This window comes from Lepidochelys kempii, chromosome 1, assembly GCF_965140265.1.
Source record: "Lepidochelys kempii isolate rLepKem1 chromosome 1, rLepKem1.hap2, whole genome shotgun sequence".
In the NCBI taxonomy this organism is placed as follows: Eukaryota; Metazoa; Chordata; order Testudines; family Cheloniidae; genus Lepidochelys; species Lepidochelys kempii.
The window spans coordinates 151,922,631-152,066,809 of record NC_133256.1 but is presented as its reverse complement, the minus strand read 5'-3'; the positions used below and the strand labels follow the sequence as shown (position 1 = coordinate 152,066,809).

The 144,179-nt window shown below is 45.7% G+C and overlaps 1 protein-coding gene across 14 annotated transcripts; it reads left to right on the top strand.

Moving 5' to 3' along the window:
- Positions 1-58,212: 58,212 nt before the first annotated feature.
- Positions 58,213-137,067, top strand: BCOR (BCL6 corepressor). 14 transcript variants are annotated; one of them, XM_073358382.1, is made up of 16 exons: positions 84,534-85,057; positions 85,685-85,741; positions 89,845-89,974; positions 91,535-91,613; positions 92,749-95,574; positions 96,272-96,325; positions 96,730-96,913; positions 106,973-107,254; positions 107,590-107,943; positions 114,986-115,314; positions 115,876-116,145; positions 123,117-123,283; positions 132,045-132,190; positions 133,761-133,838; positions 134,053-134,203; positions 135,547-137,066. In XM_073358382.1, exons 3-16 carry the CDS (start codon positions 89,889-89,891, stop codon positions 135,839-135,841), a joined length of 5,301 nt encoding a protein of 1,766 aa, XP_073214483.1. In that variant the 5' UTR covers positions 84,534-85,057; positions 85,685-85,741; positions 89,845-89,888; the 3' UTR covers positions 135,842-137,066. The 14 variants fall into 14 exon arrangements, with proteins under 14 accessions (XP_073214518.1, XP_073214538.1, XP_073214540.1 ...); XM_073358417.1 differs by lacking the exons at positions 84,534-85,057; positions 85,685-85,741 and adding an exon at positions 58,213-58,233; XM_073358437.1 differs by lacking the exons at positions 84,534-85,057; positions 85,685-85,741 and adding an exon at positions 69,047-69,571 and having other exon boundaries at positions 107,692-107,943; positions 135,547-137,067.
- The last annotated feature ends 7,112 nt before the right edge of the window (positions 137,068-144,179 follow it).

The following is a 144,179-nucleotide window of genomic DNA, read 5'->3' as shown; positions in this document are numbered from 1 at the left end:
ATTTTGGAACACTTTTTATTGTGCACACAATAGAGTCAATGAACAATTCAGAATGTTTGCAGACAGCATGCAAACAGAAAAGAGAGCTCCTGTTTTTAGAGCTTAGCTCTGTCAGTCCTGGACATAGGTCATGCCATGTGATGTAGGTGACCAATCATATGGTACGCATAACAAACAGTAAATACCCTTAGTGACTAGCTTGCCGGAGAGCAATTGGCTAGAAACGGTTCACACACCCTACTTTTCAAACAATTGTAAATAATGAACAAACCTGTACAAAACCAACTTTGCATAATTTGTGAACAGAAAAAAGCACTACATTTACGGGACAAACTACTGTATTTGCAATGAGTAGTGAGAAACTAATGCAAGGAGCTCTGAATATAGAGGGTTTGAGCCTATTCTCACTGGAGTCAAAGGCAAAGCACTGATTTCAGTGGGAGCAAGACTGGGCCTAGCAGTGGTAGGTTTTTCACTTTGAGAAGCTGACAGCTCCCTTCTCCAAAACATTGGGAGCCGCAGATATGCCATGTATCGTAGCCATATACAGTGCAAGCACATGCTTGGGACCCTGCATTCTTGCAGGTCTCTCCATTCTGCCCTGACTTGGGCAACTTGCAGGCTGTCCTGAATGCTTCCTGTGGCAGCAGGATGGAGGAAGAGGAGGACCGCATTGCCCAGTCCTGATTCCCCCTGCCCTCCAGCAGAGCAGGGAACCGCAATTAGTAAAGCGTGCTGGGCCCTGAATACAAGAAGAGTTCTTCTCCCTTGAGAGAACAAAAATGAAGGGCATGCTCAGGCAATATTCAAATTAAAAGGGGGGAGCTTGGAGGGGTTCTATACGTGTGATGATTATTTCCTGCCTCTGAATTTGCTGATACAATCCCTGCTGGGGATGACTTAGCTCTAGCTCATAAAAATACTTCACAAGGGTGATTTTTTTTACCTTTAAAATGCACCAAGTGGCAATTTTAAGCAGGGGGGGGAAGGGGGATGGAGAATTTTGAATATCCCCAGTTCCCTGCCTTACAAAGGCTTCACACCTCCCTCCCCCCTTTCAAATGACTCCACTCTAACACGGCTCTTAGGAATAACACATGGGCACCATTAAAGCCTGGGAAACTGTGTGTAAATGAATATTTTTATCTTTTTAAAGGGGAAAAGAAATGGAGAATGTGACATAAAAACAATTGTGTGACATTTAATCTTCCATTTTTGTCAAGTGGTGATGGGGGGATGGGGGGCTATTTCCACGGGGTTTGGGAATTGCAAGAAGCACACCATGGATTTTTTTTTAAATTCCTTCTAACCCAGGGAAGCAGGGAGACTCCTCAGTATTTCAGCAATGTTGACATCAAATAGACAGACCGTGTAGTTATTACCCTGTTCGTAGAAAGAGGCTTGTTATACAAATATCCAAGATGGACCCCTTTGAGACTCTTGTCATATCTTGGGTGTCCCTGCACATACAAAGCTGCCTTCAGTGTTTCCCTGGGACCTTCTGAAAGGCTTTTGTAGGCCGTCTGTTGATCCTCCAGCTTTCTGAAGCTGCTCTCCCTACCCCCAAATCACTCTGAAGACGCCACACTGACAGTCTCATTGAAGCTGGTTCTGAGGCTGCTGCTTCTCTCTGTACATTTTAAACTCTGATGTTGGATGAAACCGTGCCTCCCTATGAATGAGATCATTTGTCTTCTGTGTTTCAACCATAGGGCAGCAACAGGTAGAAGTCATTGTATCTAGACATGTTCTTTTATACTGATACTCCAGGTTTTGATACTCTTCTCGGCTGCAGTCAGGGGTATTGTATTATTAAACCAAAGACTGATCATACTTCTGTAGATGATGCAGATACAATCATTACATTGTCATTTTTTTCTTAGTTTTTGTTTGTTTCTTTGTTTGTTTGCAGGATCACTTAGCCTTCACAATCAGGCTACAAGTAATATTTGGTTTCAGAGTAGCAGCCGTGTTAGTCTGTATTCGCAAAAAGAAAAGGAGGACTTGTGGCACCTTAGAGACTAACAAATTTATTTGAGCATAAACTTTCGTGAGCTACAGCTACTTCATTGGATGCATTCAGTGGAAAATACAGTGGGGAGATTTGAGTAAGTTTAGGGTGGCACTCCTATGTATTCTGTTGCAATGAGAGTACACTATGAACTCAGAGATCAGTCTCCTTAGATTAGTTTGCTACTGGGCATTGTGGAATAATAAGCAATACACCTAAGCATTTAATTCAACTCTTCTGAAAGTCAGAAATCCCACTGCTGCTTATTGGTTAAAGTGCAGAAGGGAGTGGCTCCAAACTCCAGGCGTACTACGGCTGGGATCCACAAAAGAACTTAGGCACCAAGTCTGGGGTTTAGGCACCTATGTCCCAGTTGTGGCTCCACTGTGATCCACAAAACTCCTGCTGAACGCTGCAGACGCCTAAACTCACTTGATATCTAAGTTTTCGGGGTAAAGAATTCCCTCAGCACCTATGTTTCCGCCTGTGAGCATGCGCAGTGCTGCCTCACTCTAGGCATCCAGACGGTTATTTCCTGCCTAAGCCCTAGAGCAATCCACAAACCAGGGGAAGACAGGCATTTGGCCACCTAAGTCATGTGTGGGGCCCAATCCAGCAGGCGTACTCAGAAGGCCTGCTAGATTGGTCCCATTCAGAATCTGGCTGGAGGAGGCAAATGGTGCCCACATTAACTTTTAGCCCAGTGGTTAGAGCACTCATGTGGGATGTGAGACACCAAGGTTCAATTCCCCCTTTGCCCAATGGGAAGAAAGGATTGGGGTCTCCCACCTTGCACTTTAGCCACTGACCTATGGGAGATCCTGATGTGGGGCTCCCTCAGTCTCTCCCATTGAAGCTATTCCACTCTCTGAATAACAAGTGAGTGGAGCAGGAGGACTGGATCCAGAGTCTCCCACCTCCCAGGTAGGTACCCTAACCACATGGCTACAGAGTCATTCTCTCTTGCTCTCTGCTCAGTCATGGTCCAGAGAGAGGGACTTCCTAGGCCAGTGGTGAAACAGCTTCAATAGGAGAGACTGAGGGAGCCCCACATCTGGAGCTCTCATAGCTCAGTGGCTAGAGTGCCGGGTGGGAGACATCCCCACCCCGTTCAGATCCTTTTTTTGTGTGCATCCCTTACTTCTCCTGCTCTGGCTGTTGTGTGTGGAGCAAGGCAGGTGCCTGACTTGTTCCCACAAGAAATGCCTTAGGCAGCCTCAGCCACCTGACTCAAGGCAGCAAGTGCCCATTTTCCGATTGCTAAACAGAGCTCGGGGCAGGGGGGCTGGAACAATTTGTACAGCAGGGGTGCTGAGAGCCATTGAACCCCACTGTAAACCCTGAATATGATGGAAACCATTTCAAGCTGCGGGTGCGGCAGCATCTCCAGCACTTCTGGCTAGGTGCCTCCCTGCAGTCCGGATTTAAACAACTGTCGTAGAGAGGGGGGCTTAGCACACAGCCTTCTGGTTGGCATCTCCCACTGTCTAGTGTAAGTGACTCTCCGCCTGGCATGCTGGCTTTGTGGAGCCTATTCTCAGGCACCTCTCTCTCCCCTTTCATTATATAAGACATCTATGTGCCTGAGCCCTGGTCTATACTAAAAGTTGAGGTCAAAATTAGCAGCATTAAATCGATTGAACCCTGCACCTGTCCACATGACGAAGCCCTTTTTTTTTACTTAAAGGGCTCTTAAAATTGATTTCCTTACTCCAACCCGACATGGGGATTAGTGCTGAAATCGGCCTTGCTGGGTCAAATTTGGGGTACTGTGGACACAATTAGATGGTATTGGCCTCCGTGAGCTATCCCAGAGTGCTCCATTGTGACCGCTCTGGACAGCACTCTCAACTCAGATGCACTGGCCAGGTAGACAGAAAAAGGCCCGCAAACTTTTGAATTTCAATTTCCTGTTTGGCCAGCGTGGCAAGCTGCAGGTGACCATGCAGAGCTCATCAGCAGAGGTGACCATGATGGAGTCCCAGAATCGCAAAAGAGCTCCAGCATGGACTGAACGCGAGGTACTGGATCTGATCGCTGTATGGGGAGAGGAATCCGTGCTATCAGAACTAGGTTCCAGTTTTCGAAATGCCAAAACCTTTGTCAAAATCTCCCAGGGCATGAAGGACAGAGGCCATAACAGGGACCTGAAGCAGTGCCGCATGAAACTTAAGGAGCTGAGGCAAGCCTACCAGAAAACCAGAGAGGCGAACGGCCGCTCCGGGTCAGAGCCCAAAACATGCCGCTTCTATGATGAGCTGCATGCCATTTTAGGGGGTGCAGCCACCACTACCCCAGCTGTGTTGTTTGACTCCTTCAATGGAGATGGAGGCAACACGGAAGCAGGTTTTGGGGATGATGAAGATGATGATGATGAGGTTGTAGGTAGCTCACAGCAAGCAAGCAGAGAAACTAGTTTTCCTGACAGCCAGGAACTGTTTCTCACCCTGGACCTGGAGCCAGTACCCCCGAACCCACCCAAGGCTGCCTCCCGGACCCGCCAGGCAGAGAAGGGACCTCTGGTGAGTGTACCTTTTAAAATACTATACATGGTTTAAAAGCAAGCATGTTTAATGATTAATTTGCCCTGGCATTCGCAGCTCTCTTGGATGTACTCCCAAAGCCTTTGCAAAAGGTTTCTGGGGAGGGCAGCCTTATTCCATCCACCATGGTAGGACACTTTACCACTCCAGGCCAGTAGCACGTACTCAGGAATCATTGTACAACGAAGCATTGCAGTGTATGTTTGTTGGTGTTCAAACAACATCCATTCTTTATCTCTCTGTGTTATCCTCAGGAAAGTGATATCATTCATGGTCACCTGGTTGAAATAGGGTGCTTTTTTTAAGGGGACATTCAGAGGTGCCCATTCCTGCTGGGCTGTTTGCCTGTGACTGAACAGAAATGTTCCCCGCTGTTAGCCACGGAGAGGGTGGAGGGGCTAGCCACATGCTGGCGGGGAGGCAAAATGCGACCTTGGAACGAAAGCACATGTGCTATGTATGTAATGTTAACAGAAAGGTTTACCATGAAAGAGTGTACCCATTGTTCTATAAAATGTGTCTTTTTAAATATCATTGTCCCTTTTTTTTCTCCACCAGCTGCATGTGTTTCAAGGATCACAGGATCTTCTCCTTCCCAGAGGCTAGCGAAGATCAGAAGGCGAAAAAAACGCACTCGCGATTAAATGTTCTCTGAGCTTATGCTGTCCTCCCACACTGACAGAGCACAGACGAATGTGTGGAGGCAGACAATGTCAGAGTGCAGGAAAACACAAAATGACCGGGAGGAGAGGTGGCGGGCTGAAGAGAGTAACTGGCAGCCTGAAGAGAGGGCTGCAGGTGAAAGGTGGCGGCAGCATGATGAGAGGAGGCAGGACTCAATGCTGAGGCTGCTGGAGGATCAAACTAATATGCTCCAGTGTATGGTTGAGCTGCAGGAAAGGCAGCTGGAGCATAGACTGCCGCTACAGCCCCTGTGTAACCAACCGCCCTCCTCCCCAAGTTCCATAGCCTCCTCACCCAGATGCCCAAGAACGCGGTGGGGGGGGCCTCTGGCCACCCAGCCACTCCACCCCAGAGGATTGCCCAAGCAACAGAAGGCTGGCATTCAATAAGTTTTAAAGTTTTAAACTTTTAAAGTGCTGTGTGGCTTTGTCCTTCCCTCCTCCACCACCCCTCCTGGTGCTTCTCTCCTCCACCTCCCCTCCTGGGCTACCTTGGTAGTTATCCCCCTATTTGTGTGATGAATTAATAAAGAATGCATGAATGTGAAGCAACAATGACTTTATTGCTTCTGCAAGCAGTGATCGAAGGGAGGAGGGGAGGGTGGTTAGCTTACAGAGAAGTAGAGTGAACCAAGGGGTGGAGGGTTTCATTAAGGAGAAACAAACAGAACTTTCACACCATAGCTTGGCCAGTCATGAAACTGGTTTTCAAAGCTTCTCTGATGCGCACTGCGCCCTCCTGTGCTCTTCTAACCGCCCTGGTGTCTGGCTGTGCGTAACCAGCAGCCAGGTGATTTGCCTCAACCTCCCACCCCGCCATAAACGTCTCCCCCTTACTCTCACAGATATTGTGGAGCACACAGCAAGTAATAATAACAGTGGGAATATTGGTTTCGCTGAGGTCTAAGCGAGTCAGTAAACTGCGCCAGCGTGCCTTTAAACGTCCAAATACACATTCTACCACCATTCTGCACTTGCTCAGCCTGTAGTTGAACAGCTCCGGACTACTGTCCAAGCTACTTGTGTACGGCTTCATAAGCCATGGCATTAAGGGGTAGGCTGGGTCCCCAAGGATAACTATAGGCATTTCAACATCCCCAACGGTTATTTTCTGGTCTGGGAAGAAAGTCCCTTCCTGCAGCTTTTGAAACAGACCAGAGTTCCTGAAGATGCGAGCGTCATGTACCTTTCCCGGCCATCCCACATTGATGTTGGTGAAACGTCCCTTGTGATCCACCAGAGCTTGCAGCACTATCGAAAAATACCCCTTGCGGTTTATGTACTCGCTGGCTTGGTGCTCCGGTGCCAAGATAGGGATATGGGTTCCGTCTATGGCCCCACCACAGTTAGGGAATCCCATTGCAGCAAAGCCATCCACTATGACCTGCACATTTCCCAGGGTCACTACCCTTGATATCAGCAGATCTTTGATTGCATTGGCTACTTGCATCACAGCATTCCCCCCAGTAGATTTGCCCACTCCAAATTGATTCCCGACTGACCGGTAGCTGTCTGGCGTTGCAAGCTTCCACATGCCACTTGCTTCTCAACTGTGAGGGCTGCTCTCATCTTGGTATTATTGCGCCTCAGGGCAGGGGAAAGCAAGTCACAATGTTCCATGAAAGTGCCCTTACGCATGCAAAAGTTTTGCGGCCATTGGGAATCATCCCAGACTTGTGCGGTCCCACCAGTCTGTGATTGTTTCCCGAGCCCAGAATCGGCATTCCACCGCATGAACCTGCCCCATTAGCACCATGATGCCCACATTGCCAGGGCCCGTGTTTTGAGAGAAGTCTGTGTCCATGTCCTCATCACTCTCGTCACCGCGCTGACATCGCCTACTCACCCGGTTTCGCTTTGCCAGGTTCTGGTGCTGCATATACTGCTGGATAATGCGTGTGGTGTTTAATGTGCTCCTAATTGCCAAAGTGATCTGAGCAGGCTCCATGCTTGCCTTGGTATGGCGTCCGCACAGAAAAAAGGCGCGGAACGATTGTCTGCCGTTGCTCTGACAGAGGGAGGAGCGACTGAGGACATGGCTTACAGGGTTGGCTTACAGGGAATTAAAATCAACAAAGGGGGTGGCTTTGCGAGAAACTGAATGGCCCCCTCAACGATAGAACTCAAAACTGGGTTTAGCGGGCCATTGATTTCACGGAGGGAGGGAGGAGAAAATGAATACAAAACAAATCTGGTCTATTTCTTGTTTTGAGCCACTTCATCTATCTTTATACATCTTGCCGGCAGCAGACTGTGCAGTATGACTGCTAGCCATCGTCATCTCCTGGGTGCTCGGCAGAAGACAGTGCAGTATGACTACTGGCCATCCTCTTCTGCTGGCTGCTGATTAAAAGACAGTGCACTGCCGGTCAGACTCAATCGCCATAAGACGAAACTTAAACGGGAAATGACCTGGCTGAGTCACTCCCATGTTTGCCCAGGCGCCCCTGACTTCATTGAGGTCAGTTAAAAGAGCACCCAGGACGACGTCGAAGATGACTACCAGTCATACTGCACCGTCTGCTGCCAAAAGGCAATAAACTGCTGCTGTGTAGCAATGCTGTACCACGTCTGCCAGCACCCAGGAGACATACGGTGACGGTAAGCTGAGTGGGCTCCATGCTTGCCGTGGTATGGCGTCTGCACAGGTAACTCAAGAAAAAGGGTGCAAAATGATTCTCTGCTGTTGCTTTCACAGAAGGAGGGAGGGAAGGGGGACCTGACGACGTACCCAGAACCACCCGTGACAATGTTTTAGCCCCATCAGGCACTGGGATTTCTACACAGAATTCAAATGGGCGGCAGAGACTGCGGGAACTGTGGGATAGCTACCCACAGTGCAACGCTCCGGATGTCAACAGTTGCCTCCGTACTGTGGAAGCACTCCGCCGACTACATGCACTTAGAGCATTTGTGTGGGGGGACACACAATCGGCTGTATAAAAACACTTTCTACAAAACCGACGTCTATAAATTCGACCTAATTTCGTAGTGTAGACATACCCTAACTCAGCTTTGTAGATCACAGCATTGTTCCTGGATTTTCTCGGTGTCTAGAAATTAGGTGCTGTGACACACAGTATTGAAACATCTGTTCCTGGATCTATGGCCTATGTTAGGAAGGAGGTAGATGATCACAATGGTCCCTTCTGGCTTTAGTGACAGCCCATGTCACTACTTTGAGCTCTGGTGCTAAACTTGAGTAAATCTCAGCGCACTACAACGGACTGCTTCAATTGTGTACTACCTGATTACATGCGCTAAGCATAACATGTTCTAATCCAGTGGTTCTCAACCTGTGGCTGATAGGCTGCTTGTGGCCCAGTCAGCGCAGAGCTGCGGCCCATGTGACATCCTCAGGGCCATACAGGGAGTATTGGATGCGGCCCACAATGGTAAATAGGTTGAGAACCACTGTTCTAATCTAATACAATTTCACACAAGGAGTCTATGGGACTATCAGTTGTAATAGACATACTTGACATGACTGGGAAAATCGAATCATGGGCCCTATCTAACATGACATGGTTAAAAACAAACAATTCTGGTAATATAAGCAACAGAATGTTTCATTTTTACATGAAAAAGAACTTAAATGCAACAGTGCAATAAAATACAGAAACCTGCCTTCTACTGTGTCACACACATGTAATTCAGAACGATTACAGTAAGGGGCCTTTTACAAAGACAGACACTGTAAAATGGTGTTCTGATGGATTATCCATTGCTCAATAGTAACTTTGCTCGTAGACTCTTGCATGATTTGATACTGGCTACTCGTTTTCTCAGTATGTTAAAAAACAGAAATTAGTTAGCTGTGTATCTGTGGTGAGGATTTGCCTTACTGGTGATCTGGAGATCATTTGTGCTCAATCTCTTACGACTCTTTCCCCCTCACCTCATAGATCTTAGTTGTGTTTCATGGATCTGGGGCTTTAAAATAAAGGACTTCTCACGTGAGTGAGGCCCGCTCCACGCTAGTTTTTTCAAACGTTTCCCAATGTTAACTCTAAGCCAATGTTAGCAATGTTGGGGCCCAAATAGTAGTTGAAATTCTAGCTGCCAACACTGTTTTCAGCACTAACTCTGCGGGGAGCAAACCTAATCACTATAGGTGTGGAAACCTGTCAGCAGCCAAAACCCCATCGACATGAGAGCTCCCAGCAGAGCTGATACAGATTTAGCTGAACTGGTGTTAGCGATGGTTGGAAGTTCCCTAAAGTAGACAGTCATAAAGTTAGCAGGTCTGGCCACTGATGACTATCAATAAAAGCTGTTGTTTTTCCATTAACCTGCAGGTGTTTCTACTGCTGTTTCCTCACAGAACAGGAAAGCAACTGTCCTAGCGAACACTTACTCCAGCACATGCTGCGGTTAAAAAATATGTACCTGAAGACTCTAATTTACAGAGAGTTGGCTTTACTTCTTGTAGCACTTCCCCTCCCCCACTCAAATCCATATCAGGAATAGCCTTTTAAGCACAACCCTAAACTGGAGCTCATGCAGTGAAGTGCCACTCTAATGGAAACAGGCACAATGCATCCTGGGGCTCCAGTGACTACTGCAGGGAGAAATAGCCATTGCTACCCCCTTTACAAACATATGCTCTCCTCTGCTCTCAGGGTCCACCTTGCACCCGCTGACATCAATGCCAACACTCCCACTGCTTTCGATAGGTGCAAGATCAAGGCTTCAGCCAAACTGAGTGGTGTAGAGCAGGGACAGGAACTCAGCCCTTTCTCTCCCATCCACTTTGGAGAGGCCGTGGCCTACCTGTACAATAATTTCTTGCATTCAGAGAAGCTCCGAGACTGCCATTGTGGTTGGGGATAGACCCTGGGTGAATACACAAAGACTGCACTTTTTTCTTTCTTGTGCAACTGTGCAGGGTCAGCCACAAGCTTGAGATTAGTGTGAGTTCGTAAAATTTCCCCAGAAATGGACTCTTGGGAAACCTGGCTCCAAATTGTGAACGGTTTTGACAATCTCAGGATGAAGAGAACTCTGATTTCACAGCAAATCCAGGAAATTCAATCTTACCTCTAATGAATGTACTTAATACACTGTTAGGACACTTTTACTATTTACATTAAACTTGAAGTCAGATTTTACTGGGAGGTGCTCAGTAGTGACAAGTCTATTTAAAGTTTAGCTGTAGAAAGGAATATGATTTAAGCAATAAGACAGCAAACATAAGGTTAATGATTCTTCAGATAGGCTACAGCTGTACAGTACTTGATTGGACTAAGGGATAACATAAACATGTTTTCAACCACCTAACTGTTTTCACATGTATAAAAAACAGTGCTATTCATTGTCAACCTAAACTTCATCAACCGTATCCCACATGAGTATGATATGATAGATGGTGACAGGAACCGATGAACCCCAGGGTGGGTTACTGCCTGCACAGGAGAATGCAAAGCTGAATCTCCTAGAGCTGTACAGGTTTTGTGAATATCAATTTACTGCAGTGGTTAGATGCCCAATGTCTATTCTCCCCTAACAAGTTGGCTCCTCAAATATTTTTATACAGGCATTCTGCAAATATTTTCCTTCACTAAGCGTCTCAGACAAAGGAGAATCCAGTCCTCCACAGCCTGATGAAGCTAAGCACATTTGGAGCCTGTCATTTAAAATGTTTGATACTACTGAGCAGTGCCTGGCCTCTTACCTCTCGCTTATGGGTCAAGGTCTAGGGCCACATTAGGCAGTCAAAAGAGAGGCAAAAGGGTTACATGGATGTAAAATGTTTATATTAATGTTAATTTGGCTTAGTCCTTGGTTTTGTTATGGCCCACTGTCCGGGTTTGTTCATGTGGGTCAAGATAATAGAGAGAGGAGGAGGCAAATTTGTAATTCAGCCCTTAGGTGAGACAGGAAACATTTTAGTGCACAAAACTGGCTAATACATCACATCCATTAGGAATTGTATAAACAAGTGGCTACCTTACTATACTGATAAGTCTGCCTGTTGCTCAAGATCAGGGCCAAATCCTGCTCTCACTTGCACCAGTGTAACTGGAATAACTCCATTAATTTCAATGGCCTCACACCACCGTGAATCCAGAGCAGAGGCAGCTGAACTGGGCTCTCGATGTGTCTGCAACTAGAAGGATTGTGAGTATAGTTTAAATTCAGAATTGTTCATCTTCCACATCCCATTTTAGTTTATATTCTCCATCTGGAATGTTTTATTTGATGTGGGTGGTGGCTTACCACTTCCCACTTCAACTGTAAATTATATTAGCAACCTCTGCTGACAAAGGTTCAGATTATGGAGAACTGCTGTGTGTACTTGCTAAAATAAGCTAATTCAGTCTAATAATTATGGAGGAATCAGTAATGACTCAATAGTTAAGGCTGTGTTGAGATTTGCAGTTAAGATAGAACTAAAATCCCTCATTCTCATTTTAATTATTTGATTTCCTTCAGATTTTACAGACTAATTCTGCATAAGGCAATTTAATCGTCTATATTTTTTGTGTGAGATATTTACTAACTTTCATAGAGGAAACTTTCTAAAATGTTTCCACTTTGAAATATTGCTCACATGTCTTTGCCAAATGACCGTAAACTCCAAACTTCTCTCACATGCCTCTGAGAGCATCTCCAGTCATAGGCCGCTGCTTAACTTTTAAAATTAAACCTGTAAGAAGTTATTTTTCTCTTCCTCGGATAATTGATTCTAGTTATGTCATGATTTGCTGATGTGTATAAGTATCAACAGAGATACGTTGACACAAATCAGAGTTTTAAAAGCTAACTGTGGTAGAGGAATAGAGGGCATGGCAGGCACTGTAGACGTGGAAGTGATGGAGCAATCTAGATCATGGTCTGAAAGCACATGGTACGTGTGGGGAAGTAAGCGGGGAGAGAGAGACGAAACAGGGTTTTTGCATGGAGATATGGGGATAAGTGTAGCTGTGAGGAGGGCTAGTAGGAAGAGTGGTGATATGTGGAAGGCACAGGGGTTAGCAGGACTCTGTGAAGAAGCGTAGAGATGAGAATACATGAGCTATCCACATCATCTATCAATGTTTTTAAAGTAGAAATCCCACCAAACAAAAAAATATTGTTAATAACCAGTTAAAGTTACCATCACTACAAACATTAAAAAGCCATGACATCCCTAGTTGAGTGCTCAGCCATGCAACCATGATTTCACCTTCATCACACTACCACATCAATATTCACAACCTACATGCCTCCTCCTTCCACCCAAAACAGGCAACCTTTACTTTGAACAAAAACATCACCCATAGGTGCTGGAACTAGGGGTGCTGCGGATGCTGCCACACCTCCTGGCTTGAAGTGGTTTCCATCATATACAGGGTTTATAGTTTGGTTCAACAGTTTTCAGCACTCCCACTATACAAATTGTTCCAGTTCCCCTGACATCACCTGGTAAGAAACAAAATGCAACACCATTCTTCCTAACTACAGCATCTAAATTGCATTACTACAGATATTACAGGCAATAACTTCCCAGTTTGCAATAATGTTTATCACAATTCCCTACCATTCACAATCCTCCAGCACAGCACACTTTTAACCATCATCTAAAAACCTACATCATCCACTCTGTCTACTTCAAGACAACACCAGTTCATCATTCTGAACAACTGCATCCTTTTCTAATGACTCCACATGGTTAGTCTATGGTAACACGTTCTGTGTGGGGGTGAAGGGAGGAGGCATGCGGGTTGTGGGTGAGGTAATGTGGAGAAGGTGAAAACACAGTTGTTGATTGCAAGGGTTAGAGGAGGGCTAAACTAGCAACATCATGGCTTTTTATGGTTATGTTAGAGCTATGTTTATTTAAAGAATCCTAACTGGTTTTTAACAATGTTTTTGGTTGGAATAAATATTAAGAGACAACAAAAGTAAAGTTAGTGACTGTGGCAAACATAACACAAGCATAAGTAACTATTTTAAAAATCCTTTGCATGTTTTTATTTGCTTGTACTGTGTTAGTAAAGCCAACATCTGCAACGAGAGGTTTTCTCCTCTTCCCATCTCGCTTCTCATTTTCGTATGAAATCATAATGATGTATTTATGCCATCACACTCTGTTGCCTAGGAAATGCCGGTGATATAACATGCAGTATTATGACACGGCAGGATCCAGTAGGAGGAGCAGATGGCTTGAGAGAGTGAAATCAGTGTTTAAACAATGAATATCATCCATACCTAGCAAAAGTAGCAAAGGAAATTATTTTTAAGTGTGTAAACTTCTGATATAAAGAAAAATTTAAAACAATCCCCCTCTCCCCCACTTTGTTCCTCTTATATTTATTAAGTAAATTTAGGAAAAATTTTTCAAAAGTGGCTTGAGTGCATCAGTGTGTGAGTATTCAACTTGTGACATTTAAGGGTCTCAGACTGAATACCAAAAACCAAAGTGTCTAAAATCAGTGACCACTTTTGAAAATGTTGATCTCAGAGTACACAATTGTTGCTGAATTTGTAACACTGGAAACTATCCTCAGAATTAAGAAATTTATTAGAGCAAAAGCTTTCGTGAGCTACAGCTCACTTCATCGGATGCATCTGATGCATTATTATCAATGCATTATTGAACACTTGGCATTTTTGCCAAGATTGCCCAAAAGGATGTCAGTTATGACAGACACCTATCCACTTTGAATTAGCTGAAGTCCACCAGCTCATTCACACAAGCCTTGAGTTACTGCCAACCTACATCCAGTATGAACTAGTGAGCTAGGCCCAGATACATAAAGGTACTTAGGCATCATGGGGCATGAGTGAGCGGGCCACTGCCTGGTGGTTAGGGCACTCTCCTAGGAGATGGGAGACCTGGGGCTCAGTCTCCCTGTTCCAATTACTCTTTAATTATTTAGCCAAAGTTGAACAGCTTCAACAAGAAAAAGTGATGGCGCTCCCCCTCTCCCCCTCCCCACACAGCATACTACTCCAATAGCTCAGTGCCTAGCGCACTCCCCTGAAAACTGAAACGATTTGAACAGGGGTCTTTCTCTCCATTGGGCAAAGGGAGAAATTGAACCTGGGACTCCCAGGTCCTAGCTGAGTGCTCTGGCCATTTGGTAATATGGTGTAAGGGAGGCAGTAATTCCTCTGGCTGGATTTGGTATGGGGCCTGATCTGGTAGGCAGTGCCCCACTTATCTTTACCTGCCAGAGCTTGGACACCTAGAGTGGGGCCTTGTGCGTCTCCCCAATAACAGATACTTGGTGCCAGGGAGACCCTCATGGCCAAAGTGTAGGTGCCTGTGTCGTTAGGTGGCAGCATAGGAGGGGTTTGGAGGCTCTCAGTGGCACCTAAACTTTGGATTTAGGCACCTACAGTGGGAGTTAGGTGTCTACATTTCTTTGTGCGTCTGGGCCGTAGAGATTAGAAATGACCCTCTTTAAGGGCCTGACACAAAGTCCATTCAAGTTGATAGGAATCTTCACGCTGACTTTAATGGGCTCTGGATCAAGCCCTGAGAACCTAATCCTACAATGCACTGAGTACTGTCAGCTCACCACTGGCTTTAAGGGAGCTGAGGTTCCTCAGCACTTTACAGAAGGTGCTCAGCAACCTGCAGGACTGGTTCTAAAATATTCACCATTTGAACATGTCTGCTTTCACTGGGACCAGAATCATGATGCTGGTCACTTTCCAGTACCAAAGAGCATTTGAAAAAGCAGTGAAGTGTTTTCACTTATGGTGGGTGAGAGAGAAAGAGACACACACACAGCCCAAAATGTTTCTCCAGCAGGCAGAGCTCTTTCCTTTGGTCAAGCAGTGTCATAGGAGAGGCAATAGTTTTAGTCCAGGCCTCCATAATATATTAGAGCATAAGCTGATCTTATTAGATTGTTTAAAAACTCACTCTCCTCATCAGAGCCAATTCAGTGGATTGAAGTCAGACCCTTTACACAAAAGTCTGGGCACATGCTGGAAAGGGTTTTAAAATTGGAGCACCAAGTATAGGGATCTGGGGCAAAAATTGGGGATTGGTCCTGCTTTGAGCAGGAGGTTGGACTAGATGACCTCCTGAGGTCCCTTCCAACCCTGATATTCTATGATTCTATGAAATCAGCACTGTAATATCAGCAACCAGCTGTGCTTTGGTGCCTGGAAATGTGGGAGGTAAGAGTGGAGAGGCACTGGGCCTTCCCGTATCCTGTCCCCTTCCCTACCTGATCAGATCATAGTGTGTTACTTGTGAATGACCCAAGTGAAGATTGAGGGTTGTCAACACCTAGCCGAACCATGACCTGGGACAAACTCAGGGGTGAAAGTAAAACTGAGCTCTTACTGGTACGGGGGGCAACTCCGGCCCCCCCAGAAGGGGCAGGACCTTGGGTGGAAGGGGTGGGGCCGGGGCGTCAGTGTCCCCCCAGCCAGCCCATCCGCGTTGCCTCTCCTGAGCCACTTGGGGTTCCAGTGGCGATTTAAAGGGCCCGGGGCTCTGGCCGCTGCCATAGTAGCAGCAGAAGTGGACGGAGCCCCAGGCCCTTTTAAATCACCAGCCCCAGGGCAGCTGCTCCTTTTGCACCCCCCAGCAGCAGTGCTTTAAAGTCAGCGGTATGGACCGGTACCGGCCATCTTACTTTCACCCCTGGACAAACTGCAACTAAAAATGGTGGTGAGTGCCTCTATGGAAAGTGTATTGTGAGCTGCAACCCCAAGTATCCCCCTCTAGAGTGGGCCCTCCAGAGCGGAAGAGGTGACAATGTTGCGGAAAAGGCCGTTTGATGCTTGGCTGCTGGGCCCCTGGAAGTGATGGTCCATCATCTTACTGCCACTGCCACCAAACACTGCTGATCATATGGCTGAAAATCCTGGGCTGCTCACTCCGTCCACCCAAGCAGCGCCATTGAGGCAAACATGCCAACTCTCGCAACTTTAACGTGAGAGATGCGATGATCTCCCAACAGAACTCAGCCCTGACTGAAAACAAAACAAAAGCAAAACTGACATTTGAGAGTTCTAGCACAAGATCATGAGCAAGGTTTAACTTTATTTAGAAATTGCTATCAGCCCCTGGTGGCCAGGGCTCCCCACTGTCAGCCTGGGAAGCAGAAGAGAGGGCCCTATTGCAGCACCCCCAGGCCTGGGGAGAGTGAAGAAGAGTAAGAAGAGCTGAGAGCAGAGGTGAGGCTGTGAGGGCTGAACTATGGCCCACTGCAGGGGAGCTGAAGTAAGGAGGATGAGGGTCAACTGGGGAAGGGGCTGACATGATGGAGTGGTGATGATGGGGGCAAGGGGACTGAACTGAGGGGGAGCTGAATTGAAGAGCGTTGGGTGGCAACAGCACTGATGGGGGCGGGGGGATTGAGGGACAGGATTAATTGCTGGGCAGGAGAGTGGCAGACGTGAGGGTGAGAGCTCCTGCAGCAGCCGCCAAAATCCCCTTACCTAGTATTTGTGGGAGAGCGGGCAACGCTAATTGTCACAGGCACCCACCCTGGGGATGGGCAGGTGGGAGTTAAAAAATCAAGAAACTGACCTAAAAAAACACACTATCGTTTTTTAAAAGAATCTCGTGACTTTGGGGGGGGTCTGACTCCTGATTTCCGATGACTTGAAGTTGGCAGAGGTGCCACCCTTTCACTCCTAGCTGTAGGTTCCAGCCACCCCCCTGTCACAGTGGGAGGGGCACTGGGGGTGACTCAGGCAGTTAACAGCAGTGGAAGGTGTTGTGACTCAGAGGGAACGTGACAAAAAGTCTTTTGGGGACAAAACTTTCAGGCGGGGGGAGCGTGACGGGAGGAAGAGAGGGCAGCCCAAGTGGGTGCCCCGTCCCCACCAAAGCGTGGGAAGTGCTCACGTTCAATGTTAGGCTTGATCCCACCCTCCTCTTCAGCAGGCCCTGGGAACCAGGGGGAGGGACACAGGGGCAGGCTGGGCGGGGGGGGGGGAGGTTGGGTAGATCTCACACCTGCCTGCAGCCAAGAGCACCGGTGTAAAAAGTCAGGGCTCCAGCGCGAGAGCAGGAGGCCCCGGCTCGCCACCCCAAGGGCCGTGCAGAGCGGGGCACAGAGGGCGGCTCGCTGGGCCCAGGCGAACACAGCGGGGGAGGCAGCGGCCCCCGGCCCCCGCCTTCAAACCCCTGCCGCGGCCGGGCGAGGGCGGCTGAGGGGGGCGGGCAGCCGCTCGGGCAGCAGGAGCCGAGGCCGGGGCGGGTCACGTGCCGCAGCGGGCAGGCGAGCGCGAGCCCCGCGCCCCTGCCAGAGCCGGGCGGGGCAGGCAGCGGCGGCGGCGGCGGGGTGGGGCCGGCAGGAGGCCGGGCGGGGCTGCGCTCTGCTGGGCCCCCGAGGGGCAGGGGCGCGGGCAAGCTGAGCCCCAGGGCGGGGAGGGCCCGTTCCCCAGGGCCACAGCCGGAAGGGCCGGGCTCCCGCGGCAGCCGCCAGGGCGGCCCACGGCTGCGGGCCGCCGCGGTTACCTTCGTGACTGCGCCCCGCCTCCGGATCAAAGGGACGCGCGGCGCAAGCGGCTTCCCGGGGCGGCGGCGGCTGCTCCAGCCCCTCCCCCGCGCACCCCCGGGCCCTGACCCGCCCCCCCCCCCCAGCACGGGGGGGGGGTCTCAATTGCATCCGGCTCCGAGGTTCATTTTCCAGCCGCGATTCCCTGCGAAGGGGAACATGCTCCCAGGGTCTGGCGCCGAAATGAGGGGCTGCTCCGCGAGAGCCGGCCGCCTGTGGTGGTGGTTAAACTGGGGGGGGGGACGGACACGGAAAAGATCCCGCTTCCCTCCCCCCAACACACACACTTTCTGCATTGTAATACCCGGCGCCGGGGGAGCTTCCTGCAGGGCCGCGGGGAGAACGCAGCGCGCGCTTGCTTAATAAAACAAACAAACGGGGCTGTCCTCCCTTGGCAGGGCCAGTTGGCATGGGTGTGACAGCTGCACACGGCAGGCAGTGGCAGGGGATTATCACACACACACACGCCTTTGCGTGGCAAGAAGGAGCGAAGCAAGGTGCCTGTGCTGCAGGCTCCGGCAGGGAGGGACGGTAAGGTTTGCAATGCAGCCAGCAGCCAGGAGGGGACGGGAGAGTAGGTGAAGCCGCTTTCGCAGCCGATCGCTGCTGTTTGAAGCCTTGCCCCTGACCCGAGGGCTCCTATTACATTACACTCTGCAAATACACATGGCCTGTACCCGCGGGTGGCAAGGCCGCTCCAGCAACGCATCCGGAGACACCCGCCCTTTCCCTTTTGTTCCCCAGCGCCCTTCCTCTTCCGTCCCGGAGTGTTAATGCATCAGAACTGGCAGTGTCCACCTCGCTGGGCTAGGGCCCCTCACTCCCCACCCACCCCAGCGCACACAGGCGGTGTGTGCTCTGTCACTTGCAGCCGGCTGAGCACGAGTTCTGCAGCCTGCCCGTGCGGGCGGCCACCCTCCGGTGGCTGCTACTCCATGGCAGGCGGTTGGGCTGGGGAAGTGGCTCCTGCAGTTTCCCTTCCCTTCCCCCGGGCGGCTTGCTTGCACATCTGCGTCTGGCAGAAGATCTGTGCGGTGTCGGGCGAGGGGGTGGGGAGGCGGCGAGACGCCATTTGCATCCACAGACACACTCGGCTCAGACTAGGGGATGGGGGGGGGGAGCTGGGGGCGCAGCTGAAGCGAAAGGCAGAAAGCGGGCGGGTTTCCTTTCTGCAGCTGGGAGCGAGGCAGGGCTGCGACCCGGGAGAGGTGCCTTGGTTTCGCCGTGCGTGTGTGCGGTTGGTTTTTTGCTGCCTGATCGCTTGTTCTGTGCAGAAACTTGCGTGCTCCAGCTGGGGTCTGAAGGGCAGAGTTAAGAGGCACGTTTGAGGGAGAGGCCTTTAAATCCTGTTCTGACTTTGCAATCAGACTTTGTATTCCGAGAGCTCAGTTCTGTCTTCCCTTATACACCCCTGTAGCCCAGGGTAGATTTTGGCCTTGGCTACTCTTAATGGTACTGATGGATCATTCTCAAAGGCATTGGTTCAAACAGGCCTTTTCTTGCACACAGTTTGTTAGTTAAGCCCCACGATCTGTGTAAATCCCGCCGCTCTCAGGCTTGCAGCCAGTGTGTGAGCTCCCAGCTCATTTTCCAGCCATGAAACAAACACCTCCTTCCTCCAAGCGATAGCAAATAACTTCGTAGCACAAATGAAACTGCTTGCCATTAATGCGCTTAGCTGTATTGCTGGGGAGGAACACGCCGGGTGCATTCTGGAAGAAGCCTACTTGAAGGGGCAGCAGAGGGGGGAAGCCTTAAGCGTTGCGTTTGCCTGCGAGACATGTTGGGACTGGGGAAAGTGAATTCGGAATAGGACGAGAGAAAGCTGCTGAAATATCTGCGCTAGCTTCGCCCGCTTACAGCCATTCCTTCACGTGTATTTCAAACACCATTGTTGACATTTTGTATTTCAAGCGGGCAGCTTAGAGATCAGTGATGAATATCGCAAAAATGCTTTGTCAGTGGAGGAAAGCAATGGTGTGTCTCGGGTATTCGACATATCACTAACCATGTGTTTGTGGGAAAAGTGGAGTCATCACTGGACTGTTTCCTCCGGGCATATTTGTTTATGCTCACTCCCTCTTCGAGAAAGGCCACTTCTGTTTAATTGTTCTTTCGTGTTGGGACTCCTAGGTTCATCACCGGCATATGCAGGTTATATTGCAATTCCCCTCCCCACGTATTGGTTTATCTTATGTTGTTATAAACCTCACATCCATGGTGATTTTTTTTTTTTAAATAATGCAAGACCCCAGTGACCAGGGCTTATAATTTTAATGGAACGCTGTGTGTGTGTTTGTGTACACATCCTTCTTGCATATGCCTGAGGTTACAGCTTCTGATTAGACAATATTTAAGTGTCAGGCAGCTATGCTCTGGCATTCTTAAATACAGCTGCACATTAATATGCAAGAACGCAAAGCTAGGTATTTGCTCTCTACTGCAGGGATTAATTCAGTCTCCTCTTTCGTCAGTGCATTGCTTCTTTTACGTGTGGAATTTCCAGTCTGTTGTCCGTAGTTTCAACTTTCTTGTCTCTCTCTTATAACAAAAAATTTGATGACTTATCCGTTTGCTCTCCAAGAACCAGAAACCATGATTAAGTAGGGTTATATTTCTTCAGTGCATTAATTTAAAGACAGTCAAACTTAAGGACATCTACAGGGCTATGAATTGAAGAAACAACTGGGAGTACAGGGACCCAACATAAAGTTTAATATGCAGTGAGACATGTAAGGAACCTGGCTAATGTACAGTGCTTAGGGGGTGTTATCATGAGCACACAGCTGACTTAACAGATTACTTTATTATTTAGAGTGATTATTAGTTTTATCATTTAAACACTGATGAATGCGTGGAACATGACTGCTGCAATTTACATGCCTTAAATCAATGGGGAGTACGGCTTAAAAATCGAGGTAGCCCAATGTAATGCTGTTGGACCATAAACACTCGCCTCCTTTCGTAATAAACCACAAAGTGGCTGTGAAGTACCGCCATTCTCTTGAAAAGAAAGTTTTCATCGGTGCCCCCAGTATAAGTCACTTTTGTCCCTAACAATGAGGTGTCAGAATAAGGTTAGAGAGAGGAGTAAGCAGCCTTTTGAAATCCCTCATGCAGGGATTGTTAATTGCATTCGCCAAAAGGATAAAAAAAAAAGGTGTTTAAATGACTCATCTTAATTAATTAGCCTCTTACAGTTGGTATGGCTACTTCCACCTTTTCATGTTCTCTGGATTTATAAATAGATCTTCTTACTTTATGTTCCATTCTATGCATCCGCTGAAGTGAGCTTTAGCCCAGGAAAGCTTATGCTCAAATAAATTTGTTAGTCTCTAAGGTGCCACAAGTCCTCCTGTTCTTTGTGTGGATACAGACTAACATGGCTGCTACTCTGAAACCTGCCTGAATAATATGTGAGTGCCTTTGGTGTAGTGCAAAAAAAAAAATTAGATTCAGACCCGTCTTTAGATTAAATACTGAGGCTTTAAATACTAAGGCTTGAGGTTAGAGGTGCGAGAGAGATGCACTATTTTTTATGTGTTTTGATGAAAAACTAACGTAGTGTAGCTAGTGATTAGAGTAGGGGATGGGGAGTCAGGGTTTTTAAACGTTACTTCCATCTCTGCCACCGCCTCGCTGTGTGAATCCCAGCTAATCACTGATTCGCTCCATACCTCCCTCTCCTCTTTTGTAAAATGGGAGTACTGATAAACGAGAGTTGGGATTGTGGGGCGTATTTAATTCATGTTTGCAAAGGGCTTTGGGGCGACTATGACCATGCAATATATTATTAACGATACCACTACATCTCTTTTTATTACTGTTATTAGTACCAGTGTGTATGAGGCAAGGACGGGTTTTAAAAAAGCAAAGTGTTTGCCAGTGAGGGGAGGAGTTTCTGTTCATTACTTAGCTTTTCTCACGAGACAAACCATGGCTGCTGCACGCTGCGTATCAATCTTCTGTCTTGTCATTTCAATTCTAACTAGTTTTCATTAAGGAAGGAGGGAAGCTATTTCTTCTTCTCCCTCGTAAGTGATCACCCTGCCGTCAAGGCCCTGAACTCAAGCCTCCTCTGGTGAGAGAGTTCTTCCTAATTACACGGTCTTTTCCAACAGGGGGCGTGTAAACCCAGCAGCCTCTTGACTGCAGTTTCGCCTTCGCTACGCTAAATAGCGTTCTGGCAGCGTTTTTACTTATAAACCTCTACCAGGAAGGGGATCGAGGATAATTACTCTGCAATAAAATCTCTCTCCAGCCTAACATTTGCCACGTACGGCCTCGCGCCAGGAGGGGATTTCTTCTGTAAATTGTTTTTTGGGGGGAGGGGGGAAATCTGTTCTTCTGCGTAGGCTTGATTACAAGGAAAACTCACCACCCCAAACAAACAATTATAGCTGGGTTTGGGCCCCTTTTTGCCTCAAGTAAAAATAAACCTGCAGCTTTATAAGGAGATTGCTCTCCGCTGAGATCGATTCCCTGAGATCATACACGGCTGCATAAATGCTCAGTAAACACCATTGTGTTCAAAACAAACAAACCGACCAGTCCAATGCTTCTAGGCGAGACAATGCCGTTTAAAAAGTAGCGAGTGCCCCGCCAGAGGCACCGTGCATCACAGCTCTCAGCGCAGGTTGAATCTAAACAACAGCCGGCGCTTTGCATGAGACTGTCTCCAGCGCAGGGTAATAAGGGCTGCTTCAGCCAGTGGCTCCGCAGGCGCCGCTCCCGCGTCAGAGCCGGAGCTTGGGAGCATCCGTCTCTCCGATTCCGGGACAGACCCTGCTCCTAATCAATGGCCAAAGCCCCGCGGGCCTGAGTGGGAGCAGGATCGTGCGTGTCTGCGGTTCCGGGGAGCCCATTCCCGTCAGCCGCGGGCTTCGCAGTGTCTCCACTGCCCGGCCACTCTGCAGCTTGTCCATCCCAGCACGGTCCGCGAGGAATGTGTTGGGGGCAGGGGGTTGCCGGGAGGAATGCCCCAGCCAGGTCTCTCGGCCGACGTGACCAGCCCTTAGACCCACCCTCAGATATGTGCGTGGGCTCAGCCGCTGCGCCTCGGGCGCTGTTGGCGTGTCTCCCCGCGCTTCTCGCCGGAGGCACAGCCAGCCAAGGGAACGCGAGGGATAAAGGATTGGCTGAGCGAGCCGGAGCCAGGAGCCGCTTGGATCTGAGCGCCGAAGGCATAATCCGCTGTGTGCAGTCCGGGCGTAAATAACCAAGGGGAGGGAGGAAGGACGTGTGTCGCCGAGCGGGAGTAGGTCCTGGGGGTGCCGTCGGCTATTCTGCACGCCCCCTCTGTTAAGAATCTTGTAACTTTACAGGCATGAGAAGGAGAGGGGAAGAGCTCCCTTGGCAGGCTAGGGAACCCGCTGGGTGAGCCGCTCTTTGTAGGGCTTCAGAGTAACAGCCGTGTTAGTCTGTATTCGCAAAAAGAAAAGGAGTACTTGTGGCACCTTAGAGACTAACCAATTTATTTGAGCATGAGCTTTCCTGAGCTACAGTTCACTACGGCCTCACACCCCCCCCCACCCCAGCACACACTTATTCGCTCAGTGCTGGCTGGCAGCAGGCAGCTCCACCGGGCCGAGCAGCGGGGCGTGACGGCCTCAAGCGCAGGCCCTAGCCAAGGTTCCCGGGTTTCCCCCAGCCCTGCGCTGGGATGGGGCTGGCTCACGAGGAGGCCCCGCGCGATGCTCCGATAAGCAGCACAGTCGATTGCAAGTGCTCGGGGCACAACCCTCTTCCCCGGGCAGTTAAACCGCGCTTGGAGCCGCTCTTATCGCAAACGCCTCCGTGTTGTTCCCTGCACCCTCCAGCCGCTGCCCTGTTAAGGGAGCAGCAGCTTAGCCAAGGTGTGTTTTCATTCCCGGGTAAAAGCTACGCGGCGTCCGACCCCCCACGAAAACGGCATTATTCTTGCCGTGGAAGGGCGAGAGCCCGCACACGGACCGGGCTGGCTTGCGCTCCGCAGTCACAGCCTCGCGCTGCGGGCGGTGTGGAGCCGCCCAGCCCCAGGGGGCGCTTCCAGCGCAATCCCTCCGAGCTCCCGGGAGCGCAGAGGCATCGCGGCTCGCGCTGGGGCCGCGGTAATGAGGGGCGCTTGGCTCCCCTGCGCGCCGGTGCCTAGCGCTATGGCTCCGCCTCCTGCCCCTGCGGATCGCTGCTGGCGCCTGGGGGAGAAGGGAGGAAGCTCGAGGCGCGGGAGCTGCTGTTCTTCTGCCCGGTGCCGGCCCTGGCTGCAGCAGTTCCAGAGGCTGTGGGCTCTCGGGGTGTCTCCGCGCTGCACAGCCGCGTAAGGGCCGAGCGGAATAGTGCAAGAGTGTGGGGTCACTTCCGTGTTAATTACTGGGGGTCTGTTGAGAAAGAGGGAGGGGGGGTGTCCATCTTTTTTTCAGCTGATCATCACCTTTTGTGTACTGTGTCTGGGCAGCTTGAAAACAAAAGTAAAATTGATCAGTTCCTACTTTAGGGGGCTTATAGGGCCCCCGAATTTCCCTCTAGCTGGCGAATAGAGTCTCTCCTTTTAGCAAATGGCGTGTTAAAAGGAGAAGATGTAAAGAACACCGAGTGACTGACTGGGAAGAGAGGTGAAACTCTCCCTTTGGGTCTGCACTTCCCTGAAAATCCTAGAAACCCGGCTGTCTGTATAGGCCTAAGTCCCTCTGAGCCTGTTCTCTTCTTCCGACCACTCCTGCTTTCCCCTGACAGTCACTGTTGTTTATAAAGGACGTTAGAACGTCGGCAAAATCTGCGGCCTTTCTCCTCTGAGAAAAAGAAAAACATGAATTCTGTAGCATGAGTGATAATGAATGAGGATCCCAGAGGTGCTAGTATACTAAATTCATTTCTGCTAAGCCTGGGTTTGTTTACTGATTAGTCTTTGTATATACAAAGATCTTCAATAAACATGCAGGGGGACAAGTGAGTTCTTCTAATAACCTATACCATGAGCCCGATCCTGCTCACGAGACATCTCCATAAAGTAGTTATTAAAGTAGTCCGGTTTTTAGGAACGTTTACCTAAGGGAGTAATCTTTACTGACGCCAGTAATCCCACTGGAGTCAATTAACGGCACATCAGGAAAAAGCGTTTGCAGAATTGGGCCCTACGTGTGGATCAACGCCTCATAGAAAGCACGTTCCAATCACTTTTTGTCCAGCGTGTAGAATGGATGCATTGGAAATAAAAACAAGCCCTGAAAGGATACGTATAACGATCTACATCAGCCGAAGGGCTACGCTTAAAACGTGTCTGTTTGCTTTGAAAGAAGGAGAATAGAACGTAATCAATTTAATGTGATTTAGTGTTTAGCATCTGTGCCAACATTCCAAGGCATAATTAATAGGGAGGACAGGAGTGGACCGGGAGGGGGCAATACCAGCATGCTTTGCCTCTGGGCCCTCATTGAAACCAACGCTGGGAGGACAGAGTAAAAAAAAAAAATGGCCCTGCTACTTTTGCTACAAAATAGAGAGGCTGCTTCTTTCTAAACAGCAGTTGAGTTGATTTACAGGTAGACGAGAAACGTGCTGTAAGAGCCTCGTGACACTTTCCTCAGCTGGATTCAAGTAATGTATAAAGACCATGAGAAGGCGATCTCCCGAGAAGCTCCTAGGATGCGTGGCGTTGTTAACACATGTTTCAGTTTTGGATTGAGACTGTCAATTACCCGCTGAGCTGCGAGTCTTAGCCTCAGGCGGACCGGGGAAAGGGGACGGTGTACTTATTAACCTCTAGAGCTTGGCAGAGCAGGGCTTCCCGTCTGTTTGGGCTTTCTCGCCCCTTCTCCGCAAGCCTTTGTAAACTGGGACTGTTTTCGCTTCTTTCTCTGAGCTAGCTGTACTTTGACTCCTCCAGCCACACTCTGCTACACAGGCTGTCCGACGCCCGTGCAACAGCATTCATTCATGTTGTCACCAGAGGACCTTGATTCATTTAACAGCTGTTTACCCTTTCGAAACCGAGATAAATTTTGTTTGCCAAAACAACACCAACGCCAGCACTGAACGGTAGGGGGAGGGGAGGTCTATAGGCATCTTTTCCCTGCTTCAAAAACGCAGTACGTTATAAATCCCTCTTGGCACCTAAAATACAGATTCTTCAGGCGAGAGAGAACTTTTTTCCCCAGATAAAGCCGCAGCAAATATATTCTGTAAGAGAGTTTTCTAAGGAGTGTTAAACTAAATGCCTGGCCGTCTCAAGCAATTCACATTTAATCTGTTATCTGCAAATATTCAGAGTTTACAGCAGTCAGAAAAGTGAATTCCTTCCTGCATGCACACCTTCTCTGCACTGTACGGTAATTACAAAATACTTAGAGCCATTTTAAGACGCAATTTGTTTCTTAGATGCTTACAGTCTCCTAGTTTCTGCATTGCTGCACGCCAGCAAGCCGGGACTTTGCCTGCTAGAGAAATCCACTAGAGTGGATATTTGAGACCACTTAACACAAAGCCTAGGTTTTGTATTTGCTTATGTAGATTTCCCTATAGTCATCCGAAAAATGTCTGCAGTTTACATTTCGCCTGACTGGTTGAGGTCACCTACTCACAACCTTTGCTGACCTGCAGTGTTTGGACTCTAAACTTTAAAGTTGGACTTGTAGCCAGTATAAGCTAAGTCCTTTGTCACTAACTGAGCTGCTGTAGCTCCCACAAGGGCTCCTGTTAGTCTCTCTGGGCTCATTACTTTCCAGCGCTCCCTTAAGATCTAGCGCAGATCCGTACAGCTGTCCTTTATTGTAGCCTGCGCATATTCTTCTCGGTACACCCGCACCCAGCACCTTCAGCCTCCATGACGATAAAAGCATTGTAGGCAGCCTATAAATAATTTCTATTATGTTCATCTGACGGCGCAAGGCGATTAATTTTAATAGCTGTATATTTGCCTGTTTCTCCTAATGCCCTGTAATGAGATGAGAAGCCACCGAATCCCAGATGACTCCATCCTCTTGCAAAAGGCAACGGGGCGTCTGCAGCGCCTCCTAGTGGACCGTTAGGGAGCCCGAGTTGTCCTTATCTTCTCGGTCCTGTCTCTCCTGCCATATCTGCATGTGCCGAGAGCACCTCCCTTGTCTACCAGCAATAGGAGCCATTATGACATTGCACGTTCAACTGTCTGACGCGAACCACTTGTGGACAAAGATTCGCTCCTCTGTAACCGGGCTGGAGGCTAGTGGTTGCTCCTGGCTCGGTTATTTCAGAATCTGTATTAGATCCGGTAGCTCAGACAGTGACTCAGAGCCCTGGCGGGGCTGCCAGGGGGCAGATAAAGGCAGAAGTAAATGTAGCAGATCGATGTCGTTAGGGAGTGAAGGGCGGGCGGAGGGGGAAAACAGATCAGAACACGCCCTATTAACCTAAATGTTGTATTATCATTGTGGCCTACGGTCCTTCCCTTCAGGCTGCAGGAAGGGAAGTGGAGGTGGGGGGAGCAGGGGAAGAAACGCGTCAGAAGGTGACTGCTTTGTGGGATCCGGGAAATAAACACTATGCATCTCTCCCAGGCAGCAGCAAGCAATGTGGTCTCTGTGTGTATGTGTGTGTGTTCGTGTGACAAAGCCTAGCCGCCGTGAGCGATCGCTCTCTTGCCTCAGCCACGGGGGAGGAGAGGAGGATAGAGGAAGTGAGGAGGTTTCTAAATGTAGAGGCATCGTAGCAGGTCCCAGACTGAGGGAGAAAGAGTCCATCCATTGGTAGGACGATTCTGTTTAACCAGGTGGAACCGCGTTGCAGCGAGCACCTGTGTCTTTTTCGACAAGGCGTGTACTGATAATTAGAGCAGTTAATTGCATTTCCTTGAAGGTCCTTTGAAGTTACACGCTGGGTTTTCTTCTCGTGCTAGCAGACCGTGCATTTGCTGTGTTTAAAATGTAAATCAGAGGGTATCCGCATAAACCTGTGTCATGGGATCGAGGCGTAATGGATTCACGTTGGCTGTGTCTGAGGTATGCACAGTGCAAACTGAGGCGGGCAGCTAGAAACGCACGGGTTTTCTTTTAGGAAAGGCAGCTGGTGAAGAACGTGAAAGGATGAAATCGCGAAGGGAAAAGGAAAACAGGCATGGTTCTCGAGCAGAGCCAAGAACTGCATTTACCCAGCACAGACACTCATCTTTACCAGTGAAGTTTTATCTCTTCGCAGAGACCACACGAGAAGGTTTGGGACTGTTCTGTGGAGGTCACATCAGTTGTACGGAGCCCAATGGTAGCGCCCTTAATCATGTCGATTTCAGAAGAGACCCAGCGCTCAGCTCATTTATTTTTTTCCAAATAGCTGTTTACTTCGTGAACTTTCCTTATGTTCTTTTCCTCATTTTCACTTGTTTCTCCTGAGCTCAGCTAGGGGGATCGCTCGAGGTCCCAGGCCACTTTGTGGACCTACCTCTCTGGAGGGGGGCTCAAGGGACATCATTCCAGGGGGCTCTGGCATCCCCCAATAGAAAGGCGTTATTTTGCTGCAGAGGCCCATAACAGGGTGGTGCCTCTTGTGAGGTGGGTTAAGGCCCCAGGGGCCAACCCAGATTCTCCGGCCTCAAGCCAAGCGGCAGGGATGTGACACACAATAAATAGCCCAATAGCCCTGTCTTCATTTCTCACGCGAACAGTTTGGCTTTGGTCCTGCCTGCTCTCTTCGGGATCCCCATGGGGGAAGGGAGCGGTTGGCCAGAAGTCCGCTTCAAAGCAGGCATGTGGGAGAGAGATTGTCACCGCCTGACCGGAGCTGCAGGCAGGCGGAAAGAGTGCTGCGGGGGAGGTCTCACAGACATGTTCTTGTGGGAAGAGCCCAGTCAATTTGGGTAAGAAGTTGCTTGGGGTGGGGTATCTATATATTGCTTTGCTGGTGGCCCCCCGACGTTTAGATCATTAATACCTGACTTGGGTAAATTTCCCAGTGAATACAGGACTTGAGTAACTAGGGATCTGTGACCCCAGGGCCCCATCTTTCCACAGAGCTTACCTTAGATCTAAATAAATGGCCAGTATGGTATCAAAAATTCAGAGGCACCTCTCCCCACCCCTGTCATGTCACAGAGTCATAGGGCTGAGGCACCTTGGTGTGGCACTGAATCAGCTGCGCACATACAGACTACCTACACAAGAGGAGGAAGTGCCTTGCAGAGGCCACAAAACAACATTTTTTCCACCCTTTAAATCATACAGCATCTCTGCTGGGAGGATTGCAAAGCTCTGAACAAATATCAGTTATGCTCACAGCACACCTGTGAGGTAAGTAAATTATTATAATTGTACACAGATGAATACAGTGAGGTAGGAGTTCAAGAGAGGTGGCCAGGCTACAGGGAGTCAGTGATGGAGCTGGGAACAGAAGAGGCGATTCCTGGCTCTCAGTTCTTTGCTGGCTCCAATCACTAGAAACACTTCCCCTTGGAGATGATGGTGCCTCCAGCAGTCACCTTAGTGCCATATAAGGGTGTGCCACAGAAGGAGAGAGCAAGGTCACCAGAACAGGCCTTGCTATATACAAAACTTGCACTGGTTTAACTGAGGAGTGGGGGAAAGGATGGGATGGAGAGAAAAGAAATGTGATAAGGGTGATGAGACAATATGTATTAGATAAGGGGAATCAATAAACAAATAGAAAAACAGGAAGAGAACCAAGGAGGAAAGGAGACAAAAATAATCCATCCTACCAGAAATAGTGCCTTGCCTTTTGATAACTGGAGATAGGAAGTGCGGCTTCCCCAATAGCCAAGGTAGGCAGCTGGGAGTAGGAGGAGTCATCCTGCAGCCCATCCCTTTGACTGTACTGATTGTGCAGGGTACTCCACTAAGTATGAAAATAGTGCAATGGACTGTTTGCCTTTGTCAAAGAAAAACAAACAAATTTTCAACTGAAGTTTTGCCTGTGCAAGGAATGCAGGATCAGTAACATTAAAGGTAGTTCTGCATCTCCCAAGATGACCTCCTGTGCTTGGTTATATACTCCTCAGGAAACCACACAACTCCCATTTAACCAAGTGTGATATCAATGTATTCTTTTACTCTGCATTTACATACTAAGGTGAGCCCCCTTATAAATACCACTAGGGAGACAGATTTACACTCTAGGTTTTTCTGCTAGTTTTGTCACTGGTTCCAGTTGTAGGTATGGCTGTCTTCATTTCTTAGAAATGGGTTAGTTCAATACTATCAGTCTGACCACGGGGATTAAGGGTTTCTTTTTAAAAAGGATGTTTGAGCATTATCACCAACACTTGTGTTCAGGTCTTCCGGTATTATTTATTGTGTGAAAGATTTTCACCATCTAGGTACTTCATATTCAGAATGTTCTCCATTATTTTATTTCACAGTATCAGCAAAGATGACTTCACAACCCCTCTGGGTGAGGCCTGCTTGCTCCATTTTCATCACCCCATGTGGTTGCATGACCCTGTAAGAGGCATTATACCTGTCTGGGTCCCTTTTATCTTAAATCATAAAATATGTGCACAAATTGCCCCCAGACACTCTGTGAATAGTCTTGACTCAGGGTTATCGTGGGTCGTCTAGAATTGGCAGTCAGCGGAGGATGCAGTAACAAGATTAGAGGCATCTTGAAACCTTGTGGGAGAGGAGGGATCCGGGAGAGAAATTAAGATGAAAATTCTCCATAAATACTTGCACCTAAAAGAGCAAACAAAGTGGGGTTAGGAAGGGCCTCCAGGGAGGGGACGTCTCTGACAGCCTGCTGCGTGGGGCGGAGTCAAGGAGATTTCCAATAGAAGGATCATTAATCAAACATATTTTGACGGCGGTGTTGGCTTGCTCTGGATTTCTGCTCTACCGGGCGAGGGAAGGCACGATTTACTGTTATGGTTTATTACATAAAACAAACACAAGTGTTGAAAGCTCCGCTCCCTTGGCAAGCCCAGGGCGGTTTGACACAGACACAAGCGAACAGGACCAACGCCTAGGCTGCCATCGAGCGGACAGGGCCCGGAGACTCCTGGCCTGGCTCTGAACATAGCCCGCCCTCAGCCCCCGGGCCGCGGACAAAAGCTCCAGCCGCACATGGTGTGCGAAGAGCGGCCGCGGCGCTCGGGCGAGGCGGGCTGGCGGGGAGCCGGACTGAGGTGGCAGGGGGCGGGGGAGGCTCTTATCTGGGTCACTGGGGTTAGAGGGCGCGCAGGAGCCGCGCGGAGGGAAGGGGAAGTGCCGGCTCTCGCCGCCGCTGCAGAGATGGAGCCGAGATACGGGGCAGGCAGGCACGGAGCGGCAGGAGGGGGAGGCTGGCGGCGGCTGGCTCCGGAGCTGAGCCCAGGTGCGCGGCGCGGTTTCGCTCCGACACAGCCGGGCCCCCTCCTCCGCTTAACCCTTTCCCCCGGCGGCTCGGCCGGGCTGGGGCCGTGCCTGGGCCCGCCGCGTCCCCTGCTGACACGGGGCGGAGAGGGGCCGGCCTTGTGGGGCTGAGCGCCGCCCTCGGGCAGCTCCGGTGATGACCCGGCTTCGCACGCACGCGAGCCAGACCCGGGGCCAGCCTCCGCCCCCTGCTGCTGCTGCAGCGGCTCTCGGCGCAGCCATGCTTTCGGGGCTGGGAGCGCCGGGAGCCAGCCGCAGCCGCCTCCCCCTTCCTGGGGGGCGAGGGGACGTGGCGGGTCTGCCCCTGGCCGAGCGCCGAGTAGGCACCGCAGCCCCGGGCCCTTGCAGGGGTGGGGGCTCCTCGGGGGAGGCGGATCCGGAGCCGTAGAAATAACTATTATCATTCTCCTGCCCAAGCCCCCACGCTCCGAGCCCTTTAATCAATTTCACCCGATTAATTATTAATTTTACGCCAGTCAGGCTCGCCCGGGAGGAGCGGGGGGAGGGGAGCCCTGGCTAGCAGCCGGAGTTAGCCGCGGGGTGTGTGTGTGTGTGTGTGTGTGTGTGTGCAGGGCTGGTGGATGAGCCCCGCGCGCTCCCTGGCCGGGTAACTTTGGGAGCTGGGGGGCTGCTCGCAGGCCTGTGCAAGCAGAGAGCAGGAGGTTGTTGCAATTTCAATTCTGGTGTATGCTGCAGCCTCCTGTCCCCGCCCCGGTGCAGGCACATCCATACAAGGGCCCGTTGCATTGCAGCGATGATGGATCGTGCCTGGCGGGGGTGATTTGGTGTTGATCGCACATTATCACTGGCAGGTTGGACTGGTTGCTGATGGACGGCTTCTAGCAGCGGCTCCTTCAGACAGCCGGCCGGGGAAGGGAACAGCTCGATCTATATAGCCTGCCTTTAACTCCTTCCCTCACAAGCACGCTTAGGACAAGCATCTGTCACAACATCTCTCCAGTTAACACTTTCTCGTTCCTCCCACTGCGTTTTCGCCCAAGCAGCTCCGAGGACGGGTTGCACCCTTCTGTCTCTCACACAGCGGCCGACACCTGGGAGGGACCTGGAGGAGCAGGTGATTTTTAACCCTCCCTCCCCCACCAAAAAAAAAAAAGCAAACTAGGGAACACGTTTAATGCAAGCCCTGCATTGACTCAGCAGAAATTACTGTGCAGGTTCTCCACGTTTTCCTAGTAAGAGCCCCTGATCCTGGTCCTGCCTTGCTGCGCTCAGGGAAAATTTGTATGTAAGTGCAGCTACAAAGACGGTTTCGTAATGCCTCCCGTCTGCCAGAGCCCGAGCCCTTGGCTAACCTTTCGAAAACTAATTGCAACTGCCTGTTAGCAGTCGGACTGCCCGCACAGGGGACCAAGGGAGGGTCATAATTTAAGCGACAGACAGGGTGGCGGTAGCCATAGCGCGAGGCCTGGTGAAATCCTTCCTCCCCAGAAACGCTTCGTGCGAGAGCGGAGTCTCTAGCGAGAGAGGAGGTTAACCCGTTCGCTGCACACAGCCAGCCCGCTCATTGGCTCCCTCCGGTAGCCATTGAGCCCGAAGCTGCTACCTACAAATAACCGTTTTAAAAGGCCGCTGGCTGCGGGTGCCACGAAGTTGCCCCCTTTAACGTGAGCTTGTGTTGGACGATGGGGTGCAACGCCTGGCGTGGCTGTGGTTAACTCCTTCCTGGAGGCAGAGCGCAGGTTGCTAGCGCTGAGGCTTGTTTTCTGTTTGGAAATCGGAGAAGGGGGAGGTTATTGACAGGGAAGCAAGCGCTCGCTCGCTCTTGCTCTCGCTCTCTCTCTGGAGAGCTCAGCAGCTGCTCTCCAACAGGCAGCGCAGCGCCTTGAAATCTATTTAAAGAGAGGGAAAGGGGAGGAGAACAAAGGGGGGAGGAGGGGGGGGACGAACCAGAGTCTCCGAGAGAAGCGAAAACGATGGATCAGCCGCTTTGCAGCGCGCATCGAGCTATCACATCTGTATGCGCTCCGATCGATGAAAAGAATGGATAATATTTGTCAGCTGCAGACCTTTTTCTCTCACTCCCCGGGAAAGGGAGGGGGAGGAGGACAGGCAATAGGCTGCTTCAAGGCCAGAGGCACTTCCTGCTACATCGAAATGAAATCTATGAAAAGGAAAGGCTGGGGATTGTTATTGTTATTACTTATTTTTAGTATTGCACAGCAGCCAATTGGACAAGCGGCGGAGCTTCCAGTCCTGCAACTCAGCTGCTACCTTGCAGGACTGGAAACGTTTTGTTGTTTGAACCCTTCGCCACAGCGCGTGGGGAGCACAAAGACGGATCTCTAAGTCCTTGTGGTACAAAACAACACGCATCCGAAGAGAAGTATTTTAAAAGCACGATTACACACGCTCTGCATTTTTGGCCTGAAGGGAAAAAATGAACCCCCACCCACAGACGTCCCAGCCCCCGCGCCTGGTGCCTGCAGTTACGCTCTGAGTAAATAGTTCCCACACATGGTCCACATTTTGCACAGCAGCAGCGTGTTTCCTCTCGGTCTCTCGTTGCTGTTTTCTGAGCAAGAAAGAGATTTAGAGGAAGTTAAAATCAGGCGAGCTGAGAAAGGACTCTCTGTGTTACACACATCCTGAGTGAAAGCGAAAGGCCAGCGTTTTGGTCCTATAAGCATCAAGCTTTCACCTCCTTAACAATGTCACTAAGGTCCACGTTGGACATATCATACTAATTACTTACACCCGGCTAGCTGGCCTCGCTGCTCGCTCACAATGGTATTGCCAGCTCGAAAGAGAAGCCAGGGAGAAGGCAGGAACAGTTACAGCGCACTGCTTTTCATTTTTTAAAAGCGCACTTATGTGGCTCAAGCAAGCACGTGGGGGGGGGGACAAAGTAAATACATCTTAAATTGGACTTTAAGTCCTAGCCATTCTAATGGGGGAAATTCCATTCAACCATATCGCCTCTTCAGACACCTCAAGCGACTAGCAGAACTGAAGGAGGATTCCTGCCCCTGGGATACAATAGGGTGCCAAGCAGCGAAGCCCTTGGATTTGTTTGCTAAAATGGCGATTTCCGCTGAGTCCTTAAATTTTCTTTCCCAGTCTGCCAAGTATATTGCGAAGGGACCCGGAGCAGCGATTTGTTTTAATTGTGGGAACTGGCAGCTTTTCTCTGTGTGTGTGGCCGGTGGGGATAAGGTTCTGTATCTATGGTACGCTGGGGAGGGGGGCGGTCTATGGACGTGCTATGTGTCTGGACACGTGTGTATATGGCGGTGTATGATATAGAGAAGGTGTGGGTGGCATGTACCTGGACCTGTACGTGTGTTGGGTGGAGGAGGTGCAGGCGTGTGTTCGCCTCTGTAAATTGGTGTGCAATACCATTGTCTGCCGTCTTAATTTTCTTCTGGCCATTCTAGCCTGTCCGTTGCATCCACGTCTGCCCTTTCGCTGCGGGCAGGAAGCTTATCGTCTGGACGCTGGCTGGGTAGGCGCCGCTTTGTGGGCAGCTCAAGGACTCCGTCTCTTTCTCTCCCTTTCTGCGCCTTATGTCCCCGCCGCCCCAACAAATCTCTCGCCGGCGTTCTCCCAAGGCGAGCCGCATGCCACACCGCAGCTTTCCCTGGGCGACAGCGAAAGGCAGGGCTGTATTCTCCAAAATAGATGCTCAAGCGTTTTCCAGTGGCCGCCCACACAGCCTGCTTTCGGAGGGGTGGCTATACCGCGGTCTCTTTATCACACTGGCCGTGCGGTAGGCTTGGCTTACTGGGAAGGAAACTTCTCAGCCCGGCGCTCCTCAGCGGGCTTTTTGTAAGAGAAGCTTAGTCACCCCCAAAAGGCTTACCCCAGAGGAAGGCAATAACTGTAGGAGCAGCCGGGGAGCCCTAAAAAGGGAGGAATGTGCTTGTGTCTGGGTGACTTTCCCAGCTAGCGCACACAGAGAGGCTGTGCACTGGGAGGGCCATTAGGAGGTATTGCTGGAAACTCACCAACCGCAGAGTTATTTCAAGATACCTTATTATTGTATTTGCTGGAAAGGCAGCTTGGTTTGGTCGGCTTTTAAATCTCCCCCCCGGAGAGGGAGAGGAGGCCGCCGTCGGCATTAGCGGAGGCGAGCCCCGCTGAAAGAGGGCACATCTGACCCGGGAGCCTTGGCCGGAGCTGGCAAAGCTCTGGCTGTAGCGGGTAATGACAAGGGTCAGGTAGCCGAGAGTACAGCAGGTCAAAGGCCATCGCCCTGGGCTCTTTCTCTTGAGGCAAACGTCTGATTTAATGCTTCTCTCGCTGGATGGCAGCGTGCTCGCTCGAGTGGGCGGATACGTTGCATTTTACAGAAGCGCGCCCGCACCCCCCCCAACACACTTTCTCCCCCCACCTCCCAGTCCCGCTCCTCCCCCGGGACCCACCAGACCATGCTCTTTGCTGCCTCGGGAGACGAGGGCGCTGGGTGACTTTGTGGCACTGTTCAATTAGAGACCTGCCAACTAACGACGCTTAGATTCAGTGAAGCTTTGTGCTTTATCCGCGGTGCTTTCAGCGGGAGCAGAGCCTTTGCCAAGCAGTGGGCTTGAGAAGCAGGGGGTGGCAAACGTGGCTGCAGCTCTTCTCTCTGGACGGGCGTTGGCAGTGCTTCACAGAGCACCCGGCAGAGAGGAGAGTCGACGGGGATGTCCCAAAGCCTCGGCACTCTTAGCTGGTGCTGCACCCCCAGCTCTGCGGGCACCCCTCCCACTCCTCCCCCCTTTCCTGCAGGATGGCATTGACCCTCTCTCTGTCTGAGGGCTTCTCTTGTTTCTTGGTTGGCTCTGCTAATTGATCAGCTGCTTGTTGAATTTTCCAGATCGCAATCATTTAGTCTTGCATATGCCCCCTCCCCCCCAGCCCATAATGAGCAACTTGTTAGCTGCTCCTAACGTCAATGCCTTTCAAGGGAAGAAACAGCCACCAAATCTCCCTCTCTCTCACACACACACAGTTCCCTGCTGCAGCCCCCAGCCCGAAAAGGACCAAGAAGGCAACAACATAATGGCAGGAAATAATTTGACTGGTCGGGGAAATAACCTAGTAAAGCCACGCTATAAATCTAGAGCCCTAACAGAGAGATTTGTTATGGAACAACAGGGAAGAAGGTTTCATGCACATGACAGTAGCCGTGTCTGTAACGTTTATAACAGCAACATAGCGATCGCTCCTGTTTCGCCAACATTATGTTCGATAATCTGTGTCAAAAAGAAATGAAAATACTTGCGACTACTTTAATAAAAATTGCTTTTTTGTAGAAAAGAAAAGCTCCGTGTGCTTGGCAGCCTTCTGTCATGGCCCCGGGGGCTGGGCTGGGCTGGGCTGGGGTGGGGTGGGGTGGGGGACACGACCAGTTGCAAGTTAAGATCGGAATAAAAGTTTCTTTTACATCAAACCGGTTATCTCCGTAGTTCCTGGTATAGCAAACGGACATGGGGTTACAACACGCTTACCCACCGAGTCGGCAATCTCATATAGTTAGCGACCTACACATGCAGGGGTGTTCATGCAGGGAGGGAAATGATTGTACAGTGCAGGAAAAGCAGAAGTGAAAGTCTGTAGCGTAATGCAAGATACTGGAGATAAGGAGCTGGTACAGAATTCCCTTCTTCTGCCTTGGCAATTTTGCGCCTGCGCACTGCGGCTGTCAAGGAACTGCTGGGCTGGAATCGTTTACTTGTAGCTGACCAAGCTGCCGATCTCGCTCCGGAATCTCGCTCCATCATGGCACAATGTGAAACTGACTGCTAAACCGAAGTGAATTTGTCTCAAACGGGAAATAAGGTGTCCCTTGTTCTAATGCGTATGCACATTCAAAACTTCCTGTAGTCCTTTATTACACCAGTAAATATGGAATCAGAAGAGATCCAAAGCAGTTTTACTACCGTGTGCTGTGCCCGTAGAGGTATCTGGTTCCATGAGCCCAGGGGATTTGAATCGGTAGTGGCCACGATAAACCTTGTGTTTCACTTTTTGGACCACACCAGAACCATAACATTATAACCATTCCATTTACAAGTTTCTATTTTGCATTTGGAAAAAATGAGAGAAACTACTGCAAGACTGCAAAGATCTGTGCCTGTGTTTGGTAAATACTTTAGAAATGTAGCAATCATTTTACTAACATGTTTTATCAAGCTCCAAAGTTGCTGAGGAAGCATTTGAAACATTTGTTCTGAGGGCAAAGAAATTCAGACTGATGCAGTTACTGAAGAAACCCCGTAATCCTGTGTTGGTGTTTTTGTTTTTAGAAAGTTATTTCCTATGTCGATCAGTATTGATGTGAAGTTTATTATCATGAATACTGCACCTTGGCCGGATTGTTAATATATTGCATTATAGTTTGATAGCGGCATAGTGTGTTATGATGAAAAATGCCGCATGTTTATTTACAAGTACTCAGAAGTTATTTGATAAGTGCAATCTTAAGGTAAATGTCTTGTGCCTTACACTTTCAGATATACCGTAGTCTGTAGTTATGCTGTGGAAATTATGCCTTCAATTTCAATATTCAGCTATTTTTAAAGTGTTTTAATGTTCTGATCAGGAAAGCACTAACTTGTGTATCCTTGGCTCTCATAAGGACTATTAAAAAGTGTGCTAGGAGCCCATGACTTTAGTATTACCCTAGTTGTTATTATTTGATTATTTGTATGGGAGTAGTACCTAGGATTCCCAGTCGGGGAACAAAACCTCACTCTGCTAGGGGCTGTATAAGCACAGAACCAAAAGATAGTCCCTGTCCCAAAGAGTTTACAAAGTAAGAAGAGGAGACAACAGCTGGATAAAACAGTCAGGAAGAGCACAAGAAAACAATATTGGTCAGTATGGTTGGCAGGAGTCACTGCTCATCAGTAGCCTAAACTGTTGTCAAGTATTTTGTTGGCATCACTGGCAAAGGAGAGTTGTAAGGAGGGCTTTGAAAGAAAATGAAGAGATAGCCTTGCAGATGTTTAGAGGGAGCTCTTCCCAAGGGAGAAGGGTAGCATGGGAGAAAACACAAAGTTGCTTGTTTGAAAATTTAAGAAGTGGGAGATGAAGGCTGCTATCATGAGGGTATTGGAGAAAATCTCCATAGGGTATGAGAGATGATATTTGGTGGGAATAGGCCACGGTAGACTTTGAAAGTGAAAATGGTTTATGGCTGATGGGATGGAGAAAGGTGAGAATGGAGAGATGCAAAGAGAGGGCAGACATGGTCTAAGCTAGAGCTAAAGAAATGATCATTTGCAGCATTTTGAATGGATTTGAGCAAGGGATATTATTGAGTTTGTCAAGGCCAGAGTATAGGATGTTGCAGCAGTGAAATGGCAGATGATGAGATTCTGGATGAGAGGGAAGGAAAGACCATACACAGAGATTTTATGTGATTATCTTTTATAAAATCTAGATTCCTCCTCTGGTGTCCATGTATGCCAATGTAGCAGGATTCTACACTTCTTTTTCTTGTAAAATTATGTAAATACTGCCTAATCCCTGTATTGCGATTTAGAGCAGCATTCTGATTTTTCAATATGTTCTGATTCCTGTTCTAATGTCATTTTCCTGTGCAAGGATAAGTCAAGTTATTCAGATTCCTGTTCTGCTGTAAGGACATGTCAATATATTTTGATTTGATATGATTTGTTTTAAGAGAACAATTATGCATCCAATGAAGTGAGCCGTAGCTCACGAAAGCTCATGCTCAAATAAATTGGTTAGTCTCTCAGGTGCCACAAGTCCTCCTTTTCTTTTTGCGAATACAGACTAACACGGCTGCTGCTCTGAAACCTGTCATTAAAAAACAACACTCTATTCAGCTTTACTACATGAGACACTTTTCCTGCAGAACTTCTATCCGATGGCTGCACACTATTTCATTAACAATTCCCTTGATGTATTGATTTTTTAATGTTTGTATTAAATGTGCTGTAAAATTGAACTCCTGGGCTAGAAGATATTGTGCAAATCACAAGTCAAGACTCTCACTTGACTGTTATGTTTCCGTCACGAAACAACAGTTGGAAACAGGCCAGGAAGTGAAAAATTCTCCATGGGGGTGATGAAAGGCTGTATTTGGGGAACAGCGGGAGGGGGGGGGGGAACGGGACAAAAGCACTCCTCCTCACTGAGAATAGTGAGCCTTGGCTGAGGCCCCCAGACCATTTTAAATCTGCAGCCACCACCGCGCAACCAGAGTCACCATCCTCCCAAGCTCAGGGGGCACGTAGGCTACTTCTCAAACTTTCCTGAACCTGACGCTCTCCCCGGCAATTCGTGCTCCGCTCTCTAACCCGGGTGCTGTCGCTCCGCTCGCCCCCTTCCCTCCATGTTGCCTCGCTCCCCGTTCCGTTCCCGTGCTCTCTTTCTCGCTCTCTCCATGTCGCCTCCCTCCCCCTCCTGCTCCATATGGTCTCTTCCCTCCTCCCCCCCTCCATGTTGTCTCGGTGACTCTCCCCTCTCCATGTTATGTCTCTCACCCGCTAGGTAGCGTTTCCCTCCTGCCGAGGCTGCGTGGCTGGCGGGCTCGCTCGCTCGCTCGCTCGCTCGGCGCTGCTAGCCGCCAGTGAAAGTGACTAGCGTTGCGATCGGTGAAGCTAGCGCCTGCCGCAGAGCGCTGCCGAGCTCCAGATTTTAGTCAGTTTCACTCTGTGGCCACCAGCACATGCGGAGCGGCGCCGCAGGGAAACACAAAGCGGGGAGTGGAGGAGGGGGCAGAGAGGAAGGAAACAAGAGGAGGAGGAGGAGGAGGGGGTCTCTGGCAAAGTGTGTGCCGGGGGGGGGAGAAGGGGGAGACGTTAGATAGAGCTTCCAGCAGGAGAGTTGTATCGGAGATCGGTCTGAAAAAGTTACAACCCCCTCCCCTCCTTTTTTTTTTTTCTTCTGAACTTGAGAAATTCGGAAATCAGCATAATTCACCTGGATCAAAACCTTTGCCAGCCGAAAACTAATGGCTGCGCTGAGAATAGTGTTTGGTCTTCCATGCATCATGTGTGTCAAATAAATGCTGGACTGAGGCCCTCAGCGGAGGATTTAGCTTTCCTTGTGCTGGAAACGCAGAATAGAAAAAGTGCTGTGGCGTCCTTATTTCACGGTTGTAACTGATCCCCTATTCCTGGCTTCAGGTCTCGATTTGTCTCTTTTTCATCTGCGACTCCACTTCGTCCCTCTCCTCCCCCGATCAAGAAAGGGCGGGGGAAAGGCGGCTACAGGAGTGTCACAGGAATGTCAAAGTGAAATACAACTCAATCTGTGTCGACAGAGGATTCCGTTTAATTAAACAGACAGCATTTGATCATCGTACTCCCACCATAGGGGCCTAATCACTGTATACTGCTTTAGCCAGCCAGAAGCCCACCGGATGATAAAACTCAGCAGAAAATGGACAGGACGTTTGAAAGTGTTATGCTGGGCTCAGAAAGGGAACCCCAAGTTTTGATGGTGAATTAAATGAACATGCGATCTGAATATAAAGGGGGGGGGCTCTTTTAAATCCATCCAAGCTAATAACCACTGGGTAGAGGTTTAGGATTTCATCTACTGTCCTCTGAGCCTAGGTATTGCTGGGATCTTCCATTGTCTGCCCTCACTGTGTAAGCTCCAAAGCTTGTCTCTTTCCCCAACAAAAGTTGGTCCAATACAAGATATTACCTCACCCACCTTGTCATGTACCTTCCGCCTTTGGAATGATGGGGCTCCATAGCAATTTACTTTTATTGATGTAGTTGGTTTAAGTCAGATCCCATTTCCCAGAGGAAATGAATGCTCAGATTACCTTAAAGGCACCAACTAATTAATGTTATGTAAAGAAAAAATATTTATTGTACATTGACAGCGTATTAAGAGTATTTTAGAGCCGAGGACCACCGCTATAGACCACAGTGGGTCCGTGTGTATTGTCGAATCTTTGGTTTGTGGATTATTGACGACAGAGTTTGGAAGGGCTTCTAAGACCCCTGTTGTCCATTGGGTTACGCATACCCCCAACTACAAAACAGTCGGTATAACTCTTCGCTTTCCAGTGCACACAGACAACAAACACACGAATGAAAGAAATAATGACTGGGGGGAAAGCAGCCCAAGTGCACTGTGCAGCAAATGCTTTTCAAGCCCCAAGACCTGTCGTTTCCAATTAAAAAAACCCCCCACCCATCCCCAATATGCTCCAATGACCTGCACTTTCCCCTTCTTTTCAAACTGAAAAATGGCCAAACTAGCTTAAAGTTAATTTAGGCGATCGGGCTGGGAGGTGGAGGCGGGTGAGGGGGGGAAAGCACTCCGGACTGCGATCGCTGTGTCTAGCTTCAGCCACACCGACATTTCTGGCAGACTTCCAAAGTCAAAGAAATTGGAAAATTGGGACGGGGGGTTGTTCAGGCAAACGGGTCAGACCCCTTGGCAGAGAGGCAGGAGCGAGCGGGCGCTGTACGAAAGGGATGAATCAGTCAAGCCATCTGAGCGGAGCACAGGCATCTTCCGCAATCCATTCATTCAGTGAAGCGCGTGAAAAGCTGCCGATCGCTGCCATTGTTACTCACAGGCGATGTGGGAACCGGAGCCTCCACTCTGGCGAGAGATAAATAGTCTGTGACAGCGCCTCTCCGCAAAGAGATCTCATCGAATTTCACACGGCGGACGGTCACAGGTCTGTGTTGCTCTCTTTCATGTGCGTCCCTTTAAATCGCCATTCTCTCCCCTCCCGCTCCCTCTCTGTTGTGCCGACCCCCCCCCCCCCCCCGGATCTCTTCATCCCTCCCTTTAATGTTTTTCCGTCGGGGCTGGGAACGATGTACAGTATTTGCCTTCGGAGTGCTTGGCGTGCTGGAGTCCGGATTGAACTAGGGAATGCGGGGTTAAAAGGCTAACCCAGCACGGAGCCCTTTAAAAAACAAAAACAAAAAACAAACAAACAAACCAAACCAGGTCTCTGTTGAAATAGTTTCCGCAACCCGAGCATTGCCACTGGTCTTTTGTCTGGGGCCGAAGGGCAGGGATCCCTGGTCATTGGCAGATTTCTGGAAATGCCCGTCCTTGAGCTAGATGGATAATGTTACCGTGGAACGATGTCATAAATATTTAAAAAGTATGGCATGAGGCTGTTCTCAGGGCTCTTGCGGTGGGGGAGGGGGTTGTTATTTCAGGTGGCTCCGATAGGTACATAGGATTAGACTTGTTCACACCTTGAAACCGGCTGATTAGGAGTAAGTCACAGGTCCACGCAAACCCTGGAGTTACTGCGGGCGGATAGCTCAGGCACGTATTTGATTGCAAAGGGCAATCAGCGTTCAGCTTTCCAAACCGAATGGTGCTCGCCTGCCCTTCACATTTGCCGTCGGCGCCGGGGGGAGACCACGGGGTTACGTGGAAATGGAGCGAGGCTGAGCCCGGCCTAGTGCGCATCTCTCCCCATGCCGGATTCTGGCTCAGGTAAACTAGAGCCTGACAGCTCCTCACCTCGGCCAGGCAAAGCGGGCTGCCCGGACTCCCCTTGGAAGGGAGGGTCTGTTCTGCGGTTTGGGAAATCACGCAGCCTGTGGGAGATCGCACTCACCATCCTAGGCTGCCTTTCGGCTTGAGATCCCCTCTTTCTACACAATGTTGCGGTGTAAAAGGGGCGCCCCAGTCTGTACAGTGCGGGTTTGAATCAGATAATGGAAGCAAATGTACTGAGATGAAAATCTGACCCCTTTCCTGGTTTGTGCTGCTTCCAAGTCCTCCTCCCAGCACATTTGCTGGCAGCCTTTGTGTTGTGGCCAGGCAGCCAAACGTGAGGCTGGCTCCCGGAGTAAGCCACATCTCTGCCTCAAGGCTTTTCCTGCGCAGAGAACTTTGAGAAGTCCAGAAGACGCGCTGCGATCCCGGCAAGCAGGCTCAAAAGGAGGTCTCTTTCCGGAGAGAAAGTTGCTCTTCGGTTTCTGTCTCCTCTCGGGTTCCTTTAAGAGTGGAGCTAATCGATTCGACAATTGCTGTACAGGGGTCCCTGGGCATCAGGAACCACCTCGGATGCAAACCACAGAGGGGAATATGCAGCAATGTCGTGAAATATTGAGAAAAATCTGCACTTTTGCAGAGAAGAAAAAAACGAATAGGCCGGTCTGATGTGAATGTGTCATGCAAGGTTATCTGCGCATTTCGAGTGAGTCATTGTTTCCAGCCTGCTGCTTGGATAGCACATTTCAGGTATAACAATCCCGGGGAGACAATACCTGGGCAAACAAAGCAGGAGACTGGAATCTTCTAAATTTATGGAGCCTGCGTGAAGCGGGGGGACAACTGTCTGGAACAGCCACATTTTCTTTGCTTGCAGTTTTCTTAGGACGAGCGCCGTCCAAGGGGCGCGGGAAAGTGTTTCTTGGCAGGATGTCAGAATTTACAGGATTTGCTCTGTGCATTATATACCCACGGGAATGCAGGCAGGGTTTTCCAAACGCGTCTTTCCAGTTACCTTTAATATACTTGTAGGTGATTGTTTTCCCTTTTCACTTGTTTGTCTCATGCTAGTCTCCTAAACTGCCTAATGATTTATTGCCTAAACTAAGTGCTTAATTTGTGAATATGAAACAGATTAAAAGGAGATCGGCATATTTTAGCAGGCAAGCCAAAGCAAGACCAGCAGCTGTTTCAAATCTGTAAACGTTCTCAACCTCATGTAGAATTTAAACTAGCCAAACTGGAGAAGAGTTCCTGTGAGATTGAAGGCCTGAGTCTCTTCACACCAATTTCTACACTGGAGTGACTCCATTGCCTTGAATGATGTCACTCGGATTTAGATCTCTGTGAGAGGAGAATCAGACCCCATCTGCCTACAGAGTGTTGAACTGGTTGCAGAAATCACTGGGTGAAATCAGCTTGTGGATACGAGTCAGACTGAATGGTCACTCTGACCTAAACATCTGTGAATTTCTACATGATCAGAAGGGTCTCCTGGCTAAAAAAAAAAAAAAAAAAAAAAAAAAAAAAAGACAAACACCCAGAGGGTTAATGTACACACTGTCCTCTTGAACTAAGAATTAATTTAAGCTAAAGTAAATACAGCAATAGGAGGGGTGGTCACTGACAAAGGCACATGGTACAAAAGTAACACAAGCACACGGTGGAGAACAAAAACAAAAAATAATTCGAGTTAGTTCTGCAAATAAACTTTAGTAGCGATAATACAAAGAAGAAGGATGGAAGCTACAGCCAAAAGATAATTAAAATAAACACCTTTGAGGTAGCCCAAGCTTGCTACTTCCTACTCTTAGCTACCTAAATAAGGAACTAGTACAATCAAAACGCTTCCTTTGAAAAGACTCCATGCACAGACAGTAGTTTGGCTTTTCTCATAGACAGTGTCACACATCAAAGGATAACAGCATGTTCCTTTAGCGGCTTATTGCTATGAAACTCAGGCAAGCAGATATAATGGCCACAAACCGAACTTCTCTGGTTGTTGATTGATTATCTCGATAGGGCATCACTGAAAATCTAATGGTTTTAAGGATTATGATGGAAAAAAACTAGGCCACTGGATCATTTCAGGAAAGTGCTATAGGGTGGGGGGTGGGTCTTCTAATTTGTAATGTTAACTTGCTGAGGCTTAAAGAAACTGGACAGAAGAAAAATATCGGGGGAAATAGACTCAGGACCAAATTCAGCTGGCTCCAGGACTGCAAAGAATCACATTGACTGCAGTAACGCGGGCAAGATTTAGCCTTATGATTTCACTTGAACATCGTCAGAGAGTTGCCATCAGCCTTTTTGTCTGGCACCCAAGTGTTCCTGCTAACGTCGCTCCCCGCTCCCATCTTTCAGTCGATTACAGTTTTATCCGCGCTCCTCTCTCTTTCCATATGCGAAGGTTCAGGGGGAAAGCGCAGAACGTGTGAATTATCTGTTCCTTGCGAAGTGACTTCTCATGCCTGCCTAGCACATTGGAGGAGCTCGCTGGTTAGCTTCGCACTTGTTACAAATAATCCTGTTTAAAATTCCTAGTTTTGCTGAACCACATAAAGGCATTAAAAACTCTCCTGGCGGGGGGGGGGTAAGGGGGGGGGGAGAGAACGTTCTTGCACAAATTGGACACGTGGAACTGGTCCGTACAATGATTTTGGGCAGCGCTGGGCAAGTTCTGCAGCCTTCCCGGATTTTCCATCACCAAGTGCCTGGGGCGATCATTAGCTGTGAATGGACAACATTCTCTGCCGGCTGGCACCCCAGCAGTTACCGTGCTGCGAGGAGGATTCTCTCCTTCCTGTGTTTCAGAGCCCTTTTCTAGGAAGGGGAGAAATCCCTGCCTCTTCATATGAGGCTACCTATATAACAGAGGGTCCCGTTTAAAGAATAGAGGGTATTTATGGGTTGGAGGCAAGGAAGACATCAGCCATTGACAAATCCTTGCAAACGAACAAACAAAAGGGCCTTATGAGTACAGCTACTAAACCTAAGAGAGCAGAGAGAGAGGCAAAAATCTATATCCAGCCCCATATCTCTGTACATTGCTTAAGAACACCTAGCAAGAGTGGGTCATCCTCAGCAGAGCAGAACAGACAGCGCTGGCTAAGAGACAAATGACTCAAGGGCCCTTGTTGCACCCCAGGTTAGCGCTTGTGCCACAGATGTGTCTTGTGCCAGAGCTGTAGAAATAGCTGTAATGGGAGAGGAAACTGACTTTGTCCAAAGCACAAAGACCAGGTGTGCAATGTAACTGAACAGGTTGCAAGAACAGTTGATCCTTGATCATATGTTACTGCCACTGACTGGAAGAGACTATGTGCATCAATTTAAGATAGAGCCATAAACACAAAAAAGGTGTTAAAACAACTTTATCTGGGATAAAATGCAATGTAATCTATGACATGGAAACAAACGTGTGTATGTTGACACGGAAATACATGTGTGTATATTAGAGTGTGAGAACACACACCCGTGAGCAAGGGAGCACATGAAGAATTTGGAGGTAGAGTAAACGAGCAACAGAGCATGTCCCTGGCAGTGAACCTTCTTCAAGATGGTAGAAGGCAGCGCCCCTCTTTCTTGTTCTTGGCAGTGTCCACTCCAAGTCTCAGTGTTCACTGATAAGACAGTAGCTGAACATTTGAATGTAATTAAAAGGGCTACAGCTGAAATTCACCTCTAGGGTCTATGCACCTTGTGCTGGCCTCCTGAAGAGAGCTGTTATTTTGCCGTAGACATTCAACATCATCAGAAATAACTAGGGTTGCACCAATACAATAAAATTGTCTATTTTCTTTTTAAATATGATGATTATCATAAAGAAGTAGCATTTAGAAAGAAAATGGCAGACTAAGAGGCAGAAAATTTTCAAAATTCTTGCCCCGGCCTTAACAGTCCAACCTAACTACCCTAGCCTATACCACGAGTTTGGGCCTTGACTACTCTAGAGAAATTTACCTTGCCAAAAATCACGTGGTCCTTTTAGCACACTTGTAAAACACATCAGATCCACCTGGTTTATATGCATGCTTTAGATGGATTAAACCAGGATTTTGGAGCAGAGCCCGGAGCTGGAGCATGGAGCAGCTCCAGAGCAGTGGAGCTGCAGGTTTTTGCGTGGAGCTGGAGCACAGCTCCAAATCCCTGGATTAAACATGCTTTCAACGGGGTGCCAGTTCAATCTGATCCAGTTCAGCCTGCACTGGTTTAATGCCAGTGCAGACTGTACTACAATGGTTCAGAATGGAGTGGTTCATATAGTCCTCCACTACTGTCCCATGATACCCTGGTGGCATTTTCAAATCTCCCTTGAGGTTCTTCTGAGATCTGTGCCAGGAACTGTGGGCTACTACCTTAATTTTAATGCCAGATCCAGTCAGGAGTTTCAGATGAAGACAGACACTCTGCAGTCATCCCCACACCAAGGAACATGTGCTTCTTATCTCCTTCCCCTTTCTCTGATTCTTCTGCCCACTCCTCCCAGCCCAGCCCAGTCCATTGTTTCCTCCACTTGAAAACCTGATCTCAGCTGAGGCCCCACCTACCCTCATGCTGAAGTGGTCTGATCTCACAGTACAGGGAGAAAACAGAAGGGAAGAAGCATGGAGATCAGATGTACACCATTTTGAGGAACAGACTATCTTCTTCTGAAGCCTGTGGACATTGTCTGGCCCTAAATTAAAGAAAAACAACTTAAAGTACAACCAGTCTCAGTAGAGGTGTTCAAAGACCAATGCTTCCCCATTTATTTAAATGGAGGATTCGTTTCTTTCTGGCCTAATTTCTCTTATGAGGTGACTGGCTTAAGCTCAGACACCTCCATAGGCACAGAAAAACTTTGAACTTGTTGATGTGTATCTTAATTAATTTTTAAGATAAATTGGAGTGCTATTTATTTATACCATACTTAATAGGAGAACACTGAACATTTTTAAAAATAAAGACAGGGTGAAACTCACTTTTGTTCAGAGAGCAAGCACATGGCCTATGCATCTCTTAAGACCCACTTACACCTTCAAAACAGGACTTAAGTGAGGCATAGGCCTAGTGCTAGCCTTCAGGGGTGAGCTTCACTCACAGTGAAGGCTGAAGTTCTGCAAAGTTGTACTGGCTACGTGGCACCTACATCAGCCAGCCAACAGCTTGCAGAGAACAGTACAGATCTGTGTTGGATGAGTGAGACCTCATAGAGGCTGTTGGGTCTCCAGTGTTTTTAAAAAGGAAACAATAGCTTATAGGGGAACAGTTCTCCTGGCCTAGGTACCTGTGGTCCCCTCTGATATAAGATATTTAAACAAGGGTATGTCAATATTGGCTTTAGACACATGTATCCCAATCCTGTTCTCCTTGAAACTGGCAAAACCTCCAGAGAGTCAGATGGGAGCAGGAGCAGGCCCAGAAACAGTACATCAAACTAGAAGAACTTTCCTCATAGCTGAATGGAAGAAAGAACATGTTGTAATGAATCGTTTCGCTATGTGCAGCGATAGGTGAACTAGAAAGGATGGAAATGATCCTGAGCATACAGTGACCCAAAACTGCACGTCTTCTAGTTTTTAGCTCTTTAGCTTTATAAAATTACAAATTGCATTTTGATGCATTGAAATTAATGTGGAGCCCATGTGACTTACCTCCAACCCAATGATGCTTTATAACAAAGGTGACTACTCCATGTTCACTTTCTATAGAGAGGGCAAACTAAGAACCGACTTTGAATGTGAGGTCTACGTAACAGTCATTTAGAGCAGTGCTTCTCAAGCTATCTGATGTGGGGGACTGGCATTTTTTTTTCCAATGTGCGCGCAGACCGGCAGCCAATGGCTTGCGGACTGGCACTGGTCCACGGACCACCACTTTGAGCAGCACTGATTTAGAGGGCAGTGATAACAACTGTGTGAGAAGATGTCCATGATCAGGATAGACAAATATATCTATAGACACAACCTTTCTCTTAGCTAGGAAAGTTTGGGCTGTATGTAGAAAGACCAAACCTATATGGCTCAGTCATCGTAAACTGTGGGTATCTGAATGATTGGTGCTGTTAGGAGCTGAAAGTTGTACCATGTGTCATTGCAAAAGTAATTTCCCCTACATGCTCAAATATAAGGGCCTAGAACCTCTGGGGTAGTTATGCTGCACAGAGCATATATCAGGTGTGTGTACAAAAAGGTGGCTTAAACCTCACATTTGCACTGCCCTGATCCTGGTGCTGCCCGGTGCTGGCTGATCCCCCTGTGCTGTGTTACAGAAGCCTGAGGCTCCTCTACTTTACACCAGGGGGCAAAGATGCATCTGGGGATTTGCATAATGCAGGTGTATCAGTGCCATGTCCCCTCTCCTGTAGCCACATCCATTTACATGGATACACAAGCAGCAGGAAAGATGAGTTGCAGAGGAGACCCTAGTTCTGAGCAGCTGGATGATCACCCTTATGTAGGGTGAGCTTTCCTGTGCCAGCTAAACCAGCTTTACCCCCAGACCGTGTGAGTGGGGCATGCCACACCACACCAACTGATCTGGCCAAAGTCTCCAATCTGTACTATGACCTCTGACATAGTATATATGCATTATTGGTCCATTGTGAATATATGAACTCTTGGTCTAGATTGCAATTCCTACGCCAATAAGGTTAGTATTGATTGTAATCATCTCTCTAGGATGGTGTATGACCATGATATAAGAGTGTATACTCATTCCCTGAATGGGTACTTTTTCTAAAAAGATCTAAAGAACCAATCTAGAACAAAAATTAGTCTCCATCATATTTGGTAGAAAGGGTAATATAAATATTAATGCATGTCCAAGCTGTGTATGCTAAAGAAGCAACATTTGGATGAGGGCAGAGAGGAAGCCTGTTTATGAGGCTCAGGACAGTAATTTATAAGAAAGCTCTTCAGGTCAGAGACTCTCTCAATGTATGTTCGTACAGTGCCTAGCACAATGTGGCCTTGATTTTTGATAAGAGTGTCTAGGAAAGACTGTTACACAAATAATAAGAGGAAGCTGGCGTTCAATCATAATTTATTTTATGTAGGTGAATCTAATCTTTTGGCATCCATTCAGCTGTCTTTGAGTTAAAACTGCAGGTGTAGCTTGAGAATAAAGAGGGGAGTAGGGAAGTAGGTGCTGTGAAGTTAAGACATCTATCCTCCGGGAACCTTTGACTGATATTCTCACATACTTGGACAGGCAAGTTGAGCCCCTAGATAAGGTCATCCTTAGGTCCAGAAGATGACCCAGAATGTAAAAAGGATGAACATAACGAGGGTTTGTTGAGTAATGTCAACGATCACTTCTTTTCTCATGTTTATAATTTACAGTTACAGCTGGATTCAGGTGTTACTGATGAGGAAAGGCAGAAAATGCAGGAGTTCTGCAGTCGCTTCTTTGTGCTTCAATAGATTAACGGATCTCATGGTTTAGCACTAATCTGAAAGCCCTGTAAATAGCTAGTTTTGAGGAAAAAGCACTTCACTCTGTCTGTAAGACTTCTGCAGCCACTGTGAAAGTTTATGGTGGTCAACCTGTGCAAAGTAATGCCTACCTCACAAAACAAATGCTCCTTAGTTTGATCAACTGGTGCCCAGTATGCTGAAAACAATATCCTGCATGCAGATGGGTGACTTATAAACAAAGTCAGTGTTTTTAATAGACTATATTGCAGAGAACAACTATTAAAGGTGATCTCTACAGGATTTTAAACATGGATTTGGTCTCATTTGCTTCTTTATCCTGGGGAAAGAAGGTCTGAATGACATCTTTACTTGCAGCCGTGTTAGTCTGTATCCGTAAAAAGAAAAGGAGTACTTGTGGCACCTTAGAGACTAATAAATTTGTTAGTCTCTAAGGTGCCCCAGGTACTCCTTTTCTTTTTATCTTTATTTCTCAAAACAAGGCTTTTTTTCTGTTTCATTGTTTTCTGGGTTTTTTTTAAATCTTAGTAATATCTGAAAGGAAATATAAAATAATTGCTGGCAAAGTTTGCAGATGATACAAAAATTGGCAGCGTGATAAATTATAGTAAGGATGGGTCTGTTCTACACAGCGATCTGGATTACTTGGTAAACTGGACTCACTTTGAATGACATGTTTCAATACAGCCAAATGCAGTGCCATACAGTAAGGGACAAAAAATGTAGGTTTCATTTCCAGCATGGAGGAACTGTATTTTGGAAAGCAGTGACTCTGAAAAGGACTTTAGAGGCCATGCTGGAAAACAAATGAATGTTAACTCCTAGTGTGATAGCATGGCTAACAGACGAACACTACTTTTGGAAAAAAGAAAAGGAGGACTTGTGGCACCTTAGAGACTAACCAATTTATTTGAGTGTAAGCTTTCGTGGGCTACAGCTCTTTGGGTGTGTCAGCAGGAGAATATAGAGTAGATATAGAAAGTGCCTTTGTTTCTGCTTCCAGCATTAATGAGACCATTACTGGAATACTGTGACCAGTTCTGGTGTCTGCATGTTAAAATGGATGTTGAGAAATTAGTATGGGTTCAGAAGAGAGCTACAAAAATGATTTGGGGTCTGGAAAACCTGTTTTAGGGTGACAAACTAAAGAAACTCAATCTATTTAGTTTACCCAAGAGAAGGATACGAGCTGATTTGACATGGTATTTACAAGTATCTAGAGGTGGAGATTTCTGATACTAGAGAGCTCTTTACTCTAGCAGAGAAAGGCATAATTAGATAAACTGGTTAGAAGCTGATGATATGAATTCAGACTAGGAATAAGAGGCACGTTTTAAACAATGATGGTACATAACAATTGGAACAATGTACCTAAGGATATGGTGGATTCTCTGGTGCTTAAAGTCTTTAAATCAAGATTGCATGTCTTCCTAAAAGTTCAGGCAAAAGTTATGGGCCGGATGACTGGGTGAAATTCACTGGCCTATGTTATGCAGGAGATCAGACTAGATGATCATAATGGTCCTTCCTGGCCTTAATATCTGTGAATTAGCTATTTCAAGTCTCTTAATCCCTGATATTTCCAAAGGTCTCAAAGATGTGTATTGTGAACACTCAGATCTTAATTGTAAATAGGCAAGGGTGTTACAACTGTTTAAAATAGACTTCTCTTTCAAACATTAATTGGGCAATGGAGTTAAATAGTGGTTAACAAACAGGACAAAGAATTCTAGAAGGTCTGACAAAAACCACTTCCCAGTTGTGCAGCTTTGTCTTGTGATGTCACAATTTTACTAGTTCTCTAACTGCCATAATATTACAGGTTACGTAAGAGCGGATATGTTCATGAAAATAAATAAATAAATAAATAAATAAATACGCAGCCAACACCCCTGAATGCCACCCCTTTGCCCCATAAAATCTCCTTCCAGCCCTTCTTTATACATCACAAAGAAGCAGAAAAAGGCAAAAGGCAATGGGACCTGTTTTAAAGATAGAAATCCATTCTCTCACAGGAGAGCCCTGCAATTTGTCTGAATGAATGGCAGGGGAAAGGGTAAGGGGGTTTAGAGAGACACCTAGATATTCTTGAGATTATTTAAGCTATTAACTTTCCTGAGGTTTCATAAAAACACCTCCAGCCAATTGTCTTTACTAAACCACAATATTTTTCTCAAGAGGGAGGAAGGAGGTAAGTTTTCAAGGCACAGCTTGGTTTCTAGTCCCTTATATGAAGAAAACCTGCTATGACTTTCAGGGGTCTTGTAAATCATACCTGTTGTTCTGTGGAGATACTAAATATAAGGTACATTCAGTGCCTTGTTAATCTTCCTAATCAGAAATGGAACCAGAGATTGTAATTGGTGCAACAAAACACTGAGTTAAGTGTCTCAGAGACTGAGCTCTGTGATTTGATGTCTTAAACACACACTGGAGTGTTTCATGTGCAAACAGTGAAGTAGGGAATGATGTCAGGGAAGCCTTGCAAATTCACCAGGCAGGCAGACCAAGCAAAGTGTCCACTTTGAATAAAATTAATATGACTGACCACCAACTTCTGGTCAGCTTCATGCTCTCTAGTGACTTGTTCATGAGCTTCTCTTAGCAGATAAGAGGGTATCAACTTACACTCACTGCACATGAGAGAGATAGGGAGGTCAATGGTGATGGAAAACAGCACAAGCAAATGTGAATTCCTAGCTGGATAGGGGCGTAAACCCATTAGTTGTACATAATTTGAGATCACAGATCAACTTGTCATAACATACTACCATAAATCTATGCTGCTCTCAGAACAACAATGCAAGAGTCCACGCCCTTTGGGAACTGGAGGAGTAAGCAGGAAGTAAAATTTACATCCAAGTCAATGACCTAGGTCAGGACACGATCCTTCAGTACTTCCCCAAACAAAACCTCCAGGCTGCACAGAGTGGCCCCTAACATAGTTATGGCAGAGAAGTCTTGGGGAAGCTTATTTCATTCAATTTCAAAGAATCTGAGATTGCAGGGCTTGAGAGACTATTGTTAGGAACACAACACAAGAGGATGAAAGGAGCTCTGTAGTTCATTTTACATGTCCAAGAGGCATTTTCATGCTCCATAATGAGAAGGGATAATTTTGAGGAAGTTCACATCAAAGGGGAAAACATCCTGAACATTTGCATAATTGCAGGATTTGGAGAATAATAAGACAAGCCTGCTGCTTAAGAACCTGGACATAGGCCTTCAACTGGACTTAACATCTGGGGCTAGTGGTGTATGTTTACTTACTTGGTCTAAGACCTCCTTGGAGGCCAGAGAGGGAGATCTGGAGATGTGGCTATAAAAATAACTTTGACCTCATGGGACAAAAAGAATTAAAAATAGATTAGCTTAGCTAGCTGTTCCTACTCCGAAGCACTCCAGGCCTGACTGGGAGAACTGCAAGCCTTATGCAGGGATTAGCGTTGGGGCCCCAGAAAATGCAGGACGGCTAGATCATTGAGGGCCATTGCCTTGTTGAAGAACCAGCTCCATTTGTTGCTAATGACTTGGAATGCCAAACCATAATCAGGGTGCTCAGGAAAAAGGCTCCAGGTTAAATGCACATAGTTTGAATTAGCTGCTGATAGCAGAGGGCGGGGTAGTCAGCAACATCTCGTGTTTATGTGGCAACAAATGCAGTTTAAACAAGGCAGATCATTTCCCCCAAGAGTCACCCCGTGGGGCACCATAGAATTAGTCAAACGTTTCTCTCAGAACTCAATGGTGCAAGAAGTAGGCGAGAACCTTTAGTTTCAGGGTCCAACAAGGGGGGCTCCAAAGAGTCGATTCATTAAGGCGCCGTGTTTCTAGAAATACTCGACAAAAGTCTAGAAGTCTGAGTGTGTCATCTCTGGGATGCCAGCTGAGTCCTCCCTTTTCAGCGAAGACTGAGGCAAATGCCAGTCAGAGCCTCCTGCCGCAGAGTGAGAGCTAGCTATATACCACCCTGCTGCAAGACACATCGCTGCCAAGCCAGCGAAGACTACCGGTGCTGAAAGGACACTGGAGCACATTCCCCCCAGCTGTCACTATCCATTTGGTACCTCTGTGGATTACTCTGTGCTCTTACTAGGTGACATATGCGTCACGTAGCAAACACACTGCTAACATAGCCTCCTCCTAGCCAGTGCTCAGAGCCTCCCAGTCCTCACCAACCACTTTGCTGACACAATCACACGAAGACTTGTATAAATGGATTAAATAGCAGGTTCGCATTAGTGCAGAGAAATACTTCACCCAAGGATCTCTGCTACCTCAGCGTCACACTGCCACTTTCTTTAAGCTCGTCTGTAACAATCTACTAAGGAACGGTCCCCTAACTGGTCTTTGAGCATCGCTTTATAAATAAAATTAGTGCCTATCAAATTTGTTAGTCTCTGAGGTGCCACAAGTACTCCTGTTCTTTTCACCCCAGAACAGATATTTGATGTAATCCCGATTTCCCTGCTACAGTTAATGGGGTCATTGTATTCGTAACAAACTCGCCTGTTCAGAAGCATAGCTGGAAAAAAACAGTTTGAGTTGAAGGTTTTCCTTCAAAAGGGTGTTTCCTACCAGGTGTGTTTATATGTGCCTCTGCACCCCAGATGTAGCTCTTAGAATCCATTCAGCCATGTTACAGATGTCAAAAGAACAAAACAACCCATGAAATAAAGATGAACAGCCAATAATAGCTCCTTAGCCATTATTTAAAAGTGTGGTTTTGGCCTATGTCTATGTACTTGTTGCAGAGACATTTCAACCTTGCATGCTTTCCCAAGAAGAAATTTATGTAAAAGTTGGAAGAAGTCATACTCTGGTAGCTAAAGCCCAGCCTTGCTGAAGATTTGTGATTCTGCCCTACTCATTGCTGAACTAGTACTTTAGTCTGTGATTAGTCCCATTCAAGCCAATGAGTGTACTGGGAAGCCTTATACTATTTCTCTCAAGCTGGAGTCAGTCCCTAAATAATTAGTCCCTCCTGCAGACCTTATTCAGGCAAAAATCCCAATAATTTTAATTTCTCAACATTTTGGAAGCAGACTTTTTTTTTTAAAGACAACAGTGCATGAGATAAGGAGGTTAAGTCCTAAATGTTAGCTCCTTGGCTTTTGCCATAACCTTAGTGTTCTTTAAAGGGTGCTCTTCTATTCAGATTTAGCACAAGCCCTGAAGTGACTGTGATACCAGATAAGTAGGGACCTACCAAATTCAAGGCCATGAAAAATGTCTCACAGACCGTGAAATCTGGTCTCCTCCCGTGAAATCTGGTCTTTTGTGTGCTTTTACCCTATACTATACAGATTTCACAGGGGGAGACCAGCATTTCTTAAATTGGAGGTCCTGACCCAAAAGGGAGTTGCAGGGGCTTGCAAGGTTATTCTTTTTTGGGGGGGAGGGTCATGGTATTGCCATCCTTACTTCTGTGCTGCTTTCAGAGCTGGGCAACTGGAGAGTGGCAGCTGCTAGTTGGGCACCCATCTCTGAAGGCAGCAGTGCAGAAGTAAGGGTGGCAGTACCATACCATATCATCTTTCCTTCTGTGCTGCTGGTGGCGGGGGCGCTGCCTTCAGACCTGGGATCCTGGCCAGCAGCCCCCGCTCTCCAGCTGCCCAGCTCTGAACCAAGGCTGCCACCAGCAGCAGCGCAGAAATAAGGGTGGGAGTACTACAACTCCCCCTACAATAACCTTGTGACCCCCCCTGCCCCACAACTCATTTTTGGGTCAGGACTCCTACAATTACAACACCCTGAAAATTCAGATTTAAATGGCTGAAATCATGAACTGTATGATGTTTAAAATCCTATGTCCCTGAAATTGACTAAAATGGAGCATGAATTTGGTAGGGCCCTACAGATAAGTCATTATGCACTTATTTCACATATTTTTTAGAAGCAGCCCTGTAACACAAAGATAAACCTGGCACCGAATTGCCAGGCCAAGTGACTTAAATATGTTTATTCTTGCTTGGGAAATCCAGTCTGCGTGTAGAGCCCCATCCTGCTTTCATGACACAGGCAAAACTGCCATGGCAAAAAACGGGGTTGGGCCCTCAGAGAGCAGAGCCCGCTTCTGTTTGCTCGCTGTAGCTTCAGCTCTTATTTCCCCTGTCATTTATAATCAACCCCCCCCCCCAGCCCCCTGAACCCTTCTGAGGAGGGAGGGAAACTAAAGGCAGCTGCGCGCAGAAAAAGGTGCTGGAGACGGAGAGTGACTTTTGGGGCTAGAGCAGAGCCTTGGAAAGGAGAGATTTCTGTTCAGAAAACTCCGCTCGCACCGTTTCTGTCCTGCCCTTGAACTGACAAGCGAATATCTGCCTCACAACCAGAAAGTAAATCACATCGAGCCTGGCTCAAGGGAGAACGTACAACGCTTCCCTCGGTTGCTAAGAAGTGGAAGATTTCTGCTTTCCAACACAGTCTGTTTTCTATGCAATATTTACTCTGGGAGCCCGCAGAAATGCGTTCGCTGTTTATGATGGTGAGCGTAGAGCAGCTCCCATTTTCCTGGTACAAATCAGTTGAGGAACCCCCGTGGCGAGGAGTATCAAAGTGAGATCGGCTTGGTAATCCTCCCAAATCATGGTTTTACTGCAGCTCTCTGGAGACTTTTGAGCAGGGTGCAGCGTAGTTAAGTGAAGGTCTGGGCGACTCTTTCTCCTTCCACTTTGCAGGCAAAACCTGCCTATCCTGTGCTTGTTTAGCTGTGTAAACTTCTGCTATTTACTGCCCGTTTCCTTAGGCGAAGGGAGTTTGATCAAACCTTTATGATATGCCGAGAAGCAAATGCAAATGGGATTTTGAACATTTAACTGAGTCAACAGACAAGGCACTTGCCCCTGTGAGCGTATCGGTTCAGTAATATGGCTCCGAGGGTCAGCCCGCATGATTTTTAATCTCAAAAAATATCTAAAACTAGCCCTACTGTAATCGTATTAGCCCAACTGCATTTAAGGAGGAAAGGGCTTGGTGTCTGCCTTGCCAAAAGCAGACAAAGGTCTGAAAGGCAAGGCCTCCGGGTGTGCCGCAGGGGGTCGAGATTTGTTAATGTTCAATCTTGAATGAGAGACCAGGTTAGTGAAACGTCTCGAGATTTTTCTAAACAGCGCATGATTAGACGATGTAGAATTTCCCTTCGTTTAGCAACTGAGTTTGCCAGTCAGGCTCTTGGCAAAATTTAAAATGGAGGAAGTAAAAACCCAACATATAGGACAAAGTATCCCGGAGTGCTGCTTTTCCTTCTGCCACTTGGGTATAATTTCTCTTTGGAAATTATGCTAAAATAACATTGTGCATAAATTAATGATTTATTTATTTGGCTAATAACTTTCACATTCTTGCTTATATTTATCTAGGCTAAAGGCCATCTGTAAAATGCCCCGCAGCTGTAGCCAGTGCTAAAACAGAGTGCCTTGGAACCAGAAATCAATGTCCCTGAAATGAACAAGTGGACAAGTTACTAGGTTCAGTCACTCCACACAACCATTTCTTGATCACCAAATAGATGAAGTAGGCGTCCGCTAACGGAAACATTTGAAAAGGCCACATGCAAACCCTTTCATTGCCGTCGATTTAGACAGGCTAATTTTAAAGTCACAACTGACCACGCACAAAAAATAAAAAACCTTTGGTCAGACTAGGGAATGTGAGAACGATCACATGCTATCCAGATTTACACGACAATAAACCACAATTAGCTATGATAATGGCGCCAGAAATAATTGATAAAGTGTCTTATTTCTCTTTGTATACAGAAGGCAAAATAGACACCCTCAGTGAGATCGCACTGTGGTACAAAGCCTCTGCCCAGAAACACCAGCCCTGATTGTGCATTTTACATTTAAGGGGGGGAGGGAATATGTGCTCCTTTAATGCAAATCATCTTTACACAAATAGATTTGCAGGCTCACAAAGCCCCCGCAGACCTGACCTCTCCCTACATAGTTCGTAGCTGTAAGCTTGGGCAAGCGGCTAACCCAAAACCCACGTCCCTAGAGCAGATATTATCCGTGAAAACGCCTTGAAAAATCAGTCACAACTCAGGGCTGTTTTAAGAAAAGTCCGATTAGGAAGGGCTGGAACTAGCCTGCAACTAATCTCCGAGGCCTTCATGCCTCCCTGGCGAGCAGCGCCCCAATGCCATGTGCAATTAACAGAAAAGGACTCGGAGAGAGCAACGCTGAATTGAATGTGCAGACTTAAAAAAAAAAAGTTAGCACTTGGGCAACTCTGAGGGCGCCGCAGAGGGGGAGAGAGATCCCAGAACTGTTAGATCAACGTGCCCGTCTGCCCGGGAGGCTGACACCATCCTGCCGCGAGTCCGCCCAGCAGAGCAGGTTTAACCGGGCCAAATGCAAAGCGCCAGGGCCGCCTTTTGTGTGCAGCCCCATAAAACAACTCCAGGCAGGTAAAACTCCTCCGAGCCTGGCGTGCCTCTTGCACTAGCAGGCCACCAGCGCTGCGCACCTCCTGCCCACTCCCCCCCAGGCGCGCACCCACGCACACTAGATCTTTCCCCCGTCAAGAAAGGTGTTGGAGACCATGGAGACCGGAGGAGGGGGAGCCCCGTCACGTACCAAAGCCCAGGGCAGCAGCAGCAGCCAGCTGGAGCCCAGCGAGGTCACGTTGTGTCTCAGACCCAGCCAGATCCCCCGCCAAAGGTTCCCCTTCCCTGTTGCCCGTGGGGAGAGGAAGGAAATGGGGGGAGGAAAAGCTGCTGGGGGAGTCCCCCCCGCCGGTCCAAACTGCCTCCCCGGCCAGAGAGCAGCAGCGCCAGACAAAGGCGAGCCTTGCAGAGAAAAGGGGACCCGCCAATACCGGGCTGGGAAAGGCGGGGACGCGCCGCGCGGCTGGGAGGCTAGTGGGGTCCGGCCGACCAAGGGGGCTCGGAAACCTGCCCTGCTCAGCTGGCCTGGCGGGGAGGAAGAGGAAGCCGAGCGAGGGGGGGAGGGGAGACAGCGCCATCTTTTCCTGGCACAGCCACACAGCCAGCGCTCGGCTCGGCCACGGTGCCTCTCGGTTTCTTTTTAGCAGCGGAAAACGTGCGATTAGCAGGCAGCCAGGCGGAGCCGCCCTCCCAGCCCCGCGCCCACACAGCCCGCAGCTCGCTCCCCCCTCCCTCCGCGTGATCCCGGCGCGCAGCCTCTCGCTGCAAAGCCAGATCGCAAAACAACGCCTGCCCCAGCCTGAGCGCGGCCAGCCAGGCCCCGGGGTGGGGGGCAGCTGCGGGCCCGACCTCCCTGCGTGTCACAGCGCTGCTGCGAGTGGGCACTCGCCCCTGGAGCCGGAGCTCCGCGCCCCCTGCTTTGCACAGCTGGCCCCGGGGGGCGAGCCCTAGCCCTGCCGTACCCAGGGGTGGGCTGCGCGGTCACCGCTTCCGACAGCGGGGGCGGAGAGCCAAGGCCCGATTCCTCTCGCTTTTCACACCCTGCACCTTATCGCGGGGAAGCAGCTGGGCGATCCCCGCCCGCCCGCCAGCCAGGCAGCAGGGAAAGGAGGAGCCGGCGTTGCAACCCTAGAGCTTTACGCTCCCTCCTAGGGGAGGGGGAGCCGAGGCCCCGCTCCGGCTGCTGCCTCCTCCCTCGCGGGGCGAGGGTGGGGTGCGCTCCCAGTTCTCCGCTTCTGGGGCCCGACCGTGTGTGTGTGTGTGGGGCGGGGGGGGGTCCTCTCCGGGCGAGAGCTACCGCCCCTGAGCCGGCACAGCAGCCCACAGCCCCCTGAATAGCGCTTTATTATCCAGCGCTCAAACCCCTCATTGTGCTTGGCAGAATCACCTGCCTCCGCTGGAGCCGGGCGCGGCAGTCCGGGCCATACGGAGCTCGCGCCGGCCCGGCCCGGCCCGGCCCGGCTCGGCTCGGCTCTCCCCGGGGCGCGGGAGGAGGGGCAGGCAGCTCGCGGGCGCCCCGCACACTGGCTCGCCCCGGGAAGCCTGGTCAGGCAGCGGCGGCTCTGCTCTGGCTCCGACGAGTCCCACACAAGCCAAGCGCGCGGCCGCCTCGCGGACCTGCTGCTGCCTGGGGGTGGGTGGGGAATTTAAACGGGGCGGGGGGGGGGCTGAGCCTGGTGAGGGGGATTTGATGGGTGGTTGGCTGAGCCGGGGGAAGGAGGGGGTTGGGTTGGCTGCGCTTAGTGATGGGGGATTTGAGAGCGAGAGAGAAGGGGAGGGAGGTGTTGGCTGCGCTTGGTGAAGGGGGATGGGGGGGCGGCTGCCGCTCATGCTGGGGAATTTTTCTGAGGGGAGGGCTGCGCCTGGGCGTGAGGGGGGATGTGGTGTGGGGGTGTTGATAGCGCCTGCCGAGGGGTATTTGATAGGAGGTGGGAGAGACAGCTCCTTGTTTCTAATAAAGGAAAGGACTTTTATTGAAGGATAAATGCAGGGAACGAAAGTAGTGTGGGTTGCGTCTGGTGAGGGGGGGATTAGACGGGGGCAGCCACTACCCTTGGTGAGGGGGGATTTGGTGGGGGCAGGGATGGCTGATCCTGGTGGTCGGGATATGATGGGGAGAGGGTTGGCTGGCCCTGATTGCTGGGCGGGGGGGCTTGATGGGGGAGGGTTGGCTGGCCCTGATTGCAGGGGGGGGTTGATGGGGGGGGTTGGCTGGCCCTGATTGCGGGGGAGGGCTTGATGGGGGAGGGTTGGCTGGCCCTGGTGGTCGGGATTTGATGGGGGGAGGGTTGGCTGGCCCTGATTGCTGGGCGGGGGGGCTTGATGGGGGAGGGTTGGCTGGCCCTGATTGCGGGGGGGGGGTTGATGGGGGGGGTTGGCTGGCCCTGATTGCGGGGGAGGGCTTGATGGGGGAGGGTTGGCTGGCCCTGGTGGTCGGGATTTGATGGGGGGAGGGTTGGCTGGCCCTGATGGGGGTAGTGTGGGCTGCCCCAGGTTGGGGAGTTGATGGGGAGTGCGGGCTGCCCCTGGCCAGGGGCTGTGTGTGTGAGTCAGGGGGTGGGGAGGTGTCGGCTGCGCCTTGCCGGTTGGGATTTGATAGGGGCGGGTAGGAGACAAGTCTCCTGTTTCTAATAAAGGAGCCGGCTTTTATTGAAGGATAAATGCAGGGAACAAGAGTCGTGTGGGTTGCAGCCGCCGAGCTTCGTTAGCTGCTGATGTGACTGTGAAGAGAAAACGCTTCGCAATCATTTGAGAGCGAGAAACGCCTGGGAAGGAGCCCAACACCCCCTCCTGCCCCCCGGAGAGCCCCCCCCCACATCCTCTGTTGCAGTCGCCCCAGACTCAGTAGCTGAGGGTGTCTGGGGAGCCAGGAGACGCAGACCCTGCTAACGGCTGGGCTTGGGGGCTTGCCAAGTTGCTGTGACTTAGGGGAACTCTGGGGATGACTAATCGCCTAGGGCTAGGGCTTAGCGAGGTGGTTTTTTGTCATCAGCTGCTGACCCACTCGCTACGAGAAAATAACTGCGGCGGGTTTCTGAGAAGGAGCCTGGGGCTGCGCCTGGCCTCAGGGAACTCCCCTCTCCTCGCATGGAGATCAGCTCTGCGCCCTCAGCAACTGCCTCGGCGGGGCTGCTAAGCCGGCCGGGCCCGGCGTGCATCAGTGTGTGCGCTCCCAACTAGGAGGGGACGGGGTGTGGGGAGGGTGTGTTATGGCGGAGGGCTGCGCTGTCTGTCTAGGCTGAGCCAGGGTTTGCGAGCTGCACCCTGCGGGGCATGACCGGAGGGAGAGAAGTGAAGAGGAGCTGCCGAGGGCGGAGACTCAGCAGGACCAGGCCCTGTGGCCTCGGTTTCTTGGAGTGGTGGGAGAGGGTGTCTTCATGCCTGGGCCCTCTTCTCAGCATGTGTGGGAAGGGGATGAGGTGGAGGAGATTCCTGGCTCTTCCTGGATTTAAAGTCTGGTCGTAGGGGATGAGTGAAGGGATAAACATGTCCCGATTCTGTCCTGGTGGAAAGATGGAATGGGGGTGGTTGTGCTCAGAGGAGTGTCACTTCATATTCCAGGCTGGTTGTCCTATGCCTATGTGTCTGGTGGTGGGGGCTGTATATCCTGCGTCTTTCCGCACTGTCTTCCGAGTTCAGAGGTGCTGAATGTCTCCAAAAGTTACATTGGAGAAATTGTGTGTCTGGGCCTGTCCGGCTGGAGAAAGGGGCTGCATGTCCTTTTACTTCTATTCCAGACCGCGGTGTCTGGGGATGTGCCTACAACAGGGGATGGGAAGAAGCCGCCTTCTTTTAGCTCCAATGAGAAGCAGATAGCATATAAAATAGGGTGAAATTGTAGAACTTAACTAGATGTATAAATCTGAGAAAGCCCTCTCTTTTGTGAACGACTTTTTTTTTAAAAAATCTACTTCTGCACTAGTTCAATCTGCAGCCAGTCCTATGGCATTTCCCCCGTTTTTAACTCTAAAAAGGCCTGTAAAAAGTCAGTAGAGGCTCTTATTTTATATTAACAATCACCATATGTTGACACTGTTATGTGACCCTCCCAGATACAGCTACCTGTTTAGTTTCAACTCAGTGAGTGGTTAGTAAAACAAAGACAAGTCCCCTAACTACTAAAATAAAAGCCTGGCTAGTAGCTCAGTGTAGTGAGTGAGAACAAAAGCTCTGATGCACAGTAAATCTTAATTATTCCTAGTTTTATTTAATTTAATCAATTACGTGAATAATTCTGGCTTCCAACAGCCACATTTAGAAGAAAACCTTTACTGACTGAGCTACTGCTTTGTTTTAGTTATAGAAACCGGTGGAAGGGAACTTGGTTGTGAATGCCTTTTTTAAACTGAAAATACTTTTATTTTCCTTTGGCTTTTTGAAGCTGTTTTCGAAATGAACATTTCAGAGATAAGAGGTGACAGATCCAAATCGCTGGGGGGAGGTTGTAAACGGACGTTTTGCCCCAGCTTACTGATATCTTATCTTTCACACTTGCAGGGCGAAAAAAGTGGCTTATCTTTGTACCCACCCCCCTCTTGCCTTAATTGCTAAAAACACTGCGAAGTGTTAAGTACAGGACTAAGGAATCTCTCGGTGTCTTCCATGAAAATAATTATGTTTAAAAATTTGGAGATGTTCTCTGTACAAACACAGAAACCCTCCTATGCTTTCCCTCCGCCGTGCTTTAAGGCTGCACATATCCATCTCAAACGTGTGCATTCAAGTTAGGAAAACCGCTGCTGCTGGGCTTGCAGCTGAACTGAAAATCCAGTCACTTAATACCAGTCAGCCCACAAGGACGAGTCATTGGTACATTCTGTCGTTTTCACGTTTAATTCTAAAGTATGAACTTACAGTCACCTCTAAAATAGATAGAATAAAATCCCTGTTTATCAAACCAATAGCAGAATTGTACTGGCTCTTCAGAAACAGGATTAGCTCATGGCTTTACTCCCCCTTTAAAATAAGGTAGCTGGAGGTGATTCACCGATTGTATCAAATTATTAACATATAAGCTAGTGTCTGCAAAAACACGCTTTAAAATAATGGCGTTTCCCCCTTCCATTGTATGATATTTAAACTCTGGAGCTTGGTGGATATTTGGTCGTTTGTCTGTGTCACATGCAGGCCGCTAATGGCTGGGATTCCAGGCGCTGTGTATTGCGCATTACAGAGATGCCTGGTACATCCTGAAGGGTCTGATCAGTGTTTTCAGTATAAAACCCCATCATGGAGGGTTTATAAATCAACTGCAAAAATTAGCTGCAGACTCAGACGCAAAGGGCTTTAATTTAAACACGAATTTAGCAAGCGATTAGGGCGCACAGAGATTGAATTGCTCTGTTCACAGCTCAGATTCTCTCCGTAGTAGTTTCAGTGTCTGCATGCACAGTCCGTGTATGCTACCAATATTTAGATCATTGCGTTGCGACCTAGAGTATAAAAAGGGCTGTAAAACCAAAATAGTGTATTCTATTTTTTATTCCCTTTAAGAATTCTCCTCCCCCGCCTCCCTTCAGCCCCCTGCTTCGCAGCTGCATCTTCCTGCTAGGAAAACTGGACAGGATTTCAGACAGTAGTCCTTTCAGAACCTGTCAGCATCGCTCCTTGATTGGTTGTCAGAGCACTGGGAGGCGAACCCTCCCCCTGGGGATGGGCATGCTGCTGCTTCCCCGGCACCCCAGAAGTGACAGGCAGAGTCTGATAACACAACTCTGCTCTCCAGTGTGCCAGCAGAAAAAGCTACTCTTTGCTCACCAGTGCCTTCCCTAACTATTTCTAGTGTTTTGAACCAACAAACAATCAAAATGGCTGAAATATTAAACTTCAAGAGGTAGCTACTGTTCACTCGCTATATATGGTTTTGTTTTGGAGATATTAATCATGGTTTTCCCAATATGCTTCCCAAAAGACGAACTCGAAGGGACAGCCTTCTTTGTCCAGGAAGCACGTATCTTTATGTAATTTACCTATTCAAGGAGCTGATCAGGTACATGATACATAAAACTGCCTAAGTAGAGAGAATGGAGGGATAAGTGTACTAGTCTGGTGACTACAGAGTATTTCAGGAAGGTGGGAATTATTAAATTAGTTTGTTACAATTTTGTGTGGTTTCTGCCATGTACCAAAAACAGCCAGGAAACAGACAAACAAGGCTGACACACTATCCTTAAAGCTTTTGCTGGGTTTGTTTCCTTAATATTATAAATTAAGGACTGAAAAACAGCCTCAACTTTGAATTTTCTCTCTGATGCGGATGAGTGTCACAACTTTGATAAAACCTAAACATATTTTTCCTATTTGGTTATTGAATGATGCTGATCTGTACAAGCCATAGACTTTGCCATTATAATAGTTATTATTCAGGGTTTTTAACTGTGAGGTACCAAGTAATCAGACCTAAACCTGGAACACAAATTATAAAACTGAATCTTTTGTTGTTAGTTAAGATGGTTTAAAACATAGTTGGGAGATATCAAAACCACGGATACTGTTTTATTGAGTGGGGGAAGGATGTGAAGCAATATTTTGGTCATTTCCCTTTGGAAACAATCTCAGACCGTAGCCATAAGGAACTAAAACTGGATCTAATATGAACAGAATTGCCCTGTGCTACAAAATACAATTATAGGAGTTGTAATATGAAAACTCACTTTGATTTCAATGGGAGTCTGTAGGATTTTGTAACAATATGCTGGCATTGTGTCAGGCCTGAAAGAACTACTGTACAGACCCTGCATAAGGCTGACTGAAGCTTGTCTTGCTTTGTTATTCAGATTTCTCCACGTCCATTAAAAACAGACTTACAATTTGCAAGGATAAAGGTCTGGTTTAAGACACACACTGGCAGGACAATTCAAAGCTCAGGATAGTGATCGGTTATATGTAGGCTTTTTCATGGCACTAATCATCATAGTTTCTGAGCACCACAAATGCATTATTTAATGTATCCCACAGTACCTCTGTAAGGTGGGGAAGTATTATTATTACCATTTTGCAGATGGAGAACTGAGGCACACAAAGATTAAAGTCCCAATCTAGTGCACTAGCCATAAGATTTTCTTTGAGGGCTGGTCTGGGATTTAACTGTCACCTTCTAGTCTAGAAGTAAGAGTGATAACGGAGGTACACACAAATTTCAGAATAAGGTATTATTTGTACTATTGTGATTCATGGAATGGCAGGTAAATGAAAGAGGGAGTGAAATAACCTCCTTTTTAAGGCCTCATGTTAGAAGTCCCATTCTACCGTTAACAATGGATTTGTCTTTACGAGGTTGTTAAGTGCTTAACGTTATTGGAACAGTTGTGTTTGTGAACGCATTCTCACCATACTTTATAAAAACATCAGCGCAACGACCCCAGCGTCTGTGTACGGCGGCGCTCTCTCTAAGCTTTCATTGAAATCCTTCCTTCACTGAGTGCAGTGTACAGCGGCCTGACCTCCGGGTCAGCTCCCTTAAGGGCTCGTGGGAGGGGGAAGGCGGCCTGATAGTCTGTAGGCAACACTAGGCTCTGAATTTACCGAGGCGTTGCCTTCATCGGCTTGAAGGAAATGCAGCCCTGTGCGTTCAGAAGAACCGAGCCAACCCGGTTGAGGGATTGAACTGCAGCTCCAATGGCTTCACAGGGAAGTGTGGATCACATCTGCCACTCTCCAATTGCAAAGCTTTGGGACGTGAAAACAACAATAAAGCAGACAGAAGAACAAACACGTTTCTGTTCCTCCGAACAACGAACAAAGTTAAAGAAAGTAGTTTTAAAAAATAAAAGAGTGATCAGTTTGGTCTTTTCTCAAGATAATTTGAACAGGAATAGTTCTAAAAATACGTGTGAAACAGGGCCCTTTTTAAACTAGGGACGGGGTGACTGTTTCATTACAACATGTAGCTTTCATATACACTGTGAATCAGGAAATGTAAAGAAGAAAATATTTTTTTACAGAGAATTAACTCAATCCAATTGCAGACTTTACCCACAAGGAGAGGGGAACCTATAGTTCTACCTTTCAAGTAAAAAAAAAAAAAAAAGCAATTTAATTAGGTTTTTCCCCAGGGGAACAAAAATACCAGAGGCCTTTCCTCCAGCTCTGTGTCTGTAACTCACGTATGTTCAGTCTAATAACTTTTAATGTCTAGCCCTAAAACGTCTTTATAAAAAAAAAATCGCTTTACAAGGTAATAGGCCAGGTGTCCTTCTGCTTGTTATCTGAGATTAAAAAACCTGTGTGATAGTTTTCAGATGTAAACCCAATAAACCTGGAATAAAATATAGAAACTTTTTTCAGTGTTTGAATGTGAACCCTTGGTATCATCACAGTGGAAAACATCTCAGATGCTCAGTATATGCCTAAGGCACTTGCAACTCTTTTCTTAAGCCTAGATATCTACCTACTGCTTAAAAATCCCATTTCATTTGCATCAGCTGTTTTTAGAGGCTTGAAGGCAAGGCAATTCAGTTGTGTGTCTAGAGTTTCGGGTTTCAAACAGTTGATATTTCACTTCTGCTTTGAAAGGGACGATATTTTTAAATAGACACATACCGTGGAAAGCTAAAACAGTATGAATAAAATCTCACAGAATACCAACTCTATTGTCAGAACTTTTTAATTTTTTATCTGCCTGGTAAAACGCTGTTGGTTTCTAAGATTCACGACTTCAGTTGTTTTTTAGTCCAGTCTTCTTTAGGGAACTTCTGTTTTTCCACCTTTAAAGACAAGTCACTCCTGTCATTACAAAATACATCTTTATGAACCAATACCTTTTGTTCCCCCTATTGAATAGACGCCTTTTTTAGTCAAGATTAAGGGTTTGTAAAAGTACTAAGGTGAACACGTTATTCAATTTCTCACACTGAATCCTCCACGTAGAGATGAAAAATACAATGGGTTAAATTGCCTACGTTAACCGTGCTCTATCTGGACAGAATTAACAAAGAACAGTACTAATAAAGGCCCGCTTCTGCTCCCATTAGATGCAATGGCAAAACTCCAAGTCACTTCTATGGGACCGGTATCGGGATCCAAAGATTACTTGTGTGAGTAAAGCGAGCAGGATTTCCCCCTCAGCATCCTTAAATGGGGGTAGGGTTATGCTGTAGTCTCTCTTCTGCTGTTAATTTCAGCTACTAACACTATGAAAAATGACGGAGCACTTTGTATACCTATACCGCTAACGCAGAGCAACCAAATGTATGAGTATCTGTCAAATCGGGCGTTAAGAACATGAAATTTACCAGCTGAGCTGCCTGAGCCAAAAGCTGCGCTGCCAAAGTAAATAGATGCAGTAGATAACCACCAACCCAGCGATTAAAGGGCTCCAAAACCTATGCAGAAATCTTAAATCAGCAGTAGAAAATCCAGGAAGGAGAACTGCGTTCTCCAAGCGCCACCCCACCCCACTATTTCCAAACAATTCACACGCCATGAAAATGTGTTAAGGAGTCTCCGACTTGGATCAGGCAACAGATTTATAATCAGAGTGGCGTTTCCACGCCGAAAGGGAAGCCGTTGAGATACGGTGCTTTTTAAAAAAAGGGATCAGAGGGGAAATGTGGGGAGAAGTAGAGCAGTCCAGTGGAGGGGTGCGTGTGATGAGAAGGAGAAGCTGAGCGTTGCGATGTGGAGAAAGACATTTTTGGGGCAAGGGCTGCCGGGCGAGGGACGCAGTACGGGAAGGGGGCGGGGGGGGGAGCGAAGTAGAAAGTGTGTTTTGGAGAGGGAGGGGATAAAGGCAATCTTCCACTGGAGAACGATTGTCAATGAGAATTTAAAAAGGGCCTATGTTGTGGCGTGGGGGGAGGTGGGGAAAGCACTTGGGACGGAAAAGCTGGGGAGGGCCGGGAAAGCCGGGGGGGGGGGGCGTGTGACTGAGAATGGAGAGTCTGATGGGGCAGCGGCGGGCTTGATAAGGAAACCGTGTACTTCGGGAGTGCCAAGGAGAGCGAGCGGGAGGGAACAAAGGGGCACTTCCAGCTGGGGAAGGGGTGCTGCGGGTGGGGCTGAGGGGCGGAAGAAAGAGAGCGCTTCGCCGGCGGGGGAGGGGGAGTCCCCTCACCTGAGCAAGCGGGGGCGATTCGGAGTAAGACTGGCAAGGGGGAATAAAGAGCTTCCCCCCCGCCCCAACACAGCCCCTCGGGAAGGGGGCTGCTGCGAGCGGATGGAGGCAGACCGGCGAGCCGGCGGCTGCTCAGACAGGGCCCGAGAGCCCACGCCACGCGCGGGAGCGGGAGCGGGGCTGAGCCCGGGAAGCGCGCGCGGAGCAGGAGCAGGAGCAGGGCCGGGTCGGGTCGGGCCGGGCGCTCCCCGGCGGCAGCGTGCTGGGGCTGAGCGGCGTCCGGCGGGCTGTCTGGCTGAGCGAGCTGCTGCCGCCGCCGCCGCCGCCGGGCTTTGACAGCTTGGCGGAGCGGAGTGAGCGGAGCTTTATGGTAATTGCGGTTCTCCACTGGCCTTCTGGGTAGCGAGCAGGGGAGCAGCGGGCGGGGGAGACACTTTCCCCTCAGCCGCTGCTGGCTGAGGAGAGCGCGGAGTCTCCCCGGGACGCCCTCAGCTTTGGGGCGGGGGGAGCGGGGCCGCGGGGCCGCCCGCCCGACGGGACGGGACGGGAAGGGGGAGCCAGCCCCGAGGTGCGGCCGGCCGGGGGCAGGGAGAGAATCAATTAAGGGACGAGAAAAGGCTCGGAAGGGAAACGCGGGCGGGGGGTAACTTGCTCCGGGAGAGCGCGGCGGCGGCGCTGCTGCTGCTGGCGGCGGCTCCCTCAGCGCAGCGCCCGCCCGCTGGGGGGAGGCGGGGGCGGCGGCTGGAGGAGGAGGAGGAGGAGGAGGAGGAGGAAGGGGGGGGGATGTGAGGGGAGCGCGGCGTGCAGCACACGGAGCCCGGGCTCCCAGCGGCAAGGGGAGGAAGAGCGGCTTTCCCGGCGGAGGGGGATTAAATCCCCAGCCACACACACAAAGCCGCGGCCAGGCCACTGGAGACGCCGGCCCCGCGGCGGGAGCGCGATGTAGGAGGGCAGCCGGCGCCGGCAGGGGACACTCAGCCCGGAGCAGCCAGCAACATGGCGCTGCCAGCCCAGCGCCCGCAGCCCGAGTGAGCCTGGCGGGCTGCGGAGCCCAGGCAGCAGCAGCAGCGTAGCCCTCGCCGCGGCCACCTGCCCCGCCAGCCTCTGCTGCTGCCCCCCGCGCGGCACGGAGCGCCCCCGCCCAGCGCCGCAGCGCGGACACACGCCCCGAGAGAGGGGGAGGGGAGCAGCAAACTTTTTGCATCCACCCAGCCCGAGCTTCCCTTCCGGGGAGAGGAGGGGACTACAGCCCCGGGACCCGGGCGGCCGCACTCGGCGCTGCTGCTCTCCCTGCCGGAGCACAAGGTCAGTGCTGCGCGAAACCTCGCTGCTGCGCGGAGTCCGGAGCGTCCCTTCCCCGCGGCCGGCGGGGCTCTGGGGAGCGGCCCGGCCCGCCCTAGCGCTCCCCTGGGGGACGTGGGGCGAGGGCTCGCTGTGTGGCGGGGCCCAAAGGGCTGAAATGGGCGAGCCCAGCGGGGCGAGGGGGTGGCAGGTAGCCGTCGCTGGCCGCCTGGGGGCGGTGGGGCCTCCTGGGGCGAGCCTCGCGGGCGTGGGTGCCGCGGAGAGGAAGTTTGTCGGCAGTTGGCTGGTAAAGATGCCCCCGGGGAGGCAGGGTGGGGTAAGCAAAGGGGAAGCTGCCGGTCGCGCTCTGTCTGCGCCCCAGCAGGAAAGAGGAGGTGGGGGGTTCCCGTCGTGTCTCGCTTTCCGATCTGGAAAGGGCTGTGAAAGCCCCACCTCTGGCAGCCGCCACGGCTTGCTCCCAAGGGAAGGGGGTGGGGGACACTTTTAAATCAGGGGAGAGGGAGGGCACGTACTCGGCTTCCCCTCCACGCCAGTGCATCTGGTGGAGAAGCCCAAGCGAGAAGAGCCACATTCATGGGGAAGAGGCTGGGGCTTTCAGGCGCTGGTTGTTCCAGGGCCAGGTAAAGGGTGGACTTTTAACGCTGTTTTTAAAGGAGCTGCTGCGTGAGGTTTTCTCGTTGATTTGCGAATGCAAAGGGGTTTTTGTTCTTTGAAGCTGGGGGCGGCGGGGGGGAGGAAAGAGAGCCAGTCACCGTGGTTACCCATTCAAAGATCATTGCTGGTATGGGGTCCGGTCTGATGTAGAAGTTTATTCATTTTAAATCTAGTTTTTAGTGGAAAAAAAAACTACAGGGACGATAGGAACTTGCTATCAAAGGCTGATCAGGGAAGGACAGACAGGTCTATTTTCTGCAAGCCCTCGCCAACTCTGAGGCTGGTCTGCGCAGCATATGGGGCATGTATTTGATGTTCGTGAGGCGAGTCCGGGGGCGATATTTGCGAAGGTTTCACGTTCCTCTTTTTTTTCCTCTCTCTCTCTTCCTTCCTTTCTTCTTTCCGCGATGTGTGTAGGATCCGAGGTTGCGGGCGGGCGGGAGGAGGGGAGGGGGGAACCAATGACTGGTGTAACACTGACGAACTGTGGGATTGTGTTTAATGGTCTCGCCTCAGAGCTTGTTGCAGCATTAATTTCTTCTAATGAATCTTTTGCAGAAAGTCCGCTCATTGCTTTCATCTGCTCCTCGGAGCCTGCAGCTTTGCATTCGTGTTTTGTATTAAAAACGAAAAGAGCCTAGCCCGCCTACAATGTGGTAGCGAAGCCTGGTTGTTTCAAGGCTTTATTAACTTTTCCGTGGTGAAGAGGTCATCGCTCCCTATAAAGTGGGGATTGGCAAAGGGCTGTGTAGCCGACCGTACTAGTACGATCTGGGAACAAAGATAAAAAGGAGGAAACCTCTCCATAAGGTGGTGTTAAGTACAGTCTTGAGTATTTCTTGCCGTGGCGTTGGAAACAGACACCAGACACCGAAATCAATTGTTACTGGGTGTTTAATTCAGCTTTGCCAACAGAATTGCATTCCCCCCACCCCCAATCGCAGAACATTTACATTCTGTTAACCTTGGAGAATCGTGTCTGGCTGCTTCTGTCACGCGAGTCCATTAATGTAGCTTCTTCACTGAGACGTTGGTGCTTATATATTTGTCTAGGATTCGGTGCAATTGCATTTGTACACACGGATTAATTTTCCTTTCAGTTTTTAAGTGGAAGCCGTCAGTTTTTCTGAGAGGAAGACAAGGCAACGGGCACCTTAACTGCTTTTGGGGGGATTAGGAAGGCGGGTGTATGGGGGCGGGGGGCGTTCAGGCAGGGGTTGCAGTTCCGCTCTTTGAATTGCTGTCACAAATATGTGACTGAGAGTATGCTCTGGATCAATGAGTTGCACAGCTCATTAGCTATTTCCCAGCTTTTTGCAGGATTGGACCTCCACCTCTAGTACCGTCCCTCTTGAATACGCAACTCTTAGGGAGAGCTAGAGACAGAGCAACACTTCAGTTGACTATAGATGGGTGTGAAAGAGCGTGATTAAGAAACATTTAAATTTTCAGGTTAATAGGTTTGTTCACTGGGGGAGGGGGTTGTTCTTGTTCTGCCTTCCACACTGACCCTGTCTTTCTCGAAGGGCGGGGAAGGCCCTGGCACTTTGAGCTAAGTGTTATGGTCGTGGAATAGAAAAAGTGTGTATCGTAGCAAACGCTAAAAGAGCAGACAAAATCCTATTTGTCAGGCATGAAGGTGGGCTGTTTTGAAGGCTACACATGTACAGTGAAGGATTATGTTGCGGACACTGTTTCTTTATTTCCTTCGCCATTTCTAAGGTGAGTGGCGGAGGCTGAGGGACCGGGAAAGGGCTTCTCCTGGTATTGTTTGTCCGTCTGTGATAGATCGGTCTAGACAGCCGTTCAGGCTCCCTGCGAGCTCAAGAACCGGAGCCTGAAAGGGAGAGTGGGGGGACCGAGAGGAAAAGGTCACGGCGGTATTTTTTGTTAACCCTTAAAGATGAGGAAAATCTAGATGGCTGGAGTAGTTAAAAGAACCCGAGAAGCGATTGGAAGGAGCCCGGAGGGAAAAGGGGCAGCGCTGTGGATCGTGGGCTTACCCCATGCATCTAATTGCATTTTAAGAGCTGTTTCCCACAACAGGAAAAGAGTTTACGAGGCGAGTGCCAGATTATTTCGTTCCCAGAAGTTTCCTCTGTTTAGAAACTCTGAGGAGCGCGTTAACCCCGTGTCAGATTGGTGCGGGGCCAGACAAACACAGAGGGGCGCACAAAGGCTGAGCCTGGCGTGCAAGGGGCCCCGCGAGAGAGCAAGCGAGCGAGCGGAGCACGCAGTTCGTGTTTCCCCATCTCTTCTCTCCGCCCCCCTCCCCCGGGTCACGATGGAAAACCCACAACGGAGATTCACAACCACTCCGGGCGAATACCGAAAGGAAAGCGAGTTTCCGCGAGAGCTTTTCAGATCGGATCAACTTCTCCCCTCCCACCCCGGAGCCCTAATGACCTGGGGGTGGGGAGGGAGTCGACTTTGTTTTATAGCACGGGCTGCCCTCGGTTTGTTTAATGTATACACGGAAAGGCAGGCAAACCTACCTCAGGTTGTTTTGAAGCACAGCGGACTTCACAGGGAGGGTCATACCTCGTGGCCCGAAAAGGCAAACAGGGACTAAGGCTTGCGTTCCTGTTTGGGTTACTTTGAGTAGCGTATGGGTTTTCCTTTTGTAATAAGACGTTGTCAGTGGAATACAGGCGACCGTGTTGTGTAAGCCTATGCGGTGCAGATTAAAAGGAGTTAAGGCTCCAGAGCCGTAGATAAAAGCTGGTTTGTGTTGGATTTGCCTGCAGCGCAGACCATCCTCATTCCTCTTTGTTTGAGCCCTGGCTCAGGGCGCTCCAGCCTTATTGGAAATATTCCCGAGGAGTCAGCGCGGAGCCAGGGCAGCAGGCAGCTCAGCGTTTATTTACACTTCACATCTAAATACATCTTTAATTAGATAGAAGGAACACCGGAAACGGTAGATTGGTTGCATATCTAATAGAGACGAGTACCAATAGACCCTACAGAATTTCCTTCTTCTCCCCTCCCCTCCCCTCCGCCCACCACCACAAAAAGAGCCCATGAAAACCAAGCCAAGAATCTGGAGACTGAACTGAAATAACCTCGTAATAAACCACACAGATCTCTTCTGAGGTTATTCTAATGTTAAAGAAGTACTTAACATATGAGAACTGAGGGCCCAAACTGCAGTGTACTGAGTGGTTAATAATATATTTCTGGGGTCTGTACTAGCCTGGTGGACACAGGCTAGAGTGCTGTGCACACTGAGTCCCTATCCTTCAGTACCAGGATGAAATCCTCATCTATAGACGCCTTGCGATTTGGCAAATTTCATAACAACCCTACCCAAAACAGTTCACTTTCTTCATAAACAGGGGCTTTTTAAAAAATCAGGACGGTTCATAGCCATTCTAAGCTAGTGTTTAGAGGATTCGGTAGAATCACCGATGGAGAATTTTGGTTAGTCCTAGGACTGAAAAACAATACACAAGGTTTAAATCACATTGGTCCGTAATTTGTGGACATAAAAAATGTAAGGCTGCCATTTAAAAAATTAAACAATCCCCACACTAAAGTCTAAATTATAGGAATGAAAATCTGTGACTTTTTTGTCTTCCAAAGAACCATAAGACTTTGAAAATTGAGTGGTTAAAGGACTAATTCAGTCTAAAGGCCTCATCTTGCTCCTGGTAGTGGGGGTGTAAAATATTGTAATTCCATTGACAAGGGAGTTAATTCCTGTTTTACTCAAGCCTTTTAATGTTGGCTGATGTACACAAAAGGCCACTCAGCTATCTGTTTGTAGGACTTGGATAGTGCAATACACTTCATTACACGGATGACATGTGATACTGTCTCTTACGTCTACATCTATAGCACATTTTAGTGTGGGCCTTTGAACAGCAGTGCACAGGATAGGAACAGCAGGCTTAATACTTCCTCCTTAAACTGATGTTGTTTAAAAATGAATGGTAGCTAGAATGAATGTTATGCTTCTTGCTTTTTGCAGTAATCTAACCACTCAGAGATCAAGTAGATTCCTTCCAGCGAGCCAGACTAACCCCTTTTAACTACATCGAAAAGCTCTCGCCCTGTGTGTATAATGAGAGGCAGAGGAGGCCTCATCTGCAGACAGGGGGAGTTCCCTTGTCCGTGAGCAGCACTGGCTACATGTAATCCTTGTGTCCTTTCACCGAAGAGGCTGATATGGAGTATTACTCTGAATCGACCTTTCCCTCAGACCTGTTCGGCTGTCAGGACTTGAACCTTTAGCTCGAACGATCTTTCAAGCAGAAGTTAATGAATGTTTCACAAGAGTTTCTCTGTCATGTGTAGCACCTTTTAATGGATGAGTTGACTAGTTAGGGACAGAAAGCAAGAAGGCCACCAGCTCACAGAAAATATTTCCCTGAGAGAAGTTCTGTTAATTTGCAGGAGGCGCTTCTATTTTTTCTTTTTGCCGGACAACAAAACAACCTTCAACTAGTATTAAGATTTTTCAAACTATTTTTTACCAGTGGGACAAGTTAATATTCTTTCATTACTACCTGCCCACATATATATTTAGAAATAGCAAACTAGCATACTAAGATGATGTAGGGCTTATTTTGGTGCTATTTTTCTGTATGAAATTTACCTTTATACGTTAATAGATTTGGTGCCCTGTGATTAGGCATGCAAGGAAGTCCGCTTGGAGAAGACCCTGACAGCATAAAATATAATTTGTGATCTGAAAGACAGTTTCCAGTATAATCTCATTATGCACCACAGACTCCTGGTGTTATTTTGTGGAAGGCGGACAATGATCAATTTACATTGACCTGGGGCTGGGCGAGCTTTTAGATGGTAATTGCCATATTGATTTGCATGCAGAGAGGAGACCTGTTAAAATTAAAGACCGGAAGCTAAATTAAACTAAATTTATTGTCTAGGTACAAACTAAAAGACCTGTTAAAGTGTAAGGTAGAGTTTAAGAATCTGAAACTTGGAGGGGAAAGATATTTACATTGCTAGTCCCTTTAAAAAATACATATTCTTAGAAAGTGGAATGTAAATGCCCAGTTCCGAGTGAAAGTATATATGCCAATTCTATTTCACTTAAGGATTGTTACTTTTTTTTTTTTTTAAAAAGTATAATAAAATCCTTGCTTTTTTTTTAATCTCCTCCCCCAAACTCTTTTGTGATTTTGTTTTGTTAGTGTGACAGTAAACACACACACACAAGCTTTATTTGGATAGGACAATTGAAGTAGAAAGTACAGACTCCACCAACTACACTGGAAATTCTTTGTATAGAGTTGAGCGTGACCCTTAGGAAAGAGAGTAGGTTAAAAGTTCCACTCTACCTCAGCACTCACACCAATAAGTACTTCATGCAAGTTTTATCACCTTAATTTAATATCAGCAAGATCACTTTTAATAATATCTAGCTCTTATATAGTATGTTTTATAAGTAGATCTCAAAGCGCTTTACAAAAAAGTCAGCATCCTTATCCCCATTTTACAGTTGGGGAAACTGAGGTAGGAGAGAGGTGAAGTGGTTTGCCCAAGCTCACCCAGCAGATTAATGGAAGAGACAAGATTAGAGCCTAGGTCCAGTGGTCTATCTAGTAGGCCACAAATTAACTTTTCCTTTAAACTATGCTTAGCAAACATGTAGAACTCCCATGCCACTGAAAACTGCAATAACATAACAAAGCTATATGCTATCATTCACTTTACAGATGTCTCAATGTATTTTAGTATGGTATAAGTATGTCAATACTTCCATTTAACAGTTACTTGTAAGAGTTCTGTCACAATTTTTAAAACAGATTAAACTCTTACCCTAAGTGTTCATTTAAAATACTCTGGAATGTATCACCTAGTGACCCTTGCCTTTAAATAGCTTCATACCACAAAATACTTAAGCTTGTGTTCTTAGTTTTAAAAGTCCAGACAATGGGACAATTGAACAAATGAGTACTCCAAAGTAATTGATGTTTGCATTCACACATTATCAGGAATGTTTTCATATTTTTGTATAAGTCCAACCACTCAGTAGTTCTATAGCATAGGAGCTAAACCGTATAGACATTTTACCTAAATAACTAAGAAAATATTACCATTACATCTAGGTTCATGCTTTGTGTTAGAACTAATACCCAAACAAAAACACTACCTGTGTGGGGGTTTCTTTTGTGCACCAAAGGGAAGGAGGAAAGAATTAAATTCATCCAGTTTTATATTTGGTTAGTTGTACTTCCTCTGCTAAGGTCGGATATTAGCTGATGTTAATCTGTTTTTTTTTTAATGCTGCAGCATATAGACACACGGAAGTGAATTAAGGATTGAGAGGCAGATTCTCAGTATTGCTTTGAATTCTCAGAAAACTTTTGAGTGGTATTAGAAGGGACAGAGAGAAATCCATTTTCACTGGAAGATTTGCTGCTGCTGTGACCCAAACATCTTCCACATGATAGTTTAGGACTTTGGATAGGTACCACCAGGGTTCCTTAATCCACCCACTGGTGCTATAGAATCTAAATTCATAGAAGTAGGGACCTTTTAATGCACATATTATTGCTAAGACAGACAGTAACATGTTTTTAGAGTCATACTATTGAACATTTAGGAGGGTATTTGAAATCACCTATAATCTGGGTACCATAGTGTGCCTACTAAAATAGTTGTGAACAGAAGTGTGTGCGCCTGCACGCAAACTGCACTCTGAATCTCCCTACCTCATTCATCCCTGTATCCAAATGTATTAGCCCTCATTGTGGGAACTACTTTTAACATGTCACTCCCAGCCATTATACATTGTTAGGGTCAAATTTAATTGGCCCCTCAGGAAGCAATACCTTTTACATACATCCCCAAATATATCAATCAAAACACTTTACAGGTTTATGTAGGGGCTTCATTAGCACAATTAACCATAGAGGTATCCATCTGGTACTCAAAACAGCCCCATATACTTTCCCTTTCCAAGGTCTGCCTGGATATAAAATCAGGGGAAATAAGACGTCCCAATTCCAGCCAAAGCAATTTGGTAGCTCAGAACAGTACTATGCAGCAGGAAGTAGTCCTCCCCTCATTTCTCCACTTCTTCTGGTCCAGTGAATTGTGACCTACCATATGTGTGGCCAACATTTGCTTCAGCCGTTTTAGCACATCCTCCCCAAGGCCTACATCTTTTGGGAGGATGGGCAAGGTCTGAGCTCCCTCGCAGCTTGGCCAGAGGGCCTGAGTGGAAGGTTGGCATAGGCATGTTTGAGGTAGACTTCAGCTAATGCTGACCCAAAATACATCTGCCTTTTTTAAAAAAAGAGCTGTAATGTGTTTTAATGGTAAACAGTATAATGGCTATGTGACTTGATGTTAAAAGGGCCCATTAAAAATAGCTGTTGGTAGCTGAAGTCGGAAGATCCAGTCGGGAAGAAAATATGTGAAATGTAAGTTTTAAACTATCACTTTCCCCATAAGTTAGTGAGGTGGGGAGAGAGGAGAGGGCCCTCCTGAGCAGACATTTCAAGGTTGTTTTATTTTAGCTATAGAAAGAACCCGTTACTATGAGATCGCATATTCAATAAACTGTATTGGCTCTCCTCTTTATACAAATTGCTGGTATGAAAGGAAAGCAAGCCTATATGCATGGAGGCAGGCATAAGCTAGTGAGATCAGGTTTCCGACTGAGCTCCCGGAGGAGAAGTGAGCATTTGATTGAAGCTACACTTGGTTCTTCGTTCCCAGGGGACAGCAGCCCTGAAACACGAGAGCTCTCCCTCCCTCCCTCCCTCTCTCTCTCTTCTTCCTCTAAAAGCCTTTGTGCTGAAAGAGCTTCAGTAGGCACGAATCGCTGGTCTCTCACAAGAATGTGTTGCAGCCTTTGCTGACATTGTTTTGTTAGCAATGGGTTTTACCAGGCAAGCAGATTCTTAGCTCCGTACAGGCAATGAATAGTCGATGCCACCAACCTGCAAATACCTACTGGAATAATTTACAGGGGAAGCTGGTTGGGAAGTTCAGTGCAGACCTACCATGTCAGTAGTAGCCACTGTGCCTGCCTTGAGAAACGTTAACCTTTAGCAATACTTGGGCCCAGATGACAATGCTCTTTTAAAACAAAACAAAAAATCGTCAGTCTTTTCTTGCAGCCAGTCACAAAGCTATATATTGTGCATCTGCGAGCCGGCTCTCAGTCTCTTTATCAAATTTAATCTATTTTAAAACTCTTAGGCGAATACGCTTATTGTTAAACATTTCTGTAAAGATATACATTCCAATTAATCATACATAATTTAGCCAAGAATAAATTAAATCAGTCAGTTCTAGCGAAATCTCCACCTTTCCCTTCGCAACAGAAAATTTGCACAGAATGGGAGAGATACTAGCACAAGTGTAATCAATGAAAGAGCAGGCAACTTATAGCTAAGCTGCTGTTTAATTATTGTACAGAGTATTTCACAAGGAAAGTTTGATTTGCATCAGAATAGTAGATTTTTAAAGTAGGAAAAGAGAAACTGCACGTGCATGATTTAAGGTCCAGTTTAGAAACATTCTTAAGACTTGAGTGGAATCAATAGAAGTGACCGTTTATTTTAACTGGATATATGGAGATAGAAAATAAAGTACTTCTTCTGTTCAAGTGTTTGGGACAATAAGGGATGTCCATTGTGGGATAATCAATAAATGTGCAGAGCTCAAAGCAAGAGGGAGGTGGAAGGGTGCAGGAAACCCAAGGGTAGTCATGTAAGTATGACGCACAGCCCCTTTCATTTGCTATGTCAAACTAGAGGCAAACAGATTTGACTCAATATCTTAAAATCTAATCGTAGTTACTTTACTCACTCCAAAAAGTCACTGGGGATATCAACCTGAGCAAAGCCATCTGGAATGGTCCATTATGTAGATTCGGTATTGTAATGCAGCTAAAGCGGATTGTTCCTTACTATAGGCCTTAATGATGGGGAAACTTTATAACAAAAATATCTTAAGTCATAAAGTGAGGTTTATACTTAAAGAGGAGCTGGGGTGCAATTTGCACCGATACTGACGATTATGGAAAGTCAGTTTAATACAAAATAAAGGAAACTTGTCCTCACCCCTATGGGGGCAGTTACTGGTATCCATTCAGTCGTGACATTTCTGCAGCAGAACAAGGGGCCTTAAGCTTCCAAACGCTACAATGACCGAGACATAGTGAGGGGCACGGCGTACTTTACAGGAGAAAGTCAAAGCTGCAGCTTTGGGGCTTCTTGTGACGGGAAATCAGAAACAATTGAAGTTGTGACAAAACTTTATTATCAAGGAAAAGAGTGTGTGCGCGCGTGCTTGGTCTGTCTGGAGTTTGGAGAAAAACTGAAATATCCTCTGGTGGGGAAATTAATAAAAGGAACTCCACTGTATCGGACAGCAGCAAGATTCTGTTCGAAAAATCGGATGAAACAAACAGAGTTCTCTCCACAGTAGGAGTGGGGTAGAGGGGGTTCCTTGTTTGGACTAAACCAGCTGCAGTAGTTGATGCTACAGCACTGAAGGCAGACACAATGCTGCTGCTGTTGGTTTGATCTCGAACTGTGGATTGTTAGTCTGGATTTAACTATGCGGTGTGTGTGGGGGGGATGTGAAGGCTGTTTACAGCTAGTGCAAATAATGTGACAGCTGTTGGAGCGCGAGTAGCCCGCGCCTCTTCGGCACCTACAACAAAGCTCTCACTATGCAGGCAGCAGTAGCACGGCAGAGCGCTCGCACAGATAGCGACCGCGCGGATCAAGAACTAATGAGCTGGGGGGGGGGGCGAGTTGCTTTTTAATGTAATAGTTCGCGAGAGGTGTGATTTTTCTCATCACAACTTGTGTGCACGGACCTGGGCTAAATTTCAGACAGACCCCCAGATATCGCAGTTGAGTAATACACCTGTAGGGGAAAAGCTCTTCCTGGAGTGGAGGGTCTCTCTAAAACAAGAGACTCTATATAGATATGACTTCAATTCCTTTTGTTAGACTTGAGAGAGAGTCTAAAGGTCAAATTCTGCCCTGGCCGTCAGCAAGGGCAAACGCACTGACAACAGCAGGCTGCTTTGGAGTCTAAACCAGCTCGGAATTTGGCAAAAAAATATGTTGGCTACTAAGCCCTGCTCCCTTTCCTGGAAGTGCTGAAATTTGCATATACCGGGCCAGATCCTATTGAAGGCAATAGCAAAGTTCCCGTTGCATTCCCTGAGAAGAAAAGCAGGCCCTGTGGTGCAGGGGATTGTACACATGGGAGGATGATGTTCTGAATTTCCCATAGACTGAGCTGACGATGTGAGATGCCTCCAACTTGGACAGCATTTCTCAAAAACAATATGCTGAATTGCATTGTTTGTTTTTAATGCAGGTGCTGCTGTAAAACAAAGTTGTTATTCTGAGATCAGTTGTAGGCATTCTCAGCTCAACTAGACTGTATGTTGTCAGGAAGGTGTGTAAGATTCTGGGTCAAAAACAGCTCCAAAAAGTAAAAATGAGACAGTAATTGATCAGGCTATTGCTCTTAAAACAAAGGCCTTTGAAACTTAAAGAGAAAATTCACTACCTATTTCTGTCTGTCCTTAAGGTTTCCTTATGTATCCAAACTCAGCCCACAGCCTTTATGGAAGTCTCCCAAAAGTCAGATGGAGTTTTGTATGATTAAGAACTGTAGGATCTGGCCTGTATTTTCAAATTAGGTAGTTTTAACTGCAACAGAGAATCCTTATGTTTTTACACACAAAGTAACCTCTAAAATCTATTTTCCTTTGGCCTGGAACTCTCTAGAAAGACTTAATTTCACACAGTGAGTATAATTTTTGTTTAAGGGTAACTACCTTTATTATCTTTCTTCGGTCTCCCTTTTTCTTCTTCTTATGCTGTTGAGTCTTTATGAATAACGTTGTGCTATTGACGGTGGAAATTACTCCAATAGTAATTCAATAATCTTAGCGTCAATGCTATAAATTAATCTTTCATATGACGTATGCCATTTCTGTAGGAACATTGCTTGCGAAACTAGTTTCGCCTTGAAGCTAAGGCGGAAAGATAAACAAGTCTCCGTCGCCAAAATACTGGCACTCTCTTCCTTCTTCCAAATCTTTTAAAGTCACGGAGCAGTATTTCCAGGATTATAGTGTTGCCTCTGCGGAGGGACTGTCGCTGGCTTTAAAAAAAGCTAATGCAAATTAGAGAAAAATAATTTTCTTTCAGAGATATGCAATGTATTAGTCACTTGTTATCGTGCTTAGAGGCAGACCTCATTTGCGCGTCTGCCAACTCGCTCACATCTGCTCAGAGCTGTTCAGGGCATTTTAACCTTGGCGGTGTAGTGCTGTAGTCCCACGGATCAAGAGCGAGTAATTAAAGCTCTAAGCAGCAGCAAAAATTCATAGCCGCCCATCTGCATAGCAGTTGCTTCAGTGTTTTGTTTTGGTGCCGAGTTCTAAGACGAAAAAGCAGAGATTGCAATGGTCCTTAGTGTTTCCCTGTACGACCGATGTCTGTGTGAGTCTTCCTACAACTGTGGGTTATTAACCCAGAGGAACATCGCAAAAGTTTGTACAGAAAGCCTGGCTTTGCTTTTACAGTAACTTTCGGATTCACGTAATAAACGTACGATTCTGCTGTTTGAAGAAGAGTCTTAAAATCAGATGACTGGCACATGCCTACCTGCTCTCTATAGGATAACCGTTTCTTTAAACGGTCTGAAGAAGATGATGTGAGGGTTTGGGACCAGTAGTTATGTAGAAACCTATAGACGTGCGCGCAGCTGCTTGTTTATAACTGCTGTCTAAAATGTTCCGTGATTTTCAGAAGTACTCGGAAAGTATTTCCCAAGAGGGGGAAACATTCGCATTGTAAACACTGTATATATTTTGAGGCGGGGTGGTACTCTTCAAGTATTGCTAAGCATACGCCGACTGAGTTGTTTGTAAGCCGCTCCAACTTCCCAAGCGCTTTTCTTAAATGATCGCTGAATATAACTGTCCATCTTGTGTCTAAAACGGTGCAGTTGAGTCCCCCGCCCCTCTCCCTCCAAACAAACCTTGCTGCATAGACAAAGTCCTGCGGGGAGCAGAAGGATCTCAGGCTAGTTAAGCTAGATAAAACGTTAGACAGAGGAGCAAGTTTAATATCTCGCTGCCGGCGCGCCGGCCATTTGCTGTATAATGAGTAGCTGCTTTACTCTCCGGAGAGAATCGCCTTCAAACTGCCTCCTCCTGGTGCTGGGTTGTGTGTCTGTCTGGGGAAAGGGGGGGAGGGGGCTGCTCCTAATCAATCAGCATCTCAAAGCTGTTGCTCCGTAAATGAGGGAACCACAGGCACTGTCAGCCACAATTATGCAAAATCAACTCGTCCGTGATCAATATCTGCTAACGTCCCCTGTGGATACTGCGGGGGGTCGGAGGGGTGCTCCCCCACCGTACGATACAGCGTGAGCAGCTGACTGCGAGAGAAAGCAACGTGGATCGGGGCGGTCAGAGGAAAACCAAGGGCGTATGTCCCATTAATCATTCTAGCAAGGGGTGCCGTGTGGGGAGAAGGGACCCGGAACGGTGGTATTTATAGCCAGATAATGCTGCGGAAATGAGTGCACCATTTCGCTCGGTTCTCACAGAAACAGGCGGACTTATCTATTCAATGTGTAGGGGTATTTTTTTTTCCAACCTGAAGTTTCCTGTCGGCAAAATAAGTGGGAAGGGTGGGATGGAAAACGCGTTTGTTCAGGGAGCTGAGTTAGATGTGCACAGCGAGCGTGGCCAAAGCCAGCCGTGTGTGTGTGGAGGGAAAGGTGGCTAAAGGTGTGTGTGTGTGTGTGTGTGTGTGTGTTCTTAAAAGCAATAGCCATACTAAATCAACCCAACATGGAAAGCTCCTGAGGTGTAAGGACTCTGAAGGGTTAATGGGGTGAGGGAGCCCGGCCCTGCGCGCTCTCCCTTTTCCCCGAGACTCCGCTCGGCGGATGCAATGTTCGCTTAATTACCTGAAATGCACATTTGTGCCAGGCCGGCTGTATCTATCTCTCTCCTGCTGCTCCTTCTGCGCAGCTCAGGCTCGGCTGCTGCCTGTTGTCTCTGGCGGCAGCAGCGGCGGAAACCCTCGCTCCTCTGTGTGTCTCTAAAATGGCGCGGACGGTCTAGGAAGTGAGAGATGCAGACGAGGGGGTCGGTGACAGAGGGAGCCTAAACTATCGCTTGGAAAGGGGGTCAAGACTGTGGCTAAGGGCCATCGATAAAAGGGGTTTAGATCTAGTGGCTCTGTGGCGTATGGTGCAGGAGCTGCCTTCTCTGGCAAGCATGTCCGCCTAGCTACCTCTCCCCCCCCCCGCTCATCTCCTCCCCGGAGGAGGAGGAGGGGGCGTTCTTAATGTCGCTGCTGGAGAAGTGGCAGGATGAAATGCGAAGCTGCCCTTCGCGATTTATACTCTAGAACACCCCCCCTCCCCGTGGAGCCGAAGCCTTTTCCGCTTCAGCTCCGCCATTCACACAAGGGAAATGTGTGGCGGGGGGAGAGGCGCAGAAGCGCAATGGAACTGGTGTCGCCACTCACCGCTTGCCAAGTACACGTTTCAGCGGTGACCCCTTCTAACACTCTCCCAGGGTGGCCCGGGGAGGGTCAGCTTCCCTGTGTCAAGGCCCCTCTTCACCCTAAGCAACCCCAGCTTGGGTGCCAGCCGTGTCTCTGCTTCAGCAAATAAAATATCCTCCTTTCCCCCCACCTCCTCGATGTATTTCAGTGGGGGGGGGGGTTCCGGGTCAAGCATGTGCCCCACGCTGAAGCAGATCTAATTAACCTGCAGACGCCGGCACCTCTGTGAACTCACCAAAGTGAGCCGGGTGCTCCCTTCCCAGCCCCATGTGCCGGGGGGGGTTTCTCCCTAAAAGGTGGGGTGGTTCCCCAGCGGATCGGCGCTGGCAGGGAAGGCTGGGACTCTGTCGCGTACGTGGGCGAGACGGCCAGGGTTATTTGAAGGCTCGCCAGCCATTTTAACTTTCCCTCGTTGGCCTCCTCTCCGCCGCCCTTCCTCCGATCCCAGGTTTATCATTAATTTAAAACTTTTGTTTGCAAATGGCGGTGAGAGCGCGGCACCGCTTCGCCTGGTAGCGTAGGCAGCTGCTGGGGGCTGGACTGGGGGAGAGAGCGGGGCCGCGCCGCGGAGTTACTTTCTGTGGCAGGCTCAGACGCGCGAGAGAGACCGAGCGGAGCCGCCGCACGTGAACCGAGCGCTGCTGCTCTGCCTCCTCCCGGGAGCGTCTGGCGGTGAAGCGTCCCCTGCCCGCGCCCCTGATCACGCACCGAGGCGGAGAAAGGGGTGCGTGCGGGAGGGCTCCCACACGGGGCAGGGAATCGTCACTGGGCCAGGCATGGAGGGACAGTGCTTGGCCGTGAATGGGGAGCGATTGAAGTCCTCGTTGCCTTCCTGCCCCGTGTCCCCGGCCCCCGGGAGGCCCTCGTATCCTTCGCCCCAGTGGGAAACACCCTCCTCGGCCCCCTAGTGTCTAATGCCTCCGCCCCCTCCCCCCCCTTTGATCCTCTCTGTCGGCCCCAGGGCCGGGGGCTTGCCCTTTGCGGCCCTCCCCCGCGAATCCAATCGCTGGCAGCTGGAGAGCCGCAGACAGAGGCCACAGTCATCTCTGCCTCCCCACTTCCCCCTCCCGCGGCTGCAGCGTCTGTCTGTCTGTCTGTGGGTGGAGTCCCTCTGGGCGCACCCCTGTCCCCGTCCTCTTCCCGATGTAGCTGATGCCGAGCAGCAGCTCTGACTGCCCTCAGATGGCTCCGCCGCGTTTTGTTTACACTGTAGAAAGTCCTGATAGCCTCGCTACACGTGACTGTGTGGGAGCCTCGGCAGGAAAGAGGAGTCAACACGCAGAGGAAAGAGGTTGTTTTAAAATCTTAAAATAGACACCGACCCTCGTGTGTGTGTTTCTTAAACCGAAATGCACTAGTGTTATGCATGACTCAATATGTATTTTAAATCGGTTTAGAGACCTAGCTGGCACATTTGTACTTAGCTTTATGGTTAAATGAAATGCCACACGTCACGGGTAAAGGTCAAACTTCTTTTTCTAATCCCCAGATCCATGCGGCGGCTACTTAGCCTGCTGCTTCCTAGCCTGGCTTGCAAAATGTGTTTCAAATCAGTGATGCTGTGTAGATCTTTCAAAATATACCTCGGGTATTTTTTAGTTTAAAAAAACCCTCCCCTTTAACCGCTGGTCTAATATTGGACCGCCGCTGCCAAAGCTGTACACTCGGTATCAAACTGTGCAATATGGTGTCTTTAAAGTAATTTCTAACAGTGGTGTCGGTAATTGTATAACTTGTAAATATGTTAGCCATAGGTATAAGAGAAACGAGGTGGCTAAACACGTTTACAAGCAGCTGTCCGTATTTAGGCTTCTAAATACTGTAGGAGTCCTGCTCTATAAATCAAAGTCCGGCTGAACAGTTTGGTCTAATCGAAGTCGATTGCTATGAATCCCCAATCCCTTTTCACTTCTCTTAGGGATTTTCACAGACCTAGAAAGGATCATTCCAGTGGCCTGCAGACAATCAGGACGGGGTAATTTATTGCACTATTTTCATTTCCGAAGGTCAGATTGTTTGTTTGACTACCTCTTGCTCTGTCGGTGCCACTTGCTTACTACATTACTTGCAGACTTTAACCCATGAAGCTTTCTAGCCGCCTGCAGTCCCATTGAGGGTGGGTCTGTGGCTTTTGCAGTGGAAACTGGCGAGCTGCCAGAAGGAGCTGGAGGTGGAAAGAGTAAAGGCGCCAAAAGGGAACTCGTGCGCCGCTGCATTCTCTCCCCTTCCTGGCTCTCTGCAGCTGCCAGTCCCCAGCCGGGCGTCCTCTCCTTTCCTTACCCTGCTTTCACCTTTTCCACTTGTTCCTAATCAAGAAGACGTCCTCACAATAGTGACTCAAGGGAAGTGGGGGGAGGGGCAAGGCGCTACCACTTTATACACTGGCTTCCCTGCCCAAGAGGCAAGAATGAGCGGCGGCGTCCCCTGGCCCCCGGCATCGGGTTTTTCTAGTTTCCAAGCCAGGAGTGTGTTAACAAAACTTTGCTGCTGCTGCTGCTGGCGTCAATGGCTGCCAAAAGTCTGTTGACGTTGCGAGGGAGACCCAAACGTTTCCCTTTTTTAATCAAATGCCCAAACAGCGCTGTGTGTGTCGGTGTCTGTCTCTGCATCGCGGGGCTGTGGCTGCGCGCGGAGAGCGCCGGGGACTGGGTGTTCCGGGCACCAGCGCGGCCGTCTCAGGCTGCCTGGCAGTGAGGGGGAAGGGGGCAAGAGAAAAAAGGAGCCAGGTTAGTGTTTTTAAGTGCTTTTAACACGCCGGCAGTGCTCTGACATTGCGTGTGTATCACGCTCTATATATAGCACCAAAGGGCTCGACCCGCCAGACACCTCCAGGAGGAAATTCCACCCTGTCTCACAGGAGGCTGAATTCTGCTGGGCAACCCCGGTAGCAGGCTAGTTTCCGAGGAGTTGGCGGAGCAGCGATCGGTAATTCCTGCCCCCGAGGGGAACGGGCTTTCCAGTCCGTGCTGGTACGTACGCGAGAGCTGCACGGCAGCAGCTGCAGCGTTGACTCTCGTGCGGAGGCGGCGGGGTCTCGCACCGACTGACTCCGGACTGGATAAACCAGCTTGGAAGTAGCCGGCCGTGGTGTGGATGTTTCGGGAAACTGGATCCGAGTTGGGCGGGCAAGGGTTTAAACGCGTCCTTTATTGCCCTGGCTGTAGTCACACACGCACAGTTCTGTGTTCTGGAGCGCGGCCGCGAACGCTCCAGCCCAGAGATCGGGGCGATCCGCGGAGGAAAATACCAAAGGAGCCGCGTTTCTCCCTCTCCCTGCGGGGAGGGTGGTGGACCCGCTGTAAATGGAGGGCAGGAGCCCCCTCTCCCCCCTTGCGTATTAAATGCTTCAAGGTTGGTGGAAGCGACAGAGGGATTTGCCTGCTGACAAAGGGGTGCTGGGGGGAGGTGGATTATTTGTAACGCTGAGGGGAGCCATCCCCGAGGGCGGTGGGTCACCCTCCTTCATCTTGCGACCCCTTGTCCGCAGAGGGAAAAAAGGAGTCGGAAGAGTTAAAGTCTCTTGCTTGTTGCAATGAAATTATGGCTGGCAGTGGCGCCGCTGTTTGTTCAACAGACCTCCACTTTTAAACAGTTCACAAAAAGTTCATCAGGGCGGCGATTATAAATACATACACACGTACGTATCCACGGCACCGCGCGACCCCGAAAGCGATCGCCAAGCCACCGCCTCCCCCCTCCGCTCCGAAAGGATAACTGGGATCAGTGTAGCCCTGTTAGAGGGCATTAATATTGCACGCCCTCTAGAAGCTGCTCAGCTGCACACGCGAAACGAGTGTGTGCGCGCGCGGGGGACGTGTCTTCGCTCACTCAGGGGATTGCAGTGGTGCTTTGGAGAGAGGATTGCAACATATTTCTTTGCAAGCGCTCAGTAGCAGGTCTGTGCTTCCAGCCGCACGCAGCCTGCCGGCACAGACACCTCGGCCTCAGGCAAACTTCGTGCAGCTGGGGGATGAGGGGTGGTTCTTGGCTTGCAGTCGAAAAGTAGGGTGTGTTTTTTAAATACTTCGGGCGTTGGCTGCCTTATTATTGGGCCCTTTGAGTTTGATCTCTTGTCTTGCCGGATCCAGCGAGTGAACCTTGAAGCCGCGAACGTAATTTTTAGTATTTCATTCTTTGCAAATGGCAGGGGCTTGACAGGCTTTAATTCAGGCACCGCAGCTGATGTTAATGATACACTTCCAGTGAGGAAACGAGGAGCATTAGCAGTTCCGCTAATGAGTAATATCAGTCTGCCTTTCGTGCCCTCCGTTTAAAAAAGGGAGAGCAGTGGGCCCCTTTACACACAGCCATATCTATTTGGACTTTGTGTCCATTCCTTACAGATGAGGCAGCGCACGGGGCGGCTACTAACCGTCTGTAAAACCCTAAATCACTCTCTCCATGCTGCTGCTCTATTGAAAACATTACGAGCCGTGCATCTGGAAACCAGTAAATCTGTCCAGAAACCGTCTTTCCAGTGAAATAACTCCTTTTGAATGATAGTGCGCTATCTAATCTCTACAGATTTTTGTGTCCTCACTGCAGGTTTTGTGGACTTCATTATTGAAAGCTAACAGTTCTGGAGGGAGGAGGGGAAACATGCTATTTCATTAATATACATTTGTTCCAGGCATAGGGCTTTACACAAAAGACTTCTCTAAGGAAAGGAGGAGAAAAAAATGTTTGAGAACACGGGGCTTTCCTGCCGTTTTATTTCCTGAATCTCTCTGAACGGGTGTGAAGTGGTGTGTTAAACACATAATCTGGAGTTCTTCCCCATTAAATAGCAAAGTAATCATTTGCATATCGTGGACTCGGACAAAGGAAATGAGTTTACTCGAGAAGCATATATGCTCTGGGAAACGTTATGGATTAAATTCCCCATGGTCAACCATCCATTACTGGCTTGTCTGCATGTGTAAAAAGAATGTCGTGCCTCCCGTTTGAAGGACTCTATTTTTGTAAGAGAGGAAGAGCTGAGGGATATCCTGTGCATTACAGTCTCCCCCTACTTATTAACCCAGCATTTAACAGCAGGATGCAGGCTGAAGCTCAGTCAAAAGAAACGACTCAACCTCCAAAGAGCAATTAAAATCCTGCACTGGAATAAATCATGCGCCGCGATAATCCTGTTAATAAAACGCAGCTTGTCCTGACACTTCACTCATGCAGCAAACTAGAATTTAATGGGGGTGGCGATGGCATTAGAAAGGGAAGAAAAGGCATTCCCCCTCCGTCGCTAGACGCGACAATCCGGTTACCTTTCACCTGCCTTTGCTGCTGCACCACACCGCGCCTATCCTCTCGGGCTGCTAATACTCCTCCAGCGAGCCTGCTAATGATTCCTTTCTCTGGAGTAAGCAGGCGTCATTTGAATTACTGAAAGCACTCGCAGCAGCTCCAATGCAAAAGCCATCAGGGTTTGGTGCTTAATCAAATCAAGGGGTGGGGAGCTCAGCAACCCACTTGCTATTTTTAACCCATGTGCAAACGTTAGAAGGGAGTTTTCCTTTAGCTCTGTTCCGCAGAAGCGCCTCTTCAGTTTAACTCGTACCGTACGAGCTTTCTCAGTAGTTAGTAGGGTGGGTGATATAGAGGGTATATACTTGTTGTTGTAATGCACTTTCTGCTCTTGTGTATTCCTAACGTAGATTTTTTTTTCTCCCCAGTTTAAAACGTACTATCCAGCGCGCAGAATCTCTCCTTATTTGGGTGTACATAAGGTGCATGGAGCACTTTTGGGGAACAGTGTTGACTTTGCCAGTCGAATTGTTTCTCAGTTCAAATTAAATGCATTGGAGAAACTTTTTTTTTTTTTTTAAATTGTCGATAGCCTGAAATGATTCTTAATTTTGTGGCTGTGCATGAGGGAAAAGATCCATCTCCTCTGACCTATAAATGCCCTCAATTTGCTCCTTTATTGCAGGGTAGCTGTCCCTTAGCGTTTAGCGTAGGCAGCTCACTCCCCACACCAATCCTGCATTCATTATTAATTACACGGAGGGAGGCTGGCTGGCTGCTCCACTGTGCTGTTTGCACTTCCTCCTAGACTAATCTCCTTAACTTTTGTTTTAATAGAATATAAAACCCTGAAGAAAAAGCAGCGCTTTTAAGACGACGACATGCTTTCTGCAACTCCCCTGTATGGCAACGTTCATAGCTGGATGAGCAATGAAAGGGTCCGCATGTGTGGAATTAATGAAGACAGGTAAATATTTAAGCTTCTGGCAAGTTAAACCACGCTGAGATTCTGTGATGTGAGATTTCAGAGTTCATTCGCTTTCCTAATGCCGGAGCAGATAGCTGCCTTCTTGCATCGAGATCAGGCCAGCATTAGGAGGGAAAACAGACACGTGTGTGACAGCAGTAGACCAGTCCCTGATTTACTGTTTAACAGGCACCTGGTTCAGTGAAGCAGTAGTGTCCTTTAAAAAATATTACTCCCCTAAGCAGCCTTTAAATGCACTTTTACACTTAATTTATTTTTTCATTCCTATGAAGGAGTATTAATCCAAATACATACTCTTTTAACTCTAAATGCTAGGCATGCCAGTCCCATCTGATTTGCCTCTCAGTGCCTTAAAACAAATGGCTTGCCCAGTGCTTAAAAATCGAAACAATGTCCTTTTTATCTAGGTACTGGATTCCTTATTGTCATCCCATATGTTATTTTTTTTCTCCTACTACTATTAATTCAAGAATCTTAGTTATGCTTCTTAATACATATTTTCTAAGTGGACTCTATGGCTAAAGGGACACCACTAACTTGAAATCTAGTTTATTTAAAAACAATAAGCCTCAACAGTACTTTCAGAGACTACACTTAGCTTTGAGTAGCCCAGCCAAGTTTTGTGATTTTTTTTAAACAATAACATTTTCCTGTTTCTTCCCCACTCCTCCTCTGTTTTTAAAGGACTTTCTTCTTTGTTGCTGACTGACAGCCCCTCAGAAACAGGGGTTTGCAATCTATGCAGGGGGAAACAGTGAAAGTGACTATTTGCCAGCTCTGTGCAAACACACAGTAAACAAACTGGGGAAAAAAGTTTTGCTATTGTTTTTCCTAATTGCTTCCAGGTATAGTAATATTAGGGGTTATTTGTATCAGTAACCGATTTAAAAAAAATCAGGAGTGTAACTTCAGTTTTTTTTCAAGTAGTTGTTAGCTCTTTAAATATCAGATGGTTGAAACTGTTTCTTCTGGGTAATGATGAAACTTTCCTTCTGCTTCATGTCAGCTGTTTTATTCATGGGATTTGAAAGTTGGCACTAAAGTATATTCTTTATCAGTGCTTTCCGTGATAAAAAGTCCCAGCCCTGTAACACTGGTATGGCGCAGATGTGGAGCTTCCTCTTTAGCATGGAATAGGTGACACTTGTATGACATTAGTGTATATTTAATTTTCTCTTTGCTAACACTTAGAGATGGTATGTGAATATGGTACGTTAAATGACATAATTATCACTAGATATGAAGTAGTTTTTTTTTTTTTTTTTTTTTTTAAAGAAAAAAAACTAACAAGTCACCAGCCTTCTGGGATACGTTCTTTTGAAGTGGACTGAAACATTTTCTTAATGTCAAAACCTTTTTTACCTTGAATCTGTTCTCAGGCAGTATTTAAATATCATTATATTTTGTGAGTTAATGTAGAGGATAGAGACCATTTCATATGGGATTGTTATGGGGAAATTGAAATATGGAGCCTTACAATCTTTTATTAATATTATATGCAAGGAATATTTTCAAATAGTAAGCTTACATTTTTAATAGGAAAATTCCAGTAAATGATGGCGATGCTCCGAAAAGCAGACTGGAATTAAGGGAAGAAAATCATCTGAATCACAGTGTGGTAAGAGATTAATAGCTTTAGACTGAAATAACATCTGTTTGGTTTTTTTTAATTTCATTTTTGTGAGAAGTTTCATTTAAATAAATGATTAAAATATTTTAAGTGCAGCAAGGACTACAGTTAAGACACAAGTTCCTTCAGGTAAGAGGCCTTCTTCAAGCTGTGGTAAAAGGTTATTTTTTATTTTTCAAAGGTGTGAAGAAGGCCTCATGGTAGAAATAATTTCATTCTGTTCTGTTATCTTGTTAATTCTTTTTTATGCAGAGTGGTACAACACCAACACTGTTATTTCTAAGCCATTAGGAATAATGTGTTGTGGCACACTTGTGATTCTAGCAGGATTAGTTTATAAAGTCACTAAATAGCCAAATAGCTGGTGTTTTGATTTATCTGTTTAAAAAGTTGGAAGTGAAAATCAAAAAATTTCAGCAATGTTTCATTGATGTACTTTTCATAGGGGCATAGTACTGGAAGAGACCTCCTGGATTATTGAGTCCAGCCCCTTGCTATCACTGGCAACCCGTTTATATAATTCTGTTAATAAATTTGTTAAGATTGTTTGTTTGTTTTTTGTTCTCCCACTACTACTGTTGTAGAAAAGGGGTGGCGAGTTTGGGTGTGGACCATACGTAGCCTCCTATCTTGGATTTTCCCTTGCAGACAGACTTATAAAAATGATGCCTGTTGGATATTTCAAAAGGCTTGTGCCCCTGAAGGGATTGCATTTTGGGATGACATAGTTGCTGTCATCTGCCTTGTAGAAAGGGTTTCTGCTGAGCAGTGGAAATTTAAGGAGATGATTATTTAAAGGCAGTATTAACGAAGTTAGGTTCCAAGTGCAAAAGGTTCAACACATTTGTCAAATTATTCATTTTAAAAACTTGTTTTAGTAAATGGTGCCCCTTTACAGCTAGTCAGGATCTCCAAGACAAAAACGAAGCAGCCAACATCTTAATTAATGAGTTTTATTTCCGGCAGTTGTGTTCACCAGTTCAATCAACCTACATACATTTTAACAATGAACAATGTATTTGTATTAGTATTGTTTCTCTTCAAAATTAAAGATGTATCTATAGTCTTGAGTAATGTTGTTTTTAACAACATGCAAAAATAACACATTTCTTATTCTACAAAGGTGGATGCAACCACAGCACATCGCATTGACAGTCTTGCAGCTCTGAGCATGGACAGGTCTGGACTTATGCGGGAAGGACTTAGAGTCCCCAGCAGTATTGTCTATTCCAGTTTATGTGGACTTGGCTCAGAGAAAGCACGGGATGCTACAAGTTCTATAGCTGGTCTTGGATTTACTCCTGAAAGAAATCCAGAGATACAGTTCAAATCGAATCCCTCTGAAGCAATAGAAAGTGCATCTGTCTCTGGAAAACCCCCAAATGGCTTCAGTGCTATATATAAAACACCACCTGGAATACAAAAAAATTCTGTTCCAACAGGGGAAACGCTAGGCTTGGACAGAACTTCAAGTGACAAACAAAGTCCTCTTACTGTCAATGGTGCTAGTTACCTAAGGCTTCCCTGGGTAAATCCTTATATGGAGGGTGCAACACCCGCTCTATATCCTTTTCTTGACTCACCAAATAAGTATTCATTGAACATGTATAAGGCATTGCTACCTCAGCAGTCCACATACAGCTTACCACAACATCTGACGTATTCACCTGTATGTACAAATGGTGAACGTTTTTTATACCTGCCGCCTTCTCACTACGTTACTCCCCACATTCCATCATCTTTAGCTTCACCAATGAGGATCTCGGCTGCTTCAGCATCTCCAGCAATTCCCCCACTAGTACACTGTCCAGATAAAAGCTTGTCTTGGAAGATGGGAGTCAGTCCTGGAAATCCTGTTGACTCTCATGCCTATCCACATATTCAGAACAGCAAACAGCCCAGAGTCCCATCTGCAAAGTCAGCTGCAGGTAATATGTCAACAGACCCTGCTATCTTGTTATCTCATTCGCCGAGACCATCTCCTAGAGTTCATCTGCCCACACAAGTTGGGGATACCTACTCAGAGTATCACAAACAGTTTTCCAGAATTTCGACGTCTCCTTCTTCAGTTACGCTCCCAAAGCCATATGTGAGTGTAAGTAATGAATTTCCTCCTTCCCGACTGTCTAATGGAAAAGTTCCCAAAACACATGACACTGGTGAAATTTCACAGCAAGCTACAACACATGTAAGAAAAACAGGTCACGATAGAAAGGACAGCCGGTCACCTCTGCCACTAGAAAAACAAACAACTGCCAAAGATGTCATAGACAAACCACTAGACTTGTCATCAAAAGTGGTTGATGCAGAGACAACCAAATCTGACCTTATTAAAAAAATGGCACCAACTGTTTTAGTTCATAGCCGAGGTGGAAGTGGATTAGTTTTACCTGGAAGTGATGTTCAGAAAGAAACTATTTTTCCTTCAGGAAATGGTTGTCCTCTTTATAGACCTGAAATAATTAGCACCGCACCTTCATCCTGGGTTGTTCCTGGTCCAAGTCCGAACGAAGATACCAGTGGTAAAAACATGCAGTTGAAAAACAAAGCATTAGACTGGGTGATACCACAACAGCGAAGCTCTTCTTGCCCTCGGATGGGTGGAACAGAAGCAGTAGTCAGTAATATTTCAGGGTCTGTGTCAAGCGGAGGTCGGCCCGCATCTGCTTCACCAGCTCCAAACGCCAATGTAGACTGCACCAAGACAAACAGGAGTGCTATGGAAAGTACTGCGTCTGTCATACAGCATATAGGACAACCTTTAGCAACGTCTGCAAAACATAACAGTAAAGTGACTAAATCCAATAATCAAGAATCTAGTTTCAAAGCAAATGAGAATGCCCTTGCATCAAGTTCCATGTTTTTACCTCCAAATGAGGCATTCCGATCTCCACCATTGCCGTATCCAAGAAGTTATCTCCCGTTTCCTGTTCCAGAGGGTATAGCTATAAGCCCTTTATCTTTACATGGAAAAGGACCTGTGTATCCTCATCCACTTTTGTTACCCAATGGCAGTCTTTTCCCTGGGCATCTGGCACCAAAACCTGGCATTCCATACACCCTGCCAGCTGCTAGAGGAGAGTTTATGACCTATCAGGATGCCCTGGGGATGGGGATGGTACATCCTATGTTGTTACAGCATTCAGTTTTGGAAATAAATAAGGATGAAAAATCAGAAAGAAGATCTAGGTCACATGAAAGGCTCCGCTATGAGGATCCTGCTACAAGAAACAGATTGCCAGAGATGCTGGAAACCAGTACAAAGACACATTATGAAGTACCTATTGATAAGAACACAAAATCACACCAAAGTTCAAGTCATAGTAAGAACGCGGCCAAAAGTGACAAACACATCTTTACAGATCTTCTGCGAGATGAACAAGATGTGAAAAGTGAAACAAATGTAGCAAAAACTGGCTTTACTACTGAAAGCAGTAATCAGACTAGTGACTCCACAAAGCGCAAGGTAGAACAAGTGTTGCAGCACAGAGATTTTATTGTAATGAGAGAAGAGTTTGGAAGAAATAATGATTTCCACGAAACCTATAATTTTAAACAGGCTCAGAATTCATCACTGTTCAATTTAAGGAAAGAGGATGTATCAGGAAGCCAAAATAAAGAAAGATTACCAGTTCAGCCTTCCTCTGCTTTCTTAGAGAATACTCATGGGAGTGATGGTCCAGCTATGTGTTTTGGCAAAGTACAGGATGGTGCAAAACAACTTTGTATGGGAAATATACAGTCAAATATTGAATCTAATCAGACATATACCAAAGATGGAACTGATGATCTAGAAGCTACTGATGGCAAAATTTTGAAACCCAAGCCGTCTAAATTGGCAAAAAGAATTGCAAACTCTGCTGGCTATGTAGGTGATCGATTCAAGTGTGTTACAACTGAACTGTATGCAGATTCTAGTCAACTCAGCCGAGAGCAGCGGGCACTGCAGGTGAGTCTGTGAGGTTTAACTACCAAAGCATTTGTTTGTGTTTTTTTGTTTATAAAGTCACAGTCAAGTATTAAATTTGATATATCCTACACAGGTGGGGAATATGTTATTTGGTCTAGATGTTGCCAGAAATGGTAACAATAACTTTTTGTTTATAAAACTGTGAAGCCAGGTTATGTGAATAGTAGTAGATGTGAACTATATGTGAACTATATGTATTCACTAGTCAGTTTAAAAAATGCTTTAAATGAGAACTGATAAAGTGCTGATAACATAAGTATTAAATATTCTGCAGTTAGGGAAGCTGAAGAATGCATGATATGTTAGACTCGTGGTTGCTTTAGCTTCTCAGTAGGCTTGTACTGTAAGATAGCAAAGGGTATCCAGAAGTTCTGATTAGTATACCATACGTGACATTTGATGGAGAGGAGTAGCAGCCATGTGTTGGTGGGTGTTATGCAACTTTTATGCAACCTTTTCACCAATCAAGAATGTAGTAAAAGAATAGAAGCAGTATTGAATTTGATGTTGAGCGATGACAGATATTGTATAGGAATTTCCTTAAGATACTTTACTTTTAATTAAAAGATGAGTTAAACCAAATTGTTGTGCATTGTTAAGAAAAGAATTGGTTATGCTTATAAAAATGGATGAAATTATTTAAATGATCCATTGAGTGCCCATTTTAATTACATAGATGGAAGGATTACAAGAGGACAGTATTTTATGTCTACCTGCTGCTTACTGTGAGGTCAGTTCTTCAAATTTTTATTACTAGAATCTTACATAAACCTTTGAGTTAAATTTCATTTCCAAATACACAAAGGGAAGTTTGTGGGCCATGGTCGTCTTTATTCATTGTGCAGTTTCTGTTTTTATGTTTTTGTTTTGTTTCTTATACCTCCAAAACAGAATGTTTTTGTTTATATACAGTATATCTTTATATATGAAAGAATTGTGTGGATTTTTACATATAGATACTAGAAATTTTGAATATTTTTATACAACTGAGATATTTTAAACTTTTATATATTAGATATATATCTCAAACCTTGGTTTTGAGCAGATTTTTCTTTGGAAATACTTTCATATAAGGTAAGGTAAATGGAGTAGCTTTTATTGTGAGATTTTTTTTCATATCAATTCTCTTTCTAGCGTGCAATGATGCGCTTCTCAGAGTTGGAGATGAAAGAGAGAGAAGGCCACACAGCAACCAAAGACTCAGAGGTCTGCAGATTCAACCAGGCAGACTGGGAAAACTTGAAAGGAAATAATGAAAAGAAGCCAAAGTCTGTCACTCTGGAAGATGCCATTGCTGATCAAAATGACAATGATAGATGTAAGCACATTTAGAAGGCTTTTTGAAGTGTGTGTGTGTATGTATGTATACTGTAGCAGTTTGTCCTAAAACTACATAGTATATGGAAACTAGTAGAATTTTTATCACTACAGAATGTTGTAAATAAAAGAGTGATTAATAGTGACAGCAGTAACTAATACAAATTTACATAACCGTATCTAGTCACCTTTTCGTATATAGAGTTGTGACCTCTGCCGTTTTCCATGCATATTTTTTGATCTATGAATGTCGGTTGAAAGTTGCACCTTTCGGCAGGTTATTGTCATAGTAGTTCTCGCTCTAAATGGATCTACTTTGCAGTAGATGAACTAGTACCTTAACAGATTAAACTAAAAACCCAGGCTCTTATTGCACCATCAGTTTTTTTTAAGTTTTTAAGAACTTTCCGATTTTCCCTTTTGTGACGTTCTTTTTAAAAACGGGTGGCACCGTTAAGTTCCAGTAATGTAGCTTTCCTTCACTATATGGGGGCAGGCAAAATGGAAGGGTGGCAGGGGAAGTCAAGTATATAATCTACGGCATCTACTTTATTTATAAATAAACTGTAGCTGTGAAATTGAAAATGCATGTGTAACTATCTCATCCCCTCCACTTATTACTGTGGCAGGGTATGTATGTGTTAGACCATCAGAAGTCCTCAAGGGCAGTCACCATGCTGTGAAACTGTCTGTTGCTGATGCCATTGTTGTTTGGACCAAGGGAAAGAGACTTTGCAGTAGCGTGGGACAGTGTATGGAAGTACTGTCATTGAGCTCTATTGCAAAAAGCACAAAGCACTTTTTTTCTTAAGTCATATTAATTTTTTAATGTATATTTGTAAAATTAGTTCTAATTCATAGCAAGTGGTGTGGGTTCCATCAGTGTCCAAACCGTTTTCCTTGCAACAGCTTGTAACAAGGTAATTAAGGAGCTGATCACTGTTTTATTCCGTATTTGCAGAAAATTCAAAGTTGCAATTCAAGAAAAACGTTAGTAGAACACTGGATGGTCTGTAGTATATGTATAATTTGTTGGGTTGATGTGCATAGTCGGGAACTTATGAGTAGGGCTGGTAGAAAATGTCATCTAAGCGATTTAATAATTGTGAGTTATTGTCCTGGTCTTTGTTTAATAATTTTGGTGGACAGGATGATGATCTGCACCTGCTCAGTTCCTCACCTAAGTCAAGTTACTGTGGTGTTGCGGCCACTAAAATAAAATATGTGAACAAAAAAGTAGCTTGGCAAAGTAACAGTGAAGATTTCATTTTTAATCTACAGCTAATATCAGAATGGCAACCAAGCTTAGCTTCTAGAAACTCAGCCTCCTATTCCCTGAGGTCTATTGAGTGAGTTTTCAGGAGCAATGAGGCCTTGTTGTTCTACAGTATCCCATTGCCTGGTCATAAGCATGATAGACTTTCTACAGGGTGCTACTGCTAGAGCTTTCAGTTCCCAGCATTACTCACACCTCAGAGTGCACTGCACACTTGTAATGGCCTCCATTAAATCCCACACACATTTTGAAACATCAAAGTGGTGTAAGAGCAGCAGCATCTGGGTCGTGCCACCTGGATGCCACTGTTGGAGGGAGGGCAGGTCACCTAAGCTCTCACAGAGGTAGGCTGAAGGGAAGAACAGGCTATTGCCAAAAGTAGATCAAACCGGAGTTGATTAATGAGAGAGAAAACAGGGAATAGTCCGGAGGGTGAGAGAAGGAGAGAGAAAAGTTTCTTCAGATGCACATCTCACTTGTTTGAGGATTATCCCTCACTATTATAAATGTAATCTTAATTACACTTTTGAAGATGCAGAAAATAGCAAAAAAATAAAACCAAACCGTACAATTGCAGTTGTCTCAAATCCATAACTTAGCAGTGTTCTGGCTTATGAGACTCCATTGGATGAAATGCATTTGGAACTAGTAAAGAATTGCTGGGTGTGGGGGAGGGTATTATGACGTTTTGTGAGTATGTTCCTGTGCGCAATTAATTAGCTATGAATTAATGGGAAGTTTTATAGGCTTGCTAAAATTGCAAAATCTATAAACTTTTAAAAATGCAGCTTTCTTTTAGCAAGTTTCTCTTGCATGTGATGGGCTTTGCAGCAACTATGCTTGCAGATACTAATTTGGTTCCCAAGGCAGGTCTGCACTTAGCCCTGGTCTACGCTGCAGGGTTAGGTCGATGCAAGGCAGCTTACGTCGACCTAACTCTGTAAGCATCTTAATTAAAATGTTGCTCCTGCCGATGTAACTCGGTCCGCTATGCCAACTTAATAACTCCACCTCTGTGAGAGGCGTAGCAATTAGGTTGACACAGTGTCAGTGCATTGCTTACACTGTTCTGAAGCCATCCCACAGTGCCCCACACTGACAGTACAATTGGCACAAGTGCTCCTGGTGAGGTTGTGCGCTGCCGACACAAGGAGCATAGTGTGGCTATGCAAAAGTGATTTAATTACTCATTGGCTGTACATCAATGTAACTTAAGTCAACATCATTTTTGTAGTGGGACATACCCTTAAAGTGCTGCAGCGGCATAGCTGCACCGTTGTAGAGCTTCAGTGAAGATGTTACTAGCCGACGTGAGAGTTTCTACCATTGGTGTAGTTAATGCACCTCCGGAAGAGGCAATAGCTATGTTGATGGGAGAATATAGCACTATCTATAGTGGGGGTTAGGTCAGTATAACTGCATTGCTCAAGGATGTGGATTTTTCATACCCCTGAGTGACTTAGTGATACCGGTGTAAGTTTATAGTATAGACCTGGTCTCAGTAAAAATTTTTTACGGCCCTGTTTCACCTTCTGCTCCTTGGTATAGCAGCTGATTAAATCAGGGATATGAATTTTGCACTTCTTGAATGCCTCTAGCATAGTATTTTTGGTGCTCTGGTGCAGCTTGAATTGCTGGGAATCCTGACCCATCTCTCTAACCGAATAACAACTGGCAAAGATGTGATAAACTTTGCCTAGTGTTCTCCTCAATTTACCAGCTGTGGCTTTCAACAACCATGCTCACAGGAGAAAATGTAAATACTCTCATTCCCCCCCCCCCAACCCCCACCATCCAATTCCTAATCTCTGCTGAAAGGTTTAAAATTGAATAGAACTTTAAACAACTGTATTTCAGAACTTCTCCTAGCTTATGCTCTGCCTCCTATGTTGGATCTTGATGCTGAAAAGATGCTACATTTTGTTTTATATAATGTTCATAAATTTCTATCTAATATTACAGCAGTAGGCCTTCCAGATGCTAGCAGGAAATGCACGAACAAAATTATTTGATTAATCAGTAATTTTTGGTAAAATGTTAAATTTGAGCCCTGCTGTGAACCTTCAGCTGGCTAACCTGAATTTGAAAGAAAAACAAATACAATTTAAAGCCTGATCCTGTAATGTGGTATGCAGCTCAACTGCTGTGACCTTGCAAGGCCCCAGTCATGTCAGTGGGGCCCTGTGCAGGGTTCAGTAGTCTGTGCATAGAACATAATACAGGATCATTGCCTTAAGATCTAGTGGGAGTTTCAGACACTACTTCTATAACTCTTGCCTCCTACAGCAATAATAATGGTATAATGAATATTTTTGCCACTCTGCCTTTTTTTTTTTTTAAATGAATTCGTACAGCCATCTGACAGCCCCAGTTTTTTTTCTGGGCTGTCTCGGGGGTTTAGTCAAGTGGCACATGGGTAAAGCCTTGCCATCCCCCAAAACTCCATGATAACGTAATAAACTGGTTCACATTGTCTAATGACTTCTAAGACGTTTCTTCAGTGTTTAGAATGCAGACTGTTGCTAGGAATAGGCTCTCTCTCTCTCTGCAGAAGAGTACAAAGATTCAAACTTGGTTAAATAGAGGGATAAACTGTAAGTGTCTTAATACTCTTCTATCTTGTTTAGGACTCAGTGGGAAATATGCGAACAGTAGTGAAGCTGCTTTGTTGCTAAGGTGACTAGTAAATGTTGCTGTGGCAATGCTTCTATAGAGCATTTCCATAGCACAAACACAATAAATTATGGGATGTGTGTGTCGTGAGTCATAGAAATGTTCAGTGATCAAGTGATTTAAGCATACAGATAGGTACATTTACTTCAGTGTAGGTCATGTGACACAAGCATGTTGGTAAACCACCACAATTTTTGAGCAGTACTAAAATCATACAAAAATATGTAAGAGTAAATAAAATTCTACAAGCTGCAAATGTCTTGATAGACAAACTGGTAGTTTTGCTTCTCTGATATTACAGTAGAGAGATACCCGTTTTTATTTTTCTCTATTAAGGATTAAACAGTATGTTCAGAGATTTTGGGGAATGTGGGTGTGAGGAGGAGATTATGGCAATTCTGTGCATGGAAGTATAATGCCTTTTATTTGCAAGGAGGTTAAAATTCAGATGTTAAGAACTGATCTGCAGCCTCTTTGCTAGGTGTCTGTTTCTTAGCACACAGCATGGGTAATCCTTCAGTTTCTTGCTTGTATGCATGCTGAGTAATGAAAGATCAAAACAGCAAACATTCTGTTGTTGCCATTTGGCTTGGTCAGCATTACCTTGCAATGACTGGCAGTGGTGCAAAAAAGCCTCATGATTCTGAATATAATGGATTTAGGTGAAGGGAACAAGGATGGAAAATATCCGGGAAAAGACATCCAGAGAGGGAAAATGTGAATTTTTTCCCCCCATGGGATAGTCAGAATATGGCTTGCTTTATCTTGACAAGCGACTTGGCTGAATGAATTCTATTTTTGTTGTGATCTTGGTGATGAATGCTAGTTCATGTTCAGATAAAGTGTCCTGTGAAAAGTTGGGATGAGGACTAAAAGGCATCTTACTTAAATGCCTGCAGTGAGAAGTCACTGAAGAGGAGAGGAAAAACTGGTTCTAGTTGCCACTTTATCTATAAAGAAAGAACTGCAGTTTAAAAACTAAGGTATGTGTTTTCTGTTCACATTGTATGGGAGATGTGTTGTTAAATAGAATTTGTGCTGGCAAGAAAAGGAAGATGGAGAAGAAAATGAAGAAAAGTTTTTAATAATCATTTCTTTCTCACAAAGTGTGACCAGTGCACTGGGGATACTCCTTCAAGTGGAAAACAATACGTGTAGAGTCGTCATTCTTTACAGTTTCCAATTTTAAAGGATAGTAAAAGGTGGCTTTTGTTGCTGAGTTAGTATGACTGGACTGCGGTTAGCAAATGATGTCAGGAATGTGTTGCCCTTCACTGTAGCAGCATTTGCTGTTTTAGAGTTAACCTTCTTATGTGATGTGTTTGATGTGAAAACTAGCATTTACTATTATATTAGTCTCTTTCTGCTGCTTATTATTTGAATAGTAGTGGTGATTTGAAAACTCCAAAGTGCGTTTTCAGTTTGCTTTCTTAGCAGAGTAAAGGGTACAGGGGAGGCATGAGTGCCTGAGGAAGACCAAACTCTGCGTATGGGCCCAAAGAGGGGAGACTATCCTTGTGCTAATGCACTTTTCTTTGATATTCATACCTGGATTTTGGGAGTCCTGTGTCTTTGGTCCAGATGGCTTTCCAAACCAGTTTCAGGACAGAGTGGAATCTGGTGGTAAAATATTAATAGAGTTCACAGGAGTTGTGTTCTGTGAAAATACTGCAGTTGTTCTGAGCAAAAAACAAAAAACTAACAACTTCTTGGCATTTGGCATAACTAGACTCCATAATGATAATGCTTTGATGTAGGGCACATGCCTGAGAAGACAGTGCCAAACTATGGGCCATCTGAAAGCCCAGACTTTTTGTTTGTAGAACTTTGCTGAACAGAAATGAGTCTTTAGTTTTTAAGGGCATTACCAGTAAAATTGTAGAAAAGTGTATTTTTGATAGTCTGCAAATACAGTATAGTCAGTATGCTTCCCAAAATATTTTAATAACTTTACAATTCTGCCTGAATATCTCTTCCCTCACTTTGCAGCATTGGCATAGGCAGATTATAATGTGTCACGTTTTATATACGTTGAGCATCTAATGTTCCTAATCTTTTAAAATGGGTCAGTAAAGAACTGGCCTGCTAGCTTGACAGTAATAGGTTATCATGCTGCCATCATGGGGGCATCACTGAGTTTCCTACTGCTTATGTGGTAGACTCAGAGGACAGGAATGAGTGGAACTACTCCCATCAGCTATTTGCCACAGACATGTGGACTGGCATTGGTGGTGGTTTTGCTCTTCTCTCTAGAAACAATGTATCAGAAAAACTATGTGAATGAAGGACTGATGATAATGAGACTAAAGTGAACATCGCCACTTCTTCATTCTTGGGGCTATTCTTTGCAAGGCATTCTGGGTTTCTAGGTCAGATCCTGATTGGAAATAAAAGAATTAGGGATGTCACTTTTAGGGATGTCACAATAATTTGATGTCACTTTTTCATTAGTAACGAGGGGGTGCTAAATGGCTGTTCCCTGCAGATCCCACCTGCAGTCTCTGGATGGTCACAATAAGGATTGCTCCTCCTCCAGGTCCTTACAAGGGATCTCTAGGAGGTAATCAGGGTGTTCCTGCCCTTTCTCATTCCAAAGTGCATTATCGACAGGGAGACCGTTCCACAACAGTGATTTTCAATCTGAAAGACGCTACATAATTTCTGGTATGGGTGAACACCTAAAAAATGTAACTACTAGAAATGTGATGAAATACCCTTTGACCTTGTCTGTTCAGGGAGTTAAACACAAAATGATGAGAGAGAGTGTGTAGATCACTTTATCAGATTTTATTTTATGTTTTTAGAGACATTTTTGAAGTGATAACTTGAAGTGTTGCCGGTCCAACTTCTTTTAAATTTGTGCAGAACAAATCTGATGTGCTGATGTTATATGAGGCTGGATACTCTTAGTACATTGTTATCAGATGTGCAGGTGTCTAATATTTACAAGTGCATTTTGATTTTGGACAGTAACTTTTTGGAGAAAGAGTATAATAAATTAAGGTCGCTGCTCCAGTCTTCCAATCTTTGTTTTCTTTTTTTAAAAAGAATAAGACATATCAGTGTTATGTATAAGATGAACAATCTAAAAAATGGGTTCACACAGTACCAAACAGCCACAGAGAGGTATGGTCAGGGCATGAACATTCCACAGGACAAATATAGTGCTTTCTTGAGAAAGTGCCTCTGGCTTTTACCTCTTGTCCTTTTATTGGTTGAGTTTGTAAGCTTCTAAATGGAGTTTAAACTTTTATGCAGTGTTTTTTCTGGAGCCTGCAGACAGCTGAAATGCCTTAACTGCTGCTTAGAGCTTTTCCAGGTTACAGTAAGTGGAAACTGACCAGAGGCTGCTTCACTATCGCTGCTGCTAAAGGAAACCCTAAGGGCAGCAGTAAAACTGACAGACATGAGGTCAATTTAGCTTTGCTTCAGCTGGGAAGTATTGTGGTCAGCAGGGGATGGTGGTAGTTTTGGAGCTGCTCTGTGGTGTGGCAGAACATAGACAAAGCCTAAGGAAGGACTTGATACCATCCTTATAGTAGTTAGAGAAGTCTGAGGAGAGGTTTGGGAAACACGCTCACTTTTCACCCCTCACCCCCTTCCTTCCAACAGCCAGACTATTTGGGTGCTTGGCTTTGTCAGGAACCTATTCGCTCAAGGCTACAAAAGATGATGCCCCAAGCAGGGTCCAGGTTCTGGTAGGAAAACTAGCATGAACTCCTCGGGGGGAGAAAACCTTTCTCAAGCTCTAGTCACTTATGACACACTATGATGGGGTAGTCAATAGGTACACTGTGGGCAAAGTCCAGACCCCCAGACTGAACAGACCCTGAAATCCTTATTTACTCATTTATTATTATTTTATTTATTTATTATCGTTGGGATTTTTTATTATTTTTTTCTGGAATCTGGACCTTGACTATATGTTGACCAAGAAATTTGGACCTTGACACACACAAATTGACTACCCCTGAACAATGAGATGCTGCTTGTAGAAGACTTTTGAGATTTTCATAATAGGATAGTCCTCTTTTGTGTTCTTTGAACAGCAGTAAAATAGAAAATAATGAAGACAATGTAAATGTCAACATGAGACTTCAGAACCAGCACCTATTTAAGGAAATACTGTGCACTACACATAATTATTTCATTCTGTCTGCAGATTCATGCAGACGTAATTGCATTGGTTTGTAGCTGATTCACATTTTGAAGGTTGTCTTTTAAGTTCAAGGAGCAGAGGAGGCAGGCACCGAGGAGAAGTACTGGCGAATGGAATGGTGGTGAGCCAGCTCAATTTACCCTCTGCCTTTCCCAGTCAATGGGGATTGGCTTTTCTTCTTGCCTGGGCATTGCCAAAAGGAGAGTGGGGACCCTTAATATAGTTCACAGATAGTTGGGGTTCTGGAAAATGTGTCAAGCCCTGTGTAAGAAGGGACAAGCATGACTAAGTAGATGGGATGGGTGGAGATGAGTAAATGGGGCCAGGGTGAGTGAAAGGAAGAGGGTAGTGGGTGAGCAGATGTGGTTGAAGAGAAGAGATTGATGGGATAAATGAGAAACGAAGTGGACTTTGTGTATGTGAGAGCAGTTTTGAGGGGAGAGGGGCTGAGGAAGACATGACAATGTATATGGAAGCAAAAGGGATTTGAAATGTTGGGAGATGGGGAGAAAGAAAAGAGGAAATGGACTGTAAACAATACTTGGGCAGGGGGGAAAGACAACAGAAGAGTGAGCCAGAAAGGGTAAGACTTATGAGAGATGTAAACTCTAATATATAAAAGTGTGTGTATATATAATATTAAAAATTCAAAGTTGATGGATGTGTTACTTAAGTGAGGGATAGCTCAGTGGTTTGAGCATGGGCCTGCTGAACCCAGGGTTGTGAGTTCAATCCTTGAGGGGGCCATCTGGAGGAAAAATTGGGGATTGGCCCTGCTTCAAGCAGGGGGTTGGACTAGATAACCTCCTGAGGTCCCTTCCAACCCTAACCTTCTATAATTCTATAGTGCATAATAAGTAGTATGCACCTATTTTGTTTGTTTGGGTTCTGTTTCAGGAAATAATCTCTAGTCAAAGAATCCCTGTACAATGTTTAAGTCCCCTTGAAATTAAGCATGCGCTTAAGATCCTGAATCAGGTTCTTAAGTTTGAAGGGACATGGTAGCATAGGGTTTTTCTCCTTGGCTAGTAATCTTATTCAAGTATCAGAGGGGTAGCCATGTTAGTCTGGATCTGTAAAAGTGGCAAAGAGTCCTGTGGCACCTTCTAGACTAACAGTCTGTTAGTCTAGAAGGTGCCACAGGACTCTTTGCTTACTCAGGTAGCATCAGGTAAATTTTTCAAGGCTTATATGGTCACTGTAGCTGCAAAGTTTCATGGAATAAGTGAGTGCTGGATTTTTTTGAAGGAAGAGATGGAGGGAGCTTGCTATACGGTGACTGGGAGATTATTACGGGTGTACAAGGCTTCATATAACCTTAAAATAAATTCAGGTAGTGTCTTATCATTTCACAGCTATTCTTGAAGTGTTTTTCGTATCAAAGAGTGAGTGCTAGAATGTGCATTCACTTGTTTTCCATTTGTACATCCAAGGACACACAGTAGCAGGGTTGAATTCTTGTAATCAGGCTCTGCAGTCTGGCATGATTAGTCTTGCATTGACTTAAAGTATCAGAGCTGCTGAAATTAATTTTATAAAAGCCATTGCAGAAATGAAGCTTGCATTGCTATCTGATTTTTAAGGTTGCTCTTTCAAAAGAGTATGTGCTTTTGATATCTAAAGGTGATTCTTTAAAGTCCTGGAAAAACCCTGAATTAAAGAGAAAGGTAAGTATACTGTGGCATTTCTATGGCTACTTGTATGGTGAAGTGCCTGATTGGATGCTGGCTAAAAATTGAAGGCCGAAAATTTGAAGACGTGCTTGGTTTTCAACTTGACTGCTGAGAAAGTTGCTGTTTTACAGCTGACTGTAGCAAAATTTGATCTAAAATAAACTATTTCTTGTTTTGGTTCAGAAATCATAAGGATATATTATTAGGAGATTGAAATTGAAGAGATCAGAAATGAGTTATTTCACAACAGACTCAGTTTTGTTTTTTAATTATTTTTAGGTGATTTTAATAGTGCAGAAAACAGCCAAGATCATTTTCTTGAAACCTCAGAGGAAAGAGACCCTCCAACTGAGAAATATTATCTGGAGAGACATTCCCTCTATGAAAATATAGGGGACCAGTCAACAGACTATATCGGTCAGCATCCATGCCCACGTCTGGATAGAAAGCGTAAACCCTCTGGCGAGAAAGTACAGAATGGGGCCAGCCAAAACGAAAACTATGTGGATGAACTGCAGGATGAAGCTGTGTCAAAGGCAAAAAAGAGGAGGAGCTCCAAAGGTAACCCCATTGCTTTGGTCTCCCTTAAGGAATTTCTTGTGAAAGGAGTATCCCTATGAATTAACGTCTCCATTTATGAACTTGATAGTTACCAATCTGAGCACTGTCATTTCACTTAAAATAATCTCTTGGTATCTGAGGGTAAAGCACTAGTGATTGGACACTGTAGCCATAGCAATGCAAATGACCCTAGTGCATGTGACCCTTAATGACCAAACCTTTTAAAATGCATAGTGTGGTGGTAAAGCTGAGACTATATGCCCCGCAAGTGAAATGTAGTTTTTGTTTTAAGTTGAGGGGGCTTTTTGATTAATTTTTAGTTATTTTTCCATTAGATGACTGGCCTGAGAGGGAAATGACAAACAATTCCTCTAACCACTTAGAAGAGCCCAATTGTAATGAGGTGACCAACCTGAAGGTGTGCATTGAATTAACAGGGCTCCATCCCAAAAAGCAGCGTCACCTGCAGCATCTTAGGGAACTATGGGAGCAGCAGGTGTCACCAGAGAGATCCCCGTCCGGCAAGTTGGGCCGGCAAAGCAGGAAAGATTTAGCTGAGGCTGTTCAGCCAGAGGCCACTGCAAAGGTCAAAGACTGCACAGAAGAAAGGCACACCAGGAAAAGGTCAGAGGTCAAAAGCAATAGAAGTTGGTCTGAAGAGTCCCTCAAAACAAGTGACAATGAACAAGGTATGCAGAGACTACTAGGGAAACATCAGCTGGCATAGCATTAGTAGTGATGCATGCTGCCACCACTGTTAAGGAATCGTCAGCAGTTTTTATAGAAGTCCACATGTATAAGGACTTACAGCTCCACTATAAAAAGATCACTAGCTAAAATTTGTCAGGTGGGGGTGCGTGTGTGGTGTGTGTTTGTTTGTTTTAAATTGTGGTTCAAATGACTTTAAAATTGAAGCTTTGTGTCTGCAGATCTTTTGGCATTCTTATAATTCAGGAATAGTTCTGATTTAGAAAAAAAAAATCTCAGGTTGTTAGTCCATGTAAAAATACTTACTGCATGTATAGCTAAATGGATTAGTGCTTTTTGGGTATAATTAAAAACAAACAAGAAGTCCAGTATGAGTACCATGAAGACTCTGATTCTCTATCTTGGGAATCTGCTGTTCCATCAGGTTAAGAACTGCTGAGTTTTTCTGCTTTCTCAAAGGCTTAGAGGCAGTCAAGAGGTTACCCCTGTGTTTTTCCCTTAGTGCAGTCTGCCTGTTTGCTTTCTCTACAGACACGCCTGATGAACTGCCCTGACATTGCTCCCCAGTATTCTTCCATGCGCAGGCGCTGAGCTTCCCTCAGCCACGCACTGAGGGCTCTGTTCTTCAGGATATCTTGCTAGGTTCTCTCTCTCTCCTGCTCCTCTAGTTCACTGTGCATCTCAGGCCAGGTCCATGCTGTAAACTTACATCAGCATAACTACGTCGCTCAGGGTATGAAAAATCCACACCCCTGAGTGATGCAATTATATTGACCTCAGCGCTATGTTGATGGGAGGGCTTTTCCTGTCAACATAGCTACTGGCCTCTCAGGGAGGTGCATTAAGTGTGCCGGCGGGAGAAGCTCTTCACTGAAGCGCTACAGGGATTCCCCTTGACTAACAGTATGATTCCTCCCCACCCCCACAACTGCTTCAATAGCTGAGCAAGGCCCAACCAGCAGCATCAAAGGCTCCTGTTCCTGTATTTAGCTCCGCATGCTGGCAGTCTTCTCCTGATGTTCTATTACTTCAGTCTGGGGGCTTCTCCTAAGCAGGACTGTCTCCCCACTTACTCCAGTCTGGAGCTTGCTCGCTTCTTATTTCTGCTCCATCACCATGGCAGCCAGCAAGTGTTGAGCCAATGGGTGGAAGAGGTGTGCTCCCAGAGACCTCCCCTGAACTGTCACAGTGGCCAGCTCCAGCTGCCCACAGTATTCCAGGGAGGGGCCAAGCACTACGGCTCTTTCCCTGTTTTACTGCCCCTCCCTCCCACCATTCACATGCTGCTTCATTTTTGTCTTCTCTCTCCCCTTCCCTGGCTGTCAAACCTCAGGTGATTAGTTACCTCAGTAATTTGAGGAGGCATTGCTCCCACAAACCTAAACAACTTAAAATCTCAGCTGCACTTACATATCCTCAACATGCTTTGTGCTGTCTTGACTGGCATCCTGCAAACCCAAACCATGTGGCTATTTCTGCTCACAGACCCTCCACATCTTCTCACATAGCTCTTCCTTCTTCCTCCATCCCACTCTTAAAAGTAGAGGATGAAGCTCTCCTTCTCCCTTTCAGGATATGCAGATCAAAGGCTGTAAGTATTGTCTCCTTCCTCCTTCCACCCCCAAGCAAATCTAGTCTGTTTGTTTTGAGGACTCTCCTAGATGTAACTAAGGCCTGGTCTACATGAGGAAATTAGGTCGATATAACTATGTTGCTTAGGGGTGTGGATTTTTAACTACGTCACTCAGGGGTGTGAAACTGGCCTAACCTCTAGTGTAGACAGCACTATGTCGACAGGAGAATTCTGCCACTGACCTAAGTACTTACTGCCTCTCAGGGGGCAGATTACCTACGGCGATGGGAGAATCCCTACCATTGCCGTCAGTAGAGTCTTCACAGAAGTGCTACAGCTGCAGTGTTTTAAACGTAGACAAGCTCTAATATTTGCCCCAGTTCTTGGAGGATGAAGAGGAGCTTCCCACCTGCTCTGAGCACTCTGAATCAGATGTCCCAGGTTGCTTGTTCACTAACAGACTTGGTTGATTTGATAGCCTAAAACCTGCAACTCATCCAACCTTCAGCTAGGACCCCGTCACGATGAGGCATAGGAAAAGCTGCTCCACTTGCCCCATACCGAATCTCTTGAGAATTGCTGAGGCCAGGTGGTCCAACCCCAACAAAAAGAAATCCAGTCAATAAGATCTCTAAAATGGTATCCAGTCCGATTGCATAAAATTACCAAATTGTCCCAAAAATTACCTTGTCTATCCTTCATTTCAGTCAGGATTGTTCATGGTGGGGATGGAGATCTTGATGTTAATCGATGGGGTAGGTTTTAGTGGACCTGAAGATCGACAGCTGTCTTAGGAGAGTCAAAACCTCTTTTCTATTACTTTGTGAGCTACCAAGGTGTGTGTGGCAGAAGAAGAGGTCTTGTAGGACCCCAAAGAGGGGGAGGCCAGAAAGCTGGATTCTGTAATGTTGATGCTAGCTTTCCTTTGCAATGCCTGATATGATATTGCCAGACCTTCTCTTCTCTTTTTAACATTTTGGCTTGAAGCAATATGTGGTTTTTAGATTCCAGTGCTATTTTCAGAGGCATCCTGGCACCCTTTGACAATGTGAAACAAGAATAAGCCCTTAATAGCACCTTGGACATGATTTAAATTATGCCCGGCCCACCCATTCTCAAGAGACACTTAAGGGCTTTCAAGTCATTTTGTCGTAACTGTTACTTCCATCCCCACTGAACTGTAAATTCTTTGATTTGTTTTTCTCCATTTACCAGGACTTGGAAATTCTTCCCCATCATTATCTAGATAGGCCTCTCCATGCTCAGAAGTTGCATGAGGAGGAAGTCGGCCTTAGCTCTTCTGATCCAATAGTTCCCCAACTTTTCTCATGATTCATAGATCTCAAGCAAGTTAAAGAGTAGAACCTAGCCTTTATGTAGTAACTAAACTTTATTTGATCAGCACCTTATTGTTGCATTCAGCATCACTCAGTGGGAAGACCTTCTGTTCTTTGGGACCACTGCTTTTTCAGCCTCTGTCTCTTTTCCTTTCCTGTCCTCCCTTTTTGTGTTTCTCTCCCTCTTCCACATCTCTTAGAGTCTTCTCTATTCTTCTATCTCTATTTATTTATCTGCAGCAACTCCTAATTCCACCATCTTCCCACTGCACCCCCATTCAGTTTTATTCTCGCCCTCTTTCCCCTATTAAAACAACTGGTGATTAAATAGATAATGATGACATTGAAGGATGTTATTGGGCTTTACACGTTACACCAATGAGACTATTTAGGGGAAGGTGAGTTTGTACCTAAGTTACTGTTTCAGTCTGTATGCAAATTCAGGAAGACAACACCACATTGGTTATGTGCTGTTCATGTTTGGAAGGTTTTCATGGCCCAGAAACCTAAAAACTTCAATTTTTTTTTTTAAAAGCGTAGATTTTTGCATCATATGGGCCAATAAATACATCAGGTAGGCCAGATCTGGCCCCGGGCCATATGTTTGACACACATGTTTGGCCATTTACTCTAAAGAGCTGGTTGACTTTTCTCAAATCCAGAAAGCCCTGTGCAAATTGATCTTATATGGGTAACTGAAAGAAGACAAATCCCTAAAGAGATTCTGAACATCCTACTAGATGGCTCTCCTAAGACTCTAGATTGAAGTGCAGGTCTCTGTCCTGAGTGCCACATGTCCTCTCTATTCTAGTTCCAGCTTGCTTCATCCACATTTCCCTTTCTGAAAGCATCATCACTTCAGAGAGCCCTGATCTGAGGCCCTTGGGAACAACAGAGCCTCAGTCATCGGATGACCCAGTAAAAATAATAACATTGAACCCAGATAGTCCCTCCATTATGTTGATACAAGATTTGTTTTAATAGAGAACAAAACAAGAGCAATGTAGTTGATGCTAATCAACATTGTTAGTTTGACAGGATATCTTTTTTAGATGAGGTTACAAGTTTGGTTAATAAAGGTATTAGTGTTGATGCAATAGACTTAGCCTTCTGTAAGGCGTTTGACTTGATACCTCATGACATTTTTATTAGAACAATATAAAATTAACATGGCATATATGGATTAAAAACTGGCTAGCTGTTAGGTCTCAAAATGTAACTGTAAATGGGGACTCCTCATTAGGGCCCTACCAAATTCACGGTCCATTTTGGTCAATTTCACAGTCATAGGATTTTAACAATCGTAAATTTCATGATTTCAGTCTGAAATTTCACAGTGTTGTAATTGTAGGGAGCTTGATCCAAAAAGGAGCTGTGGTGCTAGGGCTTTGCAGTACTGCCACCTTACTTCTGTGCTGCTCTTTCTTCAGAGCTGGGCAGCTGGAGAGCGGCGGCTGCTGCCTGGGAGCCCAGCTTTGAAGGCAGAACCGGAGTCAGCAGCAGCACAGAAGTAAGGATGGCATGGTATTGTATTGCCCCCCTTACTTCTGCGCTGCTGCCTGCAAAGCTGGGGCTTCAGTCAGCAGCAGTCAGTCTTCGGCCACCCAGCTCTGAAGGCAGCACAGAAGTAAGGGGGGCAATACCACAACCCCCCTAAAATAACCTTGCAGGACACTCCCCTTCCCCGGGCAACTCCCTTTTGGGTTAGGATGCCCAATTTGAGAAACGCTGGTCTCCCCTGTGAAATCTGTATAGTATAGGGTAAAAGCACACAAAAGACCAGCTTTCATGGTGGGAGACCAGATTTCACTGTCCGTGACATGTTTTTTATGGCCGTGAATTTGGTAGGGCCCTAATCATCATCCAGTGGGTCTGTTTCCAGTGGGGAACTTCAGGGATCGGTTCTAGGCCCTATGCTATTTAATGTTTTTATCAATGGCTCGGAAGAAAATATAAAATCATCACTGATAATGTTTGTAGATGACCCAAAAATTGAGGAAGTGGTAAATAAAGAAGAGGACAGGTTGCTAATTCAGAACCATCTGGATCACTTGGTAAACTGGGTGCAGGCAAACATGTTTTTAATATGGATAAATGTATCTAGGAACAAAGAACACAGGCCATACTTACAGGATGGGGGATTCTATCCTGGGAAGCAGTGACTCTGAAAAAGATTTGGGGGTCATGGAAGATACAGCTGAACATGAGCTCCCAGTGTGATGCCATGGCCAAAAGAGCTAATGCAGTCCTGGAATGCATAAACAGGAATCTTGAGTAGGAGTAGCGAGGTTATTTTGCCTCCGTATTTGGCACTGGTGTGACCGCTGCTGGAATATTGTGTCCAGGTCTGGTGTTCACAATTCAAGAAGTATGCTGATAAATTGGAGAGGGTTCAGAGATGAGCCACAAGAATGATTAAAGGATTAGAAAACATGCCTTATAGTGATAGACTCAGAGCTCAATCTATTTAGTTTACAAAGAGAAGGTTAAAGGGTGACTTGATTACAGTTTGTAAGTACCTGCATGGGGAACAAACATTTAATAATGGACTCGTCAGACTAGCAGAGAAAGTTATAACACAATCCAATGGCTGGAAGTTTAAACTAAGCAAATTCAGACTGGAAATAAGGTGTAAATTTTTAATCGTGAGAGAAATTAACCATTGGAACAATATACCAAGGGTTGTGGTGGCTTCTCTGTCACGGAAAAATTTTAATTCAAGGTTAGATGTTTTTCTAAAAGAGATGCTATAGGGATTATTTTGGGGAAGTTCTGTGCCCGGTGCTATACAGTTGGTCAGACTAGATGATCACGATGGTCATTTATGGTCTTAGAACCTGTGGATCTAGGAAGAAAAACAGCAATCTCTCTCACTTCCCCCAGTGATTCAGAAAGTGGTTCAATAAAATCTGACTGAAGTTTTCCTTCTTTGTAGCCATTAGGATGGGAAACTTTTGTCCCCTTTCATCAGACGGCTTTGCTTTAATTTTTTCCAAAGAAGGTGGTTCAGAGGTCAGCCCCAATTCTGTTCCTAAGAGAAATTCAGATTTCTGTTTAAAATTATCATGTTCTTTGCCCTCACTTTATCCTAGACCCCCTTGCGCCCTAGAAAAACTACACACTTTACATGTAAAATTCTACTTCTGTAGAACTAAAGCCTGAGGAAGCCCAATGCTCTGGGAAATGTAGAAAGGGGATAAAGCATCACAATATTTTGTATGTAGATAGTTTATTTAATTCATCTTCCAGTTTTACAGGGCATCTAATCAAAGTTGTCTTGAAGATCTAGTTGCTCACTCCACTAGGAATCCATCTACTTTGTAGGCAGAAAGTCACAGCAAGCCTATTTCAGAATTATTTTGAAAGCGCTAAAACACTGACATGCTGCTTTCTTCATCCTTTGTTGTCTTTGAGGATAGAGTCCTTTGAGTCTTCCCTCAGTGGTCTCCGCCAAAGACCCTCTCTGACTGTCAGATGCTTGGACTAGATGATGGGATGTATCGCTTGATAATTGTTCTGTTCATTCCTTTTCAAGCATCTGGTATTGGTACTGGGCTAGATGGACCATTGGTCTGACCAAGTATGCCCATTCTTATTTTCTTTAACTAGAACACAAAATATCTCCCCCCCCCCCACCAAACAACAAACCTCTTGCCTGCCACTTAAACTTGGAAAAGGCAGAAAAGCCCAGAAGTTCCCAGCCTGATGAAGAAGGTGAGTTCCCATTCAGATAAGACAATTACAGGTAAGGAAACTAATTTTGTCATTTACACCCACCAAAGCCAGGAAATTCACAGCTGAGACTTTCTGCTCCTTGTTTTGCCCTTCGGGCTAGAGGTTCCAGTGTGTAGGTTGCATATCAGTGCACTGATAGGCCTCTGCAGTACCTAGGCACAATAGTGATAGAGAATTTCCTGTAGTGGTTTTATCAGACAATTACAACTATTTTAAACTTAGCATGTTTACATTTTGAATGTGGAAATTTAAAATATTAATGACTTGAAAATGTAATTGGTGAATCTCTTAAACAGGAAAGGAGTTAGTGTTAAGTGTTAACTATGCATTTTCCTCTCAACACACCATGCAACATGTAATGCCTTTCCTCCCATTTAGGACTGCCTTTATTCATGGTCTCTCCGCCAGTGAAGAGCCTTTCATCCACCAATGCAAACAGCAAAAGGCAGACTCAGCCAAGCTGTACTCCAGCCTCGAGGTTGGCTGCCAAACAGCAGAAAATTAAAGAGATCCAGAATACAGATGTGCTGTGCACAGATGAAGAGGAGGATTTCCAAGCTACATCCCTGCTGCAGAGAGATTCTGAGTGCGAGAAGCCATCAGGGAAACGTCAGTGTAAAACAAAACACTTGGCACTACAGGAGAGGAGAAGGAGATCATCCCTGACAGGCGATGACACCACAGATATTGAAAACGCTGAAGATAAGGTATCTTTATTTGGACTTAATCATCCACTAACCACACAGAGTGTACAGCAGAGCCAGCCTACTTGAGCTAACATGTTATGGTGCCATGTACAAATATAGGACACCCTCACTGTAACAAACCTATTGGGATCCAAATCATTTGTTCATTAGAACTAGGCGTTCTTTATAGTGAAAAAGTCCTGCCTCCGGGGCAGGAGGGCGGCTGACATTTCCTCCAGCTATGCTGTCAGCCCTCGCCGCAGCGGCAGGGGTCGAGGTGGATCTAGGGATTGGGGTCGTTCTAGCCAAAGGGTCATTATTATGAAGGATGTTCTAGCGAAGGTGGACTGTAATTTTATTCAAACTCCTCCCCCTTTTTACTCTTTGCATATTACGAATTTGTTCTCTTTGTGTATCTGAGATAAAGCCTAGTGCGGGCATAAAGACTGAGCAGTTGTACATTTAGTAACAGTAGTAGATTTTTGTAATGAGAACAGAAATGTAATTCTTAACTGGCCAAATATATTCCCATCAGTGTATTGTTAAAAAAAGGGGGGAAAAATCCAATAATGATTTTGACAGGTCACAGTAACAAGAAGATTCAGAAAGCGACCAGAGCCTACTTCAGACTGTGACTCTTCACCAGCCAAATCATATGAGCAGAAGCTGTATGATCGCCTGCAGCAGACTTCCTCATTATTACCTGTCTCTCAGCCCTCGCAGTTGCAGATTGCAAGCACCCCTCAGGAGACCACCCCAAGTCGTCCCATGCCGCCTGAAGCACGAAGACTTATTGTCAATAAGAATGCTGGCGAAACTCTTCTACAGAGGGCAGCTCGTCTGGGATATGAGGCAAGAATCCCTTTTAAATACTCTGAATTGAGATGCGGGAGCTGTTTGCTTTGTTTTAAAAAAACCTCTTTTTTTTGTACACAGGACTAAAATCACTTTGTGATTCTAGTTTTTGTAATCCTGGTGCACTGATGAGGTAGCTACAAACAGATTTGTAGTTTATGCATTTCTACTCTTTGAGGGGTTGTTGTTATTATTATTGTGCATTAAAGCATCATTTAATTTGAATGTTTACAGTGATAGTGAGGGGCAAAACTGGATAACTCTCTTGGACATAGGGTGTTCAAGTCAGGCCTAAACCTATGGTGCTGTGCACCCTGAACTCCTGTCATAGCTGCTGGGAGTGGAGGGCATGCAGTGCCTTGAGAACTGGACTCCTACATAGAAGGTTTTATAAGGGGTTGAAACCCCACCGCTATATTGTCTGACACTGTATAAAATCACAAATTAATGTTCCGTGTGGTGTATGGAGAGCTTTAATGAGCTGTGGTTTTGCTTTCCTTGGACATGTAATTTACAAAAGAAAACGGACAGTTTTGATGTTTGAGCCAGAATGTAATGTTTGGTATGTCCACTTGTGTGTTTGGATATATTGCAGAAAGTGTTCTGAATGTTTTTAGAGTTGGACGCTTCTCAGCATCTATACGTCTCTAAACAAACAGACCTGGCTTCTACAAAAATCAGTTGCTGAATCCACCATTTCTGAGGTCTCAGAAACATGGTTTTATTTATTGGGGGAGGGGAAAATATAGTGGCATTTTGTAATAGCCTATTAGGGTCTCAATCTTACAAAGTATTGCTGTGACAAAAGTGGTTCATCACAAGTGTGTGATTACTGACTTGATGGTATTCGTCAGAGCAGGGATAAGGAGCTATAAAACTTGCCCTCGCTTTGAAAGAGGCAGTTTGGCCTGGGAGCTTGGGTTAGACAGAGGCTTGCTCCAGTTTTGAAGATTGAGTCAGCCTGGAAGCCAGGTTTCAGCAGAGGCCTGTCCAGCTTGAAAGATTTGCTCTAGCCCATAAAGATTTTGTCTTGTTTGGAACCTTTGTTTAGGCAGAAGCCTGTTCCAACTTTGGAAGGCTGAATTGAGTCTGGAAAATCTTTCGTTTAGCCTAGACAAACACGTATTCTAGTTCTGGGTTTTCTTACTTTAGCTAGAAGTTATGTTATTATGAAGTTGCTGTGGGAATCTTCATAATTTGCATTATTTCTGTTCCCATGGGACCTGAAATTTAAACATAGGGTTTTTTTTAATGCTCCAGAGTCTTTCTTGCTCTTGCAGTAGCTGAGTCTCTGAACCACAGTTCCCATGTCATACTGCTGTGTGATGCTCGTGAGCGCTCTGAGTCGTCTCATTGAAGCCAATGGGACTACACACAGTGCATAAGGTTAAGAACATGCATACGTCTGGGTAGAAACAGGGCAGAGCCGTCCCTAGCAATTCTGGGGCCCTATGCAGCCCAGCTGCGGGGTTGGGGCTCCAGGCTGCCGTGGGGGGGTGGAAGCGAGGGGGCTGGCTCCAGGTCTTCGTGGGGCGGGGCTGGCTTGGGGGGCAGGGAGGAACCACCCACCAGCACTCACCGGCAGTGCGGCTGAGGCCGGGTCGCTGTACTCTGGCTGCCGGTGAGTGCTGGCCTAGCCCAGCTGCCAAGCTCAGGGGAGGGGGGCTGGGTCAGAGTAGGGGCTGGAGCAGCATGCAGCTGCGCAAGGCACCAGGAAATTTGGTGCACCAAATTTCCTAGTGCCCTACACAGCTACATACTTTGCGTATGGGTAAGGATGGCCCTGAATCAGAGCCTAAAACTCTCTTCCATAGTAAGGTGAACGGGCTCCAGGTAGTTCTTTTCTCAAGTGGCTCCCGGAAGCAGTGGCATGTCCCGCTGCTTCCAGCTCCTATGTGGAGGCGAGGCCAGATGGTTCTCGGCCAATGGGAGCTTCGGGGGCAACGCTGGGGCAGGGGTAGCATGTGGAGTGGAGCCCCTTGGCTGCCCCTATGCATAGCAGCTGAAAGGGGGACATGCTGCTGCTTCAGGGAGCTGCGCAGAGCAGCCCCCGACCCTGCTCCGGCTGAAGTGCCGGAGCGGGGCAAGCCCCAGGCCCCGCTCCCCAGCTGGAGCTCGAGGGCCAGATTAAAATGGCTGGCGGGCAGGATCTGGCCTGCGGTCTGTAGTTTGCCCACCCCGATCTAGAGCGCATATATCCAAGTATACTGAGAGAGCTCAGTGTATCATTCTGTAGGTCCCCAGCAAATAACTCCAAATATATGTTTAAAAGACACTTCATCTGTCTCTCTATGCAAGACTAGCTGTGTGATTTTCAGAGCTCTGTGCAAAGCAAGACAATGAGGCCCCTTTTTAGCTTTCTCTCCACCTAGGACCAGGTCCTCCTTTTGTAGTCCATGTTCTGGGGTTGCATCTGCTGAAATAAATGATATGTGCATGCAGGGAGCCTTCAGTAGACGTATAGTTGAATGATGCATAGCATAAGTCTAAGAACCCCATTATGCTTATGTTACATCTAACTCTCATTTGCTCTTTGTACTCAGTGAAACAGTGGGAGAGGCTCACTGGAAAATCGGAATTTAGCTTCATCCAGAAAAATTACTGGAACTCCCTTTTCAGTGTCCTTGTAGATAGAGGCTCTCAGTTGTCATTACTCATTCCCTTGCCAGTTCTGCACAGCCACATGAATTGAAAATGGGGAGGACTTCTTCAGGTTTATAATGGTATGTCTACATTGCGATGATAAACCTGTGGCATCGGATCTCAGAGCCTGGGTCAGCTGACTCGGACTTGGGTTGCAGGGCTAAAAAGAGAAGTGCAGACATTAGTGCCTGGGCTCCAGAGACCCTCTTCCCCTTATAGGGTCTCTGAGCCCAGGCTTCAGCCCAAACCCAAATGTCCAGTTTTATAGCCCCACAGCCTGAGCTTCACAAGCCCCATTCACCTGACCCAGGCCAGCCGTGGCCATGTGGTAGGTTTTTTTTACTGCAGTGTGGACACATCCAAATAATACTGAAGGGGGGTACAACACTGATGCAATGTTTTAAATGAAGGCAATGTATTTGACACTGCTTTACAAGCCTTTGATAAAACTATTCTCTCCCTCTATGCTTTCTTAGCAGGTAATGTGCTTTTGTCTCCCCTCTCCCACAACACCTTCCCATTCTGAATGATGATTTATAATCCTGCCATCAGACCCTGTTGTAGATGACTAGAGTAAAGAACATGCCTGGAATTTCAGAAAGTTTAGTGGTTTATGTTTGGCAGCAAAGGGGTCTCTTTTTGCAATAGGGCCGAGTAGCACTGGAAGCTCTAGAATCTCTGCAAGCCCCTACCCAGATTGTCCACTTACTTGTCTTCAAATGAAGGCTTACTTTACCTCCTTGACCATATTTGAACATTTTCAGTTCTAATTCTTGCGTAGTACAGTGTAGATGACTATGACTGTCACTTACCCTAGATTGGAGTATTTGTTTGTGTATGTGAGTGTGCGTGAAACAGGGATAAAGTATCTAGTGATAAATCTGGCTCTCATCTGGGCAGATGTGTAGCCTGGCTGCAGCCAATAGGGCTACGTAAGCAAGTAGGGTGGAGTAGTCTTTGGCCCTATATGTCTTTAGGGTCTGATCCAAAGCACACTGATGGGAGTCTTTCCATTGACTTCAAGGCGGTTTGGATCAGGCCCTTAGTTAACTAGGATATTAGTATTATAAGTACATTCTGTACCAGATCCATTAAATAAATATTTATTTAAATGACTTAAGTACAATTTTAAGTACACTCTTTTGTTGTTGTTGTTCGTTGTTGCCTGTAGGGAGCAGAAAGCCACACACTAAAGGCTTACGTACTGTATTTGATTTGAGCTCAAATACTCCTTTTCATTCTGCGTGGTGCTTTTAGTTAGTGTTTGTACCTGAAAGTTTTCAACAGTCTTCTCCCTAAGTCAATTCAGGATTACATCATGCCAGGAAAGGCAGCGGCATTAGGGAGACCTCTGATAGCTGATGAGGGGAGGGCAATAAATGCAGGAGGAGCCTGGAAGAAGAGGACTGAAATTCCCCTCAGGGACTCTCCCCATTGTTTCAGTGGAGATCGAGGATGGGGTTTGCCTCATTATGGATCATGCAGGAGGCTTGGCCTGAACAATCCATGGATTCCCAGGATGCCCTGCAGGCTAGGACCATCTTCCCAAAGCCTTGTGCTTCTGTGCCACCTCCCAGCCACATGTTGTTGTTCTTCCCTAGTCCCCTTTTCACGAGGCTGCATTGGAGCTGCGCGGCCGCTTCCCCTGGGTTTACCCCACCCCCACCCCCCCGTAAGGTCGAGAAGAGGCTACCTCCATGGTGCAGAGTGGCTCAGCAGAAAAGAGAATACAGACTTCAGCTGTGTTATCTTATCTTATCCAGCGGTTTCCACACTAGATTGGGTGGAGGATAATCCATATAGCCATCTGTGGGTCTAGGGTGAGAGAACATGTTGCACAGAGAAAACTGACCTCCATTTTCATGTGGAAAGGGAGAGATTCCCATTAAGATCTGGGAGTGGGGGGAAGATCTGCCCTCTTTATTTTAAATATGTTAAAGTTGTGGCGGGCATGTTACATTTTATAATGAGGATAGAATTAAAACTTAAAGCTTTTTAAATATGTGGTGTTTTCCTTAACATTACTATTTAGCTAAAGAAACTGCAGGCAGTGAAAACAGCTATGGTATAGCTTTTGCTGGTGGCAAGCTAGCTGGTTCTTTGGATTTATTAAGCTTGTGATGTTCAGATCACTGGTTTAAATGGGCCACATGAATATATCTAAATTAGCCCATGCGAGCTTCACAACCTTTCTCTAAGGTTAAAGAGAAGGAGGCTTATGAATCCAAAATGTTTGTGCTGCCACACGTTCATACATTCAGCAGTGATGGTTAAATTTCTACGAGTTGAGTAAATCATCTTTAAAAAAATGTTAATGAGGCATATAATTAATTAACAATGTAGAGTTTTATGGTCTTCATGCTTACATTTTGTGGTTAATAACCTTCTTCTTGTTGCCTCTTAAGATGAACTTGTCCAACAAAATTAGCTTTTGGTCCAGTAAATGTTTTGTCCTAGAAAGTCTTTCCTTTTTACAAAAATAAAAATAAAATTAATAAAAACTAAATTTGGAGGCTTAAAATTGTTTTAAAGGGTAACTGCATTTTAAAACTACAGCTCAATATTATAGGAACTGCTGTTAGCTAAAAGTCAGCTAGTTTGCAACCAATAAGGGCTTCATACTTAGTCCAGTAAGTGGGCTACATGCTACTCATCTTTTAAAGAGGATTGTGCCACATTCCACCTTCGAATAAGCAAATGCAAATCTGAGTGCATAATTTGGCCAATTGTGTTTAACTATATACAGTTGAGCAGTATTATATTTGAAACCAACATTACTATTTCCCTGTTGCAGTGAAAAATTACTAAAATGCTACAACAAACCATTTTCTTTTAATCAGTCCCTTTTATGATGTCCCTTAAAATGTGTGTCTGCACGCACACATGAATTTCTACCAAAGTAAAAATCCCTTAGTCTGAAAATTTTCAATCAACATTTTTTATGTTTAAAGCAAATTCAGGTTCCAGAATTAATTATACAGACCCTTTCAGGTAGGCATGGGGGAATTCAGGTAAAGACCATAGTTCTTTGATTTTGGCCTTCAGAATTATTAATAGGAACAATAAAGCTTTTGGTTGGTGAGACACCAGACGACTGAGATAGAGGTAAATTGATCAGTGCACCAGCAGTAAGTGGCTGATGCACTTGATCCCAATGTCATGTGACTGGGTTTCTTTCCTTGGCTGGGATAGACAGCTCATTAGCTTACTGCTATCCACTTTAGTTTGGTTAGTGAGGGCCTGCTAAAAGAACAGCTTCATGCTGTATCCTAGATACCAATTCTCAGGTCAGGTATACCAAGAGCACAGATTATTGTAGGGTTTCTGGTAGATTTTGAAACTGAAAGAATATTATGCATTGAGCCCAGCATTTTATTTCTTCCTGTCTGAGAAAGGAAACTACCCCACATTGCTTCCAAATAAACATGCGGATAGTTCACTGCTTGACCTTTAAAGGTAGAGAATGCAAAATTAATGGATTGCAGCTAATCTTAGAGCACATGAGCTGTTTTACTTACTGCATCATTTGTTTGTGCCTCCCACAAAAATAAATGAAACTTGCACTATTCCCAAATTTTTGGTTGACTGATGGAGCAGTCATTGATTCAAGGTTGCATGAGAGCACAGAGCTGAGGATGGCCTAGGCCTTCAACCATGGTAAATTTGACTGCAAGATGAATTGTGTTAAATCCACATGGCTTCCCACAGTGATAGGTTATTTATTGGAAACGAGCATCTGGCTCTAGTTCTGAATGAAGAAAATCACTATGGGTGAAATTCTGGCTCCATTGACTTCATTGGAGCTAGGATTTTCTTATGATTAGTTTTCTAATGGAAACCATTGTCCTTCATGTCTTTACAAACTTTCTTTATCAAGCTAACATTGAATACATGGCTGCTGTGCTTGGAACATTTTCATATACATATTTAATACACGGGGATAAGATTAATAACCTTTCTAACAGTTTACATCAAGCAAATTCTGAGGAAACAGAAGCCATAATTTAGTGTGAAATGGGTACATCCTTTCTCTGTGTTTTCTACCATTAGTTAATGCAGAAAATCCCACTGGTGTGCATAGAGATCTTAGTGCTGCGCAATACAATGCTGCCTTGCTTGTGAAAAAACAGCGGTCTTTGGCTTTTAAAATTTTACTGCTATGGGGATGAGAACCACATGATTCTTTCCTCCTCCCCCCCTCCACTTCTTTCCAACCTGAGACTGCCCATTCAAAGAGAGAGAACCCAAACATGTTAAAGGTATGCACATCTCCACAGCAACAAATAACATGACCTATCTATTCTCCCCCCCTTCTCTATTTTCAGGAAGTGGTTCTGTATTGTTTGGAAAACAAGGTCTGTGATGTAAATCATCGTGACAATGCAGGTTATTGTGCCCTCCATGAGGCCTGCGCCAGAGGCTGGCTGAGCATTGTGCGACATCTCCTAGAGTATGGGGCTGATGTTAACTGCAGCGCTCAGGATGGAACCAGGTTAGCAATGTTATAGTTACTAAGATAAAATAACTAGTGCTTTGTGGCACATTAATGAAATAACACATGATGGGATAAATGTCACATACATGGTATTAGCTGTTTTGAAAGAATGATTAAAGAAAATTAATTTCTCCAAAAGTTGGTGTGCTTTCTAGATCTATCACTCTTTGGTCTTGTAAATTCTGGAGTTAGCTAAAGTTTATACACTGGAAAATTTAGAACTCCTGTGAAGTAGTTACACCATGTTTCTTTAGAGTAGCAGCCGTGTTAGTCTGTATCCGCAAAAAGAAAAGGAGGACTTGTGGCACCTTAGAGACTAACCAATTTATTTGAGCATCAGCTTTCGTGAGCTACAGGTGCCACAAGTACTCCTTTTCATGTTTCTTTAGCACATCTGGCCTCTAACCGTCAATTCATTTTTTTTTTCTGTTGTCCAAAACTGATGTGAGAGAATCTTCACATTCCTGTCACTTTCTTTTCCACTGTGGGAGACACATTTTTGTATTGTGGGTTGTTTGATTTACCGCTTGTTTTACCTATGAATTTTAATAGTGTTTGATATACTGGTATTTTTCTAGGAAATAGTATACTTGGTTCTCTGGAGTTTTATGGAGTTTCTTATTGAACATCCAGAGGAAACGATACCTGAAGGCTATGATCCTCTTTATACGTTCCACATCCTTTATTTTTGCTAAAGTTGTGTTTTTGCTCCATTAAAATTTGTGCCCAGCAACACTCTATTTGAGAGCCTCTCTTGCATTAGCTATATTTGTGTGTCTTGATACTCTAATTTGATTTATTTTTAATCTAAAACAAATTCCTTTTAATTCAGCAAACAAGATAATTTTTAAAGTAGATCTGTTCCTTTGGTGTTTTGAGTTGATGGTTCCTCTGCTGGCATATTTTGCCTTCCTCAGAATCCCCATATGCATTTAGTTCCTGTTTTGAGTAGATGCTGAGCCTTTTTCTGTAAGTGGGGGTTGAGGAAGTTGCCATGCATGATTTCTCAAGCTTTGAATGTATATCTCTTTGTGCTAAGAAAGTTCTTTATCTAATTTAATTGTAAATGGTTCATCCTCTGATCTGGTGACAACTTTTCTTAAATATATTAAGGAGCATGATTTCTTGGGGGCAGGTTATTTTATATTCTACTTCTTTTAAAAATCCTAGGGGGAAGGTGCTCCTGCAGTTAGTTAACTTGAATGTTTTATCAGATATCCCACCTTCTACCCAGGACATAAAATTAGCATAACTATGACTGTCTCTTTTTTGTTTTAAAAGTTTTTGCATATCAGCTTGAAATAGTTGGTGGGAGGATTCAGAAAAACAAAGCTCCAAGAGTCCTGCTAGAGATGGTCCATTAGAAGTCCATGATGGTCTGTCATTACCAGCCCATCAGTTTGGAAAGATGTTTCTGGAGAAACATTTAATCTAGGGCTGAATAGTAAAAAATTCCTTTCCCATGACCCACCTCTTAAAAATACAAAGGGGAGAGATCTTAAACAGAAAAGAGTTTGGTGGAGGGTTTTTTGTTTGGATATCATCTCTGGGACTCCCTAAATCAGTCACGCATAAGTAAGGTTGCTATAAAAAAGAATCCTAAATGGCTTCTAGCTCACTTGCCAAAATAATCCGTATAGAAAAATGACTTAAGAAAGTTTCCAAACAGTTGTTAGTATGTATAAGTTCAAATTCACAAATGGAGATTATTCCAGTTATGCCAGGGAAGAAATATTAGTACGTATGCACTCAGGAGCTAGTCATATTTCTTTGACGTGTTTTGGAAAAAATGTGTCTTAAAATACAATTTATCATCAGCTTGTCTGTTCAACAGCTCACTCATAGGTGTTGCCCTCAGAAATCATCCTGTGGTTCCCTTTGCTTCCTGGTGGCAGATTCTCTTAGCTGTTTCAAAGGCTTCTGAGTAGGACAGCTTATTCCAAATCAGATCTGCCTGGGTTGTTTCTTGAAGTTCAGCAGGATACAGAGCACAAGTTTCTGTGAAGGATTCCTTAAGGAGGATCATCTCCTCCTCTGTTTTGGCTTCTATAGCCAAGCTTGTATCTGAGTATAAGATAGTGCTGGTCATAAGACAAATACCGTTTCTCCCTTGGAGCCTGAACTGTATTTTCTCCTGTAAGCTTGTATGTCCCCCCCCCCCCCCCCAAAAAGGGGGGGGAGGGGTTTTCTCAGCCACCTTGTGTTTTTCATCTCTTCTGCTACCAAGTATGTTCTCCACTTATCAGATCAAAGGAACAGTAGTCAAATACAAAATGTTGACTGCTTTATTTTTTACTGAACTAAATATACATTCTGATGAAGTGAGCTGTAGCTCACGAAAGCTTATGCTCTAATAAATTGGTTAGTCTCTAAGGTGCCACAAGTACTCCTTTTCTTTTTGTAAATATACATTATTGCCCTCTGATGGGGAACGCTGATGTTGCCAACCAATGATTCTCAGAGTTCCATCAGATTGCTGAAGTGAGTTTAAGGCCAACCCACAGTGACACATCTACGTGCACTATCTGTTTCTCTGGTCTGCCTGTCTTGGCTTTCAAATTGATCCCAGTTAACCAAATTTAGGATCTGAATTGTATTGCCTTCTACCTTTGGTCAGCTCTGTTGGTTGGCTCTGTCAATGAAAAGATGTGACAGCTGAGGTTATTGCTGGAGTCTGAACGATATGACGCTGTCTTTGTGGCTTCCTGAAATCTGAGGGTTTTATGAAATCACTGTAAAGTCTGCTATGTATAATTGTCATGCATATAATTTTCCTCATGTTGAGTGCCTGGGTACTGTAGTGATGTGTACTTCAAAAAATAACTTTGGTTTGATAAGTCACTGGGCGGTCTCCTCTTGTCTCTGGCGTTTTTAGATATGCATATTTAAGATAGAAAATAAGGCAAAGTACATGAATGGAAGAAAGTTTCCTGAGTAATATTTGGGTGTTCTTGTTTATTACTTACCTTTTTATATTTTTTGAAGGGTCCAAATCCTATGAAATATTGCTGAACTAAAAAAAAAAAAAAAAACCTGAGTAACAGAAGAAATTAGAGGGTGCAACTGCATTTTGGTGTCATGAGTAGGGCACAGTCATGTTACCCATACTCCCACTGAGTAATAATTTAAACCAGTGATACTACTTGTGGATTAAAGTTTAATTCAGTGAGAACAAAGGTGACAGAATCCAGCCGGTATTGAATACAGTGATCTTGGGTGTCAAATGTGGTTTTAGAAATCCAGTGCTAGGTGGATGTTCACTAGAATACTTAGTTATTGCTGTAGTGTCAGCCTTTGCGAATACGTGTCTATTTTGTTGCTAAACTATTGGCTAATCAAAGATTATTGTAGAAAAGATTGAGATCTTTAAGTTGTGTCTCAAAGATGCTCTTAACTGTATTCCGTTTCAACAACGGATGTAAGACAGCCATCTGATATTTGCAAGTACCATTATTGGCATGTTGGGCCTTATCTCTTCCTTCTTATTTGTAACAACGAATGTGCACTTTTCCATTTTTTCATGATGAGCAGACATTCTTCAGCTGAGATGCAGGCTGTTTTAAACCTAAAAGTTTTTACGCTGGGGATGCTGAAGTCTGATGCACATTGCAACCATACATTTCTATTACCAGGCTCTCTCTCTTGTCACAGATTCTGTGGTCAGTTCACTAGGACATTAGACTCACTCTTCACGGTCAGCTTTTTGTTCTTTTAGCAGCTGAATTTAGTCAGTCCTCTTCCTAAGGACCAAGCCAAAACTGGTGTCCTCCTATGTTTTTTCCTGTGTTAATCTTGACAAGATGATCTCCTGTAACAGCTAATTTTACTAGAGGAACTTCAACTGGAGTAGCCACCCTCCAAGCAGGTTGCACCTCATATGCTCTTATAGGGTAGCCCCTTATATAAAGGGATGTATTTAAATAAAAATCTGGCACGGAGACACTACAGTGCCTAATAAAATAACAAACTACTAAATTACAGGGCTACCGTTGCAGCAAGGGAATTCTGATGGCGTCATAAAGACTGAGCACAAAACTTGAATGGCATGTGTATTGCTAGCACCCAGTGATGGAATTATAAACCTCTGCTTGCAAATTTTCCTAATTTAAGAGGAGATAAGAAGAGGTGATACATGGGAGAGAATCTGAATCCATGCTTTTGTGTAGGATGCTACTGCTTTGGCAGCCCACCCCTGTTCCCAAGGAGGGACCTCCTGCTTTTGTAAGGGCCTGTCTACACACAGGTTGTACCACTTTAATTGTACCCGTAGGTATAGGTAGCAATTCCTTTTGAAATTCCCATAAAATAAATACTTTGTGGGAGGTGGTAGTGAATAAAGCCCTGTATGGGGATTCCAAGGGAACTTTTTGTAAAATAACTATTATTTCATGCATTCTGGTGTATCTTTATGGGCCAGAGGTAAAAGTCGTCATCCCTGGCAGAAGTACTTTAGCAGCTTACAGAGAGGGCAATAAACACCACTTGAAACAGGAAATCTCCTTATCTCCTCTTCATCAGTATAAATATTAGTACCTGCTTGTGCCTTTACACTGTTTTGGTAGGGACTTCATTTGCTAACCCCGTATGCTTACAGTGCAACGACTGTCTGTTTTATTCTCCCATCTTTCCTCCTCTTTATCTACCCTATCTCTAGATATATTTTTCCTCTTGTTCTGAGTGGTGTACTCTTTCCTTTTCTCATTTCCTCCTCCTGCTGTCTCTCTCTCAACCTTTCCCTGTGTTGTTCCCTTCCCTTCTTCATGGTCTTGTGTATCCCATTTTTTTTCTCAAGCCACCTTAACTTGTCACTCCTGCTACTTTTTTAAAAAAGCAGCCTCCTCACCTCCCCCTCTCTCACCCAACTGCGGACAGCCGAGGGAGACAAAAAAGAGGCGCTTCTCCGTGGCAGGGAGGGATGGAGGGTGGGTAAGGAAGCTCAGGCAGTTCTGCTTGCCACTGGGGTGTGTGCGCGCAAAGAAGATAGGGCTCTGAGGCCCTGAAGAGCAGCTGCTTCCTGTGCAGGCTTCCTGCTGCACTAAAGTAGGGGAAGCAGTTCCTCCAGGTCACTTGCTGCGGGGGGAGGGGAGGGGAGGTGAGTTAGACAGCTGCTCTGCACAGCAAGCTGCAATCATCACAGGCCAGTAGGGGGGAGGAGATAGAGGAGCAGGGATGGTCCTCTGAGCCCATCGCTCATAGCCTCAGCCAAGCCTGCCCCCAGAGGAGTGGCACTGAATGCAGCAGGTGTTCTGATCTCCTATGCTCAGTCAGACCTGCTGTGACAGACCTCTTCACAATCTGGTTGACCCATGGAGCAGGAGCAGCATGCCTCCATAGAAGAGTACAGCAGATCCGATACTGCTTCCCCTGAGGAGGCCCCCTCAGGGCAACTACATTGATTTAGTAACACTAGTGCAACTTCTGCACAATGTTCCTTGTGTAGAAAGGCTTTGAGGAACATCTCAGACAAACCACTTCTTTAAAACATAGTTAAGATTGTAAATAAATATCAATAAAAATAATTGTTAGAAAATCATAATAAGACACTGAAAGCCAAAGAATTCAAAGTTTAAGGCTCCAATAAATGTCACTAATAGAAAATTTGTACTTAATGTCTGCAAACAGTCTAACTCTGACCTGCTATCAGTGTTCATCCCGTCTAGCCAGCAAGTATCTGCTTTAGTCCCCTACAGGTACCAGACCTTGTGTGCATTTTCAACATAGTTCAGAGGTTGTCCCTTCTGCTATTATCAATACAAATATATACAATAGCTCAGCAATCACATATGGGCCAGTGACTCAGACTTCAGCTTCTCTTCTTTCTATGTACGTTCTTACACCATGTTCATCACCATAGTATTGGAATGCCTTCCAGTAGCACATTAAGCCACTTGGCTACACATCTTTCACATGTTGTTTGTTCTCTTGTCCTCCCCAGCAGGAAAAGCATGGGTAATGGAGTGTCCTGTTTTGGTAGGGTTTTATATTTGGTTGTCTCTTTTTAATGCATGTTGCTATGTGTTTTGTGTTGGAGAAGGCAAGGTCAAAGAAATGTGCCTTGCATTTGGAGTGGAAAGTGGTGAGGTTTGTGGTGATCCTTGCTTTCTGGGGGAGTTCACTCCACTGTCTCAGACCAGCCCTTGAGAAAGTTCTGTCTCCAGCACAGACAGGCTTTGCCCTTATTGTACAGAGTTCTGTTGTGCCAGAGGAGTGTAGAAGCAAGAAACTCCAAAATTTCTTCTTGTCCATAACAGCCTCAGCTGCATGGGCCACCAGAAGCAGATTGAACTGGTTCTCTGCTCACTACACTACGGGCTTGAAGCAGGAATTACTGGGTGATGTTTTGTGGCCTGTGTTATGCTGGTCAGAGTTGATGATCATAATGGTCCCTTCTGGCTTTAAAAATCTATGATATGACCTAAAATACCATATCAACTTCATGGTCTTAATCCTCATTTTCAAGGCATTCATTGGTTTGGGGCCAGGATATCTAAAAGTTCTCATAAAGCTGTGGGATGAGGACCAGATGTGACAACTCCATTCCTTCAGCACAGTTGAGCTGTCCATTGAAAGGGTAAATTTGTTTGTATAGTAGAGGCAGAGTTTTCTCAGTGGCCTGTGGAAAAACTGGGGGACAAGCTTCCACAGGAACCAAGAACCACCTCAAACCTCACCAACTTCTACAAAAGTGCAAGGTACACATCTTCCACTTGCTTGTCTAATATCAACACACAGAATCGTGTTCATAAAATTTATAAAAGTAAGATACCACACTAACACGATTTTCTATTTGGGGAATGAGACCGAGACAGAATCACGTATGACGGATGTTGGTCACATTGCATCGTTTGCTTCTGGAAGGTACTTGGATGCTACCGTGATGAGGGCAGTATAAGACACTGTATAGTGTAGAATTGAATAAAAAGCGCACACCGTTTTGATAGTTACACTCTAAATGCATCCGATGAAGTGAGTTGTAGCTCACGAAAGCTTATGATCAAATAAATTTGTTAGTCTCTAAGGTGCTACAAGTACTCCTTTTCTTTTTGCGAATACAGACTAACACGGCTGCTACTCTGAAACCTGTAATTGTAAACAGTATCTTACTTTTTCTTGTGTCTGGAAATACTTGAGTTTGAAAGCTTAAGTTCCCTTGTGTGTCATGTTTAGCGGTAACAATGCTCCTATTTGGTAGCCTAAAAGTGGAAGCCTATAAAAGGACTCTTACCTCTTGGAGAAAGTGAATTTACTCTGCTTTAGAGTCTGTTGAATGTAAACACCTCTTCTGGATCTACATGCCTCCTCTACTCACTTCCTTCTAAAAGCTGGGATTTTAAGACCTATTGCTCATTAGATCAATGGTGTAGTATGTTGACTTTCAAATAACTCCAGTTACATTGACTCTGTATTTTTAAAGACAGATATTAATTACAATTTTGGGGGAGGTGTCTTAACTTAGAATTATAGGCATGCACAATAGTTTACTGCTTCTGTAGGCTCAAAGGATACTTTTAGGTTTTTTTTCACATTCTTAATGTTTGTTGCTGTAAAACTTCTAACTTTATTATGTAACTTTACACTATATATTAATCTTAATGCAGCATTTTTGATTTTTAGATTAATAGTATTCTGCAAGTGGAATTTATTAATCATGCTGTGAATATATATAAACTACCACTTAAATAAATATACTGTGACATTTTAATTCATGGCAGGTTTTCACAGATGGCTCCTATGTACTTAAGTTAGAACCTTTGGGTAACTTTAAAAGAAAAGGAGTACTTGTGGCACCTTAGAGACTAACCAGTTTATTTGAGCATAAGCTTTCGTGAGCTACAGCTCACTTCATCGGGTGCATACTGTGGAAACTGCAGAAGACATTATATACACAGAGACCATGAAACAATACCTCCTCCCACCCCACTCTCCTGCTGGTAATAGCTTATCTAAAGTGTGTGTTTTGGGGGGGGGTGTTGAGAGAACCTGGATTTGTGCTGGAAATGGCCCAACTTGATTATCATACACATTGTAAGGAGAGTGATCACTTTAGATAAGCTATTACCAGCAGGAGAGTGGGGTGGGAGGAGGTATTGTTTCATGGTCTTTGTGTATATAATGTCTTCTGCAGTTTCCACAGTATGCATCCGATGAAGTGAGCTGTAGCTCACAAAAGCTTATGCTCAAATAAATTGGTTAGTCTCTAAGGTGCCACAAGTACTCCTTTTCTTTTTGCGAATACAGACTAACACGGCTGTTACTCTGAAACTTGGGTAACTTTGACTTTCAGCTATCCTCTGGGTAGATGTGTGTCCTCCCCAGCACATCCAATTAAGTTAAATTGGCTGAAATTTGGAATGTTGTTGTGCTTTGCCTATAGTGAAGTATATTGTGGTGATACAAATTTGTTCAAATTCTGCACTTCATTATATCAGTGTAATTATTACAGTAACAACTGAGAGGTGCTAGGCAATGTACAGGCATATAGCAAAAGTGCCTTTTTCCAAATTGCTTTTGCTCTGAAAAGAAACAGTGGGGAAAGATGAAATGATGATGCACAAGCAAACGGTGCAAGGTAGTGACTGGTAGATCTCTTGATAGTTCTGTGTTGATTTTTTAATTTGTCTTGTGTGTATATATAAAGTGTGTGTGTGTACCATATATAATCTGAAGTCAGTGGAGTCACTCCTTATTTACACTGGGGAAAGGGGGTAAACTTGGCCCACTGTTTCTAAAATTTTAACACTAAGACATCTTTTCCTAGGCCGATCCATGATGCAGTAGAAAACGATCACTTAGAAATTGTCCGCTTGTTACTTTCTTATGGCGCTGATCCAACGCTTGCTACCTACTCAGGTAGAACTATTGTGAAAATGACACATAGTGAACTGATGGAAACGTTTCTAACCGGTGAGTAACTCTATACTCTGTCTGCTATTGTGAATGTAATGTGACATTTCCTGTCTCTGCCTCCTAGGCGCCAAACAACCAAAGTTTTATTGTTCAATGTAAATAACAATTACTAGAACACACTTAACAGACTTTATATTTTGCCTGCCAAGAAAACACTGAGTGGTAGAAATTAGAAGCATGTCTATGGATACTATCGTCTTATATGCTATGTGGGATGTGTGATATGCTGCCATCAGATTTTATGGTTTGGAGACCAGCTAATTGGACATTGATCAGTGTAGTTTCTATTGGTACATAAAATTTTACTTGAAACTAAAATAAAATTACCAAATGTTATAGCAATATGTTAAGTATAATTCGTTACAGCTATTCAGGTGATACAGATTTTTTACCTTTTAGTGTCAAGTTTTAGAGAATTTTTTTTATTCCTCCCCTTAGTTTTCACCTTTATAAAAGTTCAACCTACCATTTTATTTTTAAAAAAACTATGATATGAAGGAGTTGAATATGTAAATGGAGTGGGTGGGTGTGGAATTATTTTAATACCTTCACTTTCCCTGTTAAGGTAAACACAATTGAAAATCCTTTTGTCATTTCATTGGCTCACAACTGAAAAATATCCTATTCTTTTATTGTTTGTAACAAACGAGTTTAAATACTTGTGTATAAATACAAAATGGTACTGTTTGTGGAATCGTTAGTTGCTTTAGGTCTGTATTGGAGTCCAATGGGTTGGCGTTCCCAAATTAATCCTAATGTACTTCCATCTTATTCATTGGTAAATGCCCGAAAATTTAAGGCTATTCACAAACTAAATACTGCCTCACAGTTATGTAACCTTAGGACTTGTGTTCTCTACTGGGGTAAGTCGATCTAAGTTACGCTACTCCAGCTATGTGAATAACATAGCTGGAGTCGACATAGCCTAGGTCGTCTTACCCTGGTGTTTTCATTGCACTGCGTCGATGGGAGATGCTCTCCCATAGACTTACCTTACTCTTCTCGGAGAGCTGGAGTACTGGAGTTGACCAGGGAGTGCTCTGCCATCGATTTAGGGGGGTCTTCACTAGACTTGCTAAATCAACCGCCTCTGCATCGATCTCAGCAGCCTGGATCCCCAGTGAAGACCAGCCCGTAGTGTGAAAACCTTTTCCCTTCTCATGTCTGCTACTTACCTCCCAAATTCCTTATCTTTGAAAATTGTGGAGAATGGAAAAATTTGATTTTTTTTCAAGGGCTCAAGATTGCATCTCTCAGAAAATTAAGGTGCTGCAGTGTAAAGCTCAGGAATTCATGGGTCAAAATTTGTCTCTGCAAAGAGTTGGGTTTTGTTGAGGATTTTGAGGGGGGTGGAAGGGACCCCTAGGGCTTGGGGGGAGATGAGAAAAGTGTATTCCAGGAATAGTCACAAGAATGGTATTCTTCATAGTATGTGCATCAAGAATATGTTGTGGATTTTAGATGGGAGGTATGAATGCATATTGTGACTCTGGCAAGCTTAGCGGGCAGTGTATCATACAGCTTTCCATTCTGATTAGTTTGTTTTTGTTGTTGTTTCCCTCTCTAGAGTATTTAACTGACCTGCAAGGTCGAAGTGTGGATGACCCTGGTTTGTACTGGGATTTCTGTGGCAGCTCTGTGTGTGGTGAGCAAATGTTATCCTTTATTTTTTGTATGTGAAGAAGTTTCAAAACATTATCTAGCATGTGGGGGAGTTTCTTTTGCTATATGCCAGAGGAAGTTTTGAAGGGAAGTGTCTAGTTTTATTTACTGCGTCAGTTACAGGATGATAAAGCAAGACTTGCAATATACACCTAATGCTGATTGGACCCGCCTTTTTTTTTTTTTTTTTAAACTAGATCCAAAAGATGAATCTGGTTTTGACATCCTGGCAAATCCCCCTGGCCCAAGTGATGAGGATGAAGATGGCTTTAGCGATGTGTTTGAATTTGAATTTTCAGATGGGCCTCTCTTGCCATGTTACAATATCCAAGTGTCTCTCTCTCAGGGGTAAGAACTGATACCGATTTATGAAATAATCTGTTTGGGGTAGCAGGAGTCTGTGCTATTCTAAAAGCAGCATTCAGGCACTATTTAAACTCTACATTGTATTTCTGTACAGTTATTCATGCCATGTGCCACTGTGTGAGGTGGTAGGGAAGAAAGCTGATATGTCAGTTCTAGGGTGGAGTTCCAAAAGCGTAAGGGTACGCAAAGAAATTGCAGTCTAAACATTCTGCTTGTGCTGACTGTATTTGCCATAGTATAAAGTGCTTTACAAAATGCTGTTAGCATAGATAGCTGGTTTTACATCCCAGAAAAGAGTGAATTACTGTTTTAACCCAAGATATATCAAACGTCCTCCCACCACCCAAAAAAGGATCTTGATGGTCCCAAAATAACACATTTGCTTCTGGCAGATTAATATTAAGTAATTTAACATTTTATCTTGAAATTTTTCCTTGTGAATTTGCATCTCTTTATCACTTAATAGACACTTCATGAGTGACAACATGGCAGCGTTACTACAGTTTTAATGCTCCAGTGCAAAGCTGGATTTGACCCATGAATAATGCATTGGATCAAACACATCGAGAAATGGCTTATAGCATATTGGTTGTATACAGATATAGGAACACTGTTAATCACAAGCAGAAACCTGGACTGTGTTAGTTGTGTAGTATCTCCTAAATGTGAATCAGCTCAGTAAACAACTGTTCATAGTTTGCAACAGTTGCAGAACTTAAAACTACAGTGTTTCTTCACAACCTATTATTTCTGAAGAGTTTATAAGCCATGTCGGACTAGCTTTTTTTGACTGTGGTTAAATAATGCTCATTAATCAAAATTTGACAAATATAAAAATTGAATTTAATATTTAGTATTTAATATTAATCTGAAAAATCCATTGTTTTTTCCCATTAATTGCTTTTTTAGAATTCATAGCTGCCCAAGATACTGATTATTTAACTGTAAGCTAACTCTTGATTGCTAAATAAAAGGCAAGGCTTCATTGTGTAAACATTTACACATGTGAGTAGTGGTCAGTGTGACTGTTCACCTGTGTAAAATTATGAACCACAATTTACGGGGTCAAGGCCTGTGTTGATATATCATATGACTAGCCTGTCACATGAATACTAATGTCATCCACGGCTTTTGTGCATGTCTATCTACATGCAGCTGGACACTGCTAAATTCTAATCCCACAGCTAGTCTCACTGATGCAAGTAAAAGTGTTTGCAGGAGTATGGTGAGCAGGATTTGACATACGATGTAAAGCTACTGCTTACATAAGCAGGAGGATTATAACTTCATGTCAATTATTTAAGCCCTTTTTTTTTGTTCTGCAGACCACGAAACTGGCTATTGCTGTCGGACATAGTAAAGAGGCTGAAAATGTCATCCCGCATATTCCGTTGCAACTTCCCTAATGTAGAAGTTGTCACGATCACCGAGGCAGAGTTTTACAAACAGACGTCTTTGAGTCAGTTGTTCTCTTGTGCTAAGGACCTTGAAGCTTTCAATCCAGAAAGCAAGGAACTCTTGGACTTAGTAGAGTTTACAAGTGAACTTCAGACTTTACTTGGATCTTCACTTGAGTGGTTGCATCCAGATGATGATGATCTCTCTGATATCCATTGGTGAGCCACCAGGCTATTTAATGTATAGTACCATATAAAGTTAATTCTTTATGTATATGTGTTAAAAATGCAATTGTTTCTGTAAAGAAAGGACACTATTAAATATTAAAATATCTTTCCTTTATATAAGAGATTTGAATTCCATTTTGATGGACTTTGGGACTTTTTTTTTTTTTTAAGAACTTTAATCAGTTTTTACAAAATTGTTATATAATGTTTCTTTAAATGCACACAGGCTTTGGGATACTTTTTGTTTTTACTTGGAACACATTTAAAAAATATAACACACCCACACATTGACTTTGTTTCATACAAAGCACTGATTACACAGAACATACTTTTATAGGTGATGTGATCAAAGTCATGTGGCTTGTTTGGGAGATAGAATTTGGTAAGGCACTTCATGATATTATTTTTGTTTACAGAATTACCTGCTTCGGCCAGGTAAGCACTATTGAATATAATTCAATAGCTTGTAATATAAATTAAAACCATATCCATATACACCAACTAATTGTATGAACTTTTATATCCTAATTTAAAAGCTGTGAAATTTAGTTTTCACACATCAAACCGGATTGTTTATATATGTTTAAACATTTTATGCTCTTTATTTAAAGAAGACTTTGAACTATTTTTTCTGTATCTTGTAAAATATTGAAAAACTAACATATGTTGAAGTTGCTTGAAACTGTACATAAACTAAAATTTTCTGAATTGTGTGTTTACGTTTGAAATCTGTGTTTTAACTTTGTAAGTAAATTCTCCTGCCTTTGTATTTATATTTTACAAAAATTTTCTTAAAGGCAATAAAACTGTTGAGAAAATGAAGATGTTGAAATGAGTTTTATTCTGTGCATGATTATAAAACAAACTAGCTTCTTAAAGTTTGTAAAAGGAGGATCTGATATCATTTACTGGAGCCAAGCAGGAATGGCTCAGGTGCTGGGGAGCCATTTATAAAATATGATGATGAATCTATATTAGCCTTCTATGGTCAAGGTCAAAAGAAAAATATCTCATGAGCCTTTTACAGGGACAGACGTTTAAAAAAACAGTAGTCACAAGACTTTCTGGAGTACCTTTTCGTTAAAGAACGGTGAATCCATTTACTATGTTTTTCCAACTTGTCATCTTTAAAGTTGGACTGATTTGAATTTTTTTTCTCAGTGGTTCCTAATGGGAAAAAAACAAGAGAGAGGGTAGATGTTCTGTTAGATAATTTCTGTATAGAGGCATCGAGTATGTGGGCACACTGTGGGCACTTCGTGTGTGCTCTCCTGTTACATAAGAGACAGCCTTGAACCAAATTCCTGGTTTTAAACTTCATACCTTTATAAAGTGCCTTACCAAAATATCCTGAAACCAAATCCTTCCAGATCCGGGGGTTTTGGCCTCCAAATGTGGATCTAACTTTCCTAATTGTCTAGGTCTTTTGATTCAGTGTTCAAGTTTGGTACATTAGATTAACAGGTTCCCATTGTGAACCAGATCCTGAGTTTTTTGTTTCAGATCCATCTCTAATATTAAAGTGTGCCCTGTGTGAAAACCAAACACTTAAACCTCCTTATACGTCAGTTTTGCAATATATTGGATGTTCTCTCTGACCAGTACTACCATCATGTGCTTAAATAGATTTAGAAGCAATGCAGTTAGCCAAAGTAAAATGTCTACAGGATTGAAATCTAAAGGAACCGTTGAGGGCTGTCATACAAACACCTGACTTTCTATAGACACAGTAAGGTTTTTATTTTTTCTTGGGTTGTTTTCTCTCTCTTGCACTGTGACACTTCCTCCATTGTATTAAGATTTGGGGAAATACAGCAAAGATTCATATTGTGCCAGCTGCAAGTTATAACTGAGTGTTTTTCCTGTAAAAGAATACCTAAATTTCTCCAAATGCATGAGGACTGTAAAGGGGGTCAGAAATGGATCCCTGAGAATACCTCCTATGCTCTTGAGTGTTCTCTCCAATTGCCACAGAGCTCAGTGTCAGCCCCAGATCTACAGGGAAGAAGGACTAGGGGCATGCAGGAGCTGTGACTGGCTCACTGTGTGCAAGTGAAATCTGCTTCCCAGGGCCCACTGGTCCCTGAGAAGCAGTGAAGTTAGTGCATCTGTGAGGTTGCACTAACTGATGCTAGCGGTTGGCTGACTCCTAAAAGGGCCCAGAATACATGAAGCATTAGGGTTAAAGCGTCTTCTGGCACCTTCCCCCATTGACTCCTCCCCCACAACGAGGAGTGGTGTTACTCATAATGGGCAGGTTCTGATCTGGGCACGAATTTAAATCTAGACTACCTCCCGCCAGAGGAGTTATGACAATGTGAGATCAGAAATAGGCCCAACACCCACATGTGGCGGAAGCCAAGATGCTTGTAGAAGGTCAGAGCAGAAACGCACTCACTGAAGCAGTTTTACAGTATTTGCACGAAAGCAAATTAAATTTAAAATGCAAGTTCCCCTGTTTAATTAAAAAAAAAAAAGTACACGTTTTAGAGCTCCTCTTTTGAATGCATAGTCTGCAGCTGGATTTTGGAAATAGGCATTTTGCTTTGCTCAGCTGTCTGCCAGCAACTGAAAGTGGCAAGTTCTTGTTCTTAATTGCTGGTTGCATTTCTTCTCATTTCCATGGCAAGAGTAGGGTTTAAGCATAGAAATTAAGTTGTGTGCAAGTATTAAAAACACATGTTTCTTGGACCTGTTTTCTCTGGTCAGCTGCTTGCTGATTGGCTCGTGATTTCTGGGTATGTATCAGCAGTATACCACTTTATGGTGTATTGGCAGAGACCACATCTCTGGGCATGGAGCGTAAAGGAGGGAAACCTCTGTGGGTTTCATGTTCAGTGGGTAAACAGGAAATGGAAGTATATTTCCTTTTCTGAACCACCTCCTTCGGAATGGTCTGAAATGTGCTCAGAATAAATATCTGCCTAGTCAGAACCTTCAGCATCAGCCAATGGGGTCCTTTCATAATGCTCAGTATACACCCACGCCTTGTCCACATCAGGACTTTTTCAATTTCAGTTAGAAACCTGCACTGTTGTTACAAAGTGTTTTGTGCACATTAAGGACCTGTCTACGCTATGTAAATACAGCAATGGTAGGGGAGTTCCTTACAACACTTATCCCTGATGCGGTTTAAAAAAAAATAGTTGTTCTCTTTTATGATGCAGCATGTAGGACTACTTCCTTTCCAAACACCTGCCAGAATGTGCTGTGGTGACCTTGCTGGCCCAGTTGTCTTCGATCAACATCTTTCGGAGGCAGTGGAGCTGCTCTCTAGTTGTGAGTCTGCCCACCAGCTTGTCTGGAATCATGTTGCTCAGAATCTGGCATTGCCCATGACAGTTTCCCTCAATTCCCATCGGTAATTAGTCAGATTCAGCTGCTTACAAACCAGGTGGGAACTGCGGTGGTGCCTGTGGCTACTTTTGCTCTCACAGCTCTCTCAATGTACAGTTTATTTTGGTTGGCATTTACTTGGTGATAGTTGAGGAAGTCTAGAAAACACCCTGCTCCAGGCTAGGTGGGGAGCAAGCCTGATCGTGGAAATGGTTCCTTCGAGTGATGCAAAAAGCTCAGCTCTGTGATGCTTAAACCTACCTTTTGCTCCCTCCGATTCCCAACAGGGCTGAATATTTATTTAGGTCCCCAGCTACACATGCAATCTTCCATTTGGGGCCTTTCTCCCCTAAAAGAGTGCTGGCTTGGGGTTTTGTTTCATCCGTACGCACTCCAGAATCCTGCCGCCTGGCTGTTCCAAAGAGCTTTAAAAGCAACACTTCTAGCTATAGACATAGTAACTGGCACAAAAGAAACCTTTCATGGTGCTGAAAATGGCCCTTGGGGAGTGCACTCCATGTAAGGGAGTACCCACGCAACACAGCTATTGAAGCAGTCCTGTAGTAGCTCCCAGTGTAGGAGACAGGGCCACAGGAAGCAGAGGGTAAAATAGAGCAGCCCTGAGTCTGCTCTAACCATTGCTAGGGGCCATGCTGATCCTACAATAGAGAGAGTATGAAGATGGCTACCCCCCTTCATTTCTTTGCCAAGCACAAGATGTACTTGAGGACTGATCTGTGGACTAAGCATTAATGTGAACTGATCAGCAAGTCAGAGTAAGGTAAATATAGACAGCAGTAGCTCTAGTCCCCTACAGATTCTGTAATACTTGATGAAACAGTCTTTAAACACTCAGATTATTTCAGTTTATAAAAGAAAACTGAAGGCATTACTATTTTTAACTTGTACAATGTAAAGTAGTTTTTAAAAGTGTCTGTTTAAAATTATGTCTGTGAGCACTATCTTTTTATGTCAGTGTTGATTCACAGGCAGAAAAGGGGAATTTATGGTAAAAGATTTGATGCCACAAATATGTTGATATAATATTTGATATTTTATGGGAACAGATTTGTATTTACACTATTTCATTTCTACATATTCTGGAGATACACCTGCTTCGGGGAGGAATCAGACCGGACACACACCATGAGATTAGGTTGGCTCATTAGGCGATGAAAAACACCCCAACAGATCTAAAAGAATTGTTGCATGTAATGCTTCTCAGTGTGTTTGTGTGTGTATATGTTCACTCCTAGGTTAATCATGCTAGTTTTGTTTTCCAAACTGGTTCGCTTTGACTGCAGAGTGGAGAGATTGTATCTTCTTGCAAGTAACAACCGTGATGAACTGGTACAAGAAGCATTGCCTTTCAACTTTGATTTCACTCAGAAGTCTCTTAGAAACCTTTTGCTACTTCTGATGCTTTATACGGCTACAGTTCTTACCTCATTCTACATGGTACATTTCTTTGTTCTCCTCCCAGCAATGTCTGTGCCTCAGTTTCCCTGATCTGTAAAATGGGAATGATAATGCTTTGTAAAGGGCTCTGAAAATGGTGAAAAGTGCTATACAAGTGTTAACTCACAGTTGGGTAAATAGTGTAGTATGGTGTTAGTCTAGATGTTAACTTCCCCCCCCCCACACACACTCCATGAGATTGAAGTGATGGGAATCGGCTGCTCTCTTTCACCAGGTATGCAGTACAGTTCTGCCACTAAATAGATTTTCCTTTTGTTGTCACATTAATTTGCAACTCATTAATAGTGACAGAAGTGAAGTATTGCACTGATGCAGATTTACATATTCATGAGGAAATTATTATTAAACAAGATTTTCCTAGCTTAGGAAGCACCCAAAGTAATGCTACACAGTACATTACACCAGCCTGGATGGTTTATTTTTCTCTTAAATATGTTAATAGATGCAGTTGTGTGTGGTTTTTTTAAAGTAAATATGCATTTATAAAACAATGTAATATTAAAAATTCAGAATAACTGAAATACTAAGCCATTCACAAAATTGTCAATAATTGAACAGGAATATCTATTTAATACAAGAATCAATTTATACCTTTTAACTTTGGCTAATGAATATTATACAGGCAACATCAGCAAGAGTACAGCAGAATTTCTTCAACAGTAGGGTGAGCAATAGGCAGATTAGTTGCTACTGGACTGTGTGGTTCAGACAAGCAAACTGAACTTACTATCAAAAGTTTGGTATTGCTTTTGCCCTGTCCCAGGGTGGTTAAAATATACATCAGTGCTGGGAGGGCAGAGGAAGAGAAGTGTAACACGTCCATCTCGCTTGTCAAACAATTGTCAGGGTTCTCACAGATGTTCAGTGTGGTGTTTGTTTTTAAAATGGAGAGAGAAAGCTACACCCATCCAGGAGCCTGACTGCAGCATGCAGTGCCGCTGATGAGAAGCTACTCACCACTGAACTGACTGGCTCAGCAGGCACTGTGTGTTTCCACAGTTTCATCTAAGCTCTGGTCTACACTAGGACTTTAGGTTGAATTTAGCAGCGTTAAATTGATGTAAACCTGCACCTGTCCACACGATGAAGCCCTTTTATTTCAACTTAACGGGCTCTTAAAATCGATTTCCGTACTCCACCCCTGACAAGTGGATTAGCACTTGAATCGGCCTTGCCGGGTCGAATTTGGGGTACTGTGGACACAATTCGACGGTATTGGCCGCCGGGAGCTATCCCAGAGTGTTCCACTGTGACCGCTCTGGACAGCAGTCTCAACTCGGATGCACTGGCCAGGTAGACAGGAAAAGAACTGCGAACTTTTGAATCTCATTTCCTGTTTGGCCAGCGTGGCAAGCTGCAGGTGACCATGCAGAGCTCATCAGCAGAGGTGACCATGATGGAGTCCCAGAATCGCAAAAGAGCTCTAGCATGGACTGAATGGGAGGCACGGGATCTGATCGCTGTATGGGGAGAGGAATCCGTGCTATCAGAACTCCGTTCCAGTTTTTGAAAAGCCAAAACCTTTGTCAAAATCTCCCAGGGCATGAAGGACAGAGGCCATAACAGGGATCCAAAGCAGTGCCACGTGAAACTTAAGGAGCTGAGGCAAGCCTACCAGAAAACCAGAGGGGCGAACGGCTGCTCTGGCTCAGAGCCCAAAACATGCCACTTCTATGATGAGCTGCGTGCCATTTTAGGGGGTTCAGCCACCACTACCCCAGCCGTGTTGTTTGACTCCTTCAATGGAGATGGAGGCAACATGGAAGCAGGTTTTGGGGACGAAGATGATGATGATTAGGTTGTAGATAGCTCACAGCAAGCAAGCGGAGAAACCGGTTTTCCCAACAGCTGGGAACTGTTTCTCACCCTGGACCTGGAGCCAGTACACCCTGAACCCACCCAAGGCTGCTTCCTGGACCCGGCAGGCGGAGGAGGGACCTCCGGTGAGTGTACCTTTTAAAATACTATACATGGTTTAAAAGCAAGCATGTGAAAGGATTAATTTGCCCTGGCATTCGTGCCTCTCCTGGATGTACTCACAAAGCCTTTGCAAAAGGTTTCTGGGGAGGGCAGCCTTATTGCGTCCTTCATGGTAGGACACTTTACCACTCCAGGCCAGTAACACGTACTCGGGAATCATTGTACAACAAAGCATTGCAGTGTATGTTTGCTGGCGTTCAACCAACATCGGTTCTTTATCTCTGTGTTATCCTCAGGAGAGTGAGATATCATTCATGGTCTCCTGGTTGAAATAGGGTGCTTTTCTTCCGGGGACATTCAGAGGAGCCCGTTCCTGCTGAGCTGTTTGCCTGCAGCTGAACAGAAATGTTCCCCGCTGTTAGCCATGGGGAGGGGGGAGGATTGAGGGGGTAGCCACGCGTTGGGGGGAGGCAAAATGCGACCTTGTAACGAAAGCACATGTGCTATGTATGCAATGTTAACAGCAAGGTTTAACCTGAAAGACTGTAGCCACTGTTTTATAAAATGTGTCTTTTTAAATACCGCTGTCCCTTTTTTTTTCTCCACCAGCTGCATGTGTTTCAATGATCACAGGATCTTCTTCCCAGAGGCTAGTGAAGATTAGAAAGAAAAAAAAAACACACTCGTGATGAAATGTTCTCTGAGCTCATGCTGTCCTCCCACACTGATAGAGCACAGACGAATGTGTGGAGGCAAATAATGTCAGAGTGCAGGAAAGCACAAAATGACCAGGAGGAGAGGTGGCGGGCTGAAGAGAGTAAGTGGCGGGCTGAAGACAGGGCTGAAGCTCAAAAGTGGCAGCAGCGTGATGAGAGGAGGCAGGATTCAATGCTAAGGCTGCTGGAGGACCAAACCAGTATGCTCCAGTGTATGGTTGAGTTGCAGCAAAGGCAGCTGGAGCACAGACTGCCACTACAGCCCCTGTGTAACCAACCGCCCTCCTCCCCAAGTTCCATAGCCTCCACACCCAGACGCCCAAGAACGCGGTGGGGGGGGCCACCGGCCAACCAGCCACTCCGCCACAGAGGATTGCCCAAAGAAAAGAGGGCTGGCATTCAATAAATTTTAAAGTTGTAAACTTTTAAAGTGCTGTGTGGCATTTTCCTTCCCTCCTCCACCACCCCTCCTGGGCTACCTTGGTAGTCGTCCCCCTATTTGTGTGATGAATGAATAAAGAATGCATGAATGTGAAGGAACAATGACTTTATTGCCTCTGCAAGCAATGATTAAAGGGAGGAGGGGAGGGTGGTTAGCTTGCAGGGAAGTAGAGTGAACCAAGAGGCAGGGGGTTTCATCAAGGAGAAACAAAGAGAACTTTCACACCGTAGCCTGGCCAGTCATGAAACTGGTTTTCAAAGCTTCTCTGATGCGTACCGCGCCCTTCTGTGCTCTTCTAACCGCCCTGGTGTCTGGCTGCGTGTAACCAGCAGCCAGGTGATTTGCCTCAACCTCCCACCCCGCCATAAATGTCTCCCCCTTACTCTCACAGATATTGTGGAGCACACAGCAAGCAGTAATAACAGTGGGAATATTGGTTT

What these genes read in the sequence shown, in the direction of transcription:
- BCOR (XM_073358417.1), top strand. Translation starts at nt 89,889, where the DNA reads ATGCTTTCTGCAACTCCCCTGTATGGCAACGTTCATAGCTGGATGAGC. An exon ending in GAGAGCAGCGGGCACTGCAG is followed by an intron (nt 95,575 to 96,271) that starts GTGAGTCTGTGA and finishes TTAATTACATAG; the next exon opens with ATGGAAGGATTACAAGAGGA. An exon ending in AAAGAGGAGGAGCTCCAAAG is followed by an intron (nt 107,255 to 107,589) that starts GTAACCCCATTG and finishes TTTTTCCATTAG; the next exon opens with ATGACTGGCCTGAGAGGGAA.